The sequence below is a fragment of the Schistocerca cancellata genome, chromosome 3 (assembly GCF_023864275.1).
Source record: "Schistocerca cancellata isolate TAMUIC-IGC-003103 chromosome 3, iqSchCanc2.1, whole genome shotgun sequence".
In the NCBI taxonomy this organism is placed as follows: domain Eukaryota; kingdom Metazoa; phylum Arthropoda; class Insecta; order Orthoptera; family Acrididae; genus Schistocerca; species Schistocerca cancellata.
In genome coordinates, this window is record NC_064628.1 from 280,072,869 (window position 1) to 280,217,047 (window position 144,179).

Genomic DNA, 144,179 nt, shown 5'->3' on the forward strand with positions numbered 1-144,179 from the left:
GTGTCTCAAATGGAGGATATAAGATGAACATCAACAAAAGCAAAACGAGGATAATGGAATGTGGTCGAATTAAGTCGGCTGATGCTGAGGGAATTAGATTAGGAAATGAGACACTTAAAGTAGTAAAGGAGTTTTGCTATTTGGGGAGCAAAATAACTGATGATGGTCAAAGTAGAGAGGATATAAAATGTAGACTTGCAACGGCAAGGAAAGCGTTTCTGAAGAAGAGAAATTTGTTAACATCGAGTATAGATTGAAGTGTCAGGAAGTCGTTTCTGGAAGTATTTGTATGGAGTGTAGCCATGTATGGAAGTGAAACATGGACAATAAATGGTTTGGACAAGAAGAGAATAGAAGCTTTCGAAATGTGGTGCTACAGAAGAATGCTGAAGATTATACGGGTAGATCACATAACTAATGACGAGGTACTGAATAGAATTTGGGAGAAGAGGAGCTTGTGGCACAACTTGACAAGAAGAAGGGACCGGTTGGTAGGACATGTTCTGAGGCATCAAGGGATCACAAATTTAGCATTGGAGGGCAGCGTGGAGGGTAAAAATCATAGAGGGAGACCAAGAGATGAATACACTAAGCAGATTCAGAAGGATGTAGGTTGCATAAGTACTGGGAGATGAAGAAGCTTGCACAGGATAGAGTAGCATGGAGAGCTGCATCAAACCAGTCTTAGGACTGAAGACAACTACAACAACAACCCCAGTACGAGGTATGTAAACTGTTTTATTATTGAGACTGACGCCCCTGTATCAATAAAATGAGAGTAATATGAACTGTTGCTGACAGAACAAGACGATGTGGTACTACCCTTGACTCTGTGATGTTTATTTGCATCAGCACACTCAATTGCTGAGGGTGCATTAAACATTTTAATATGTGTCCCTGGCAAAAACTCTGTTGACAAACATAATTATAATGTGGGTAATTATCTCTAGTATTTATATAAAAACAATCAGGATAACAGGGCAACATGCAAAAATGTCATCAAGGCCAAGTGGAAAAGCTGTTAAGACATTGGGTCTGACTACCACCCAGTTGAGCGGGTGCCGTTCAATTCCATGCTGGATTGCATTACATCTTAGACTAGGTCATGCCACATTTTCTGATCTGACTGCTTAATGCTGAAGCCCACACTTCACTGTCTGATGCTAAACTAATCACCTCATCACCCATTAATGATGCTGCATATGACAATCCACAAGAACATGTAAACATGCATTTTCTACTCAGGCTTTGTAGGTCTACAATCAGTGATGCATAACAGTCTGATGTTGCCCTACAATGTTGAAGGGATGAGTTTTTACTCTGCAGCAAATTGTGTGCTGATTTGAAACTTCCTGGCAGATTAAAACTGTGTACCAGACTGGTATGAGAATCTGGGACCATTGCCTTTTGCAGGTAAGTGCTCTACCAATTGAGTGATCCCAAGTGTGACTCAACACCCATCCTCAGAGCTTTACTTACACCAGCATTTTACCTCATACATTTCAAATATTCCAAACTTCACAAACTTGTCCTACATATCTTGCAGGACTAGCACTCTTGGAAGAAATGATATTGTAGTAACATGGCTTAGCCACAGTGGGATTGTTTCTGGGATGAAATTTCACTCTTCAATGAAGGATGCACTGACGTGAAACTTCCTGGCAGATTAAAATTGTGTGCTTGATGGGAACCCGAGCCTGGACCCTTTGCCTTTTGCAGGCAACTGCTCTACAAGCTGGCCTATCCAAGCACCAATCATGACCTGCCCTCAAGCTATACTTCTGCCAATATCTTATTTCCTACATTCCAATCTTCACAGAAGTTCTCCTGCATATTATGTAGACATGTCATAGCCACTGACTGGGGATCTTTCCCAGAATGAATTTTTGCTCTACAGTGGTGTGCATGCTGATTTGAAACTCCCAAGTTGTGGCTAAGCCCCACAAAATTCAATCTTCCTGGAGTGCTAGTCCCACAAGGTATGCAGGAGAATTTCTGTGAGGTTTGGGAAAAAGGAAATTTCATTATAAATGCAGCAAACACCCAAATTACAAAAGGATGAGGGAAGGAAATCAGCTACACCTTTTTTCAAAGAAACCATCCTGGCATTTGCCTGGAGTGACTTAGAGAAATCATAGTAAGCCTAAATCGGATGACCAAATGGGAATTTCAAGTTTCCAGCATGCAAACCACTGTACCATCGTGCTCGCTAGTGAAGTTTGGAGTGTAGGAGATGAGGTACTGGCCAAAGTAAAACTATAAAAGCAGGACATGAGCCATGCTTGTATAGCTCAGTCAGTAGAGCACTTACCCACAAAAGACATAGGTCCCAGGTCTGCGTCATGGATCCACACATATATGTGTGGATGGATATGTGTGTGTGTGTGTGCGAGTGTATACCCGTCCCTTTTTCCCCTTAAGGTAAGTCTTTCCGCTCCCGGGACTGGAATGACTCCTTACCCTCTCCCTTAAAACCCACATCCTTTCGTCTTTCCCTCTCCTCTCCTCTTTCCTGATGAGGCAACAGTTTGTTGCGAAAGCTTGAATTTTGTGTGTATGTTTGTGTTCGTTTGTGTGTCTGTCGACCCGCCAGCACTTTCATTTGGTAAGTCACATCATCTTTGTTTATATATATATACCCAAAAACAAAGACGATGTGACTTACCAAATGAAAGCGCCGGCAGGTCGACAGACACACAAACGCAAAGATGTTGTTGGAAGACAGGTGAGGTATGAGCGGCGGCAAATTGAAATTAGAAATTAGCGGAGATTGAGGCCTGGCGGATAGCAAGAAGAGAGGATATGCTGAAGGGCAAGTTCCCATCTCCGGAGTTCTGACAGGTTGGTGTTAGTGGGAAGTATCCAGATAACCCGGACGGTGTAACACTGTGCCAAGATGTGCTGGCCGTGCCCCAAGGCATGTTTAGCCACATATATATACACCAACAACCTGACAACAGCTTTCGCATCCCGCATTAAAAAAATCGTTTGTGTGTCTGTCAACCTGCCGGCGCTTTCATTTGATAAGTCACATCGTCTTTGTTTTTGGGTATATTTTTCCTACGTTGAATGTTATATGTGTCTGCTTGTGTCTGTATATGTGTGGATGGATATGTGTGTGTGTGCGATTGTATACCCGTCCTTTTTTCCCCATAAGGTAAGTCTTTCCGCTCCCGGGACTGGAATGACTCCTTACCCTCTCCCTTAAAACCCACATCCTTTCGTCTTTCCCTCCCCTTCCCTCTTTCCTGATGAGGCAACAGTTTGTTGCGAAAGCTTAAATTTTGTGTGTATGTTTGTGTTCATTTGTGTGTCTGTCGACCTGCCAGCACTTTCATTTGGTAAGTCACATCATCTTTGTTTTTAGGTATATTTTTCCTTCATGGAATGTTTCCTTCTATTATAACCATATATATATATATATATATATATATATATATATATATATATATATATATATATATATAAACAAAGATGATGTGACTTACCAAATGAAAGTGCTGGCAGGTCGACAGACACACAAACAAACACAAACATACACACAAAATTCAAGCTTTCGCAACAAACTGTTGCCTCATCAGGAAAGAGGGAAGGAGAGGGAAAGACGAAAGGATGTGGGTATTAAGGGAGAGGGTAAGGAGTCATTCCAGTCCCGGGAGCGGAAAGACTTACCTTAGGGGGAAAAAAGGACGGGTATACACTCGCACACACACACATATCCATCCACACATATAGAGACACAAGCAGACATATGTTTGTGTTCGTTTGTGTGTCTGTCGACCTGCCAGCACTTTCATTTGGTAAGTCACATCATCTTTGTTTTTAGGTACATTATAACCATATCATATATATATATATATATATATATATATATATATATATATATATATATATATATATATATATATATAGAACGTATCTCTGCCTACGTAGATCAACACCTTCAACCCATTACATGCAGTCTCCCATCCTTCATCAAAGACACCAACCACTTTCTCGAACGCCTGGAATCCTTACCCAATCCGTTACCCCCAGAAACCATCCTTGTAACCGTTGATGCCACTTCCTTATACAAAGTTTGGTACAGATTTATTGATGACATCTTCATGATCTGGACTCACAATGAAGAAGAACTCCAGAATTTCCTCTCCAACCTCAACTCCTTTGGTTCCATCAGATTCACCTGGTCCTACTCCAAATCCCATGCCACTTTCCTTGATGTTGACCTTCACCTGTCCAATGGCCAGCTTCACACGTCCGTCCACATCAAACCCACCAACAAGCAACAGTACCTCCATTACGACAGCTGCCACCCATTCCACATCAAACGGTCCCTTCCCTACAGCCTAGGTCTTCGTGGCAAACGAATCTGCTCCAGTCCGGAATCCCTGAAGCATTACACCAACAACCTGACAACAGCTTTCGCATCCCTCAACTACCCTCCCGACCTGGTACAGAAGCAAATAACCAAGAGCCACTTCCTCATCCTCTCAAACCCAGAACCTCCCACAGAAGAACCACAAAAGTGCCCCACTTGTAACAGGATACTTTCCGGGACTGGATCAGATTCTGAATGTGGCTCTCCAGCAGGGATACGACTTCCTCAAATCCTGCCCTGAAATGAGATCCATCCTTCATGAAATACTCCCCACTCCACCAAGAGTGTCTTTCCGCCGTCCACCTAACCTTCGTGACCTCTTAGTACATCCCTATGAAATCCCCAAACCACCTTCCCTACCCTCTGGCTCCTACCCTTGTAACCGCCCCCGGTGTAAAACCTGTCCCATGCACCCTCCCACCACCACTTACTCCAGTCCTGTAACCCGGAAGGTGTACGCAATCAAAGGCAGAGACACGTGTGAAAGCACCCATGTGATCTACCAACTGACCTGCCTACACTGTGATGCATTCTATGTGGGAATGACCAGCAACAAACTGTCCATTCGCATGAATGGACACAGGCAGACAGTGTTTGTTGGTAATGAGGATCACCCTGTGGCTAAACATGCCTTGGTGCACGACCAGCACATCTTGGCGCAGTGTTACACCGTCCGGGTTATCTGGATACTTCCTACTAACACCAACCTATCCGAACTCCGGAGATGGGAACTTGCTCTTCAATATATCCTCTCTTCCCGTTATCCACCAGGCCTCAATCTCCGCTAATTTCAAGTTGCCGCCACTCATACCTCACCTGTCATTCAACAACATCTTTGCCTCTGCACTTCTGCCTCGACTGACATCTCTGCCCAAACTCTTTGTCTTTAAATATGTCTGCTTGTGTCTGTATATGTGTGGATGGATATGTGTGTGTGTGTGCGAGTGTATACCCGTCCTTTTTTCCCCATAAGGTACGTCTTTCCGGTCCCGGGACTGGAATGACTCCTTACCCTCTCCCTTAAAACCCACATCCTTTCGTCTTTCCCTCTCCTTCCCTCTTTCCTGATGAGTCAACAGTTTGTTGCGAAAGCTAGAATTTTGTGTGTATATTTGTGTTCGTTTATGTGTCTGTCGACCTGCCAGCACTTTCATTTGGTAAGTCACATCATCTTTGTTTTTAGGTATATATATATATATATATATATATATATATATATATATATATATATATATATATATATATATTGTTTCCTGGTAAAACATTCTTTATAACTATGCAACAATTTTATTCATATACAGGGTGGCCCATTGATAGTGGCCAGGCCAAATATCTCATGAAATAAGCATCAAATGAAAAACTACAAAGAATGTAACTCGTCTAGCTTGAAGGGGGAAACCAGATGGCGCTATGGTTGGCCAGCCAGGTGGCGCTGCCATAGGTCAAACAGATATCAACTGCATTTTTTAAAATAGGAACCCCCATTTTTATTACATATTCATGTAGTATGTAAAGAAATATGAATGTTTTAGTTGGACCACTTTTTTCATTTTGTGATTGATGGCGCTGTAATAGTCACAAACGTATAAGTACGTGGTATCACATAACATTCCGCCAGTGCGGACGGTATTTGCTTCATGATACATTACCTGTGTTAAATAGACCATTTACCAATTGTGAAAAAGGTCGATATTGTGTTGATGTTTGGCTATTGTGATCAAAATGCCCAATGAGCGTGTGCTATGTATGCTGTTTGGTATCCTGGACGACATCATCCAAGTGTCTGGACTGTTCACTGGTTAGTTACGTTACTTAAGGAAACAGGAAATGTTCAGCCACATGTGAAACATCAACCATGACCTGCAACAAATGATGATGCAGAAGTAGATGTTTTAGCTGCTGTCACATCTAATCCGCACATCAGTAGCAGACAAATTGCGCAAGAATTGGGAATCTCAAAAACGTCGGTGTTGAGACTGCTACATTAACATCGATTGCACCCGTACCATATGCCTATGCACCAGGAATTGCATGGCGGTGACTTTGAACGTCGTGTACAGTTCTGCCACTAGGTACAAGAGAAATTACGGGATGATGACAGATTTTTTGCACCCATTCTATTTAGCGAAGAAGCATCATTCACCTGTAGTGGTAATGTAAACCGGCATAATATGCACTATTGGGCAACGGAAAATCCACAATGGCTGCGACAAGTGGAACATCAGTGACCTTGGCAGGTTAATGTATGGTGCGACATTATGGGAGGAAGGATTATTGGCCCCCATTTTATAGACGGCAATCTAAATGGTGCAATGTATTCTGATTTCCTACATAATGTTCTACCGATGTTACTACAAGAAGTTTCACTGCATGACAGAATGGCGATGTACTTCCAACATGATGGATGTCCTGCACATAGCTTGCATGAGGTTGAAGCGATATTGAATAGCATATTTCATGACAGGTGGATTGGTCGTCAAAGCACCATACCATGGCCCACACATTCACCGGATCAGACGCCCCCAGATTTCTTTCTGTGGGGAAAGTTGAAGGATATTTGCTATCGTGATCCACCGGCAACGCCTGACAACATGCGGAAGGCGAACTACTCGCTGTTGAGAGGAATGTTGTTACAAGTATTTCCAAATGCATTGAGGTTGACGGACATCATTTTGAGCATTTATTGCATTAATGTGGTATTTACAGGTGATCACAATGTAACAGCATGCATTCTCAGAAATGACAAGTTCACAAAGGTACATGTATCACATTGGAATAACTGAAATAAAATGTTCAAATGTACTTCCGTTCTGTATTTTAATTTAAAAAATCTACCTGTTACCAGCTGTTCATATAAAATTGTGAGCCATATGTTTGTGACTTTTACAGTGCCATCAGTCGCAAAGCAAAAAAAGTGGTCCAACTAAAACATTCATATTTCTTTATGTACTACACAAATATGTAATAAAAAAATGGGGGTTCCTAATTAAAAAAATGCAGTTGATATACGTTTGACCTATGACAGCACTATCTAGCCTGCCAACCATAGCGCCACCTGGTTTCCTGCTTCAAGCTAGACAAGTTTCATTCTTTGCAGCTTTTTGTTTGACGCTTATTTCATGAGATATTTGGCCTGGTCACGATCAATGGACCACCCTGTATATATGAACTGATTACATCTGTGGCCTCTGAATAATAATACAATAGAGACAATTATATTTTGTATTTGTAAAGGATTAAGTACTGGATTTGTGAAATAATACCTGTGTCGGCGAGTTCTGAAACTGCCACAGAAAAGAATTAGTAAAGAATAACTCGGAGATTTCATGACAATCAGCCATTGTATAAATAGTGGTGTAAGAACAATAAGGTTGTTGTCGCCTTCTTGGAGTCAAGTAGAGAGGAGGAACCTGTGACCCTACGTTTAACACATAGGTAGCTTTCATTTGTCAAGATTGTAAGCAGGACACCATTAGGTGCTGATTATAAAGAGAGGTGTGTTAACTTAATATTATTCGAGTTTCAAATATAGTTATTTAATGAAAACTCGCATGGTATTATTAGAAAGCTTGCCTGGTATTTTACCAATTTATTTAAGACATTTTCAGCTTTTTAAGTAGTGTTCATGGTGCAGAGCTGTGACATGGCAGAACGAACCACCACCACGGCAAATCCAAATCTGATAATAAGGGCAATCATACTGCAATAAGCGGTCAGGTAAAAAGTGAATTTAAAATTATTTTTTACAGCAGTTCAAGTCAGAGTACAAAGCAGCAGATTTTACGTTGTGTTTCACAGGTGGAAGACGGCTGCTAATATTGTAAATTTTAGCAGTGTGAAAGTTAAAATACTTTCATGTTTCAAAAGGAAATCTTGCTATGCAAAAATTCTGGAGTGGTAAAAGTTATATAAAAATCATTTTCTGGTTAATAATTATAGTCTCATGCTCTAGTGTCAGACGTGGTACTGATTAATAATTAATGCTGACGAAAAACCCACTGCAAGGTTTGAGGTTCTTTAAGCATTGTGTATGGTAACTTCATCATTTTTGATAACATAAATAATTTCAGAACATTTTTACAATAGTTGTAGCAGAGATGGATATGATGTGCATTCTATTGAGCTACAGTAACAAAACTGTTCATTCAATAAGAACCCAGTTCCAGTATAATAATAATTAATCTCATTTGTTCGCAACAACATATTTTAGCACATACAATTAACCAAAGTAAACCAGTGTACACAAAAAATATTAGAGCGCGAAACTGTCGCCGAAAAGCATGGGGCGGGGACGTGCAGTGGCCACGAGAGGTAATAACTATTTATTGTATTTTCTGCAATCAGTATTAGAATGCATGCTTGACTACCAGGCGAAATTTGCGCAACAACAAAAGGAAAGAGATGAGGAAATTAAAAACTTCCTTGCCCAACAAGCTGAATGTAAACGTCAGCAAACAGAACATGAACAGCAACTTATGCAGTCACTGGAAATTATGCAGAAGGAGACTGTATAAAGCAAAATTACGAATCACTACCTAAGGCCGTGCAGGAGCTGAGCATACAGGTCAACAGACAACAGAAATAGGGGTTCTGGCAAACCAACTAGAAAAGCTCGAAATAGATTCTACACAACAGGTAGAACAGAGGTTAAATGAACAGGCTACCAAAATCGAAACTGGATTCAACTCCTGGTTAGAGTCAAAAGATAGTGAGATAGACAAAAATATCGATTCCACGGTTCAAACTGCTATGGCAGAGAGAGACTCTGAATCACTCAATGCTGCAATAAGTACGAAATGAAATGCAAACTATCAGACAGATACTCAATGATGATATTCTGCAGTGGCAAGTAAATATCAACAAGCGAATATCCGATTTAGAGAAAGGATTAGCACTGAGCGGCAGGCACGCTGAACATGAAGCGATCTCGCCAATGTTTTTGGCAATGCACAGGCTTTTGTGTGACACAACAATAGCAAATCTTTAGGCAATAATGCAAAGAGCTGTAGCAACGGATCGGAGCACACAGCCTATATGCAAGGAGCAAACAGCTACAACCCGAAAATATTGGTTGAAGAGAGCTTAATTAAAAATAGGCAGTTTCAAACATTTACTACTGAGCAAAAATCTGTACACCCCATAGTATTTATAAAAAGCTTCAAAAATATCCAACCTAGTGTGTGGAATGAAGCACAAAAGATCCAATATGTAATGTCATACATTCCGGGCAATGCAGTGCTGTCAGCTAAGGAAGTAGCCGACAGCTGCATAACGTATGACCAGTTTGAAAAGGCATTCTTGTCTAAGTACTGGTCACCGTGCATACAAGAACGACTAAGAAAGGAAGTGTATAATCTGGAACCGAACTCTGCCAGTCTCAGAAACCTGAGGCGGTATTTTGAGAAATATATAAATAAGAGAAGTTACTGGGATGAACCAATCTCACCCAGAGATATAATAAGGCTATTAAAATGTCACCTGCCCACCCACATCAATGAAAAACTGATACACATTCCTGAGAACGATATGGAACACTTCCTATCGGTTCTCGATTCAATAGACTTGATACAGGAAGATGCTAATGCACCATTTGATCATGCCCGTAATATCGGGTCAGGATATAAGAATGATAGAAACAATAGTACACCAAACCACAACCATGGTATTGGCAGGGGCAATAACAAATGACAAGAGTATGTACATAATGGCAATAACGGTAGGAGTCAGAACGGCTGTGGTCACCTGTCTAACAAGAAAAAGTGTAGTTGCAATGACAGGTATGACTCCGGACCTGCAGAGACCAATCGATGGAAAAATCCGACAGGTCAATGGCATAACAATCACAATGATGGAAATCGCAACTGGAATCAAAATCGCAGACCGAGCCCGGAGAGACAAGGTAGCGACCGTGGTAACAAAAACAGGCTGCCACCACAAAACGCACCAATCGCACAGCCATGGCGACCGATGAACCAGAACATGCATATAGTTGGGGTCACGGGCACAAACCCTCCAAGTACCTCACAGGCAAGCCATCCAAAAAACTAGATTCGGCCACGACACACTCTCCACAGCTGGTCGAGGGATGGAGTGGGAAGAACATGAACGATAACAACGTACCTGAAATTCATATGCTGCAACATAATGATGGGATCCATATGGAGTAAGATCTCCTTACCAAACCACATGTGTGCTCTAAAATAAATAATGAAAATGTGCAAGCTATAATAGAAACTAAGATCAATGATATTAAGGTGAAAATGATTATCGACACAGGTGCTTCAGTAAGTGTTATGAGTATGGAGTTGTTTAAAGCGCTCGGGAGAGGATGTAGCATACCGAATTTCCCTGTTAATAACTGTAAGGCTTCTGGAGCCATTAGTGCACAGAGCCAAATAATTTAACACAAGGTGCGGGTGGAGATAAATAAGGAGGGCGGAGCCATAGCGTGCTCGTTTCTCATTGTGAAAGGACTAAAGGTGGCCTGTACTCCTGTGTGTGGATTTTATATGAGAAAGGTATGCAATAATTGACCTTTCTTCGGGAAAACTGAGTATACTACCTTGGGTACTACATTTAGATGATTATTAACCTGTAAAAGATCTCTATTATCCTAATATTGAAAATGAAAAAAATGTTCAAATGTGTGTGAAATCTTATGGGACTTAACTGCTAAGGTCATCAGTCCCTAAGCTAACACACTACTTAACCTAAATTATCCTAAGGACAAACACACACACCCATGCCCGAGGGAGGACTCAAATCTCCACCGGGACCAGCCGCACAGTCCATGACTGCAGCGCCTTGAAAATGAAGATTTCGATACAAATGTAGAGACATTCCAGACTAAAGTACAGCAATCTGAGAGCTTGAGCAATGCACAAAAACAGGAATTAATGCAGCTGCTATCAGATTATGTGGGGTATTTTCCGATCGCCCAGGGATAATAAAAGGGTACCACTATCACATTGAGGTGATACCCCATGAAACGTATTGCTGTGCATCATACTCCATCCCTTGGTCGAGGAGGGAAGTAGTGGCTAAAGAAATTAGGAAAATGTTGGAGTGGAGTATCATAGAGCTATCCCTCTCTCCATACAGTAGTCCTTTGGTAGGGGTAGTGAAAGCCGACAGAAGATCCGTTTAGTATTAGATGCTTGGGATAATAATGAAATAATTGTGCCTGTCAGGACCAGTCCCAAAAATTTAGATGAGCTGATCCAGAAGTTCAATGGGGTGCAATATTCAGTCGACCTGAAAAGTTTGTACTGGCGGATCCCACTCACACCTGAGTCAAGGAAGTTCACAGCATTTATATTTGGAGGAAAGAGTTACCAATTTAAGGTACTCCCCTTTGGGCTAAATGTAAGTGCTGGCGTATTTATTACTGCTCTTGACACAGTACTGGGTCCGGATCTGATAGAAAAAATCACAGTATATGTCGACAATCTGGTAATCGCTACTGCTACTTGGGGCAAACGTATGGAATTGCTGCATAGAGTTTTGGAGAAATTCAAACAAGCAATTGTGACAGCAAATTTGGAAAAGTCCAAGTTTGGACATAACAAAATTGAATTCTTTAGGTCATCTTATCATGCTGCTTGGTATTAGCCCAGACAACAAGAAACTTGATACGATCCGTGAATTTCCAAGGCTGCGGATTAAGAGACAACTAAAAGCTTTCATAGGGCTTACGTCCTTCTTCACAAGATTTATATCCAATTGCTGAATGAGGAATCATTATTAAATCTTCTGAGAAAAAATGTGCAATGGGTTTGGTCTGACAGGTGTCAGTAAGCCTGTGAAGCGATCAAAACCACATTGGTGAATGCGAATATTTTGCAGCACCCGGATTTGTTGCAAAATTTGTCTCGCTACAGACTTGTGCATATGGCTTGGGAGCATGCCTGTTCCAATGGGGAGAAGACAATGACCCAAAAACAATATAAATAATCAGATTCACCAGCCGCACTCTTAACTAGCTGTGAGAGAGCCTACTTGGCAACTGAATTGGAGGCGCTCGCTTGTCTGGGCCGAAAGAAAGTTTAATTATTATTTATACGGCAAAGAAATTAAGGTATATAGTCACCACCAAGCACTAAGTTTTCTGATGTCATGCAAGCTATTCCACACTTAACTTAGGAGATGGATGCTTACATTGCAAGAATACAGAATAAAAATCATGTACATTAAGGGACAAGATAACATAGTAGAGGACGCTCTGTCGCAACTGCCAGTAGGTTTACCGGAATTGGCAGATATCCTAAAACAATCTGAAGAGTATAAAATACTTTTAATACAAGACAACGCTTACAGAAAAGATTTTCTGTGCACATGTAAAAATATGTCGGAACTGCAAAGGACAGATCCGATGTGGGCAGAGGCCATTAGTAAAATTGAAACCGATGTTGTCTTTAGAGATCAGTGAAGTTTTAGAATTGTAAACAACATTTTGTACCACAAAATAAATGCAACAGAAGACTGTTGGTCAGTGTGCATACCATGTCAGTCAATTAAAATAATAGTATGGCACACGCACTTTGCATGGAGCCATGTGGGGATTAGGAAGTGTGTAAAACTAATTGCAAGGTACTGCTACTTCCCGAGGATGAGACGCCAAATCCAAACAATAGTCAGAACTTGCACAATATGCCAAAAAGTAAAACACCAGAACAAATCAACAAATTAGTATCTGTAGACATAGCCAGTCCCTATCCCATGGCTAGAGAAGGCATGAAATATATACTGGCTGTATATGATATTTCTCCAAGTACCTGGAAATATTTTGTATGAAATCATCCACTGCCAAAGGCATAGTCAGACAGATCCCCAAGTGGGGAAACCTGAAGCTATAATAACTGACAATGCTTCTTATTTTGCTGGACACACTTGGAAAAATTATCTAAACGAAAGAGCCATACAGCACATTCTTGTATCACGATTTCACCCCGAGGCAAGTTTAGATGAGAGAACATTAAGAGAATTAAACAAGTTCCTCAGAATTTATATTGCAGACATACAAAATGGCCAGAGCTAATTTCCAAGTTTGTAGAAATCCTTAATTTAATGCCACACTCCACTACAGGGTATCTACCACTAGAGATATTAAAAGAAAACGATAAAACACACAATGAATGGCTTATGCCTTTACAGAGACTACCTGCCACCTTTGAAACAAGAGAAGAAAAAAAGTACAACCAAGGCATAATGAACAAACGAAAATTCAACGTGGGAGACCTAGTGCTTACCCATAACCATCAAAAGTCCTCAACCACCCAAAAACAAAATAGCAAGTGGCAACTGGTCTATTCAGGGCTGCATGAATGTAGCTATTTATTAGCAAATCCCCAGTCAGGGAAAATAAAGGGATTGTATCCAAGAAAAATGTAAAATTGTTTATACAATGATTGTCAACAGTAGATGTATCATGTCAATTGCGTTTTAGAATGTAAGTTTGTTTAGTTATAAGAATGAATTTATATGTTGTTTTTTTTTTCTTTATTTTGAGAACAACAAAACATTTAATAATTAATAATTACATGAAGTTAAAATCAATAAAATGTGCAGTAATGTGTCATTTGAGCATTTACTAACAGACAACCACTATCAGCTCTTCAAGCCCTGAACAATATTTCGTATGCAAAGAACTAAATAATTTATTGAATCAATTTATCTATTTATTGCATACATGTGCAGTTCTTCAAGCCCTGAACAATATTTCGTATGCAAAGAACTAAATAATTTATTGAATCAATTTATCTATTTAATGCATACATGTGCAGTTAGTAAGGAAATTTCATTAAATAATATAGTAAATATAATTTACTATAAATCGAGAGTGACTATGTAGCACACAACAGTGATGTATAGCCATGTGGTTACCAATAGTGACCTGAGAACGACACTGGAGCCAATTTAATTACAGACGAAACCCTTTTCAAGCAACATACACTCTGTATGTGATAAAGCTTCAATTGGAGCCCATGTAATTGGTACACGTACCATTGAAGCCAGCTTAGCAACCAAACTCTCTCCACACAGAAGCTACACTGTAGTCCCATAGGAAAGATTATGCAAGAGAAATTATGATAACAGCTGAAGTTTATTGAGCAATATGCCCAAGTCCAGCCGTCATGCACATAGTAAACTCTGTTTACTAAAAGGGTGATAATTGGGCAAGCTACACCAAAAGGAGAAAAGTAAACCATGTATCAAAAGTCGCACACTTTTTTGTATTTGCAAAGAGTCATGTTTCAGCTGTAACAGCACTAAAGTGGTATAATGAACATTGTAATCCAGTGGATACAATGTATGAATAAGAATAAGAATGATTATGCAAGAACAGTTGATATGTATTTAAAAAGGGTAAGCAGTGGGCATAAACATTTAGAAAAGACGGGATACTATGTAGCAGGGACAGGAAATGACTGTTGAGACTACATCAATACACGCAGGTTCACCCATTGAGTGAACAACTGTTTTAGTGCATTGCTCATCGTTTAATAAAGTTACTGTATGTAAAAAAAGCGATAAAAAGTGATCCGTTCAGAGATAATCTAAACAATCATTGCTCGACGGAATCACTCACAGTGTGTGTGATTCAAACCCTCTTCACATGTTGAGGGACGCTTTGGAAGCGCTTCGGCCGTGTGGATAAATGAAGTGTGTAGTACAACTTGCGTGTGACGAACTCCACAGTACCGTCACGAGGCAATATAGTAGTGAAGCCAAGTAAAACCTGTTATCACACCAAACCATACTGTGCAGACCGGCTAAAGGAAGTCTTACTGAACAATAAACACCATTAACCAAGTGCATTCCTTCCACAGCTAATAACCTGTACTAATAAAGGCAGCACTTGTTGTGGAATATTTGTTTCATGTATTTGACGGAGTTCCATGCGGAGAAGGATGCTGGAATGCCGTGCCACCAGTGTGCGGTTATCAGCAACACGACGCCGTAGCTGTCAGCTTCTGCGCGGGGCGCAACCACGCAGAAACCACACCCCACCGCTCCGCTGCTGTTATGACGCACAGGACATCGACCCCGGCGGGCGTTGACGCCGCAATCCAGCCTGCCATGCAACAATTACTTCACTTCGCCCGTTGAATCCGCCATTGTCGACGTTCAGCTGGGCATTTTTAACTACATTTCCAGTGAACTAATATAAAAACAGTTTTCTAAACACGTAAATACGTGAAAGACATTTTCTTATGTGTTATATGTAAATTCAGAACATGAAACAAATTGAAATGAATAATGTATTATGATGGAACTTTTATAGTGAACAATTTAAAATCCAAGTCATTTTGTGACTATAAAACTATTTAATGAGTGACTTTTATGTTGTACAAAACACAAACTCAAACGTTATCACTGATAGAGTAAAGTGTATAAGGTGCATTTTGACAAAAGGACTAAAGTTTCAACATTTCGTAACAAATAATTTTCTTGTGTGACACTTATTTATGAACATCCGACATATATCAGACTTATTTTTATTTACTCGTTCGGCATCACAGAGTTATAATTTACAATATTCTTATCACTATATACTAAAAAGAAAACAATATAATTCTACACTTTATTAGATATGTTTTTGAGCCACTCTATGGCTGAGTCACTGAGTCTATGTATGTCCATGAGTTCACCACCATAGCCATACACTTTGCACACGAGTAGATGGTCCATTGTCTGTATTTCACCGCACTCACATAGAGCGCTGTCTGCCAGGCCCCACTTGTTCATCAGGTGTTTACATCTCCCAACACTCGTTCTGACCCGGTTTAGAGCTGTCCACACTCTTCTTGGTGGGTTGAAGCCATCAATCTTCTTCATTTGTATGAAACGATCAGACTGCTTTTAATTACAAACCAGGCGGAATGACCAAGGCTCCGTTTTCCCAGGTTTCCTGTCCGCACAGAGCCCAAATGGGGGAGCCAAAAAGCTATAATGACCCTGGGAGTAGGTTGAGGTCACCTCACAAAGTGTTAGAGAACATAAACAGTGTAAATCAAACTATTGTACAAACGAGTGGACAAAGTGAATGGTAAATGTTCCCAAAATAAAGTGACAAACAATGTTGAAATGAACGTTAGTGGCAGCATATTGCCGAACATTTCTAAACGTTAGTCAAATGCTGCCAGGGGACATTATAACGTTTCCTGGTAAAACATGCTTTATAACTATATATATATGCTCTGATTACGTCTGTGGACTCTGAATAATAATACAATAGAGACAATTATATTTTGTATTTGTAAAGGATTAAGTACTGGATTTGTGAAATAATATCTGTGTCGGCGAGTTCTGAAACTGCCACAGAAAAGAATTAGTAAAGAATAACTCAGAGATTTCATGACAATCAGCCATTGTATAAATAGTAGTGTAAGAATAATAATGTCGTCGTTGTTGTCTTCTTGGAGTCACGTAGAGAGGAGGAACCTGTGACGCTATGCTTAAAGCATAGGTAGCTTTCATTTGACAAGATTGTAAGCAGGACGCCATTAGGCGCTGATTATAAAGAAAGGCGTGTGAACTTATTATTATTCAAGTTTTCAAATATAGTTATTTAATGAGAATTCGCATGGTATTATTAGAAAGCTTGCCTGGTATTTTATCAATTTATTTAAGACATTTTCAGGTTTTTAAGTGGTGTTCGTGGTGCAGAGCAGCGACATGGCGGAACGAGCCGCCGCCGCGGCAGATTCAAATCTGATAATAACCGCAATAGGCGGTCAGGTAAAAAGAGAATTTAAAATTATTTCTTACAGCAGTTCAAGTCAGAGCACAAAGCAGCATATTTTACGTTGTGTTTCACAGGTGGACGAGGGCTGCTAATATTGTAAATGTTAACAGTGTCAAAGTTAAAATACTTTCATGTTTCAATAGGAAATCTTGCTGTCAAAATTCTGGAGTTAAGTTATAGAAAAATCATTTTCTGGTTAATAATGATAGTCTCATGCTCTAGTGTTAGCCGTGGTACTGATTAATAATTAATGTTGACGAAAAATCCACTGTAAGGTTTGAGGTTCTTTCCAGTAACTTCACTATTTTTAAGATAGTTGTAGCCGAGATGGATATGTTGTGCATTCTATTGAGTTACAGTAACAAAACTGCTAATTTAATAATAAGCCAGTTCCAATATTATAATAATTGATCTCATTTGTTCGCAACAACATATTTTAGCACATACAATTAACCAAAATAAACCAGTGTACAGAAAAAATATTGGAGCGTGAAGAGGTACCATTTCTTAAACAGAAACTCGTCCATGGAGTAGAAGCAGTTGTCCAAAACAAATGATTTTAAGCTAGATTTAAAACTTGATCTGCTACTTGCCAGGTACTTTCATGTTGTTGGGCAAATGATCGAAAATTTTTGTTGCTGGATAATGTACTCCTTTTTGAGCAACTGACGGCTTCAATAACGGATAGGGAAGTTCCCTCTAGTGTTGTACCTATTAACATCACTGTTCTTCAATTAAGATGATTATTTGTAACGAATTTCATTAGCGAATATATACACTCGGATGGTGCAGTTAAAATACTTAACTTCTTGAAAAGGTGCCTACATGACGTCCTTTGGTGAACACCACTAATTATTCCCACTGCTCTCTTTTGTGCAATCAATACTTTACGTCTAAGTGGTAAGTTACCCCAGAAAACTATTCCTTAAGACATTATTGAGTGGAAATATTGTAGTGTTTCCTTTCCTCGGGGTTCTGCCGTGAAAAATATAAAATAGAAAATCTGATTGGGTTTTGAATTTTGATGGAATAAGTTACGGATAAGGCGGACTTCGTATTACCGATTGAGATCGTGCTGTAATTTGACCGTGCATGGCAGACCGGGTCGGCAACACTACAAAAAGCGACTGTACGGAAATAGCATCAGAAACTAATTGAAATTTACCTTATAATCTTGTTAGAAACGCAGTACTAATTACAACATAGTCTTCATGGCTGTCCTAATTTCTCTTGTAGGTCGACCCGTCTTTCACTTTTCTCCGTCTGTTGAAAACTTCTTCAAGGTGTCACTGTCATGATCAGTTTACAAATTTGGGGATAACCACCTCGAATCACTATTGAAACAACCTCGCTTTGTCATATAATTTTAATTTCCACCTGTAACGTCTCTTAGCAAAAGTCATTAATATGACTTGTGTGTCATATTTTGTTATTGTATAAAATTATGTACTGTTTTTTTTTTATTTATGTTAGATAATATCTGTGTCGGCGAGTACTGAAACCGCCACAGACGATACTTATTAAATATCAAACAAAGATGAGAATATGTGACTAGTATAAATAATACAGAACGAACATTAATTTCTCTGTCGTCTTCTTGGAGTTACGGGAGTAGGATAGCCTGTGACGTGATAGTGTACGCTAGGGTAGCATTCTTTTGTCAAGATCGAGAGATGTACGCCATTACGTACTCATTGTAAAGGTGTGTAATAATTAATATATTTAAATGTTTTGAATAGAGTTACTTAGTGAAACCTTGCATTATGATTTATGATAAGCTTACCTGGTATTTTATCCCATCCCCCTAAGACATTTTCAGTTAGTTAAATATTATTCGTGGTGCAGAGCTGCGCTACGAACGAACGAGCCGTTGCCGCGGCGCATTCAAATTTCATTAAATGAAATCTATCATACCGCAAAGAAGCGGGCAGGTAATAGTGAAGTAAAAATTATTTCTTTCAGCTTTCGAAGTTGCAGAGCAGAGCAGCAGATTTTATGATGTGTTTTACAGGTTGACGCGGGCTGCTGATAATATATTACTAACAGTGCAAAAAGATAATTTACTTTCATCACGTAAAAGAAATCTTGCTGTGCGTATTTCTGGTCTGGCAACCTTATAGTAAAAACATCTTTTTTCTCCGGTAATAGTCTCATGTTCTTGTGTTAGTCGTGGTACTTACTGTTGTTTTACTGTTAACAAAAATCCACTGCAAAATTATGATGTTGAACAATCATTGCGTACAGTAACATCAGTAGTGATAACGAAGTAATTTTCATTAACCTTTTCAATAACTATAAAGTAAGGAAGATAGATTGAACATTATGGCGAGTTACAGTAACGAAAAAATGTTCCTTTAATAGAAATCCAGATCTCATACATTAGTTGTTACGCGAATAATAATAATAAAACAAAACAAATAGAAAAGAGACGAAGCGAAACTGTCGCCCAAAAACGGGGGGCCCGAATTCGCAGTGGCCACGAAAATAACTTTTAAGTGTTTTCTTTCATTGTCTATTGTTATATACATGTATGTATTTAGTGATAAATGTATGTATGTGTAACATGATTAATGCCATGTATTAATGAATGTACAAACATTCTTTCATGAAAAAACGCACCACTGCATGCGAGTCAGAGGAAACGATCCTGATATTACTGAGAAACTGTAACGACTACATAATCCGGGGGCAGCCGAACCCCGAAATCAGATAAACTAAAGGTAAGACTACAGTGTAGTTGTCCTGTTTGTAGAAGCTTAGCTCCAGTGAAGTGATCTCATATCGCTAGTGGTGGGCGTAGTTTGACGTTAGTATTTATGACAGGCAAAGTGGAGTGTAGATAGTAATTTTTAGTGTGCAGTGTATTGTAGATAAATTAACATATTTTGTGTGCAAGTGGCAAAACTGTCAGATCTTGTGTTCGAGTAGGTAATTTATGAATATGGTTAAATTGCATAGTCAACGTCCGAGCAATATGGATACTGAGGAACAGCCATTAGTTAGTGCAGGAAATGTAGAAACGGGTGCATTAAGCAGTACAAGTACTCTCTTTGAGGATATACCATGCGAAAATGTGGGGGCAGGGGCACAGGAAGTGGTGCCACCGCCCACCAGTGCTCAAGGAGATGTAGATAAAGAAATTGCACCAACCCCAGAAAAGCAGGAACCAGAGAGTGGTAATCTGCCTGGTGGGTATTCACTTCAGGCGATATTAGAGCGCGTGCTGGATTACCAGTCAAAATTTGCACAACAACAAGCTGAAAAGGACGAAAAAATTGAGATCTTTCTCGCACAGCAAGCTGAGCGGGATCGCCAGTTAACAGAAAATTTCCTTGCCCAGCAAGCTGAGCGGGATCGCCAGCAAGCTGAGCGAGATCGCCAGCTAGAGGAAAAGTTTCTTGCCCAGCAGGCTGAGCGGGATCGCCAGTTAGCTGAGCGGGATCAGCAACTTGTGCAATCGTTAGAAATTATGAAAATTGCCTGTATGAAACAGAATTATGAGTCGATACCTAAGGCCGTGCAGGAGTTGACTGTACAGGTCAACAACCTGCAAGTAGCAAACACTAACATTGTAGACGAGATAGGTGTCTTGGCCAACTGATTAGAAAAGCTAGAAATAGATTCCACACAGCTTGTAGAGCAGAAGTGGAACGAACAAGCGACTAAACTTGAAACCGAATTCAACTCTTGGCTAGAAGCAAAGGAGAGCGAGATCGACAAAAATATTAATTCTAAGGTACAAGCAGCCATGGCAGATAGAGATTCCGAATCCTTCAGTACCGCAGTAAATAGTCAAGTACAGAACGACGTGCAAACCATCAAACAACTACTCAGTGAGGATATTCCGCAGTGGCAAGTGAATATTAGCAAACGGATATCCGACTTGGAAAAGGGTTTAGCACAGAGCAGCAAACATCTTGAACATGAAACTATGTCGCCAACAGCCAACTTATACGCGACGCAACAATGGTGAATCTTTAGGCGATAATGCGAAGAGCTGTAGCTTCGGGTCGGAGCACACAGCCTATGTCCCAGGAGCAAACCAGTATAGTCCAAAAATATTGGTTGAAGAAAGTTTGATCAAAAATAGGCAGTTTCAAACGTTTACTACTGAACGGAAGTCAGTACACCCAGTAGTATTCATAAAAAGCTTTAAAAATATCTTGCCTAGTGTGTGGAACGAAGCACAGAAAATTCAATACGTAATGTCATATATTCAGGGTGATGCAGCGTTGTGGGCTACGGAAGTAGCGGACAGCTGCATGACGTATGAACAGTTCGAAAGGGCGTTTTTGTCGAAATACTGGTCGCCTTGTATACAAGAGCGGCTAAGAAAAGAAGTATACAATCCCGAACCGTACTCACCCCGTCTTGGGAATTTGAGACGGTATTTCGAAAAGTATATAAACAAGACGCGCTACTGGGATGAGCCGATCTCACCAAGAGACATAATAAGACTTCTGAAATCACATTTACCCATTCATATCAAAGAGAAATTAATACACGTACCAGAGAGCGACATGGAACACTTCCTGTCTGTTCTAGATTCAATAGACTTAATCCAGGAAGACGTAAAAGCAGCGTGTGATCACTCATGGAACAATGGATCAGGGTGTAAACATAACAGAAATAATAGTGCACAAAACCACAATCATGGAAATGGTGGGGGTGGTAACAAGCGGCAAGAGCATTCGCAAAATGGTAATAATGGTAGAAGTCAGAACGGGTATGGGCAGCCGTCCCATAATAAAAGGCGTCGATTTGACGACCGGTACGATTCCGGACTGCCAGGGACCAACCGCTGGAAAAATGCGCGAGGTCAGTGGCATAGCAATTACAGCGACAGTAATCGCAATTGGAATCAGAATCGGCGACCAAGCCCAGAACGGCAAGGTAATAACCGGTACGATAACAACAGACCACCACTGCAAGACGCGCCTATTGCACAGTCGTGGCGGCCTACAAATCAAAACGTACACATAGTAGAGGTCGCGGACAATAGCCGTCCAAATGCCTCGCAAGCTAGCCATCCAACAAACTAGAATCGGCCACGATATGCTCTCCATCGCTGGCCGAGGGGTGGAGTGAGAGCAACACAAATGACAATAATATCCCTGGAATACATATGCTGCGATACAACGACGGTATCAGTATGGATAAAGATCTACTGATCGAACCGCATGAATGTAAGAAAGATAACAACGAAAATGTGCAAGCCATAATAGAAGCGAAAATCAATGATGTTGCAGTGAATATAATCATCGACACAGGTGCCTCAGTGAGTGTGATGAGTACAGAATTGTTTAAAGCGCTGGGGAAGGGACGTAGCATACCAACTTTCCCGGTTAATAATTGCAAGGTGTCTGGAGCTATAAGTGCACAGAGCCAATTAGTTAAGTACCAGGTGCAGGTGGAGATTTGTAAGGAGGGCGAAGCCATAGTGAGCTCGTTCCTCATTGTTAAAGGGTTAAAGGTGGCCTGCATTCTGGGAGTAGATTTCCTCCGTGAGAGGGACGCAGTGATCGACCTCTCCTCGGGAAAACTAAGCATAGTTAATAAAGGTAGGAGGATTGAGTTGTCTATGATGAAATCGAAGGAGGTACTTGTGCCATGTTGCAACCGAATTAATATCAAATGTAGGAAACCCTGGGTACTACACTTCAATGATTATTCACCTGTGACGGATCTCTATTATCCGAGTATAGAAGATAGAAATTTTGAAACAAATGTTGATGCATTTCAAACCAAAGTACAGGAATCTGAAAGTTTAAGCAACATACAAAAGCAACAGTTGACGCAGCGGCTATTGGAATATACCATGGTATTTACCGACCGACCAGGAATAGTCCAGGGGTACCAATATCACATAGAGGTGATGCCCCACAAAACTTACTGTCGCGCATCTTACTCCATCCCTTGGTCGAGGAGGGAAGTAGTGGCCCTCTTTCTCCCTATACAGTAGTCCTCTTGTAGCAGTGGCGAAAGCCAACGGAAAAATCCGGCTAGTGTTAGATGCGCGGGACATCAATAAAATTATTATACCTGTCAGAACTCGTCCAGAAAATTTAGATGAGCAGATACAAAAATTCCACGGAGTGCAGTACTTGACCTCGGTCGATCTTAAAAGTTCGTACTGGCAAATCCCACTTACACCAGAATCTAGGAAGTACACAGCCTTCATATTCGGAGGGCGAAGTTACCAATTCAAGGTACTTCCCTTCGGGTTGAACGTGAGTGCTGGAGTATTTATTACTGCTCTAGACACGGTACTGGGTCCAGACTTGTTAGAAAAAATCACAGTATATGTTGATGACCTTGTAATCGCTACTGCTACTTGGGACGAACATATGGAATTGCTGCATAGAGTATTAGAGAAATTTAAGCAAGCAGGTGTGACAGCAAATTTAGAAAAGTCAAAATTCGGACGCAATAAAATTAAATTTCTAGGTCACCTTATCACACCGCTTGGTATCAGACCAGACAACAAAAAACTAGAGGCGATCCGAGAATTTCCGAGCCCCCGAACTAAGAGACAATTGAAAGTATTCATTGGACTTACGTCTTTTTTCAGAAGGTTTGTACCTAATCAGTTGTTAAATGACGAGTCATTGTTAAATCTACTGCGAAAAAATGTGCAGTGGGTTTGGACTGACAAATGTTAGCAAGCTTTCGAAGCAATTAAAACCGCCCTGCTGAATGCAAATATTTTACAGCACCCGGACCTATCAAAAAATTTTTGTCTTGCGACGGACTCGGGTTCCTATGGCTTGGGAGCATGCCTGTTCCAGTGGGAGGAAGGCAACGACCCGGCAACAATAAAGATTATCGGCTTTGCCAGTAGGACTCTAACTAGCTGCGAGAGAGCCTACTCGGCAACCGAACTGGAAGCGCTCGCCGTAGTCTGGGCTGTAAAAAAGTTTAATTACTATCTATATGGGAAGGAGATTAAAGTGTATAGTGACCACCAGGCGTTAAGTTTTTTGATGTCATGCAAGCTTATCCATACCCGACTAAGGAGATGGATGCTTACCTTACAAGAATACCGAATAAAGATTATGTACATAAAAGGCCAAGATAACATAGTAGCGGATGCTTTGTTGCGACTGCCGGTAGGATTACCGGAGTTAGCAGAAATGCTAGAACAATCCGCCGAATATAAAGTGCTTTTAGTACGAGACAATGCTTACAGGAAGGATTTTCTATATATATGTAAAAATATGTCTGAACTACAGAGATCAGATCCGATGTGGGCAAAAATCATTAGCAATATTGAAAATGGTGCCAACAATAGAGATGAGCAAGGTTTTAAAATTGTGGACAATCTTTTGTATCATAAACTTAGCACGAAAGAAGACTGCTGGGCAGTATGCATACCTAACCAGTCCGTCAAAGTCATAATATGGCACACGCACTTGGCATGGGGCCTTGCAGGGATCGGAAAGTGCGCAGAACTCATGGCGAGATACTGCTACTTTCCCCGAATGAAACACCAAATTCAGGTAACAGTTAGGACTTGCGCTATATGCCAGAAAGCAAAACACTATAATAGGTCCACAAAATTTGAACTTCATCCCATAGTTCCACTCCGGCCACTTCAATTAGTATCTTTGGATGTAGCAGGTCCCTATCCCATGGCCAGAGGAGGTATGAAATATATACTGGCCATGTACGATATTTTTCCCAAATATGTGGCAATTTATTGTATAAAATCAGCTACTGCCATAACCATAGTCAGACGGATCAATAAAGAATACTTTCCTCAAATGGGGAAACCTGAAGCCATAACGACTGACAATGCCACTTATTTCACGGGTCGCACTTGGAAAAATTACCTACTGGAACAAGGTATACAGCATATTCTGGTATCCCGGCTCCATCCAGAAGCAAGTTTAGTCGAAAGAACATTCAGAGAATTGAATAAGTTCCTTAGAATTTACATAGGGAACGACACACAAAATGGCCTGAGTTGGTACCTAAATTTGTAGAAATACACAATTTAACACCCCACTCAAGTACAGGATACCCACCGGTAGAGATATTGAAAGGGGTTAATGAAACACAGAGTGAATGGCTCACGCCTTTACCGAGACTACCAGCCAGGGCAGAAACAAGAGAGGAAAAGATAAAAAAGGTATGGGACAACCTAACCAGCTGTGCCACAAAGAGAAAAAAGAAGTACGACCGAGGTGTAACCAACAAACAGAAATACAATGTAGGGGACATGGTGCTTATTCGTAACCACCCCAAATCCTCAGCCACCCTAAAGCAAAATAGTAAGTGGCAATTGGTATATACAGGGCCCTTTAAGGTAATAAAGGTGCCACACGAATGTAGCTATTTGTTAGCACATCCCCAGACGGGGAAAATAAAAGGATTGTATCCACGTAAAGATGTAAAATTATTTATTCAATGACCTATCAGATGTAAATAGTAGTCATTATGAGAAGATTTCATTTGTGTTTTAGAGTATAAGTATGTTAGCTTTAAGAAAGAATTTGCGTGTATTTAAAATTTTGAGGAACCAAAACATAAATAACTAAGCATAGCATGAAAGTAGAATTAGTAAACTGAGCAATAGCATGCAAATTGAAAACTTTGTTTACAGACAATTAGTGTTATTAAAATACTATATGCTCATCAAGCAATGAATAATATTTTTGTGGATAAAATAATGATTAATTTCTTGAATCATTTTTCATTTGTAGTAAGTAAGTACAGTTAATGATGAAATCTCATATAGTAATGTAACAAGTGTGATTGTGTTAGAATTAAGGAACCCTGAGAGAGAGTCTCTACGGGTCAAAAATTGACTTTGTAGTACGAAACAATTATGTGATGTAACGTTTACTGTCAATAGTGATCTGAGGACGACACTGGAGCAGAATTCAATCAAAGACAAACCCGTTCCGTGTAACCTACGCTTTGTATGTATCAATGCTTCAATTGAAGCCCGTGTACTTGGTACACGTCCTTGAATATTAATTACGCGGTACGCGAATCAAGTCAATCGACGCGGAAACTACACTGTAGTCCTGTAGGACAGATCATTTAAAAAAAAATACTAATACTAAATGAAGTATTTATTGAGCAATAGGCCCAAGTCCAGCTGTCATGCACATGGTAAAATCTGTTTGCTAGATGGGTGATAACCTGGCAAGCTACACCAAAAAAGGAAAAGAAAACTATGTACAAAAAAAATCACACACCTGTCAATTTACCTTCTAATTACAAAGAAAAGAGCCATATATGCCTAGTAATAATACTAAAAGTGTGTAATGACATGGTAAACACAATGGACTCAATGTAGATGAGAGTGATTATGCTAAGAACAGTTGATATGCATTAAAAATAAACTGTGTGCATAAACAATCTAGGAAAGGACGGAATATTGTGTGTGGCAGGGACAGAAAATGACTGTTGTATCTGCACCAAGATTACGTAGGAATGAGTCAAGTGTTGAGTGACTAACTGTCATAGTGCAGTGCTCAACGAACAATAAATTTCCTGTGTGTAAAAACGGTAGTTAGTGATCCGTTCGGAGTCGATTCAAACAAACATCGCTCGACGGAAACGTTTACAGTGTGTGAACCGAAACATTTTCGTGTGTTGAGAGACGCTCTGGCAGCGTATCGACCATGAGAAGAAATGAAAGTGTGTAGTACAACGTGTGTGTGACGAACCCTGAATACCAGTGTCACAATGCGATTCACTTGTGAAGCCACAAGAAACCCGTTATCACGCCAAAATATCCTGTGCATACCAGCGAAACGACGGCTTACTGAACAATAAACGCTTTAACCAAGTTGCATTTTCTTCCACAGCTAATAATCTGTATCCTTAAAGACAGTACACCGTTGTGGAATATTTGTTTCATGCGTTGTGACGGGGAGCCATGCGGAGAAGCAGAGACGAGTCCCGTACCGACAGCCAGCCGGACGCGGGAAACAACTGCAACACGCCGACATTGGTGAATGGTTCGGCGCGGTTCGCGACTGCGCGGGCGCCACCCCAGCACGCCGTCGCTGTTACGGCGAGCAGGTCGTCGACCCCAGCGGTCGCTGGCACGCCGCGTTCCAGATGACGCTACGCAACAATTGCTTCGCACCGCCCGCTCCGTACGACATTGTCGACATTCAAGCGAAAATTACCAACTACGCCGTTAATGTACTAACATGAAAATTATTTATAGGACACGAATTTTTGTGAGAAACAGTTTTTCTTTAGTTTACTGTGTATAAACTCAAAACATTCACCTGTTCGATGATATATGTTATGTGTTTTCGTCATATTAGTGAAGCAAACTGACACGAATGCCGTACCATGGTAGAACATTTGTCGTGAGTAAGTGTAGAGACAATCCATTACACTACTGTAAAATTGTTTAATGATTGACTTTCAGTGTGACACAGAACGCAAATATTATCACGAATGTGAAAGAGTGTAGAAGGTACATTTTTAACAAGGAGACTAAAAGTTTAACATTTTGTCATAAATAACCTTTGTTATCTGTGAACATTGGATAAATTCCAACCTTTTTTGATGAACAATCAAACTGTGTTTTAAGACAAACCAGGCGAGATGACCATGGCTCCGGCGCAGTTTTCCCAGGTTTTCTGACCGCACGTAGCCCGAATGGGGGAGCCAGAAAACTGTAATGACCCTGGGACTAGGTTTACGGTCACCTCGCAAAGTGTGAAAAAACCATAAAGAGTGTAATTAAAACTGTAGCGCAAAAGAGCGAAGAAGTGAACAGTGAATATTCCAAATAAGGTGAAACAAGGACAAAACGGACGTTAGTGGCAGCATATTGCCAACATTCTTAACGTTAGTCAATTGCTGCAAGGGGGCATTGTAACGTCTCTTAGCAAAAGTAATAAAGAGAAAACATTGTGTGTCATATTTTGCTATTGTATAAAATTATGTACTGTTTTTTTTATTTATTTTAGACAATATCTGTGTCGGCGAGTACTGAAACCGCCACAGACGATACTTATTAAATATCAAACAAAGATGAGAATATGTGACTAGTATAAATAATACAGAACGAACATTAATTTCTCTGTCGTCTTCTTGGAGTTACGGGAGTAGGATAGGCTGTGGCGTGATAGTGTACGCTAGGGTATGTAATATTATTGGTATTTCCGTCCTATGAAAGCTTTGAGTACCCTTTGAAAGACATTTGTTTTGTATAATTTACATAACTGTAAAGATGCGCATCTAGCGCGGACGCTAATACATCGATTGCGCAGTCAAAGAAACATTTTAACAGAAGCTGAACTGTCGTTCCGCTTCGATCTAAATAAAAGATGACGGTAGAAAACCTTTGTAGATCTTCAGATTTTAATGTGCTTATGTTTGTTATGTGAAAACGTAAATGAGGTCGACTTTAAGTTAAAAAAGTGAGCGGTCTTGCTAGCGTGCAGACAACATTATTAATTAATAAAATTAAAGTAATTCATGTTCGAAACTGTAAATCAGCAAGTTATTGTTATCGGAGGTGTTGAACAGTGCAAGAATTGTCTTCAACGAAAGGAGAAAAGTAATGACTGTAATTTGTGACAAAAAACGTGAACCAAGGAGACAGCACAGGACAGGCTGAAATCTGATCGTACCATACTGTTAGAAAAGTACTTATGTAAGTTATATTGTTTATAAATAAGCCCTAATTTGCTAGTGAGAATTGTTTGAATATATTTAGTGTTTACCAGACTTCTTTTCTGTTCTTTTCCTTTATACTTTTTTTTTATCCTCCATGCCATATTATTTTTATAAATGTCAAACAGCCTTTACTACAGCAGAGAATACTGCGGCATCCTGGTCGTAGACAGAAGGCCGCTCCTTGTCTTCTATACAACTCATAGCTGCCCCATTTATTAATGATTTCATTTGCAAATGCAATTTTGTTTTACTATTCATTGTTAAAGGTCCCTTAGGTAATTATAAAATTCATACTGATTACGTAAGTCTTTGCGTAATCAGAAACTAGCCTCCTGACAACGATCAGGAGCCGACCAGAAGACGGACGTCTTCGACCGCTTTCGTGTGTCCTGTGGCAAAGCTGTGCCAAACTGGGAACACGGCATTCTAGTATGAAATACAGATTTAAATTGATAGAATTGAAATATATTTAACGTAAGAAAAATAATATTTTTTTTTATCATACTAAAGGTAGCATTCTTTTGTCAAGATCGAGAGATGTACGCCATTACGTACTCATTGTAAAGGTGTGTAATAATTAATATATTTAAATGTTTTGAATAGAGTTACTTAGTGAAACCTTGCAATATGATTTATGATAAGCTTGCCTGGTATTTTATCCCATCCCCTTAAGACATTTTCAGTTAGTTAAATATTATTCGTGGTGCAGAGCTGCGCTACGAACGAACGAGCCGTTGCCGCGGCGCATTCAAATTTCATTAAATGAAATCTATCATACCGCAAAGAAGCGGGCAGGTAATAGTGAAGTAAAAATTATTTCTTTCAGCTTTCGAAGTTGCAGAGCAGAGCAGCAGATTTTATGATGTGTTTTACAGGTTGACGCGGGCTGCTGATAATATATTACTAACAGTGCAAAAAGATAATTTACTTTCATCACGTAAAAGAAATCTTGCTGTGCGTATTTCTGGTCTGGCAACCTTATAGTAAAAACATCTTTTTTCTCCGATAATAGTCTCATGTTCTTGTGTTAGTCGTGGTACTTACTGTTGTTTTACTGTTAACAAAAATCCACTGCAAAATTATGATGTTGAACAATCATTGCGTACTGTAACATCAGTAGTGATAACGAAGTAATTTTCATTAACCTTTTCAATAACTATAAAGTAAGGAAGATAGGTTGAACATTATGGCGAGTTACAGTAACGAAAAAATGTTCCTTTAATAGAAATCCAGATCCAGAACAATAAGAACATAATGTATTTTGTTTTGTTGAAAATTAATGATCCAAAGAAAGGCATAGCACAGCATCACTAAAAGGTATTTCGGGTCTCTTTTCGTAGTAACATATTTTATCTCATACATTAGTTGTTACGCGAATACTAATAATAAAACAAAACAAATAGAAAAGAGACGAAGCGAAACACCCAAAAGCACATTCAACACAGCGCCGTAAATTACACGTCTTTCGTATGAAGACAAGAGAGAGAGAGTCTAATCAATTAGTTGTTAAAAACAAAAAACTACGCAAATTTAAAAAGACGAACAAAATTATTTATAAAAATCGGTCGCTGGCGCAGCGCTCTTCTGCGTGCGCGATCGTGAATTATATCTTTGTATTGGCGGAGGCGCTTAGTCAAAGTACCATTACAATATGCAAAATACATTAGGAGGCTGATCTGTTTATTTCCAAGACTAGCGATTATATGAAGAGCGAAAGAAGTTGATCTTAGTTGTTTGAGAAGCTCAGTTATATGCTTCTTCCAGTTCAAGTTGTCATCAATGTAAATACCCAAAAAATTGGAGAAATCTACCCTGTTAACTGAGCCCTGTTCATATGCACATCAATTGTTGGTATGACTATTCGTCGTACAGAACTGGATACAGTGAGTTTTTTTCAAAATTAAAGGAGAGTCCATTTTCTGAGAACCATTTAATGATTCTTTGAAAGTCATCCTTAACAGTATCTTCAGCTGCTTTTTCTGGAATGTGATTTACAACACTCGTGTCATCTGCAAAAAGTACTAGTTCCCCCTCAACGTTAAGTGGGAGGTCATTCGCATGAATAAGGAACAGCAGAGGACCTAAAATTGAACCCTGTAGGAATCCCTTAGTGATAACTCTCCATTCACTAGAATTTACCACCCTCCCAACGTTATTTGTGCCGTTCAGCACAACTTTTTGCTTTTTCTGTTCATTAAGTATGATTCAAACCAGATGTGTGTATAGCCTTCAATTCCATAAAACCTGAGTTTTTCTAAGAGTGTGACATGATCCACACAGTCAAATGCCTTGGAGAGATCACAAAAAATACCAACTGGCGATAATTTGTTATTTAGGGCTTGTACTGTTTGATGGGTAAATGTGTAGATAGCATTCTCAGTCGAGTAACCCTTCCGGAATCCGAACTGTGACATGCTGAGTAAATTATTTTCACTTAAATATGAGACTGCTCTTGAATACATAACTTTTTCAAATATTTTAGAAAATGAAGTCAGCAATGAGATTGGTCTGTAACTATTTACGTCACTCTTGTCCCCTGTCTTATGAAGAGGTTTGACAATTGTGTATTTCAATGTCTGAAACAATTCCTTGTGCTTGCAAAGCATTACATATATCGCTAAGGACTCCACTTATTAAATTAGAACCCCTGTGCCTGTGAAACGTTGCATATATTGCTAAGGACTCCACTTATTAAATTAGAACCCCTGTGCCTGCGAAGCATTACATATATTGCTAAGGACTCCACTTATTAAATTAGAACAACACTTCAAAATTCTGTTAGAGACTCAATCAACAATAGCATGAGCTCTTGTTTTTCAGTATATTTATAATTCCCTTAATTTCAGTGGGGGATGTTGGTGCTGTTTCTAAAGGCCTAAAGTCCTGGGGAATGACATTGTTAACATATTTTTATTTGCTTCTTCAACTGAACCCTTTAACCCTATTTTTGCTGCTACATTCAGAAAGTTAATTTCAGTGGGGGATGTTGGTGCTGTTTCTAAAGGCCTAAAGTCCTGGGGAATGACATTGTTAACATATTTTTATTTGCTTCTTCAACTGAACCCTTTAACCCTATTTTTGCTGCTACATTCAGAAAGTGATTGTTAAAAATACTTGCAACTTGTGAATTATCACTCACATCATCATCATTTAGTTTTATTGCTATGATATGCTGTGTTCTGTCAGGCTGCTCCATCTCCTGTTTGACTATATTCCATATCGTTTTAACCTTATTATCCGCATTATTAATTTCTGTCAGAACACATAAGCTTCTCAACTTCTTAATGACTTTCCTTAAAATATTACAGTATCTTTTGGAGTAAGCAAGCAACATCGGATCCTGACTTATTCTGGCCTGTCAATATATTTCCCTCTTCCTCTTACATATCATCTTAATTCCCTTAGTAATCCATGGCTTACTTGACTTTGTAATGGCTTTTTGAATAACGTTTCAGGAAAGCAACTCTCAAATATTGAGACAAATTTATGGTGGAATAAATTGAATTTGGCATCAGCATAATTTTCTGTGTATACTTCAACCCATTCTACCTCTTCTAGGCTGCACTTAAAGCTATCCTGTTCACATTAATAAGCCTCCCTGCCTTGTATGAACCTGCCTGAATCCATTAACTGTGCATCATGGTCAGATAGCCCATTAACAACTGGGTACACCTGCTTGAGCACTGTCTATGAAAATGTTATTCGATAAGTTACCTACTATCCTGCTGCACACAAGTTGGAAAATTTACAACAGATACTAGATAGTAACAACCAAACAAAGATTCTAGCTCATTTTTCCTACCCGTATCTTTTAAGAAATCTACATTAAAATCACCACAAACCACTAACTGCTTCTTTTTGTCTGACAGGAAGCTCAATAATGCGTCAAGATTTTTCATGAATAGCTGAAGGTTAGCTTGAAGGGATCTGTAGGTTGTTACAATTACTATATAATTGCAGTAGCAATTCACAAGCACGTACTTCAAGGATCTGATCTACACAAAAACTATTTGTTTCAATATTTTTGACTTTGTGTCCAGTTTTTAAATAAGTAGCAACTTCTCCTTTTTCCATTCCTGCACTTACATGGTATTCAGAGGGAGACAAAACATCTATACCTTCAGAATTTACCAATTTTCTAGGCATACAAGAAGCTCATCCATCTTATTTTTCAGTCTTCGAATGTTCTGACGAAACACACAAATTTTACTTCTTTGGATACTGATACAGACATTATGGCACTGTTCAGTTTTAATCTCTTTCAATACTCTGTCTGTAACCTGACTGTGTCCCTCTGACTCCAGTAATCACAGGTATTTTGTCTAGTGTGCATGTAGCCCCCCTTACATTTTCTGCCAGAAGATCGACTAATCTATCCGTCCCCCTCCTGTTCAGGTGCAGGCCATGACTAGTGTAACCCCACCTCCCAATTTCATCAACAGGCAGAGCACAGATATGAGATTTAGTTTCTGCCAACAGTAACCCCCCTCCCCCCAGCTCTTTGTTAACATGGTTGACAGCTGGTCATGGTGCTGCAAAACATCCGAAAAACCCACACGAGTGTGAGCTGTTGTAACCTGGCTAAGCTTAGCACTAGGTTTCACAACGCTTGTGACCTGGTACTCGACTCCTAGCCTATCCTGTATCAACTGGCCTATACCTCACCCGTGACTGCTTTGTTACAGCAGGACAGTCCGTGACTGCTTTGTAATAGCAGGACAGTGACCCAGGATTCTGAAGGATTTTTCTGAACACTCCCCATTTCCCAAATCTCACCAGTCCATTTTATTCATTGCAAATTGCCATACTTCATGATGTGTTCTCCTGCTGCCACTTGGTGAGTAGATTTATTATTATTTTTTTTTTTTCAATCCAGTTACGTTGTACATACAATTATATGACTGGTTAACACTCAAACATTGAAAAAGCTATGTAGGCTACATAGTCACTGCTTTAAGAGGTTGTGAAGAACCATAAACATTTAAGAAACAAATCTTTGCAAGACAGATGGTGTAGTTGATTTTAAGCTAGACTAGTAATTAGGCAGTTTTTATTATGACTACATTTTTAGTCCTGTGATACAAATGTCCAATATTCCAACACTATTGAGTGTCAGCAAATGAAAATACTTTTTCATACGGTGACTGTTGCACTCAAAAGATCAGCTTTTGCACCACAACAGTACTCCTATGGACAAGGCACTGAGTATGAGGCAGTTTTTTTACCAAAAACCAAAAGACAACCATTTCCTGCCCTTCCTGCCCACCAGATCCATCCTTACATGATATTTTTTGTTCCCAAAAATGAAAAATATCTTGAAAGGGTAGCCTTTCCAAGATGTGAAAGGAGTTGGAAAGAAATTGCTAGAGGCAGAAAATAGTGTAACTTCAGATAAGTTTATAAACTGTTTCCACCAAAGGAAAAAACATTGGAACAAGTGTATGTGTTTTGCAAAAATCCATCAAATAAATGTTTGTAAAATAATTCTCATTACTTTTTTACTACTCCCCCCTTACCCTTCTTATGAGGCAACTTAAGGAGTGTAATGATGGCACCGATAAGGCAGTCATTTGAAGAAAGCATCTATGAACTAAACCAAGCTCTTTGTTGTTGGAATAAGAAATTCTGCAAGTTGGGAATTGACAGAAATGTAACTTATCCCTGTCTTTATGAAATATGAAGTTCCTGCCATTAACTTCTTATTTTCATGATGGCGGGTTGACAGGCTCACGGGTTATTTGAAGAAAGTCTTCAAGATCACTTCAAACAAAGTGTTGTTTTGCTTGGAAATTCATTGTGAAGAAAATAGTTGTATCCAAATCAGTTAGTCTCACACATGAAGAAAATTTAAAATACTATGAGTCACTAATATAAATCAGTCATTTTCACTATGTAAAGAAATTTTAGCATGCTTTGGTATGAGTCACTAAGCATTAAGAAACTCCAATTTTTTAGGACAGCGATACATAAGAAACGTACATAATGTATTTCCTTAAAGGCAAGCAGCAAGAGTGTTTATAATGTCTGAGACTAGGATACTGTAAAATCCTGTATACCACCTCTGATTATGGTACTGGTGGAATATCCACATCCACAAAAAAATCTCCTAACTGACCTCAATCTACTACCACCAAGCCTATTTTAAAGAGCTGACAATGAAGCTGCTATTCAAATGTCAAATTTTCATTGAACACACAATATATCTGAAGAAGTCAATACTCATGAAATTTGTACATCGGTGTAATTATATGACATTATGAGATGAAATGTTAGGCACAGAAACATGCCAAGTGGTCATACAACTAAAACATGTGCATATTGTTCACTCTGCACTCCAGCTAGTATTTTTTCCTTCTACTAACAAAGTTTCAAAAACTAGCTATAAATGTTGACTCTAGGAATATACTACAACCCCCTACATATCACTCACATCGGGATCATGAAGATTAGAATAATTACTGCACACACAGAGGCATTCAACAGTCATTCTTCCCATACTCCATGCCTGAATGGAATGGGAAGAAACCTAATAACTGGTACCTTCTGTCATGCACTTCATGGTGGTTTGCAGAGTACAGATGTAGGTGTAGAAAATAGTTTCGTTTGTTTGTGGGTCCAAAGCTGTCATGTATTTCATCATAGCAAACATCAACTACCTTTATTTATGAAGATAAATTTACACTCTATAATGGACAGTATTTTCTTTCAACAAGAAAAATGTGCATAAAAATGAAAATATTGTTATTAGAGCAGCTGCAAAGAAATAAAATAATCCGTACATTGTTTAATAATCTAGTGGTTTACATTTAACATTAACATTTACAGAAACTATAAGGAAACACTTATTTACACTGAAATTGTTTACAGTTTGCTCTCTTAAGCATTAACACATTCAACCACTCTTCCTTCATGGCAACAGACTGGTGTAGGACTCGTCATTCCTGTGTATTCCCATGGATTTTTCACACATGAACGAGAAAATAATGATGGCTGTAACACAAATTTTTTTTATCAAATATACATGCAAGAATCAAAGCAAGCCACACTAATACAGAAAATAAAGGGAATATTACTCAAAAATTTGAAGGTATTTGTAACATCAGCATACTGTATCGATACTTTCAGGTAATTTCTTGCAGCAGACATGACCAAGACATTTGTAGTAGTTAAGGGTCCTTGCCAGCCCAGTATATGGCAGTTTAACTGTATAAACACCACTTGTGTTATGGTAATGGATTAACCTCCATACTTAGGTTTCCTCTCACAAAAGAAAGCCAGTTGTAGGTGTACAGGCTAGTTTCTGTCATTATATTATGTTTGTTCACCTAGTTTCTGTCATTATATAATGTTTTGTGAAACAATCTATACATGATTAATTTCAGGTAAGTACTTCTTTTCCCATTCACTAATTTTAAGCCTACAGAATTACCACACAGTACTATTGCATAACTCATGTGGGCAGAAAAAAGTACAAAATATGCATACAGTATGAGTTCTTTACTGACAATGTTCCTCATATTGCACAGTGAATGTACACTAAAGCACCAAAGAAACTGGGATAGGCACACTTTCAGAGATATGTAAACATGAAGAATATGGTGCTGCGGTCGGCAATGCAGTTGTTAGATCGATCACTGCTGCTACAACGGCAGGTTATCTACATTTAAGTGAGCTTGAATGTGAGTTTTGTCACAGTCAGCCCATGAGTGATGGGACACAGCATCTCTGAGGTATATGAAGTGGGGATTTTGCCGTACTGTGAATATCAGGAATCCGGTAAAACATGGCTGCGGCCAGAAAAAGATCCTGCAAGAATGGGACCATCGATGACTAAAGAGAATTGTTCACCATGACGGAAGTGCAACCCTTCGGCATGTTTCTGCAAATTTCAATGCTGGACAATCAACAAGTGTCAGCATGTGAATCATTCAACAAAACATCATTGATATGGCATTTTGGAGCCAAAGGCCTACTCGTGTACCCTTGACTGCACAACACAAAGCTATATGCCTCACCTGGGCCTGTCAACACCGACATTGGACTGTTCATGACTGGAAACGTGTTGCCTGGTGAGACGAGACTCATTTCAAATTGTATTGAGCAGATGGATGTGTATGAACCTCATGAATCCATGGACCCTGCACGTCAGCAGGGGACTGCTCAAGCTGGTGGAAGCTCTGTAATAGTGTGGGGTGAGTGCAGGTGGAGTGATATGGAATACGACTCTGCCAGGTGACATGTATGTAAGCACCCTTTCTGATCACCTGCATCCATTCATCTCCATTGTGCATTCCGACAGAATTGGACAATTCCAGTAGCACAATTTGATGCCCCACACATCCACAATTGCTACAGAGTGGCTGCAGGAACACTCTTCTGAGTTAAAACTTTGTGCTGTCCACCAAACTCCCCAGACTTGAACATATTGAGTGTATCTGGGTTGCCTTGCAATGTGCAGTTCAGAAGAGATCTACTACCCCTCATACCCTTACAGATTTATCAAGTCAATTCCCTCCCAACACTGCTTCAGACATTAGTCAAGTTCATGCCACATCATGTTGCAGCACTTCTGTGTGCTTGCGGGGCCCTGTAGAACATTAGGCAGGTGTACCAGCTTTTTGGGTCTTTAGTTTACGATAAAAGGCAACGGCCTTGCCGCAGTGGATACACCGGTTCCCGTCAGATCACTGAAGTTAAGCGCTGTCAGGTGTGGCCGGCACTTGGATGGGTGACCATCTGGGCCGCCATGCGCTGTTGCCATTTTTCAGGGTGCACTCAGCCTCGTGATGCCAATTGAGGAGCTACTCAACTTAATAGTAGCGGCTCCGGTCAAAGAAAACCATCATAACGACCGGGAGAGCAGTGTACTGACCACATGCCCCTCCTATCCACGTCCTCAGCTGAGGATGACACAGCGGTCAGATGGTCCCGGTGGGCCACTTGTGGCCTGAAGACAGAGTGCTTTCAGTCTATGACTAAAGTAATCTGCTACAATTTTCCTGCGTGGGTATCAAAGCTGAGTTTTTGTGGAATCCTAATGTTTTGAATTTTGTTATCAATGGGAGAATTCAGTTAGAGCCAAAGAATACTCACATAGTCAGTTCATGAGAGATTTGGAAAATGTGTTCACCAGTACAACAGTCAAACACCTTCTGTACTGATGTATGTCAAAGCCAGCACATGCAGCATGCAGTCTAGTGTTATCTTATTGAAAGATAATGTAATATATGTCAAAGATTGGGCACAGCTACTGGCCTCAATGCACTGTTGTCTAAATTAATGGCTATGTGAACCAAAGATGGTCATGTTGTGTGCTCAATGGCACATAATACCATCCCATTAGGTATACTGGGCCAGAATGATGGTGACAAATGTAATATCTAGCAATATCTGCTCTCCTCATGTTGCTGTATATAGAACTGGGACCCATCTGAAGAAACAACATGGTGCCACTCCTATGTTTAGCGTTGTCGTTGAGTGCACCTATATTGGCACACCTTAATCTGCAGCTGAGTCAAGGGTAGTCACCATGCTGCCAATCTGGGAGCTCCAGGCATCATCATATGAACTGTGTGGACAGCCCATTCCCTGACACAAAATAACTGCATTCCCGACGGAACATGAACCTACTACTGTGAAATTTTTTGGACACATGCTAGTAGATGTTTCCCTTTCTTATATGAGGCATAACACAATATACCCACAAACACACAACATTCAAATTTAATGAGAAACATGCACAATTTTTTCTGATATACAGAATACGGATGGTGTTACCTATCCTGTGCAATTTGGCAGAAATGCTAATTATTTTCACATCCAAGCACGTACTACACTTTTCTTGCCAGTCTGACATTTCTTGCATGCCACTTGTGTGGTTTTGCAATTTTAATGGCCAGCAGCATATAGTTAGCCATTCCATTTCTATGAAAGCTGCGATGGCCTTTTATGCTATCCTCCATATACGTACTTCACATTCTGGATTATGTTGTAAACCAGGGGACTGTTAACTGCATCATCTGCAGCAGTATTTCACTACTTGTAATTCTGCTTGAGGATCTGATTGTTTTATTGTCTTTCTCCCACCATTTTGGTGAAAATTGTGGCCTAAAGTGTGTAAACAATTCAAAAACTATTTCTCATGTAATGCCAAACAAAGTGACTAAAAAAGTGCCTTGCTCACAACAAAATACATAGAATAAACCTAATCTCGTGTGCACAAACAAGTTCAGTGTGTTATCAGAAAGCAGCAGCAACCCCATAAACATTGAAAGTGAACAAGCCACCCAACGTGAAGATAAAAACTGCAAAAACATCACCAACAGCCAGAAACAGCGAACAAAGAAACACAATGTGCTTTTCCTAGCGGACAGCCTTGGAAGAAAGCTACCAAATATTCTACAGGATGTGAATACGGTTCTTCGTGCAACTGGCATCGTAAAACCTGGTGCAAGGACAGAAAATATTGTTGAAGACATCTTAGAACACAAGAATACAACAAGGGACAGTGACTTTGTTGTTTGTGTGACTGGTGCAAATGATGTAGCACATAATGAAGCCAAAAAGTGTATAACAGGTTTGAAATTTTTTTTAGATGTAAGATGGAAAACACTATTGTTGTGACGATACCTCATAGACATGACTTGATCTATAATTCATGTGTTAACAAAAGAGATTCATAAAACAAATATTAATATCACACAACTGTGTTCCATTTATGCTAAATGCAATGCAGTGGATATTAGCAGACTTGAAAGAAATTTGCACACTGAACATGGTGAGCATCTAAATTACCATGGGAAAACATTTTTGTGTCAGGAGATAAACAAAGTTGTAAATGAAATACGAGCACGCAGCAGCCTTGTCTTAAAAGACAGTCCCACAGAGCATGACTGTACACCTCCTTTTTTAGAGAAAATGACATTACAGACGAAGGAAAGTTAGAAACCACATTAAGTGGAAACCGCAGCAGTCTAATTCATTCAGATAATTATGCAACCCTAGATCATGTAGCGAAAATAAATGAATACAGAAGGTTCTGTGAAAGTAGAATACAATTATGTAGCAGTGATAGTTTCCTCCTCCTTCATATAAATGTACAATCTCTTAGGCGTAAAATCAATGAATTACAATACTGTCTCTACAAAATCAACTGCAGTGTTCTATGCATCAATGAACACTGGATGAAAGATACTGAAATAGACTTGTGTGTTCCTCCTGGATATTCGTTAGTTACAAGCTACTGCAGAAAAAGTATTACACATAGTGGGGTCTCAATATATGTCAAAAGTAACCTTGAATTGCATTACTCAGTTATAGACCTTAGTAGAATATGCCTTGAAGCTACAATAGAAGTAGCTGGTGTGGTAATCCATGAACAGAAAACTGTAATTGTCACAATCTATCGAATCCCACGCTCTGATGAGATAGTATTTATAGAAAAAAATAATACTTTAATATAGCTGTTGTCAAAATATAAACAGCATACAATTGTAATTGTAGGTGATATTAACATACATATAAGGGCAAAGAGAAAAAATGTAATTCACATAATTAACACTCTGAAGTCATTAAACTATTACTGTCCCAATGAAACACCCACTAGACTGAACGCATGCCTTGATAACATAATTATCAATGTACAAAGAGACTCCATACAATGTGATGTAATAGTGTCAGGAATATCAGATCACGCAGGGCTATGGCTTCAAATAGAAAACTCAGCCTTCAGTTCTACAGAGAGAGAAGTGACATATAGAATTCTAGGTGAATCCAATGTAAACAAAATGATAAACCAGTTAAAAGAAGTGGATTAGACTCATGTAATGGATAACAAGAAAATGATTAATAAATGTTTTTCCATTTTCCTGACAGAGATCAAAGCATATAGTTGAAATGACATGCCCCTTGGTAACCAAAAGGTACCAGAGTAATATTACTCATAAGCAACAAAATACTAACAAGTGGTACACCCCACAACTTAACAAACTCAGAATACTACTGATGATTATGAAAGACAAATCTCATAACAGTGATAGGGACAAGGAAAATTACACTAAAATGAGAAACCTTTACAGATTAGAAATTAAAAAATGCTAAGTGCTGTGCAAATGATGAATATATTTTAAATTCTAAAAATAAATGTAAAGCTACCTGGACTGTCATTAAAAGGGGAATTAATATACCAATAAAGAAAAGAGTATCCCTATTGACTGCAATAATCTCTATGAATATTTTGTAAATAGCGTCACCACCCCACCCATCAATTCTGCCTCTGATGCAGAAGCATTGCTCACTTGTGCAAAACAGACAAGAAGTGAGAAGTTCACTTGGACCCGAATCACATTAAATGATATTCATAAGTCAATAAACAAATTAAGTAATTCCAAAACAGAAGACTATTATGAACTCAGTAATCTCATCATAAAATGTATAGCAAAAGAAATTAAATGCCACTTCTCTCACTATCAAACAGAGTACTTGATGAAGGAATATTCGCTGACTGTCTTAAGCTCACAGTTACATTGCCTGTGTATAAAAAAGGTGAAAGAAATCTCCCAAATAACTACAGACCCATTTCAATAGTACCAATCATATCCAAGTTGGTAGAAAATTGTGTGCATAGGCAGATATACAGGTATTTTGAAACCAACAAAATTTTAAATGAACAACAGTTTGGCTTCAGGTCACACCTATCAACTGTAAAAGCTGTAGAAGCTTTGGTGAGCAATGTTTATGAAGAGTATGAAAAAAGGGTATCAATGTCTGGAACACTTATTGACCTAAGTAAAGCATTTGACTCGGTGTCACATGACATACTCATCAAAAAGTTAAAATACTATGGCATTGAAGATGATACACTCCATCTATTCAAATCTCATCTAAGCAATAGGTTACAACTTTTATATGCAAATAAGCAGAGGTCAGAAATACTCCCTATAGAAGGAGGAATACCCCAAGGCTCTGTTCTTGGACCTTTCCTGTTCATTGTCTATGTTAATGACTTCTCGAATTACATACCATGTAAGAACATACTATATGCTGACGACATGACATTAATAAGTACAGGAGAGAACTTACAGAGTGTACTGGACAAAAATAGAGAAATGATGCAAATGGCTAATTACTGGTGTCAGGCTAACCAGCTGTGCATAAATCAAACAAAAACAATATAAATAATATTTAATCTCAAAGTAACTAAAAATGAAAACAAAACAGTGAAATTACTTGGACTAATCATAGACCAAAAGTTCTCATGGGAAGGACACACCAATTATCTATGTAGTAAACTAGCATGAGTACTTTTCTTATTGTATAAATTAAGAAACAGTGTGAGCAAGCAATTGCTACTCCACTCATACTATGCTTTTTTTCATTCCCAACTGCAATATGGAATATTGCTTTGGGGTAACTCCCCAGGGTCTGAATGTATTTTCAGATGGCAGAAGAAAGCAATCAGGTGCATGAAACGGTTAGCACCTAGAGAGTCCTGCAGAAATTATTTTAAATCTCTTGGTGTAATGACAGTGCCAAGTATGTACATATATAACTGTTTAATATATGCCAGAGAAAATCTGAAAAAATTGAACATGAGATGTGATGTGCTTGCACACAGTACAAGAAACAGTCACCTGCTGGACTTGTCTTCCACAAGACTTCCTGTAGTCCATAATAACTATAATTACTTAAGCATGAAATTTTTCAATAAGTTACCATGCTCAGCTCGTACAGTACCACTAAATAAATATAACAATACATTGCAAACCTGGCTAAAAAACAACGAATTCTATCCAACTGTAGAATTCTTAGAAACTAATCATCAAAATATATGTTTTACCTAAGTTATGAAGAAAATGTTTTGATATTATATAAGCTAGTTATTTACTGTGATTCTTTTCTTATGTATGTATTTAATTATTGAATAAAACATTGTTTTACATAATGCTGAAGAAAAGGTCTTTAGTTCCTTTTCTCCCCTTTCTGTAACTATTTGAATATCGTACTGAAACTAAAACCCTCTGTAAACTTTGATGAAGCCAATTATATGAAAAATACTGAATGGCTAATAAAAATATTCTATTCTATTCTATTCTATTCAAAGTGAAATCCAGCCAATCAGATGCAGAAATTATGGACAATCAGTAGCAGCAATGAAAGATTTATTCAAAACCCTTTACCAATGTTGCGATGTCTTTAAAAATGGTCTTCAGAAGAATCAATGGTTACACTGGTTACATAATGATGAGGTACATTAAAACTGTAGCCATAAGGCACCAATGAAAGATGAAATTCAACTCCATAATAATAAAACCACCATACAAATTTTGCTGATCATTATCACCCAGTACTTCACAAAACTTAGTGACAGTCAACATGATCTATTTACTATGGCTACAATTTTAATGTACCTCCACAACATTATGTAACCAGTATTAACCACTGTTCCTTCTAAAGAACGCTTTTTAAAGACATCAACACCTGGATCAAGAGGTTTGAACAAATCTTTCATTTCTGTAACTGATTTCACTTTATCCTCATGAAGATTCCGCTCTACAGTTGCTGCGTTCAGCCAAGTTAAAAACTTTAAAATTTTGGTAAGTATACATCTGAACAGCTGAAATTTGCTAATTCAGCTGACATAACTGATGCTTCGGGGGTCAATGCTTATTGTCCTGCATCTCCTAACACAGAATTAACTTAAGTATAACCAATATTTTGTTTTCAAAATTTGTTTTAATTTTTCTACCAAATGTTCAGTTTGTAGGTAATTTTGCCATGCAGCAATTCCTTTATAGTTGCTAAGTGCATATTTTCTTCTGTAGTCATCACTTTCCATGCCTTGTGACATTTTCATCTAGATACTGGCTATCCTCCCAGTCTGTTGAAATCCCATACTGAGACAAGTAATTCTAGAAGAATTTTTGTAGCCAGTAATATGATTAGAGTAAATGAGTGGTCAGACTCTGCAATAGAATTTAACACTTCACATGTATAATGATAAAGGTGGAATAGTTCATGGGTAAATGGCCGGATGTCTGTGTCCAACAGGCACAGTATTGTGGAAAGTGGAAAAAGCGAGTTGCATCACCAGGGCTCCAGAAATATGGAAATTGGATGGGGAGAAATCAGTACTGTATGGAGCATGTGTAAGGATATGCTACAGAACTTCCACTAAGAAGCCATTACATAGGCTTCACACTGTCCCAATCTCTCCCCACACAATTTCACTCCTCACTGAAATGTAAATATCACAGACCCCTGTTATGTTGTCTTCGCAAGGCATGAAACAATTTTAGTCACAAGTATTTTGTTAAATTACTCTGAAGTTCCTGAATCACCACTAATAGATGATCCAAATTTATATAACTAGATACTCAGAAGTACAGTTCTGGGCAGCAACTTCTGTCTATGCAAATATGGTTTGTAAAGGCTTCATAACAAAAGTTTTAATAGTTTTTCAGATCAGGTTTCTGTAGCTAAATGTATGAAAAAGTCATTAGTACTATTTTTGTGAGTGTTGTCGAGGTAATTATAAGATCAGAGCCAATGGACATAAACTGGTATCTGTTTTACCTTTTTTGTGTATGGTTGTCTTGTTCCATTTGTCCTTGTTTCACCAATTGTTTGTACAATCTTCCATATCAATATATCTATGTGTGTGTGTGTGTGTGTGTGTGTGTGTGTGTGTGTGTGTGTGTGTGAGAGAGAGAGAGAGAGAGAGAGAGAGAGAGAGAGAGAGAGAGAGAGAGAGAGGGAGATTAGCGGCAGTAGTAGCCACTACAACAGAACAAACAATGTTTTATTACCTTCACACTTTCAAGGGTTGCCCTAATGGGATCACTCTTCAAAGACTGGCACAGGACAGTAGATGTAGTATTTCCTGCTTGCAAGGTCTGAAAATTTGGAAACAGTTTAATAATTAATCAGGGACATAATAAAGACAGTATGCAGTGTACCAGAGTATTACTACATTGTCAAATAAACACTGGTTGTCCAGAAAATAACTTTTCTTGTTAACAAAAAAGAGAGAGAGAATACAGGCATCTGGAAACATTTATTATAACAAATAGAACAATCATTGAATTATAGGCTAACATCACTATTGGTTTAAATGGAAGGGTGTAAATGATCGGTCCCAGGTAACAGGTAAGTTTAATAACCATTTGTAAATGTGGAAAATACAGGGACAAGCATCACAAGAGAAAAGCCAAGCAGATGTTCAGAACCTCACATAAAATTCAATCATATGGATGTCTCACCCCCTTCTCCTTTCCTTCCAAAGTTAAGGAAATTACATATTCTCTCAAAAATAAAAGCTCATCAGGATTTGCTGTATTTCTAACAGTGTATTAAAGACTTGTTGCCATATAATAAGTGATGCCTTTACTGAAAAACTCCTTTGTTAAATTCATTTCACTGTGAACCTAATTTTCAAATTAACTGTTAAGAAAGTGATGTACTCTAAACTACTATCCTAATACGAACATAAATAATATCCTTATTAAATAACAGCTTGGATTTAGAAGAGTTGCTCATGTCAGAAACCCATTTACACATTCACCCACAAAACTTCACAAGTATTAAGTAACAGGATAGCACCAGATGGTATTTTCTATTACCTACCTGAGGCATCATACTGCATGAATCATAGCACCCTCCTAGAAGCACTGAGATTTTGTGGAATGGATGATGGGTAGTCAACTAATGAATAATGTCACAGCTAACAAGAAAGAATTCAACCAATCTATGCAAGGGAGATTTCTCTTGCAGGGGAGAAACCATTTATAGGGCTTTTAGACTCAATTTATAATATGAAGGCACTGACATCAATCATGAATCGTACCATATGCTATAATGGTGGATTAGTATTTGGGCTAGTGCAGAAACATTACATCAATCTGTCAGTAATTAACATGAGCATTCCCTTCAATCATCATTTCTGATAATATGAAATGACAGTATTTCTCATGCAGAGTCATCTGTTTAATTAAAAAATCAAAGTGAGATTTATTTAACTGTTTCACACAATAATTCTGTTGTCTACAATCCATAAAATATGCAGTATGTAATTTGCAAAATTTTGAAGTTACAGATATTAAATTTTAAAAAAAACTCTGGTAAAAATTTTCTATTCAGAAGGTAAATTTTTGTTATGTGACTGAAATAAGCTAATTAATTTCTGTGGAAAAAATGTTCTTAAAAATTCATAAAAGTTGTTTGATTGATAATTTCAAATTCATTTAAACAATAACAGTTTTTATTTTGTAGCATTAAAATTGTCATTAACAAAATATATTATTTTGTGAAAACAGAAGCCTTCATTAAAATGTTATTACAAAAAATATTCTTCCAGTACTTTCTGGCAGATAACCATACGTTATAAATAGGCAGGGTGCATGCCAGCTTCAGACCTTCTGTTATCTGTTTCAAGACACATAAAGAGTATGTATGTCATGTGTTTTGTGAAGAATTTGTCCAGTGATAGGTGTTAAAACTGTGAACTGTGTGTTTTTAGAAAGTGCGACTAAATGAAAAATAAAAAATGGGTTTACTGAAAATTAGTGTTTTAATCACCACATTCACCAACTTGGGAACCCTGGACAATAAGAATGTAACAGTATCTGCAAATGAATTTCAAGCCACAGACAAGGAACAAATTCAGTATTGAAACTTCCTGGCAGATTAAAACTGTGTGCCCGACCGAGACTCGAACTCGGGCACTTGCCCGCGAAAGGCAAAGGTCCCGAGTTCGAGTCTCGGTCGGGCACACAGTTTTAATCTGCCAGGAAGTTTCATATCAGCGCACACTACGCTGCAGAGTGAAAATCTCATTCTGAAATTCAGTATTGTTTGCTGCTCAACCACCTGATCCAGAGTATGCCAACCCGTTGTGTGACCTGTGTACGTGTGCATGGTGATCATATCCCATATTGATGTTGGGGTACATCCACAGGAAACAGTGACTTTTGTAGTACATTTGTTTATGGACGGTTTTCTCACTCCCACTCTCCACAAAACCTTATCATTTACTCAAATAGGTGTAATCAGTGCTAAAACAGCACAAAGAGGTGAAAAGAGGACATGGGTCTTGAAGCATTATTAAAGCACATGCAATACTTAAAAATTATCAAAAGATAAATGGTATAATATTTGCTGGTTATTTGGAAAGTGAGATGTTACAGTTTCTACAAGGCTCAATTCCAGGTCAAGTATTCTTTCTCACATAAGTAAACAACCTTCTGTTTAACAAACAAGCATAATTAGTTTTTTTTCTGGATGGTAGCAGACATGGAATCATGGATAACAGCTACTGAGGTTTGGCTTGTTCTATGCACCCGACATCACATATTCTCCAACAGCCAATGAGTGTTCAGTAATATTGTGAATGCTCTGCTGTGAATATGGTAGCCAGTGTGAGAATTAAACACAATTGTAGCTAGTTATTTAGTGAATTTTCATTCAGTTTTTTGAGTTGTCATGGATGATGATGGTGCTAAGTGACAAATTCTACACAATCAAGTGAGAAACATACACAATTTTTTGCATGCACAGTTTCTTCAACCACAAAGCCCTTCTATGCATGTACTGCAACTTTGCTTGGAACTGGTAACACTGCAAATCATCCTGTACATGCCTTGACCTGTGCAGAGTGTCATCATTCATGAATCAGAATAATCAATCCAAACAGCTACAGGAAAAAGCAGTAAATAATATTTTTAGAAGTATTATTTATTGGTTTTATGCAAAGAATCTCATTCTCAGTTTCAAAACAACACAACCCGTACAGTTCTGCACATCGAAAGGTACCACATCAGTGACAAACATATGGTGAGGAAATAATCATTACGGTAGAAAAAATAAAAATTATTAGGTTTCCATTTGATGAGAATTTAAACTGAAAAAAGATATTTTTGAACTCTTCAGCCAAACTGACACTTTCAGTTTTTTTTTCTTTCTTTCTTTCTTTCAATTATGTTGTATGGAATAATGCTTGGTGTAACTAATCCTTAACAAAGAAATTTTTCATTGATCAAAAATGTGACTGATGAATAATATGTGTTGTTCACCCACAATCATTTTGGAGACATTTAGTTAACGAGTTAGGCAAGAAACTCAAGAAGTTTGTTGTCAATAACCCTCTACAGTTCAAAAGGACAGCTGATGTACATAATTAAAATACTAGAAGGGAAAATGGCATTCATTATTACACATTATGGTTGTCTTCAGCTCAAAAAGGTTTGCACAATACTACTACCAAAAATGTTGATTATTTAACCAATTTAAAAATAAACTGCAAAAGTTTCTGCTTGACAGTGCTTTCTATTAGAGATGGTAGTTATTGCTGAAATAACCAGTTTTGAGTTATACCGGTTCTTTTCCATACCAGTTTAACCTGACTGTGAAAACCGCTCAAAATAAACAGTTTCTGAAATGGCCAGTTTTCTGCCTTTTTTATTTTTATTTTTTTAATTCCTATCTTTTTCCATAATAAGCATGAAAATCAAAGATCAAAAAATTCTTACTCAGTTTCAAGATACATAGAAACATCAAATTAAACAGGCACATACAGGAAAACTTAGTCCATCCACCACTTGCTGCTTTTCTCGAAAGGTGATAAGTGGTTGAATACTACAAAGAATTACTAGTATTCTCCTATTGATTCTATTTTTTTTTTATAATTCTGCTCATAAATCTCATTGTAATTGGGGATCATACCACTATTTGTGCATTCAGACAGTGTCAAAAGGTGAAAACTAAGAACTCTGTTTTTCATGTCAATGTGTCTGTTTTCAGGGGCTACAAACATATGCCGACACAGGTGTCAATCAATTACTTTATATTTTAATTGTATATTATGAGTGAATTGTTGGTTTTTAATTCATTACTGTTACCATAATTTCCTTCCTATTTTATTATTTAATAGAAATGGCAGACATATCTGTAATCTTTTAAAGCAAGTCTCTGGTTCAGTCCTTCCACTCAACTCAGAACCAAAGGCCCATAATCAGTTCTGGGGACAATGCTGCTAATTGTGAGCTTCGTTGAAACTCCATGCACAAGGCTGGGTTCTCAACCTTCTCTGCCTGTCGCTGGAATGAGCCAGGTACAGCTTCAAAGCCTAGAGGACAGGCATAACTGCAGATTCTGGCACACATTGGAACAAATGATGCTTATCATTTGGGGTCTGAGATCACTTGGGTCATTCCAGCAACAGGCAGAGAAGGTTAAGAAGAGCAGCCATGTGTATGGAGTTTCAACAACCTCACAATTTCCAGTATTGTACCCAGAACAGATTTTGGCCTTTTGGTTCTGAGTTGAGTGGAAGGACTGAACCAGAGACTTCAAAAGGTTCTGTGACAAGCCAGACTGTGACTTCGTGGACTTGTATGCCATAGGGTTGAGAACTGTTGGGTCCCCCTAAATGGGTCAGTTGTGCACTACATGTTACTCAGGTAGTTAATTTGTGGGGTGTGCACAAGGGCTTTTTATTCAGGTGACTCTATATCCAATCCAGATAGTGATAGCTGTAGGAAACCCAGAAGTATTAGTGCAAGACTGAAGGAAATGTCTCCCACAGGTGAGAGTATTAAAATGCTAATGGTTAACTGCCAAAGAATTTGCAACAAAGTGGCAGAGTTTGTAGTTCTCCTGGAAATCAGTGAAGCTCACATAAAACAAGGTATGGAAAGCTGGTTGAAACCTGAAAGTAATAGCAGTGAGATTTTTGGGGAAAATTTGCATGTATATCAAAAGGATAGGCAAAAGGCAATGGAAATGCAGGGTGTGTCACAGTCCACAACAAACTCAAATCCACCAAAATAGAAATTAAATCTGCTTTTGAGGTGATTTGGGCAAGGCTTAGTATCATGGGTGTGCATAAAATGATAATTGGATCCTTCATCACCCACCAGACTCATCTCCTCATGTAACCAAAAACTTTAGAGAAAACCTCACTTCACTTGTATGTTAAGTCCCCCAATCATACTGTAATCATCAGTGGAGACTTTAATCATCCAACAATTAGTTGGGAAAATTAGTTTTGTTAGTGTTTGGCATGATAAGGCATACTGTGAAACACTACTAAATGCCTACTCTGAAAACTACCTAGAACAGATAGTTAGGAACCCAACTTGTGACGAGAATATATTGGATCTAATAACAGCAAACAGACCAAACCTCTTCAAGGATGTCTACATGGAAACATATCAGTTACCATGATGTGGATGTGGCAGCAATTATTGCCAAAGTACAAATGACAACTAAAACAAACAGAAAGATACATAAGTTCAGTAAAATAGATAAAAAAATCAGTACATCAGATCTCAATGAGGAATCTAAACTTTCAGCACAGGGTAGGAGCATGTAGAGGAAGTATGGTTCAAGTTAAAAAGAATAGTTAACCATGCACTGGACAGATATGTACCCAATAGAACAGATCCTCTATAGTATACAGGCACTGTAAAGAAACTTGTAAAGAAAGAGACGTTACTGAATAATAGGTATAAACAAAGCTTAGGGCTACAGACAGAGAGATACTGAATGAAATGCATTTGGCTGTCAAGAGAGCAATGCGAATGAAATGCATTTGGCTGTCAAGAGAGCAATGCATGATGCCTTCAGTGACTACCGTAACAGAATACTGTCAATTGTCTTTCACAGAACCCAAAGAAATTCTGGTCATATTTAAATGCTGTCAGTGGCACCAAAGTTAGTGTCCAGTCCCTAGTGATTGAGATAGGAGCGGCAATTGAGGTTAACAGAGCAAAAGTAGAAATGCTTACCTCCATTTTCAAATGTTCCTTTACAAAGGAAAACACAGGAGAATTGCCCCAATTTAATCCTTGCACTACTAAAAAGATGAATGAAAAAAGTATTAGTGTCAGTGGTGTTGAGAAAAGGCAGATACCATTAAAACTGAACAAAGCTCCAAGGATGAATGGAATCCGTCAGATTCTATATCGAATATGCAGCTGTGTTAGCCCCCATTCTAACTATAATCTATCATAGATCCCTCAAACAAAATACCATGTCCAGTTCTTGGACAGAAGCACAAGTCATATCCATCTACAAGAAGTGTAGTAGAACTGATCCACATAACTAACGTAAAATATCCTTGATACCAATTTATTGCAGAATTTTAATACATATTCTGAGCTTGAACAGAATGAGGTATCTTGAACAGAATGACCTCCTCTATGCCAACCAGCATGGACACTTTTTTCATGACATACTGAAAGCTTTGGATCTTGTCAACCAGATAGATGCAGTATTTCTTGATTTCCAAAAAGCATTTGACTCAATACCACACCTACGCTTATTGTCAAAAATATGGTCATATGGTGTATTAAGTGAAATTTGTGATTGGAGTGAGGACTTTTTGGCAGGGAGGGCACAGCATGATATCTTGGATGGCAAGTCATCATAAGATATAAAGTAAATTCAGGTATGCCCACCCCAGGGAAGTGTGTTGGGACTCTTGCTGTTCATGTTTTATACTAATGACCTCGCAGACAATATTTTAAAAGTAACCTCAGGGTTTCTGCAGATGATACAGTTATCTATAATGAAGTACTATCTGAAAGAAGCTGCACAAATATTGTCAGCTCTTAATAAGATTTCAGTGTGGTGCAGAAATTTAACTTGCTTTAAATGTTCAGAAATGTAAAATTATGCACTTTACAAAATAAAAAAACATAGTATCCTATGACTATAATACCAATAAGTGACTGCTGGAATTGGCCAACTCATACAAATCCCCAGGTGTAACACTTAGTACAAAAACAAAATGTAATGATCACATAGTTTCAGTCATGGGTAAAGCAGGTGGTCGACTTCAGTGCATTGGGAGAATACTGGGGAAGCGCAATCAATCTGCAAAGGAGATTGCTTACAAATCACTCGTGTGACCAGTTCTAGAATACTGGTCAAGTGTGTGAGACCTGCATCAAATAGGACTAACAGGAGGTATTGAACGTATACAGAGGAGGGCAGCATGAAGGATCACGGGATTGTTTGATCTGTGGGAGAGTATTACAGAGATAGTGAAGAAACTGAACTGGCAGACTCTTTGAAGATAGGGAAACTATACCAAGAGAGTCTACTAAGTTTCAAGAACCGGCTTTAAATGGTGTCACTAGCGACATACTACAACCCCCTATGTATCACTCACATAGGGATCATGAGAATAATAATAGAATAACTACTGCATGCATAGAGGTATTCAAATAACCATTCTTCCTACACAACATACGTGAACGGAACAGGAAGAAACTAATAGGTGCCTGCACCTCAGGTTATTTGAAGAGTATAGCTACAGAAGTAGATGTAAATGAAGCATTGTACTTCATTGCTACATCATTTCTTTAAAATATTTGCAGACTAGGGTTGGTGTCATTCTGCCATAAACACAGATGTCTGGTGACAACAGAGGGGAACTGCCTGATAGTCCAGGTGGGGACAAGTCTTGCACACTGCACATACATACCTACCTTAACCCACAACTCACAGCAACAGGGATATTGTTGTCTCAGCAATGCTGCACCAATGCTTATGATATGTGTTTGTTACTCATTTCTTTCTGCATTATTATTAAAATAGCATTGATGGCTTTTCCCATTTTCTATAATAATGAAATATTTCAAACCAATGTAAATTTTATGAATAAAAATTACTGCTTTTTAAAAAAAGGCTTATGTAGAAATGGAAAAATTTAACTGTTATTTTTTTACTGGGGTTTTAGCAAAAAATAAAAAGCACCTGTTATAACCAAGACCAAAAAAATACAAAAAATACTGGAAGAAATAATAACCTTACAAATGATCCATGGATCATAAAACCAACTAGATACACATATGAAATTGAAACACTTCTCATGCCATAGTATCAACTTTTATATTCATGTGTCAAAAGAAGTGTGTGTCCTGGTACTGGATTGGAGGACATGTTTGCAGTTCTTTCTCACCAGCACTTTTTGTGCTGTTTGGAAACAGAGAAGTTTTTATGATGAAAAATAAAGGAAATTGATGGAGGTAGTAACAGGAATATTGAATGGACAAGTGGATTTCTCTGATGCAAGTACTGCACAAATTGTCTGAGATGGTTACTCATATACAGCTAAGCATTGTCATGGAACTGTGTGCCATTTCCAGGGACCATTTCTCGCCTCTTTTTGAAAATGGCTTCTGATAATTTAACCATTGTTTCATAATATTGTGCAACATCCACTTTTTATTTCACACAACAAGAAGTCAGTGAGCAGATGGTCTACTAGGTCATCATCAATGCAAGATGGCCACTCAAGGCATTCTCCATCATGTACATTTCGACAGATTTCAGGAAACTGCGTATATACTGGACTGACCGGATGATAATTTGGATTGGCACTACGTTCTACCTATTTGAGAACTTTATCTCAGACACAAGATTACATTTGATGGGAGAAGTGCCATTTAAGCCACAGAAACAGTGGTGCTGGGAGCAATCAGGATCAGCCAACTGCCACATGATTAATCCCAACTGAATTTTTTGCACATATGCAGTCATATTTCACACTGCAAGTCCTGTTATCTTAAAACAGTGTGTAAAACTTTCTTTCTGGTAACTCCTTATATTTATTATTCATATATTTCATACAAATAAAATTCATTTAGAAACCAGTGGTAGTTTCACTGGTATCTCCCATTATCCAATGCATATTCTTGCATTTGGTGCATTTTTGTCCACTGTCCTATAATTAATTTTAAAGAAAATTCCAGAAACAGCTGAAACTGTTAAAACTGACCAAGACCCCAGAGCCCAATGGGATCCCCACAGGATTATATATAGAACTTGCAGCTGAGTTAGCCCCCCATTTAATCATAATATAAAAATTAAGATGACCAAAACGACATAATGGTTAGTCTGGACTTAGTGCCAGTTTTTATGAGGGTGCCAGTGCAAGACATGTTAGATCTTTTGGACCAATGATTCTCATCTGGGGTCATCAAGCTGTTCCATCATGCCCTAACTATTACGTCATCAAATATGGGGTGTTGAGGAATCCTTTGTACTCAGTTCGCTAGACAATCAAATCAAACTAGTCATCTTAGTAAATTTTACTACAAAAAGTAAATGACAATACTTAACTTCACAATTATACAGATTTGTCACAAGTAAAGGATGGATACAAAATAATCGAGCTTCTTCAGTATAAACAATTCCAAGTCTGTGATGCATATAGAGTAGAAGCAAAGTAACTTGAGTTGACACTGCGACAGAACCCACTAGTCTTGAAGCTGCTATTGAACTGGGGCGTCACCAGTCGGTCATGGCAGTTATGTATTCTTCTTCATGTAGGTGCCCCTGCTGTCGCATTGTCATCCTGCAGAGGAGTCAGTCAGCGTGTGACTGGCTGATGTCTTCTCACAGTCATCTCTTCTCTATCGTTCCTGACTGGCGTGCCAGCGCTTGGCTTTATGCCATAATACTAACAATGACTGCACTTCTTGTACTGCAATCAATATTTGGAATGATGGATGACAGTATGATGGAATGACCACCAACAATGACTGTACTACTTGTACTGCAACAAATATTTGGAATGATGGATGATAGTATGATGGAGTGACAACATCTCCAGCAGTCACATATTTCTTCATGGAGCACTTTGAGAAGCACACTCTGAACTCTGTGACATTGCATCGAACTTGCTTCCTATAGTTTGCGGATGACACCTTCCTTATATGGCCTCATGGTCAAAATGTACTTTTAAAAGTAGGTGGCTTGGTCATTCATTGTACAAGAAACAAATGGACACTCATAGGTGCTTGAATTCCAATAGTTTTCACCCTGTTGTGCGCAAGAGATCACTCCTGAACATGTTAGTACAAAGAGCAAAACTTATTTCTAACAATGACAACTTACACTCTGAATTGAAGGATTTGAGATGTGTTAAAGGAGAAGGTTACAGCAAGAGAGATATGGCAAATACTTACACATGGCACTGACAAAGGACAGCTTGTAAATTGGCAGAAGAGGCCAAGCTGGCTGCATTCCTGTCATACTGTGGGACAATAAGCAGAAGTTGCGATGTATGTGCTGCAGAGACATGGACTGAGATCAAAGTTCTGCCACTCACACAAGGTACAAGGTAAACAGCCTCTTAAGGATAACATAGCTCTTCAAGTGCCCAAGTATCTGTGCTGTCCCCTGCGAAAGCAGCCACATCGATATAGGTCAAATAACTCACACTGCTGCGGAGAATTGTACTGAGCACAAGCAACATATGAAACAAAGGGAGCTTGAGAAGTTTTCCATAGCTGAGCATTGGCTGGAAAATGGAAACAAAATACAATTTGAAAAGAGGAGAGTCTTGGCTCATGTGTCATATTGAGGTACCATTTGAAGGACGTGGCTCAGATTAGGATAAACAGAAATAATTTTAACAAAGACCAAGGTTACACAGTAAGGATTTGGGGACAGCCTTTGGATATCAAGTGAAAGCAAAGATGGGCGCTTAATGTTTGTGGGTAGGCAGGAGAGGGAACTTCAAACATGGCACCAGACCCTCATGCTGCTTGACATCATTAGTCCCAGGGCAGACTGAAGCTGCAACAAGCTATGCAACTCATCTTCCATTCACGTGTCACCTCAGCCCTCTCTTGATTGGTTCCAGATGCTGCAGTTGTACCCTATAAGTGGAAAACTGTGCGAGCCCTGACACTTAGTGGGCTTTTCACTCCTGGCGATGAGGGCACAGATAGTTTGAAAGCTTGAGTGTTTTCTTTCGAACAGTATGGCTTGTAAACTGTGAAGAGTTTATTCATGCATGCCATTGTGACAGACTCAGAGAATACATAGAATGACTTACGTTGTCTTCAAGCTCTTGATTGCCTTTGAGGAACAGGAAACTGCGAAACGGTACACTGGACAAATTGCAAATTATGTTCCTTATATGTGGGTGATTCATTGTGTAGTGGGAGTAGTTTTAGAGATTTTCCCCAGCTGGTTATCTCAGATTTTGTTCAAATTTCGTGCACAGGCTTCCTAAATGACCAGAGGAAGAAACCCACATTTCTAACAGACAGATTTTAATACTTGGTGCATAGGGTGACAAACATGGTTGAATTTAAAATATTGACCATACCACATGTAGTTTTATTTTAAAAGTGAAACAAATGTATTTTAATGTGTTGTACATTGATACAATGAGAAAACTCACTTAAGTGTTACAGTTTTCTTTTTCTGCATACGGCATTCACATCTGAGTTAGTTGTGCCCATAGCTGCCATGATTTTAAGAAACCACAGATGTGTGGAAAATAAGATGGCACACAATTACAGTTTTTTACTGTAATGCAAGTAATAAAGGTAGCTTGAAAATACCCAAGAGTACAAAATTAGCTAATAGCTAAATCATGAAATAAAGTGATTGTTTCAGAAATAAAAATAGCCTGGTAATGAAAATGACTTCCCTCAAGAAAACTGATGTGGTCAGTTGGGGACCCCTAGACCACTTTAACATGGAATCAACCTTATTTTAGATACCATAAGGACTCATTGATTCTATTGCCACTATTTTCTCTTCAGGAGCAACAGACCTGCACACACCTACTCACATTTTGACTATGAGTGGCTTTTATTGGTTGCTGGGGGAATAAAAACTTCATGTAGAAAAAAGAGAATGCTTTATATTTTACTCAGAAATTCTGATAAACCTCAGGATAGGGAACACTATAGATTGTACTGTAACATCCTAAAGAATGTTATTAAAAAATCCAAGTGTATCCAGAATGAGATCTGCCAGGAAGTTTCAATCCAAGAGTATGTTTATCAAATCTGAAATTGACAGATCAAATAATAAAATAAAAACAATCTGGAAGTTGGTAAAAAGGGAGACAGGAAAAGTTTCAGAGGATACAGACAGAATCCAAGCATTTCACAATGGAAGCATGGTAGATGAAGGGGAAATAGTTGCCAATATCTTCAACAATCATTTTCAACAATCATTTTCTGACAGCAGCACATCAAACTGGATGTAAAGGGTCTATGGATGAAGCCATGAACCTTCTACAAAAAGCAGTGCAGAGAAAAATTAGCCTGATGTATGTACCCTACATCACAGCAGATGAGACTGAGAAGATGAAATGCCAAATGAAAAACAAAAATTCCACTGGTGTACTGAAACATTGCCACAAATATATTCTTAAAGTTCTGTGTCACATATTTAATGAATCTCTAAATCAAGGTACTGTCCCTAGTAGACTAAAATTTGCATTTGTTAAACCACTCTTCGAAAAAGGGTGATAAAACAGAGGTTTCTAACTACCACCCAATTTCATTGTTAACAAGTCTTTCAAAAATCCTTGAGAAACTTAAGTACAATAGAATCATGAATCACCTTAATAAATATAACATCCTTAATAAATATCAGTTTGGATTCCAAAAGGGTGTTTCAACTGAACAAGCCATTTTCTCATTTGTCAACCAACTCCTTGAATCAATACACAAGAAAATGTCACCATTTGGAATCTTTTGTGAACTGTCAAAAGCATTTGACTGTGTAGGTCACAAGATTCTACTAAGAAAGGCTGAGCATTATGGCCTAAAAGATAAAGTAGGGAAGTGGCTTCAGTTCATATCTAGATGACAGAAAACAGAAGGTAGTATTAAACAATTGCGCAGTCACCTGCCAGCTCTGATTGGGGTACATTAAAATGTGGAGTGCCGCAGGGCTCGGTGCTTGGTCTCTTACTTTTCTTAATCTTTGCAAATGACCTCCCATGGTGTGTGACACAAGAAGCACACTTCACCCTATTTGCAGTCTATAGAACACTGCAAATGGTCTGTCCCTCATGTTAATAAGACTCATTTCATTCAGTTTCAAACAGTAAACAAAAAATTGGAAAATGTTGAAATAAAATGTGGAGACAAAGCAATAGCGAAAGTTGTAACTTCCAAATTTCTGGGTTTACATATTGATAACAAACTAGACTGGTCTGTCCACATCACTGACCTATTTAAAAGACTGAATTCAGCAGCATTTGCCATTCACTCAATTGCATCTGTTTGTGACATGGAAACAATCAAAACTGCATATGTTGGTTATTTCCATTCACTTTTGGCATATGGCATCATATTCTGGGGAAATCAACCACAAGCAAATAAGTCTTTGTTGCACAGAAGAGAGTTATCAGGATTATAAGTAGAGTGCATCCTACATCTTCTTGCAGAAATTTATTCCAACAGCTGGAGATCCTCACCATGCCTTGTCAATTCATCTTGTCACTAATGTGCTTCATGAACAAAAATTATGCAATTTATAAAATGAATAATGCATACCATGATCACAATACAAGAAGAAAACATGATCTTCACAATGATTTAAAAACTCTCAGCATGGTACAGAAAGGAGTTTATTATTCAAGTATAAAAGTGTTGAATAAACTTCCTGTCCATATCAAATCAGTCATTGCGGATCTTACTAAATTCAAAACAGAGCTAAAACTTTATCTTATGGATAATTCTTTCTATTCTTTACAGAAATTATTTGATAATGTGTTAATACTTCTTGAATTTGTGTTTAATTTCATGCATATCTAATAGAACTGATTATGTAGATTAGCATATCACTTGTTGGCAGAATATTTTTAGATGAATTACTTTAAATTTGTTTATGTAATCATCTATGTCATTACTGCACTATTATTTATGCAATCATCTATGTCATTACTGTACTATTATCTGTGTTATCTGAATTTTTGTGTGTAATTATTCGACATGTGGACATCCTTTTTCATGTATCTGCTTATATATGATAAATTGGTTGCCTTGATCTACATGTGGCTATTACTGTAATAACCTGACACGTTCTATATCCTAGTGATACATTCACGTCAAGGATCCACGGAACTCAAAAATAAATAAAATAAAATTTACAGATGAAGCAAGGTCTAGGGAGGGTTCTGCAACGTACACCCACGCACTCTACCAACAAGTATTGCAAAGTGTTGTTTAAAATCGGTAACAGGCCTGAGCCAGAGCAATTCATTTCTACTGATGAGAGGCATATATCATCTATGTCAAACTAAATCATGTGCAGAAAGGGACAGGTTTATTAGTCATCAGAAAATTGAATATTTTGCAAATAATGGCATCCATTAGGTAAATAGTACCAGGAGGTAGCATACAGATAAGTAAGTCATTGCTGCAAAATACTAACATGGATTCTTTACACAAGAATGGAAAAACTGGCAGAAGCCCAGCCAACCTTGTGGAAGATTAGTTTGGATTCCAGAGAAATGTACGAACACATGAGACAATGCTGACCCTACTAAATCTCTTAGGAGATAGGTTAAGGAAAGGCAAACCTACTTTTATAGCATTTGTAGACTTATAAAAAACAATTTTGACAATACTGACTGGAACATCTTTGAAATTCTGAAGGTAGCAGAGATAAAATATAGGGAACAAAAGGCTGTTTACAGCTTGTACAGAAATCAGATGACAGTTACAAGAACAGAGGGGCATGAAATGGAAGCAGTGGTTGAGAAGGGAGTGGGACAGGTTTGTAACATATCTCCAATGTTATTCAGCCTGTACAATGAGCAAGCAGTAAAGGAAACCAAAAAAAATTTGGAGTAGGAATTAAATCTTAGAAATAAAACTTGCTCCCAATGACACTGTAATTCTGTCAGAGACAGCAAAGGGCTTCTAAGAGCAGTTGAATGGAATAGACAGTGTCTTGAAAGGAGGATGCAGATGAATGTCAATAAAAGCTATACAAGAGTAATAGAAAATAGTCAAATTAAATCAGGTGATGCTGAGGGGATTAAATTAAGAAATGAGGCACTTAAAGTAGTAGATGAGTTTTGTTATTTGGACAGCAAAATAACTGATAATGGCTGAAGTGGAGGGGATATTAAATGTAGACTGGCAATCACAAGAAAAGCATTTCTGAAGAAGAGAAATTTGTTAACATCGAATACAGAGATAAGTGTTAGGATTCCTTTTCCGCAATTTGTATGGAATGTAGCCATGTATGTAAGTGAAACATGGACAATGAACAGTTTGGATGGGGAGAGAACAGAAGCTTTTGAAATGTGATGCTGCATGTAACTAATGAGGAAGTACTGAACAGAACTGAGGAGAAAGGAAACTTGCGGCACAATCTGATTAGAAGGAGGGATCAGTTGCTAGAACATATTTTGAGACATCATCAAGGGATTATCAGTTTAGTACTGGACGAAGTGTGAGGGATACAATTTGTAGAGGGAGACCAAGAGATGAATACTGCAAGCAGATTCAGAAGGTTGTAACTTGCAGTAGTTATTTAGAGATGAAGAGACTTCACAAGATAGAGTAGCATGGATAGCTACATCAAACCAGACAGACTGAAGACCACAACACAACTTTATTTTCATGATTCTGACTGTTTTGGTGCAGATTACATTGTATTCTGGAGAGCTGAGTCTTGTAGAGTCCATCATATGTGGGATGCATTTGTGAACAGAGTGCTGTCTACAACATTGGACACACACAACAAAACAATGAACATGTTACTCCTGAAGTCTATAATATTTTGATCATGCATGCTGAGAATTTTCTGACAGAATAACTCCACTGTCACTGTTTCAGACTGACAGCAGAAGGAGATCTTAAAAGGAGGTGTGATGACAAATGTACCTGGAGGGAATTCCATCAGTGAAGTAGTCAAGCCGAAGTGCCTGGTATACCTTACAGTAACTGATATATATGGTGCAGATGGTCACATAAAAGTAATCATTTCATCCAAAATGGGTTGTAACTAACAGAAACATTTTTCTTGGGTTATTGTTGTGTGTAATATGTATGTATAACCTACACTAACAAAATATTTGTATTGTTTACTTTGGAAGATTGAAGGTAATTAGAAACAAACTATGACATAACTATTTATTTAATACTATATTCAGTATACTGAATTCATAATAAATAACATACACATTTCAGAAATTCTAAAATTTTTGTTTAATTTTATTTGAATTAGGATTTATTGTTCAAGATATAGGTATTATTACATTTGTGAAAGAACATAAGTCATTCAAAATGCATTATTTAAAGGAAAGTCATGAAAATTGTAAAATAAGCAAGCTATGGATTACACAAAGTTTCTGCATAGACAAAAGTTATTTAAAACAATTGTCAATACCTTTTAGAAACATTCTGTTGTTTAGTGGAAAAAATAGCAAATTTCGGTTAAAATCATATTGTTTCAAAAATTATTAAAAGTCACAAACTCTAGAAAGTTTGTTTACACATTCAAAATTTAAATTCCAAAAACCATCCTGTTTTAGCATTAAAACAATAGCTGCCTAAACATATACTTTTGTTGAAATATACGTTTTAATTACAGAAAAGTGGAAAGTAAAGAAATGCAATCTTCAAAAAAGTTCTGGCATCCACGGTGAGGTTAAATATAGACCATTTTATGTTTTCTTCTAAGAATTGTTTTGGAAGAAAATAAATATCAAGACTTAAAGTTGCAGAAAGTGTTTCAGCCAATACAATAACAAACCTGCCACTCTAAATAACCAGATGGAAATGATTTGCCAACTATCAACAAGACAGTGAGAAAAGATTAATACATTCATTTAGTATTTTTACGTAATTACTGCTTCTTAGTTACAGGCATATAGTGCAACATTGGTTTGTAGTTCCACCAAAAATGTACTTACAACAATTAATGCACAATTTTATGTTAATTACTATTTGGAGGAGCTACCTTATATGTGGTACTGTCTACACAGGAATTACTTGGTTGACTTATAATGTAAGAAAAAGAATATGCTATATCAATGTGTATATACTTCATAAAGTGGAAATCTTGTTAGCAAATTTCTCAAAAAATTCTTAAATGACTTCCTTCAAATTTTTCGCTATACTCTAATAAACATTCAGATGGCCATAGACTACATTTTTTTAACAACAATGTGTATGTGCAGATGACATGTTGAAAGGGTCATGCCAGGCACCCCACGAACCCTCAAAGAGCAACCAGTTGTCGGTTGTGGCCTGTGTCAAAAATAAATTATGCCTGTCACTAGGGCTCTCAGGTTATTCCTGGATCTGTTGTCAATGTTGAATACTATGTGGTTCCTCCAGATGCATTTCAGTAGTGCTCCAAATCTGCAAATGTTCCTATGCTGAAACGTTTCATCACAATGATTCGGCTAAGGGGTTGTGGATGATTACTTCAGTAAAAGTGTACATCTGTGTTCTGCTACACCTGTATGAAGCAAGAGCATTGGATCCACACAACCTTACAATAAATAACACACAGAAATATTTGAGCTATGGAATGGACGAATGCAGGTGTATATGGACTCAATTTTGCCTTACTTTGAAGGCAATCATGAATAATAGAACATATCAAGTAAATACACATATTTGCAGCACTAGTCTCATTTCTTTTGTGTCAGACCTCATATACAACGTTTTCTGACAGATTACATGGAACACATCTGTAGAAGCCAGTTCATCAACTGCCACAGAGTTGACTGATTTTGTTCAATTTTGAAGTTGGTAAAGAGTTGTGTAATAATGTACCTTGACAAGAAGTCCACCAAGCAGTCTTGTTTCATTTTTGGGCATTGAATATATTAATACACTATCAAACCCAGTAACGCTTTGCAGTTGACAAATACAGTGTGAAAATCATTGAACTATATGAAAAAAACGTAAATTAGTACCAAACCAAGGCACGCACACACTTTATTCAACACGTAAATGTCACTACAGATATTTGGATTTACGTTATTACACGTCTGATATGCCTGCCATCAATGGTGATGATGTGTTTCAGCTCAGCAATGGTTTTGGGATTATTGCTGTACAACTTGTCTCTAATATAGCCCCACAAGAAGGAATCGCATGTGTTAAGATCTGTAGAATACCGCGGCCAATCAAGGCCGATGCCAGTGGCCTCTGGGTTCCCCACAGCCAGAATGCGGTCCCCAAAATGCTCTTCCAGAACATCAAACACTCTCCTCCTTTTATGGGGTCAAGCTCCATCTCGCATGAACCACATCTTGTCAAAATCAGGGTAACTTTGGATAATAGGGATGAAATCATCTTCCAAAATCTTCACGTACCATTTGGTAGTCGCCATCAAAAAATATCACATCGACTATTCTGTGACTACACATTGCACAGCACAGTCACCCTCTGAGGGTGAAGAGACTTCTCAATCGTGAAATGCAGATTCTCAGTCCCCCAAATGCACCAATTTTACTTACTGACAAATACATCCAAATGAAAGTGGGCTTCATTGCTAAACCAAACCATATTCACATCATAGTCCAGTTCATCAATTCTGTGGACAATAGTGTTGGCGAAACACAACCAATGTTTTATGGTCCTGGGGCTTAATGGCTGATGGCTTTGAATTTTGTATGGGAAGAGATGCAGATCTCCAACAACAATTTGTTGCAGTGTCTTCCAGTTGATTCCCACCTGTTGTGCAGCTCATTTGATTGATTTCCTGGGACTAGTTTGAAACAGAGCACGTCTTCTCATCTTCAGCTTGAACTCAGTCTCAAACTTCCTTTCAGCCGCAGTTGGGCTGTTACTGCTCACATAATAGGCCTTCACAAGCACTATATGCTCAGGCATGCTGTACTGTGACATTTTCACATGCAAATGGCCAACAACAACAAGGCACATATGCAGGTGCTTACTAATTCCCACCATGCCCTGCTGTCAACCTTACACTTTGAAAGTCCTAACACAAACTGGAGTTATAACAGTTTTATTTCATATAGTTCCACAAGTGTCATCCTGTATGTATGGGAACTGGATATACGTCCCAATCTTCTTTACCGTTTCTTTCTGCACATCTACTCCCCCCCCCCCCCCCCCCGCCTCCACTCTACGTCCATCTCTTCGTTCCACCCCCACCCCCCCTATGTCCATTCAATTCCCACCCCCACCCCCTCTGTTCATCTGTCCCCCCCCCCCCCTTCTCTGTGGCCATAAGCTTTGTTTATTGTTATTGCTAACAAAATCTTGATTGAAATTGGAGTCTTTTAAAATGAATGGTAAATCAGTTTGGATCATTGGTATATAGGGCAGGAGAGACCTCTCCTGCTGCTGGATAGTACCCTCAATGAAAGTATTTTGCATCGTTTTAATCTGTAAATGGGTAGTATTACAAAGTTTTAAATGATTCAGACTCCATAGTAACATTCTAATCATAAAACAGTAAGCCACAAATACAACTGTCCTGTTTTCTGTTAAAATCAATTACAAGGAAGAAACAAAATGGCATATAGTTGAGTACAACTTGTTTGGAGTGATACATAAGGAGAAAGAATGTACATAAGAGAAACAATTTGTCTAATGTTTTAAATGTCCTGTCATCATAGTTAAAACTAACTGTGAGAGGGAAAACAAAATCACACAGTTTCATGGCACACCTTTCCTTCCCTGCAGTCAGTTGTGACAGAACACCTGCATATTGTTGTTAAAAAATATGTAGCCTATGCCCATCTGAATGTTTATTAGAGTATAGGGAAAAATTTGAAGGAAGTCATTTAAGAATTTTTTGAGAAATTTGCTAACAAGATTTCCAATTTATGAAGTATATACACATTGATATAGCATATATTAAAAAAAACATGTAGCCTGTCTGTCTGAATGTTTATTACAGTATTATATAAAAATTTCAAGTATATCAATCAAGAATTTTTCGAGATTGTTGCTAACAACTTCACCCCTTTATACAATACATATATATTTATATACCATATATATTTAAAAATATGTGGCTTATTTGCATCCAAACATTAGAGCATTGTATAACTATTTGAAGGAAATTGCTAAAAAACTGAGATTCTTGCCAACAAAGGTAACAATGTATCCCCTCTAGGTAATAGATATATATTTATATACCATATATCTACATCTGTCTGAACATTTATTAGAGTATCATGTAAAAATATGAACTGCTCAAGAACATTTCCAGATTTTTGGTACCAAACCTAAACGAATTGTCCTTATATAGTAGCACAGCTTTTATTTACATGTTTATATAGTGTAAATATTTAAAAAAGATGTGTAGGGTATCTGAACATTTATTACAGTATCGTTTAAAAATTTGAAGTAAATAGGTCAGGGACTTTTTGATATTTTTGCTAATAATATTTCCACTTTCTACACTGTGAATGTACCTTATATATTAAAAATATGTAGCTTAAGTCCCTAGTAGAATCTTGTGTAAAAATTTGAAGTAAACTGGACAAGAAATTTTTGATAATTTTGGTAACAGCCTTAAACACCAACTTATTTTTCTATAGGAGTATAGAATATAGATTTCAAAGTGAAATAATGTTTGCTGGAATAAATGATAGCACTGGAAGTAAATGGACATAAATTACCACAAAGCAGAGACAAGGTTTCACACACGATGTAGATGGGTATGTTCAAGCTTCTGTGTTCAGTTTAAGCAATTTTCTAAGCTGAAATTAGTAGGCCTGAGAGTTAGAACATAATCATGCAGTCACAAACTTAGCCCACATACTGAGGTCAGAATGAAAAATCACTAAAAAGATTCAGGATAGCGGTCGAAACTGAATCAAGACACTTGCACTTATAAAAAATAAAATAAAACACATACAACAAAAAGAAGGGTGGAGGTGGTAATAAGAGGAACAGGGAAACTGTTATGGCAGTATTGTTGGCAAAATAGACATACAAAAGTCGACCAATACACATCACTTGAGAGTGAAATTAAATGCTGCTAACAAGAGTCACATTAATTAGGACAATAAATGTCATATTTGCATCTTCCTTTGAAGAAGATCACATAACTAATGAGGAAGTATTGAATAGGATTGGGGAGAAGAGAAGTTTGTGGCATAACTTGACCAGAAGAAAGGATCGGTTGGTAGGACATGTTCTGAGGCATCAAGGGATCACCAATTTAATATTGGAGGGCAGCGTGGAGGGTAAAAATCGTAGGGGGAGACCAAGAGATGAATACACTAAGCAGATTCAGAAGGATGTAGGTTGCAGTAGGTACTGGGAGATGAAGCTTGCACAGGATAGAGTAGCATGGAGAGCTGCATCAAACCAGTCTCAGGACTGAAGACCACAACAACAACAACTTTGAAGAAAATGGTGACAGAAGTAGGAAGAGACGGAAGTGGAGGGAAGAAGAAAAAATTACAAGAATAACAACTTCAGAATGCTGATAAGATACAAAATACGTTTATTTCTTTCGAGAAAAGAGTAGATGATATTAAGCCATTAGTGCTTGCTCAATAATAGAAAATGCATTACACAGTAAAATAAAAAACATGTTAATAATAAAATAGAAATACATATAGGAGAAGCCCAAAAAAATTTAAATATATTGCGTAATTTTCATCTTTACAGTTATAGCCAGCCTTAAGAATTCCCATTTTCTTTTGTAGGAGCTGGAAAACATGCAAACAATTAATAGCCACTTCACATTAAGGTGTCATCACTGAAAGTAGATTACCGTTGCCCAGCCAAATCATATATTGCCTTACCTTTAGTCAAATAGATGCCCTCTTCCAAGCAATGGCATACTGAAGCTCACATACAAATGAAACTAAGCTATACAGTAAAATTAACAGAAGGTACCTTGACGTTAAGTCTGTTGATATCATTAATAGGTTGAAAACACCTCAGGTTTTTATGACAGGGCCCAAAAGCAAATGTGTTCTTGGTTCGGAACCTGCCTCAGTATCTGCCTGAAATGGTTTACTGAAAACATGGATGCCAAATTCAAGATTTGAACCCTACTTCTCACAAATGCTAATCAACTGTTTCTCCAACGTGCTGCCTAACTCTATGGTAGTACAATGTAATTGCATGGGTAAATCTGCAACATAATAAGAGTAACTTTTTTACAACCACTAGAGATTGTTGTTGAATATGACATTATTATTGTTTTAAATGATTAATGGAAAATCTCATATAGAGATGTGAAACAAATACTAACAAAGAGATAGAGGGGCTGGCCAGTACTTACCTCAGCTCAGTACAGCCGATAGATACACACAAAACAAAACCGAAAATTTATGTTCCTAGCTTTCGGAACAAATGTTCCTTCATCAGGGAGGAGAGAGGGGAAAGAAAGGGAAGAAGGGAAAGAAGATTCAGTTACTCACAACCCAGGTTATGAAGCAACAGGGAAAGGAAAATAGGGAGGGTAGCAAGGATGAAGGCATGGTTGTCAGAGGGAAGCCAAAGATATTCTACTGTAAGTACTGTGCCAGCTTCAAACCAAAGAGGATGCATACAGAAGTAAAGAGGTATATAGTATAAAGATAAACACAACTATGCAGGATGAAAAGATGCGTGAATGGCTAAGAGGAAAGGGAAAGAGGAGAAGACTGAAGAGTAAATGGGAGTGAGGTTGTTTAACGTAGGTTCAGTCCAGGGGGATGGCGGGATGAAAGGATGTGTTGGAGTGCAAGTTCCCATCTCCGCAGTTCAGAGGGACTGGTGTTGGGTGGGAGAAGCCAAATGGCACATACGGTGTAGCAGGTTCCTAGGTCCCTAGAATTATGCTGCAGGGCATGCTCCGCTACTGGGTATTGGGCATCTCCTAGGCGGACAGTTCGTCTGTGTCCGTTCATGCGCTCAGCCAGTTTAGTTGTTGTCATGCCGATGTAAAAGGCTGTGCAGTGCAGGCATGTCAGTTGATAAATGACATGTATAGTTTCACATGTGGCCCTGCCTTGAATTGTGTACGTTTTACCAGTAGCGGGGCTGGAGTAAGTGGTTGTGGGGGGACGCATGGGGCAGGTTTTGCAGCGGGGTCGGTTACAGGGGTAGGAACCGCTGGGTAGAGAAGGTAGTCTGGGAATATTGTAGGGTTTAACAAGGATGTTACGGAGGTTAGGGGGCCGACGAAAGGAAACTCTGGGTGGTGTGGGGAGAATTTTGTCAAGGGATGATCTCATTTCAGGGGTTGACTTGAGAAAATCATATCCCTGGCGGAGTAATTTGTTGATGTTTTCGAGGCCAGGATAATATTGGGTGACAAGGGGGATGCTTCTGTGTGGTCTGGGGGTAGGAACATTGTTGTTGGACTTTTGAAATTTGCTTTTCTTACAACAATGACAAGTCAGAAACTGATTGAATAGTTTGTTTACAGTGAGCATTTAAAGAAAGAGTGTTGTGAAGAAATGAAAAATTCATTCCATTTATGTTGGATGCTTTTTTTACATTTTTTGTAAAAGCCTAACTCACCAACAAAGCCTTGAATGGCGCTGTTCAACTTTTCATGATTGATTCCCCCAAAAAATCTGTTTACCATTGGTTTGTAGAATCTCTTTATTATCATACACTTCCATCAGCAACTAATTTTAAGAGCGTCAACCTAATTCAGCTGTTGCTTCAAGAAACATTGATGCTGCATGCAACATGATTCTAAAGGATCAGCTCATAACTTACCATGAATTACGGACATACTAAGAATATCAAATACTGTGTTATACTTTATATAATTTGTTCTCAGTGGATCCTGCACAATTTGATAAACTCAGAAACATATTTGAGTCAATTGATGTAGGAAATTGTTCATAAAATTAAACAGAGGAAATTCACATGTCATATACAACATCATAACAGCAGAAGTAACAGACATATCTTCATATGAACAGGAAACTAAGCAGCAATCAATTGTCTGGGTGTTACACAGTGAACCATAACATATAAAGGTGGTTCACTTGTGAAGCATTTCCAGGAAAATGATCACTTGTTTCTTTGGTTATATAAAACATATCACAGCTATTGCTTTGGAGGATTGCAAAATGATATATTCTGAATGTTTTATCATTACTTGTTTGCTACAGATGTATTTGTTTGCTAAAATATCACATCATTCTTTATCTGACAATGTCAGTAGCCACACAGCTCATTAAATATTTGACTATTTGATAGCAAGAAACATCAAATCAATGTCTTATTTCCTGTATTCACCTGATTTACTGCCTAATGACTCATTTTGATTCACTTCTAAGAAACAAACAAATGCATGGACAAAGATTTTCATCACCTCAAAAACAATGTCAAATTCTCCAAAAACCATGTTTTTGGAGTACCATCAGAATGGAAAAAATTTATGCAGAATTTCTTTGAATGGTTGCACAAGTATTTGAATTTTAAAGATGGATATTTTGAGAAACAATAATACTTCAGCCTCCTTGCTCTTTTTACATGATTTATACTGCTGTATTTATTTATCTGAAAATTTTTGTATTTCCCCTTTTTGTCGTATAATTGAAGTATATCTTCAGTTTCCTCAACATTAACTTTCTTATTCATATGTTTGTCAGCTTACATGATTACCCTTTTTAGGTTATGTCCACTACCTCTCAAACCCATATTGTTGTTAAGTTGTCTGTCAAAAAAGTTTCATGACTGGAGTAACAAAAAGAAAGTGGAAAAGTTAAGAATGTGGTTTCAATGCTTCAGGTGTTCTACATAAGTCACCAAACTTGAGTACAATGCATGGAATACTCAACCATTTGAAACTGTCAGAAAAGTATTTCTTTGGGATGTTGTTCAACTTGTGCATTACCTACACACTTTCTTTGGTCTTGGCGAACTATCAGATGCCCATTCTGCACTTTTCCATTTATTTCAGTCAAGTTGCAGCAGGTGTCCACACATTTCACTTCTACAAATATTCTGGAGAATGTCTTAAACACTTGATTTATAGATGTTCAGTTCATTCCTCTATTGTGATTTGTTAGACAACAATGCTGACAATACTACAGCTGCATGTATATTGATTAACACTTGTCTGCTCACAACTTACTGGTCAAATGCACATCCATTGTTTGCAGTTGTTAATTCCAGCTGCTGATGCAGTTACTGTGCTGATATAACTTATACACCAGGAGGAAAATCAGTATCAACAATTCCTGCTTCACAACTGAGAATGCCGATCAGTTGTTGTTCATATTGTGTATTTACCTTGTTAGCAACTGAAGCTTGGCACCTGCATCAGCTTCCATATACAAGAGAATTTATTCCTATCTGAAATGTGTTAAATCAATAAAAATTCTTTGGTCTCAAAAGGAGAAAAATCAGGGGATTGATTCACAATCTCTTTGAATCTATAAAAGGTCATCATACGGGTGGGTATGTATGAGTTTCATCTCCATGCCAAAGCATGAATAAACATTGTGAAGAGTTCAACAATGGAAATAAATGAGATAATCTAATACATGCAAATTGTTGAAACTTGAAACATTAAGTCAGGGTCTTTGTATTGTTTTTGTATGTTTGAAGTAAGGCATTGGCAATGGGTTTACTTACTTTTCTAAATGAATTACTGAGAACCGTTAGCAAAAAATTAAATAATATTACTTACAAGAAATAAACAAAGGTTTTTGCAAGTTAATGATCCTGTAGCATCACAGCTCGCTTTAAATCTTGTCGAATGAACTGTAAGTGGTGTTTCTTCCACAGAATCCTTTGACAGAAAGGCTGCACATTCACAAGCTCCTTCTTCAGTCCTTCAGCGACAATAAAACATATAAAGAAGATAAAAGTGAAATATGTTTTGTACTCTCTGCAGTGGAAATTGTGTGTGTTCTGCCCTCAAAACTAAACAAAATGCTTGCTACGAGTACATAGGAACATCATAATTATTTTGGGAATGAAAACAATTTCTTATTCAGTGATGAAATCTTCTCAGGATATAAGTGTTGTCTTGTGCAGAAAACTTTGTTAAACATTACTACATCAGTTTCAGGCACATAAAAGATTTCATCAATGAAAGTTTCCAAGAAAGTGGACATTCCTAAATTTCTTAATTCTCTTTGATACATTACTTTCATTTTCACTAAAAAGAATAACTTCCACCAAACTCTGCTACTTTTGGGACAATAAGCTCTTCCAGTTTGATCAGTGAAAATCCTGGCTGACTGTTATTACTCTTTATAGTATTAGAAAAAGGATAGGTTGCTACTTATCTTAAAGATGATACACAGAGTGGCAGACAGGCTTAAAGAAGAAATTGTTACGTATTTTACTTTTGGCCAAAGCCTTCTTCAGAAAAGAAAACATACACACATTCACACAAGCAGGCACACCTCATGCACACATGACCACCATCTCCTGCAGCTCAGACGGTCAAGTCAGGGATAGTGGTCATGTGTGCAGAACGTGTGTACCTTCTTGTGTGAAACTGTGTGTGATTTCTTTTCTGAAATAAGGTTTCGGCTGAAAGCTAAATGTGTAAGACTGTTTGTTGTGCTTCTCTACAACTCTGTGTGTCATCTTTATGATGAGTAGCAATCTACTCTTTCCCTAATATTGTTGGTATTCCAAGCCGGAGTTTCTATTGTTTTATATTACTGTCTGGGTTACAGACTGGTGCTTGTACAGTCATTACTATTTAAAATAATTTAATATTTGGTATAATAAACTGAAACTGCCAGAAAAGACTATGAACATAATTGATGAAAATGCTAAAAAAAGATAAGTGGATAAGAAGTATAAAAAAGTTTAAATACCTCACAATGTTTAAAATCACTTTTATGAATTAGCTGGATTTTCTTTCTTAACACTTTGTGTCAAGGTTAGGCAAAGAAATAAAAATTTAATAGGCACTTGATATTTTATGCCACCACCCAAAATAGTGAGCATGTTCCCAGTCAAAACATCCACTTTCCAACCACAGCTAATTGTCTCTCATTTTAAGCCACTCATTCTCCCACTAATGTATGACATGTACTTCAACAGCAAGGACAATTATATGGGGGAAAGAGATCCAATTCACTGTGTAGGATTCCTGTGATCCCTCCACAAGCTGGAAAATTTTAATAAATATTTGTGTTTATGATGAGGAAATGCAAATCATGATTTGTTTCGTATGCATGTGTGATGAGTGATTACATTCTGCCTTGGTAACAACTGGAAATCATATGACCTGAGAACTGCATCTGATTTTTGACACTATTTAGATCTCTGTGATGTGGTCTATAAGAAATGTTCATTGCCACTATGTTCAGAGGTCCACACCAGATTTGAAAGGTTTTGCTGAGTGTACACCAATGAGTGTAGCCAAGGAGTTGGTTGGTCAACAAGGGAGTGAGAGGTTGCAGCAACTGCTTTAGCTTCATGTTCAATAGCCATTTATGAAGTTCAACAACTCTCACCACAAGATTAATTTGGTGTGTTCCCTCAATTTATTTTGTGTGTATAAACAAAATAATTGTAAGTTTGCATATTAAGATGACAGTACAAAAATTGTTTTTCATGCACTGAGAAGTGCAGTGTCCAGGATTTTTGGCAAATAATTGGATTTAAAATTTTATGGGAATGGTCATTTGAATTTTATGGTAATTTTTTTAAATATTTAGATAATTTTCTTGGTTGTTTATTTTACATTTCTTTGTAAGTAAGAAAGCTAGTGACAGTTTTTAAAGCTACACACACACACACACACACACACACACACACACACACACACACACTTATTGGAGCTTAAAAGCCTCTAAATGACTCTGAGACATAATATAAGACACATGGGCCCAACAATTTTGGGTAATACCCCAGAACTGGATGACAAATTATTGAACATGTGATTTTGCCAGATGATGTACGTCACCGCACATACAGCAGTTGAACCTATCAGTCTTCACACCTGATTTGCACCACTCCAGTCAAGTATTCACATTGGTGTGACTCTGGGCTTACATGCACAGCTTTAATGTGTGGGGCTCACAGTTTGAATCTTGCATGTGGGAGGCAGTATTTTTTTCATTGGTTTAGAGGATTATGTATCTACATTGAGGTAAGTTTTATTATTTTATTTACCAGTCTCATGGCTAGCACTGGTTCACTTCAAAGAACAGAACAACAAAAAACTTCTGTATTTCATCATAAATAAATGTGTATAAGCTTCTGAATTTCGTTGTTACCAGTAAATGACATATGTTTTCTTTACTAAATAACATATGTAAACAAAAAAAGGGACAAAAGGAAAGAAATGCAAAATAAGAACAGCTTTTGGTTGTTTACGGTGAGGAGAGTAATTTTGTAACTTCTACATTTACAAAAGATCGCATTAACAAAAAATATTTGAAATTTGCATCACTGTGTAGTAATGTGCAGCATTGCCTCCTACAGGTGAGTGTAGGATCGACAAACCCAACCACTGCATGTGCGCCGTGGTATGCCATCTGGTGACCCCACATGCTGAACATTTTTCATCCACTTTTGGGGTATTTCCTGACATGTGTCTTGCAGTAAATTACATGAAACAGTGAGCAGTGTCTATGTCACTTTGGTGTTTTTAAATGTTTATAAGAATCACCCTACATATATATTTCTTAAAGGAATTGTTTAAAGAGCAGTTACTAAACTTAAGTCAGAGGAATTCATGTGAATAAATACACATCAATTACAGACAAGGTCTAGTAGGCAACATGTGAATGGATTTTATGGACAAACTTTGTAATTCTAATACCCATTCACAGAAGGAAATTAATGAAAAGTTGGAATTCTTATAAAATGTTTGAAAATGGTAGTGAGAGGAACAGAAAAATGACCAACCTGCAACCAAAACACAAGGAACATCCTTGTCAACTAAAATGTCAGGGGATGGAGCTTCTACGTTTAAAAAATAGTGTGGGTAGAAAAATTAAACTGCAAATTTATGAAAACTAGGCAAATTAAATAACATTAATATGGAAGGATCGGAAGCTCAGGATGGAATTATTGCAATATGGAAAGGATACACCACTATTCACCACAAAGAGTTGGTGTTTAGCTGCAGACAGGCACAGTGAAAAATAGTTCTTAAACATTTAAGTTTTCAGATGAAGTCCTCCTTCTGAAGTATAAAACACACAACACATCATACAAGCACAACTCATATATACGTGATCACTGTCTCTGGGTGCTGGCTCCTGACTGCGTCTGATATGAGCAGCAATCTTCTGAGTTGAATTCTGGCAGATTCCAGGTGCACCAAATTGTTGATGGTGGAGTGCCCTTGGCAAAAACTGCCTTGGAATGGAGCCAGAAGGCCCCAAGACTCAAGAAGCCAACATAACCGCCAGCTCACCATATGTTCAAGTAGCTTGCACAGAACGTTTATTAGGCTGTTACAATGATAACTATCAACATCTAGTGGGTTCTTACCAAGTTTTAGCACTGGGGTGATGATACTTTCCTGCCATTGCGACAGGAATTCGTCATCTCTCCAGATGCAGTTGAAGACGGCAAGGAGGTGGCGCTGGGAATTCACTGACAAATGCTTCTGCATTTCCGAATGGATGCGGTCTGGGCCAGGGAATGTGTCAGAACAGTCAGCAAGAGCACTGAGAAATTCCCATGCACTGAAGGGACATTATATGGCTAAGGGTGGCACGGAGAAAAAGTCACTCTGCAATTACATCTGGATTGGCAGATACAGCTCCATCTGTGGAAATTCCAGGGACACCTACAGGGGTCTGATAGCTGTAAAGTTAGCAGAGCTTTGTCCAAACCTGGGAAGGGGAGGTCTGTGTTCCAATGGTTGAGACATAGCATTTCCAAGACTTCCTTCGTTTGATGAGTAGGCAAACCTGGGCACAGAGCCATTTGAGGGCAATGAGATTCTCCAGGGATAGGTGGTGCTTGTTATGTTGGAGAGCCTGCCTACTGTCTCTAATGGCCGCAGCGATTTCTCGTGACCACCAAGGCACTGACATCTGCTAGGGGCAACTGGAGGAACAAGGGATTGCTGATTCAGCTGCATTAATAATGGTATTAGTAATCAAGTGAATCACCTCATCAATGGTGTCATGTAACGGAGATTCAACGGCGGTAGCGGATGTGAAAGTGTCACAGTCAGCCTTGGGAACAGCTCACGTGGGCAAGCGGCGAGATGAGGGACACTGTGGTAGGTACAGGAAGAGTGGAAAGCGGTCACTACCACACAAGTCGCCATGTGCTCTCCAGTGGATAGATGGGAGAAGGCCAGAGAGATCAATGGCCAAATATGTGCCATGTGCCACAATGAAATGTGTGGGGGCACCTGTATTTAGGAGGCGAAGGTCAAGTTGAGTTAGCAGGTCCTCAACATCTTTGCCATAGCCAGTAACCTTAGTTCCTCCCCTTAAAGGATTATGGGCAATAAAATCACCCAGAAGGAGAAAAGGTGGGGGGGGGGGGGGGGGGGAGTTGTGAAATAAGTGCAGCCAATACATGGGGCTGTGGGTCACCATCTGGAGGGCGGTAGATGTTACATATGATAATTTCCTGCGTTGTCCTCACCCTGACAGCCACAGCTTCTAAAGTTGTTTGAAGGGGCACAGGTTTACTACAGACAGAGGTAAAGACAAAGATGCAAAATCAACTGGACAGTCTGTCACAGGCAGGACAGTTTTTGTTGAACCCCCAGAAGTGTGGGGGTCCGCATTGCAGGAAACGAGGTTTCCTGAAGGACAATGCAAAAAGCAAGTGTAGCACTTAAAAGTTGATGTAACTCAGCCAGATGGGAGAAAAAACTGCCACAGTTCCACTGGAAGATGACACTTTCTGGAATCTGGGAAGACATGTAATGACCAAAGAGGCAGGCTATGTTGTAGCGTCATCTGCCGCCACTGGTTGAGTATTTGTATCCATCACCACTGCAGATGAGGTCTTGGTGAGAGCCAGGTCCTCAGGGGATGCAAAAATCTCCACTTCATCCTCAGGCACAGAACTGGTAGGGAGTGGTGGTGTTGGGGCCACTGGAGGGTCCTGTTTCTTAGTAGACTTCTTCTTCATATGCTTGTTCTCTCACTTCTCTGCAGGGGTTTGCTCGGACGGAACCTCTGTAGTAGCTTCAGGAATGGAGAAAGATCGTGAAGCCCTTCGGCCAGCAGCTTGTGCCTCCTTCAGCCATTGGCAAGTGTACACTGTGGCGTTAGTAGAGACCTTGGAAGGGAAGGTTCCAAGTGGCCCCTTCCGCATCAGAGGAGCCGGAGGAGGCTGGGGCATCTCCAGCTTGGGGAGGGGACCAATGTCCTGGACGTTTGGGGAGGTTTGGGTGTGTGATTGGATTGAGGAGTTCCTAGATAACAGGACGCAGCATGTCATTCTCAATGGAGAGAAGTCCTCTGAAGTAAGAGTGATTTCAGATGTGCCACAGGGGAGTGTCATAGGACCGTTGCTATTCACAATATACATAAATGACCTGGTGGATGACATCGGAAGTTCACTGAGGCTTTTTGCAGATGATGCTGTGGTGTATTGAGAGGTTGTAAGAATGGAAAATTGTACTGAAGTGCAGGAGGATCTGCAGCAAATTGACGCATGGTGCAGGGAATGGCAATTGAATCTCAATGTAGACAAGTGTAATGTGCTGCGAATACACAGAAAGATAGATCCTTTATCATTTAGCTACAAAATAGCAGGTCAGCAACTGGAAGCAGTTAATACCATAAATTATCTGGGAGTACGCATTAGGAGTGATTTAAAATGGAATGATCATATAATGTTGATCGCCGGTAAAGCAGATGCCAGACTGAGATTCATTGGAAGAATCCTAAGGAAATGCAATCTGCTCTTTCCAGGGATATACAACAAAACATGGCTTATAATTAATAACCTTTTCAAAATACTAATTAATATTTTGATTTAATTTTAATTTTTTTACAAAAAGTACATAATTCAAAATTTACAAAATATTTCCATAACTACTTCATACTATTTTAAATCACATGGCAAAATATAAATCTGGTATGATGATGGGTTCATTGTTAAAAAAAATTATTCTGGACTCTTGTGTTTCACTAACGGCCCTAGTTTGACCAAATTGACCTTTAACAAACAGGAATTTCTTTAAAATATACTGAAAGGTAAGTAAAATTAGAAATATCAAAACATCACCTTATTAAACCAAAACTAATCAGCACATTTTATAATTAAGTTGATTGCTTATTTTAATTTCATACAACTTCACTAACAGTACATTAAATGGAACTATTAAACAAATTAAATACGTAATGCTTGTTTTTGAGTAACAGGTATCTGTACATAGCTAAATTTAACACAATAGGTACTAACAATAATTTTGAAACAACTTTCTATAAAATATACATTAACACTAACCTGAGACAAAAATTAAGTTCTGAGTTGAAAGCAGTTTCCCAATAAATTGTCTTGGAACTTCACATATTACATTTTAATAAAGCTGACTGGGTTTGGTTTACATCACTTTCATTAAGAATTATGTTCTCTCTGTTGGAGTAAATGGATTCACTTTTGTGAGAACATCCCCAACTGACACCCACAGGACATCTTCATATGCAGGATAAGAGAATGACTTAGCTGGTCCACATGGATGAACAAAAGTTATTTTCACTTCATCAAGTTCTTCGTTTTTTTTTTTTTTTTCTAAAATGTACCCAAGCCACCAGTTTCTGCCATATACAGTGGTGACATAGCCTGATACATCTTGTAACTTCAGTTTGTCTGGTGATGTAGTTACTTCCCTCTCCCAACTCTGCATATCACCTGAGAAGTATTTGACTATTAATTTTGATGTAGTGTTGGGAATGAAAGCGTGAAATTGCTGTGTTCCTTTGATTGTCAATGCCTCTTCAAGTCGCCTTTTTAAGAATATTTCTGAAGCAGCGTAGTCTTCCTGAGTGGAATATGCAAAATCAACATTTGTGATATTATCTACTGCCCACTCAAATAGATCCCGTGCGGTTTGGATCTGATTTTGGTATGGCCTTTGCAAACTTGCACGAGCTGCCAGTCTCTTTACTGAACCCCCTACTCCATCACAAGGCCCTTTCCCATGTGCTGTGGCTAAAAAGTGCCACTCAGCTTTTATGTTGAAGTCTTCCTCATGAAGGCAAAGGTTCAGAAAGTTTTCTTATTTTTATACTGAGTGGCAGAACTGTCAGAATAATAGTATACCTTTTTTGGAATCTTTTGAAATTTATTTGTTAGATATGAAATTAGCTTCTTTTGAAAGGTATAAACCGCAGTTGTATTGTGCTCCAGGCAATCAGAAACAATGACAAAGCTCATATACTCAACTTCGTCTTCCTGTTTGTAATATATAACAAAAGGATGAATGGTAATCTGTTGTCTTGTCCAGTGGAAACTCTGAGCTTCACCCTGTAGAACTATACTATAATTTTCTGAAAAATCACATACGACAACAAATTCAGATTCCATAAGGTTTTCTCTTGTGCAGTTAAGGAATGTTCATTGTTGCTTGGGAATGAAGTCATGCCGAATCAAAGTCGACATCTTACTACAAAATAAATCTACGAATTCTTCAGAAGTTTTCTGAACGATTTCCAGATTACATCGGTCAACTGACATCCACTGTTGGAACTGAACTTGTTCAATTAAGTTTTCATGAAGAGAGTCTTTTAAAATTTTACGTATGACAGTTTCTCCTGGGCAGTATTCACAGTTTCCCATGTTGAAATCAACTGATGATAGGTTGCAAAGCATTTTTGCAATGCACTGCTTATAATTGTTTAAGCTGCAGTTTGTTACTGTATTTAGTTTGGCATTTTCTATCATTAATTTTATGTTTTGGGTATTGTGCACATGCAGACAGTGTGTCTTTAAAATGTTTGTAAGCTTCTTTAAGGTTTCACAAAATAAGTCTTTTTGATATTTTTGTTTTATTTCCACTTGTTTCTGTAATTGTCACACAATCTTTAATACCTGGCATTGCCCTGCTAATTTCATCATTTTCATAAAATGAATGTACAGTTTTGACAGTTTGTTGGTAAACACTTCCCTGGTTTTGGGTTTGGACCTTCCATGAATCCTTTCTCTTTCAAAATTTTTTTGGACTGCCAAACAATGTAATTAGGAGCATTAAATTCCCTCATTATTTTCCTGACACTCCACTTTTCAGGTAAACTTGTAAGAACCATTAATTTTTTTGCTCTACTTATAGAATTTTTAAAGTTTCTTTTAAGATTTTCAAGAACGGATTCATCAATATCAGTATCTGACGAAGTTTCAGGAGCAACAAAAAGTTTACGTGTCATTGATGAGATTTTCTTCACTTTTGATTTGGCGTAATGCCTAGATGTTAGTTTTCTCTTGTCAATTGGGAACTCACCTAGTTCTTGAAGTGTTGTGTTAAATGTTTTAACAGCTACTGAAGTTGGAGTGAAGTCAGGGTCTTGGTCTCGGATGATTATCTCTGATCCAGTAGATTCTTCTTCAACACTTTCATCACTGATGGGCTCTGGTGTATTTTTCAATTTGGTTACATCTTTCCTATATTTATCACAAATCTTGGCACCACTTGGTATTTGAGGAAATAATTTGGGCATCCATGTTGTGACATTTCTCAGTTTTTTTCTGTCTTTAATAAAATGATTTGACTTCTTCAGTGGATTACAACACTGCACTCTTACAGCACTGCACTTTTTACTTGGTTCCATATTTATACAAAAACCACTTATAAACTGTCCTTCAATGTATAGATTTACTTGAAAATGAACTATTAAATATAATAGATACAGACTGGTCAACACAGAGGTAACAACTGATTTGCACTAAAACCACAGTGCACAATAATGCTGTAGGCACACAAAGCCTTAGAAGGTAACAATGCAAGCTACATCATCTCAACAATGGCTCCAGTCTCTGAATTATTGTACAGACATCAAGCCCTATGTATATGGTCCTCTACTGACATACTACCTTAAAGGTCAGTTTGGTCAAACTAGGGCCGTCAGTGAAAAACAAGAGTCTGGAATAATTTTTTTTAACAATGAACCCATCATCATCCCACATTTATATTTTGCCATGTGATTTACAACAGTATGAAGTAGTTATGGAAATATTTTGAAAATTTTCAGTTATGTACTTTTTGTAAAAAAAAATTAAATCAAAATATTAATTACCATTTTGAAAAATGTTATTAATTAGAAGCTATGTTTTTTGTGTATCACTGGAAAGAGCATGAAAAATGCTGCAAAATGACACCTTTCCCAGTTCTCTAGCTCAATTAGGGCAGCTCCTAAGGCAATTTAAAAAAGGTCCGTTCACATATTTTTGGCCAGTTTTTGAAAAGTTTACATGACCATATTTCAGGAATGGTTTGAGGCAAAACATTGAAATCTGGTATTTTTCTTAGTTTCAGCACCCACAATAAGTATACCAACTTTCAGCAAAATCTAAGAGGGTGAGGTAAAATTTTTATTTAATGTGTGTTGATTTGACTGGAATGACTCCCCTGGTCCATATTGAGACTTTTATGGGGAGTGATGGAAATGGGAATATCACGCAGGTGGACACAGGCGAGTAATGCAAAGGACTGGGTGGGGGATGCTGGTTGTATAAGGACTGCCCCACTTCTCACTTTTGACAGCGCAGCCACTTCCCCAAATTTATCCTCGAGATATTCAACAAAAAATTGAGGCTTCATAGCTAAAAGGAGCCCAATCCGTTCTGTTGCAGGCTAAATACCTTGGTGAATAAGGCTCTCTCTTGTCCATGGATCTATGTTCCTCCAATGATGTGGCTAGGGAGGGGAACGATTTGGGGTTGTACCTCTCAGCATTAATGTCAACTTTTCCTTTTTTAGAGACTGCTGGGCCATTCAGTCCCCAGCAGAAGATAAGTTGGTCCACTTCAATATCGCCTGCCCTGATGCCACCCACTCTGATCAGGGGCTCTCCCCACAGGTGCCACCCAGCCACAGCAAAGGCCACCTGGTAGGATGGCCGTCACTGGGAGTCGCGATGCCCTAAGACTATGGGCATCTACTCCTTGGCATACATGGAAAGTTCACAGCTCAGGCATCAGCAGTGTGATCCCTGTGTTGTCAGGGGGCTACCACCAAGTGGGTTCATATTGGCCCCACTACATCGGACTGGCTACCGTGCTGGATGTTGGGTGCCAAGAAATCCAATATTGTCACTGGGGCACAAGAGGACAGGAGACAACAGAAGAAGATGACATAACCCAAAAGGTATCCTCACCCAAATAGTTGAATTGCAGGTGCAGATGCAAACCCATGACGAGAAGAGATGCAGGAGAATTGGTGCACCATGTAAGGCATCCTTCCCCAAATGGCCCGCATTTCTGTAGAATTTGGAAAGTGGGAGGTCAAACGATAGAATGGGACGTGAACTTGTAGGGCCAAAAGGTGGGAGACTCCTATTAGTCAGTGTGAGAGCATGACTCCAAAGCAGTTCAGGAGTGCATGCTCTGTTCCATGTTCAGAAGGTATAACTCTTGTTTTCGAATGAGGTTCTACACAGCTCTACTTCAGAGATATGTAATTGTGGAGCATGTTAGCATGTGCTTTAAAGTTTCCACAAAAACTCCTTTCTAATGTGACACATAGACCATTTGGAACCTACCACCGAGCGAGGTGGCGCAGTGGTTAGCACACTGGACTCGCATTCAGGAGGACGACGGTTCAATCCCGTCTCTGGCCATCCTGATTTAGGTTTTCCGTGATTTCCCTAAATCGTTTCAGGCAAATGCCGGGATGGTTCCCTTGAAAGGGCACGGCCGATTTCCTTCCCAATCCTTCCCTAACCCGAGCTTGCGCTCCGTCTCTAATGACCTCGTTGTCGACGGGACGTTAAACACTAACCACCACTTGGAACCTTCCATTTAGTATCAGTTTCTCTAAGCTTTTGGATGAGACCTTGTATCTCAACACTTGTGGCTTTTCTTCATTCTCCTCTTCTCCTTAGGTCCTCTTCTCATTTTATTTTACTTTATTAATTATTATTAGGTGTATTTTTTAGTTGTTGCCTCATCATTCTCTTTTCCTCTTCTTTATTTGCCTTTATTTCTTATTCTTCCCTCCTTTCTGTCATCTTTTGAACGAATACTGATACAGACCTTCCTATCCTAGTTCTCACGAGTTAATGATTCACTGATAAAACTTGTTGCCAGCACTCATTTGAGTTTGAAAGTAGTAGAGGTTTTTCAAATTTAATACCTTAAAAAAAGTTACCTTCAAACCCTTTTTCAAGTAAATCAAAGTTGTTTCTCCTGAAAAAACTTTTTCCATGATGGAAAGGAATCTTTTAAACAGAAATAAGTCAATACAAACCTTTAAATGAGCAGTATTTAGGTACATAAATATTCTATGATGATAAAATCTTCCATTTTTGTCACATACTATATGAGAGTTGGATAAAAAGTAGTGGTAACACTGCTGTAACATGAAGGATGTACATCAAATGGTATACATGCTGTCTGCAGCTGATAGATTAAGGTCAATTTAAGTAGTGCAGTGAATGGTGACAGCTACGTTTGAGTCAGTTTCAGCAGGTGCTGTCTAAAAGTGCAGGACACCAGTTCAAGTGGTCTAACAGAATTTTTAGGAAACATAAATAACATGCTTGGATCAACACTGAAGTGGCACATGGTCAGAGCACATGCAGAGGAAATGCTCAATCATCACCACAGTGAGGATGAAGAAAGACTTCCTTGTCATATGGATGAAACCTGGGCTCAGTCATAAAAACCACAATTAAAGTGGCCATCCAATGAATAGAATCTTCTGGTTCTCCTCACCCACAGAACATGCACCAAGAACCATCTGGTACCAAAGTGATGTTTATTGTGGCTAATAATATGCCCAGCTTAATCTTGCATCACCTTCTACTGCAGCCTGCTACTGCAGCTTCTTGTGACATCACCTTTATCCTGCAATGAGAAGAAATGGGCAGAACTTTCTGGCACTGTATCCAATCATCCTTTCTTGACAATGAACTGCATGATGTTGTACAGTGAATCCAATGCAAGACCTCCAGTGTATGTGGCAGTGGGAGATACTGGAACATCCACTATATTCACCCTATATAAGCACATGTGATTATGACCTGTTCACCAAAATGAAGGAATATCTTTATGGCAAGTACTACAACAGAAATGAAGACATCGTCTGGGCTGTAGAGCAGTCCTTCTGAGACATTGACAGAGATGGACATGCTGATAGTGTATACAACACCTTCCATCTGTGTGGGGGATGGTGACAGAGATATTGGGCAACCACATTGAGGGGATGTGATATGGTGAACCTCTGTCAATAAAGTCTGGTATGAATTTCAGTAATGTTGGCACTACCTTTTACCCAAGCCATGAATTCCACACCCAGTTCAATACACACTTTCAAGTACTAAAAGAAGCTCTACTTCCACATAAGTAAATGGTCGTTAACTTAAAAGATAGCTGACAGAAGTAAAACAAAGCAAAGTCTGTATCTAAAGATCACATTTAATTCGACTTTGTACTTACCCAGTAACAATGAATGGGATGCAAAACATCACAAGTATTTCCTTCAGCATTTTCACAGCAACTAAAACAGAAATGGGATGTGGTGACACAAAGAATTTACTAATTTAAAAGCAAACTCGTTACTTTAAAAGAGTGGTTATTAAATCAGTAATCAGTTAACTGTAGCAGTTTTTAACAAATGCTTCTAAGAAATGTCATGAGGCTTGCTCAGATGGTGTAACCAATAGTATACTGCCTGCAAAAGCAAGGGATCCGGCTTAGAAGTTTTAAATTACCATATACAAACATGTGTTCCTGCCTACCTCATTGATGTAAAATAGCATGTTCACTCCAAATAAAAGGATATTATATTTTCTGCATGCTTCAAGAAATTACAAGAATTTTTATTCATCTCACTCTATGGTATCTTAATTAATCCTGTGTAATTCTCTCAGTACTATCACTCATGTAATCAACACATTATCAGTGGAATATTTCTCAATTTATTCCTTTTAAACGCATATTCCATATGAGTATTGTATGAAGGTATATATTTTGTTACATGATAAGATATGGTATAAATGCAGTGCTAGGAATAAGATTGATGCTCCTGATCACTGTAACTGATATGGTAATTTAGAAGTTTTATTTTAACATTTTTCTGCGTTCCTCATTTGTTTTAGCATGTCCTTACAGTCAAGCTATGCTAACTAATACAAGTAACAAGGTGTCATTGTGCATGTGTGAAGTACAATGTCAGATAATAAGGAAGAACTGCTGAAATAGGAAAAAACTAGAAACAGCTTTGACAGAAAAATAAAGGCACATTCTCTAATCTCTTAAGATCTAGAATTCTCATAGAGAAGAAAGGTTATTAAAGACCTACAGTATGACATTATGAAAGAAACATGAGGAATAAAACCAAGATTGTACTGTTATATCTCTGGTAAGTAGGTAAGACTAGAGAATGTAACAGAACAAGCATCTGTGTTTCAGGATAGATAGCTCTTCAACTCAATATAAGTGTGATTGACAATCAGAAATTCAAAGACAGCCAGAGGTGACAATGCTAATACTGTTGCTGATGATTGTTTTACAGGACCAAACTTCATGGTCATCTGTCCCTTGAGAAGCAGAATGTTCAACAGTTGTTGGTGGTATGGTGAAAAATCGATAGCTGTTTCTCATCTGGATAAATTATGTGGAGTGGAGAAATGTTGAAACAAGTCTGATAATGCAGTAGTGGTCTGTTTAAGAGTGTCTGGGCAGGAGCAGAGGAGAGGGAGCAAGACTACACCTCCCCCCCCCCCCCTTCCAAACTTGCTAAAGACAAACCTTAGTGAGAGGTATCTAGAGAATATCGATGCAAACATAGTATCGAAGTGGCTGTAGTATGAGCAGGCCACTATGACTCCTGCCAGCAGTCAACTGTAGCTGCTACCATTGCCACCACCAATGCCACCTGCTGAGAAGAAAGCAATGTTGTCATATGTTTAGGTGTTGAGGTAGGTATTCCAGAAAAGGCAGAATTGTAGGGAAGTTAGTGTTACGTCATGCTTCAAGGTGCCCCTGCTAAGGCAGGACAAACCCATGCTTTGCCAAGTCCGGCACAAAACTACTATGGATTAGCTCAGAAATATGCAAAAATTGTCAAAAGACTTTAAAACTGCCTGCTCACTGTAAGCAAATGTAGAAAACCTGGAAAAAACCTGGGGGGGGGGGGGGGGGGGGGGTTGAGAGGTAGAAGTAAATATTGGAGTCAAGGTGGACAGACTCAAAATCCAACACAAGCACACAAAATTAACACACACGATGCCTGGAAAAACAACAACATCACTACCGGTAGGAGAAAGGTTTGTCCTAGAACATCAACAGAGAACTCGGAATGCATACATGTTATTTGCCCCTTTCGCTCATACCAGCTGATATGCTTGTGGCACCTGCACCGGTAAAAAAATTCCGCGAAGTCCCAGAATCTTTAGCAAACCACGATGTGGTACAAGATGAAAAAAAGAAAAAAACATTTAAAACAACAACTGGCCATGACACCTGCACCACAGTGGAGCTGAAGCCATACGAAAAACCACTACGCTCAGCTACGGCAGGTAGGATCAGCTATATCGCCACCCCTATGTGCCAAACAACTCATGGGCTGGGTTCAAAAAGGTACAAGGGAGAAAACCCCTCATGGTTGCAAACTCCACAGAGAATAATACCTGCAAGCATCACTTTGGTGAGCCACAACAGGTTCAACACCCTCAGTGACAACAGTGACTCAAATTCTGATGCTGAATGGAACACTGTACCAGAACCAAAATTACCATCTCACATCACAGATGACCAGCAGACTCAGACACCAACCACCTCAGCAAGAGACACAAATCCCACCAACTACTTGACAACCATCACCATCAAAGTCCAATCTCAACCCACCAACAGCACATGACCGCAGGCCAGTGGCAGCCAATGGGCTGCAAGGCCTAGCAATATTTCCCAAATTGTAGTTTACAAAGTGAATGAGTCCACAAAGCTTAACAATGCTGTCATAGCAAAAATCTCAGGCCCCCTTATGACAAGTATTCAGAAGTGACTGAATAAAATACCATTTTGAGACTCTTGAAGACTATAATGTGTCAGCAACCTCTCATAAGGAACAGGACACACCGAATTTCACCATTAAACTAGAGAACAAAAAATCCTTAATATTGCGACAAAAGGTCTCCCCCCACACAGTACCAGGAGATGAACTTAAAGATGAGTCAATATCAGCTGGTTTCAAACCCAGTAATGTCTACCAGTTTACAAAAAGAAATAGGAAGACTCATAAATTAAGGCAGGAAACAATTTACAAAGTAAGCCTTCTCACACCAACAGCTAGTGAAAATATCTGTGCACTGCAGCACATCCTGCACACTAAGATCACTGCAGAGTACTACAAATCTAAAGTATGGCAGCCACAGTGCCAGCAGTGCTAGGGACTTACACACGTGGCAAATTACTGCAACATGCTAGCCAAATGCATAAAACATGTCAGGCTAACTCCACTGAAAGGCTGCTATATATCATATATGGAGGTCTCACGCCAACTCTTGGAAAGGTTGCCCCAGACATCAAAAGCTCGAAAACCATCAGAGAAAACAAAGCAACAACATGCAACCTCAAAGAATGCAAAACATGGGAAAAATTCCTGCAACCAACATGAAGGTAGCAAAAATCACAACAGCCAGCACAACACACCACAGGACAGCAAATTCTTGAGGTCATACATACCTAAAATGGTTTCCCATCACTCCTTGAGAAACAACAGGCCCTCTAGATATTGCCATATCTCACCATATGGAACAGGCAACCCCAGAACATCACAGTGCACAGAACAAGCAATCTCCCGAACACTACAATCCTACAAGCAGGACCCCATGCAGACTCAACCCTAAACAGGAGGTCACACACAAGTGCATACATAGGAAAAGAAATCCACTATTGCACAACTACACTGCTAGTGAAAAATTGCTGGAAACACCATCTACTGTGGGGTATCTGGAGGTAGGTATGTGGGGGTGGCCATCCAGAGCAGTCTTGAGAGGACTGATCACATTTGGCAAATAGTAGGAAAATCAGATGTAATACTGACATTCATGGGAGGAATCTTATGGAAATGTAACTTGTCCATGAAGGAAGTGGCATACAAGGCGTTTTTTCAACTGATTCTTGAGTATCATTCATCTATCTGGGATCCTTACCAGATAGGACTGATAGAGGAGATGGAGAGGATCCACCAGGGGGTGGTGCATTGCGTCGTGGGATTGGTCAGCGTGAGAGAATTGCAGATGTGCTCAGCAGACTCCGGTGGCATGCACTGCAGGGAAGGTGTTGTGCAATGCGGAGGGCTTTACTATTGAGATTTCAAGACTGTGTTAAAGGAGGCGTCGGACACTATTGGGTTGGGTTGATTTAGGGGAAGAGACCAAACAGCGAGGTCATCAGTCTCATCAGAATAGAGAAGAATGGGAAAGGAAGTTGGCCATGCCCTGACAAAGGAACCATCCCAGCATTTGCCTGATGCAATTTAGGGAAATCAAGGAAAACCCAAATCAGGATGGCCAGACACGGAATTGAACCATCATCCTCCCGAATGTGAGTCCAGTGTGCTAACCACTGTGGTGCCTCGCTTAGTGTCGGACACTATATTGCTTGAAACTTCCTGGCAGATTAAAACTGTGTGCCCGACCGAGACTCGAACTCGGGACCTTTGCCTTTCGCGGGCAAGTGCTCTACCAACTGAGCTACCGAAGCACGACTCACGCCCGGTACTCACAGCTTTACTTCTGCCAGTACCTCGTCTCCTACCTTCCAAACTTTACAGAAGCTCTTCTGCGAACCTTGCAGAACTAGCACTCCTGAAAGAAAGGATATTGCGGAGACATGGCTTAGCCACAGCCTGGGGGATGTTTCCAGAATGAGATTTTCACTCTGCAGCGGAGTGTGCGCTGATATGAAACTTCCTGGCAGATTAAAACTGAGTGCCCGACCGAGACTCGAACTCGGGACCTTTGCCTTTCGCGGGCAAGTGCTCTACCAACTGAGCTACCGAAGCACGACTCACGCCCGGTACTCACAGCTTTACTTCTGCCAGTACCTCGTCTCCTACCTTCCAAACTTTACAGAAGCTCTTCTGCGAACCTTGCAGAACTAGCACTCCTGAAAGAAAGGATATTGCGGAGACATGGCTTAGCCACAGCCTGGGGGATGTTTCCAGAATGAGATTTTCACACTGCAGCGGAGTGTGCGCTGATATGAAACTTCCTGGCAGATTAAAACTGTGTGCCCGACCGAGACTCGAACTCGGGACCTTTGCCTTTCGCGGGCAAGTGCTCTACCAACTGAGCTACCGAAGCACGACTCACGCCCGGTACTCACAGCTTTACTTCTGCCAGTACCTCGTCTCCTACCTTCCAAACTTTACAGAAGCTCTTCTGCGAACCTTGCAGAACTAGCACTCCTGAAAGAAAGGATATTGCGGAGACATGGCTTAGCCACAGCCTGGGGGATGTTTCCAGAATGAGATTTTCACTCTGCAGCGGAGTGTGCGCTGATATGAAACTTCCTGGCAGATTAAAACTGTGTGCCCGACCGAGACTCGAACTCGGGACCTTTGCCTTTCGCGGGCAAGTGCTCTACCAACTGAGCTACCGAAGCACGACTCACGCCCGGTACTCACAGCTTTACTTCTGCCAGTACCTCGTCTCCTACCTTCCAAACTTTACAGAAGCTCTTCTGCGAACCTTGCAGAACTAGCACTCCTGAAAGAAAGGATATTGCGGAGACATGGCTTAGCCACAGCCTGGGGGATGTTTCCAGAATGAGATTTTCACTCTGCAGCGGAGTGTGCGCTGATATGAAACTTCCTGGCAGATTAAAACTGTGTGCCCGACCGAGACTCGAACTCGGGACCTTTGCCTTTCGCGGGCAAGTGGTAGAGCACTTGCCCGCGAAAGGCAAAGGTCCCGAGTTCGAGTCTCGGTCGGGCACACAGTTTTAATCTGCCAGGAAGTTTCATATCAGCGCACACTCCGCTGCAGAGTGAAAATCTCATTCTGGAAACATCCCCCAGGCTGTGGCTAAGCCATGTCTCCGCAATATCCTTTCTTTCAGGAGTGCTAGTTCTGCAAGGTTCGCAGAAGAGCTTCTGTAAAGTTTGGAAGGTAGGAGACGAGGTACTGGCAGAAGTAAAGCTGTGAGTACCGGGCGTGAGTCGTGCTTCGGTAGCTCAGTTGGTAGAGCACTTGCCCGCGAAAGGCAAAGGTCCCGAGTTCGAGTCTCGGTCGGGCACACAGTTTTAATCTGCCAGGAAGTTTCATATCAGCGTACACTCCGCTGCAGAGTGAAAATCTCATTCTGGAAACATCCCCCAGGCTGTGGCTAAGCCATGTCTCCGCAATATCCTTTCTTTCAGGAGTGCTAGTTCTGCAAGGTTCGCAGAAGAGCTTCTGTAAAGTTTGGAAGGTAGGAGACGAGGTACTGGCAGAAGTAAAGCTGTGAGTACCGGGCGTGAGTCGTGCTTCGGTAGCTCAGTTGGTAGAGCACTTGCCCGCGAAAGGCAAAGGTCCCGAGTTCGAGTCTCGGTCGGGCACACAGTTTTAATCTGCCAGGAAGTTTCATATCAGCGCACACTCCGCTGCAGAGTGAAAATCTCATTCTGGAAACATCCCCCAGGCTGTGGCTAAGCCATGTCTCCGCAATATCCTTTCTTTCAGGAGTGCTAGTTCTGCAAGGTTCGCAGAAGAGCTTCTGTAAAGTTTGGAAGGTAGGAGACGAGGTACTGGCAGAAGTAAAGCTGTGAGTACCGGGCGTGAGTCGTGCTTCGGTAGCTCAGTTGGTAGAGCACTTGCCCGCGAAAGGCAAAGGTCCCGAGTTCGAGTCTCGGTCGGGCACACAGTTTTAATCTGCCAGGAAGTTTCATATCAGCGCACACTCCGCTGCAGAGTGAAAATCTCATTCTGGAAACATCCCCCAGGCTGTGGCTAAGCCATGTCTCCGCAATATCCTTTCTTTCAGGAGTGCTAGTTCTGCAAGGTTCGCAGAAGAGCTTCTGTAAAGTTTGGAAGGTAGGAGACGAGGTACTGGCAGAAGTAAAGCTGTGAGTACCGGGCGTGAGTCGTGCTTCGGTAGCTCAGTTGGTAGAGCACTTGCCCGCGAAAGGCAAAGGTCCCGAGTTCGAGTCTCGGCCGGGCACACAGTTTTAATCTGCCAGGAAGTTTCATATCAGCGCACACTCCGCTGCAGAGTGAAAATCTCATTCTGGAAACATCCCCCAGGCTGTGGCTAAGCCATGTCTCCGCAATATCCTTTCTTTCAGGAGTGCTAGTTCTGCAAGGTTCGCAGAAGAGCTTCTGTAAAGTTTGGAAGGTAGGAGACGAGGTACTGGCAGAAGTAAAGCTGTGAGTACCGGGCGTGAGTCGTGCTTCGGTAGCTCAGTTGGTAGAGCACTTGCCCGCGAAAGGCAAAGGTCCCGAGTTCGAGTCTCGGTTGGGCACACAGTTTTAATCTGCCAGGAAGTTTCATATCAGCGCACACTCCGCTGCAGAGTGAAAATCTCATTCTGGACTATATTGCTTCCTCCCAAGTGCATCTCACGAAATGATCACGGGGAGAAAATTCAAAAAAGAAATTAGAAGTAATACAGAGGCTTAGTGACATTCACTCTTCCTGCGTGCCATTTGTGAGAGGAACAGGGAAGGGGGAATCAGTTGGTGGTGCCAGAAGTAACCTCTGCCACACACTATCAGGTGGCTTGTGGAGTACTGATACAGCTATAGATGTTACTGCTTGGGAACCCCACCCAAGTCACAGAAAGGCAAGTAGAAGACCCTCATAGAGGCACTGTATAAGATTGTATGAACATTTTGTGCACTCAAAATGGACTTCAACATCATATCTCTCACCATAAGAAAAGCTAAAATGTCTCACAGCACTCTGGACAAGGGAGGAAAAAAACCTAAATCCTACTCCAAGAACTCCATAAGATGATTCTGTAATAGATAGCATGCCAAGGAGTATGAAACAAGGAGCTAATGTTCTACAACTGGAATGTGAACAGTACTAAAAAAGAGAATGAAACTGCGAACATTTCTACTGGAGCATGGAGTAGATGTCGTGCTAGTTTCAGAGAGCCATCTCAGATCTTGTAATACGTTCAGGCCAAGGAATATGACTGGTTACCATACAGTAAGCCCAAACAAGTGGGGAAGAGGCACAACCACATTCATTAAAAAATGATACTGCATGATGCAGAAGTCACCCTCCCCCCCAATTACCCCCATAAGAACTGGAGCTTACCAATGTTCCCATAAAAACTGAAAGGGGCAAACTGACTGACAGCGCAGCATATATAGCCCCAAACTGTCAACTGCTTGAAGGGGACTTATGGTAAACCTTTGACAGACAACTGAGAGTTGCGAACAATGAGGATTTCAATGTGAAACATCTGACATGAAATTCCTGTACAACCAACCTAAAGCATAACAAACTCCTCCAGCTTGAAGATTCATTTCACCATGTCGTACATAGGCCAGGAAATGCTACCACCTTCCAAATGTAATAGGATGCAGCTCAGACATTCTAGACATAATAATCATACAAAACATTGACTGTGACATAACACTGGATAGAATACAAGATCTTACTTTGGACCACAACCCGGTGCTGGTCGAATTCTGCAGAATGAAACCTCCACCTGACTTTCCAAGAAAATCAGACATGATTAACAGGGACCAGTATCGCAGGATCCTCACAGAAACTATAAATCCATCAACAGACTTGCCATCAAAGGAAATGCTAGGCAGTCCTGCCAGATAGCTTACAGCAAAAATACTACATGTTACATAATGTGTTCAAACCACAACCACCATTGCAAATCATCTCCAGCCCAATGCCACCGCCCCCCCCCCCCCCCCCTCCCTCCTCACCCCATTACACATGAAAATTTCTGACAGAACATCCTGGCAGCAAACCAGAGACTCTCAAGATTGCGTGTAAGTGAACACTATTGAAAGAACCTGAAAAACAGTTAAGTGAATAGTAAAACAATCTTTGACAACAACGTCCAGCCAAGAGGCTGATGAAAGTGACTCAGGGAGTCATTTTAAATGCCTTGTCAAAACCCAAGTTGTTAGTTAACACATACAAAGAGCAAAACTCACTAACACAGCCCAACCTCAGAGCCAGAGAACAGTGTGAGGAAGAGCAACTCACACAACACACAAAGGTACTTACATATCCTCAAAACCACCACTGAAACAGCCTACTCCACAATATGGCAAAAACACTTGCAAACAAGGCACCTGAAAGGATCGAAGGAAATTTGAGGGATGACCAAAACATCAGATGGGAACAATTTGGATTCCAGGGAAAGGTTTCTGCAGAACTACATGTAGTCATACTCACAGAGCACATTAGGCACAACTTCAGTTACACAAATTTCACAATGCCACTGTTCCTAGACTGAGAAAATGCATATGGTAAGGTATGGGTTGATAGTCTGGTGTTCAAACAACGTTATGAAACTCATTGACAAATATTTCACAGATTGGTCATTTTTGGCAGAAGAAGACAGAAAACGCTCCTCAAAAAGATTACTGCAGGCTAGCATCTCACAGGGTTCTGTCCTATCACCTACACTCTTTAACATAAAAACTAATGACATCCACCTAACATCACATACCAATTCAGGGACACAGCATTCTATATAAGTGGAAGGCAGTACCTCTCATATTTAGGACACTTACAAAGGTAGCTGGAGTTGGTAGAAAACTAGTGTAGGGGATATAAAATGATTGTGAGTTCAGGGGAAACCACAGTCATTTGTGTACCATGGAAATGGCCAGATCTTCCCTGGAGAGATTCTGCCACATACCTGGGAGCAATCCTGGACAAAAATATGTCGTTCCATCTACACATCTGTGAAAGAGAACTCAGGGCCTAAACCTCACAAAAGCCCTTATCTTCTTCTTCCTTAAACTGGAAATCAAAAGAACATTGTACAAAATTATGGTACCAGATGGAGTAACACATGTGTGCTCCTCATGGGGAATGACATGCAGACCAATTAGTACAAACTCTAGGCAGTGAAAAACAAAGTTCTAAGGTGGATACTAGATGCCCTAACAACCCCCCCCCCCCCCCCCCAAGACTTGTATGTGAACTGCATGAATCAGTTGGAGTTGGTTTAGATTATCTTAAAGATCTGATTATTAAACTAGTGGAGTCATTATATAATAAGCTGACATTAAAAAGGAAAAATACCAGACACTTAAGGGATGTGAGCACTGCCATACACAGGGTCTGGCACAGACAAAAAGTGCTTCAGCTTATAATCCAGGATCCAACGGATTAGTGAGAACAATTAAAGTGCTAAATGTAAATGTCGTGTGTCTAGGGCCTCCCGTCGGGTAGACCTTTCGCCAGGTGTAAGTCTTTGGATTTGATGCCACTTCGGTGACTTGCGCATCGAATTTAAAGTGCTAAGAGCAGTGTAGAGGGAAAGCTCCAAATGGTGAACAAACACATGTCAAATCAGCAGCCAAAGAGCTGCATACAAAACAAAGTGCAACAAACTCATTATAGGGCCTGAATCACAGAGAACTAGATTTTGATATGCACAGTTTAGATATAAAGTATAGCACAGAATAGTAGTAGACCTAGAGTAAACTAGTTCTTCTACCCCTTCACAAAAGGGCAGTTTTGTACGCTGCAGCAAAAAGCTATAACTACATTAAACATTACAGTACATATACTATGTTTTCAGTTGTCTTAAAGGAACAATAAACATCACATGCACCAGAACAGTATAGTATCCACATAAAAGTTTAGCTAATTGCCAATCTTGGACTATAAAACTATAAAGTCAGTTTTCCTGGGCATTATGTTACATTAACTTAGATGTGTATTTCTTCAGTGACTGAACAGGCCTCTGTGCACCCTAAACATGACACCTGCCAGTGATGTGGAAGAGTGCACTGAGAGTGGAGAGGAGCAGTGTGTCTCACCAAGGTGGAGAGCACACCAATATACACAAAATCAGCAAAGCTGCTGAAACTATTCACAGAAAAAACGTGACACCAACAGAACAAAAAAATCCATTCAAAGGAGAAGATTGGACAGGCACCTGCTCCAGGGTGACAAGTGGCATTGGTACATGGGTCTGGAGAAAATGGTTTGGAAATTCTAAAAGACAGGTTCTTTTGGTGTGCAACCTGGTAGAGGGAGGAAACGAATTTATTCAATGTCAGTGGAAGCAGTGGCCGCAGCTATGCAGGAGAAGATGAGTGGTGGTGTACAAACAAGTAGTACAAGGAAAATTGCCCAAACATTGGACATACCCTTGAGCATGGCGCGTAAAATCCTACAAATCATCTTTCTTTGTTATCCATACAAAATTACCCATGTGCACGAGTTGCTTCCTGTTGACCTGCCAGCAAGAGAGACCTTTGCTTTAGAATTTCTTGCTCGCATGGAAGTGGACAATGATTGGCCGTGGAAGATTTTGAGGGTAGATGAAGCCCACTTCTTTCTAACCGGATATGTCAATACACAGGATTGTTGAACATGGGCAACAGAAAATCCACATGCAAATCAACCAGTACCACTTCATCCTGAAAACGACACTATGTGGTGTGGGTTTACAGCATCATTTATCATAGGGCCATATTTATTCAAAGAGACAGGTGCTTCCGGTCCTGTTACCTGTACCATCACTGGTAAGGGCTATGAGCATCTTTTGCACAACCACGTCATTCCAGATCTCCAACAGCATGGATGTGCGGATGGGATCATTTTTATGCGAGGTAGCACACCTCCTCACATTGCAAATCCAGTTAAGCAGCTGCTGAAGCGCCGTTTTGGAACTGCTAGAATTATCAGCCGCTATTTCCCTACAGCCTGGCCATCCTGATCACCTGATCTTAATCTTTGTAACTTCTGGCTGTGAGGCTATCTGAAAGATGCTGTGTTCAATTTTCCGATTGCTAACTTAGCAGCATTGAAGGTACGTGTTGCGCAACATATTCTGAGCGTGACCTTGGAAACACTTCAAACAGAAACACTTCAAACAGTTGTGGAACATGCTGTTTCTCGATTTCAACTTTTTGCAGAAAATGGTGGACAGCATACTGAACATGTTTTGTGCCAGTCACACAGAAATTAATAATCTGCTTTGATTTTTATTGATGCTTTTTATGTGGTTTTTGGCCTCAGGACAATTAAAAACTAATGCGAGTGATGCTTTTTATGCAGTTCTTGGCCTCAGGACAATTAAAAACCAATTTTTCTCATCCGTTGTGATATAACCTCGCCGTGGTGGAGGAGCTTATGTAACTAACAGTATCACACCTGTACAACCATGAACACTGAGTAGTAGTTTGTTTAAAGTCAAACATACACCTTAGGCATTGTTGTATGTAGGCATTGTTGTATGATTCATTTGTCATTTGTAGTTGACCACTATTAAATTATGATGCTTACAGGGCTATCTATTGCTACATTTTGTAACTATTCATTTTTCTTTTGCCATACGTTTTTCTCCTTCTCTGATAATTTTCCATTGCAATTTGATGTCATTCTGACCAGTGGTGTTATTTCTACAGCGGTTTGAAAGTTTAACTTTAATTATAATCACCCTGTACATCATTAACAGCAAGCGTCTCAACACACCTCTCTGGGACACATCTGAATTTGTTTCCACATCTGTTGATGACACTCCATCCAAAATAATATGCTGTATCCTCCACACTAGCACATCCACAATCCCATCACACAATTCATTCGATAACCCCATGAATGATAAGACCTTGCGAAGGTGGGGTGGCCTGTGTGCATCAATGAGACAGATAGCCGAACAGTAGGTGCAACCACGGTGAAGCAGTATCTGTAAAAGAGATCTGACAAACTCATGATTTCTGAAGATGGGTGGCAGCCTTTTAAGTAGTTCCAGGGGCAATATTTCAGACCATTGGTTGACCTGGCCTTATAATATTAACAAACATGGCCTTGCTGTGCTGGTACTGTGAATGGCTGAAAGCAAGAGAAAAGTAGAGCAGTCATTTTTTTCCCCACTGAAGCAAGCATCTATAATGTACAGTGTAATGATGATGACAGCCTCTTAGGTAAAATAATCCAGAAATAAAGTAGCCTTCCTTTGTATCTCCAGGAGAGGACTACTCAGGAAATGTCACCATCAGGAAAAACAAAACTGTAATTCTACAGGTCAGAGCATGAAATGTCAGAGCCCTTAAATGGGGACATAGGTAAAAGAATTTAAAAAGCATACACTGAAGTTTATGGTAAACCAAGATTATCGGTTTTCTAAATCAACCAGAGGTTACTGTACCACCCCATGTTACTACTTCATCTTGTTTATTGGTACTGTTTATTCTGATTTCAGTTGTACAGTAAAAAATTCATGGTTTTTATATAAGTATGTTATATTCTGGAGAATTTGTAAAATTATGCTCTTTTCTAAATTTTTCTATGGTATTACTACACATTTTTGCAATCATAACTAATGCCACATAGATTTGATTATTTTCCAAATTTAATTTTGACAATGATAAATAAAATCTTATTATCCGTCAAGTTGAGAAACATTATTTTATTTCTAAAGCCCCTTCAATTTCTGTAAAAACAATTTCTTATGATCTATAATCTAATGTAAACAAACCTTCTGATGTGGCATATCTTGAAATTTTACATTTTTATTTTACTACTGTTATTCTCAGATTTTTGTACATATAAAAAGATAAAAGTTTACTTATATTCTTACTGTTATAACCTTTAATCACTAATAAATTGTGTGGATATACAAACGTAGAAACAATAGCTGGTTACATGCTACCAATTCCGTATTGGTCATTCGACTGCCGTGCCGTGACATGCGGCCAGCGCCGTTCGTAGCTAGGTGGCGCTCCCGCACTCAGCCGAGTTGCGGAGTGCCTCTATCGCCATTTGCATGTACTGACGTGGCGGCACACTTAAATGTTGTGACACTGTCACAACACTTTTCCCCCCGTGGAAAAAAAAAAAAAAAAACTCTCACTTCCTGGGAGACACGGACAGCGCGGAGACATCCATGGCCTCTTGGGAGGCCCCGAGAAGATCCCGCGGAGAAACACGAGAGTACGGTCGAAAATGTCCAGGATGGAAGCCTGTGTGTGGAACGTGGTGGTGGTTGTTAGGATGTTTAAGGGGGACTAAACAGCTAAGGTCATCAGTCCCCCATTCCAAAAACAGGCGAGACATTAAGGCGCGGAGCAGATAAAACCCCTAGGGGAAGGATACTCCCCCCAGGCCCTAAAAGAACACAAATGCGGTAACGAATATGACAGACACGAAGAGGACAGATGAACACCAGACAGAAAGAAACAGAAAAAAAAGAAGATGGCCGGAGACTGGTTGACTGACCACGACAACAAAAAAAGGAAAGAGTCAGCCAACCGACTACACACTAAAAGCTGCAACCAAATATGAGAGACTCGAGGACAAGAGACACACACAGGGAAAGGTGCAGGACCACTCTAAATGGAACCATAAAAAGGACTAGCATGGATAAAATGTAAAACACTGTCAGCCATGGAGGCATCGTCGCATAAAATCAAAGGCAAGGTGCCCGGGAGATTAAAAGACTGCCGAAGGGTGCGCAGTCGGGGACACTCCAATAATACGTGGGCGACCGTCAGCCGGGACCCACACCGACACAGGGGGGGATCCTCCTGACGTAAAAGATGGCCGTGCGTCAGGTATGTATGGCCGATGTGGAGCCGACACAGGATGACAGAGTCCCTGCGAGAAGACCGCAGTTTATTCTGGGCTGTCATGCCATGCCACTCAACAGACCACACCCCAAGCACCTTACGGCGCAACACCAGCTGCAGGTCGCGAGCTGTGAGGCCAATCTCCAAAGCTGGGGCGTCGATCGCCCCTTTGGCCAGCCTGTCAACACGTTCGTTCCCCGGGATGCCAACGTGACCTGGCGTCCAAACCAAGACCACCGAACGACCAGAGCGGGCAATGGCGGAAACAGACTCCTGAATAGAGGACACCAGAGGAGAAGAGGGATAGCAGCGGTCGATGGCCTGAAGGCTGCTCAGGGAGTCACTGCAGATGACGACGGACCTACCTGAGCAGAAACGCATATGCTCAAGAGCGCGCAAGATGGCCACCAGCTCTGCAGTAAAAATACTGCAGCCAGCCGGCAAGGAGCGTTGCTCAACATGGGTAGCGTGAGCAAAAGCGTAGGCAGTGCGACCATCAACCAGGGAACCATCAGTGTAGACAGGCTCACAGCCCGGAAATGATTCGAGGAGCGCAAGAAAACGGCGACGGAGGGCCACAGGCGGAACCGAGTCCTTAGGTCCCTGTGCCAAATCCAGACGGATGGACGGCCGGGACAAACACCAGGGAGGCGTAGGTGTACGGACCCGGAAGGGAGGCAGAAGAGGGAACGACCCCAGTTCTGACAGCAGGGACTGGACACGGACAGCTACGGAAAGCCCAGACCTAGGTCGCCGTTCGGGCAGATGGAGGACCATGGCAGGGAAAAGCAGGCGACGATTGGGATGGCCTGGCGAGCAATGCACGTGGACAGCATAGTCGGCGAGCAGTCGATGGCGGTGAATCCGCAGCGGGGGAACCCCGGCCTCCACCAGTAGACTATCCACGGGGCTGGTACGAAAAGCGCCAGTTGCAAGCCAAACCCCACAGTGGTGTATGGGGTCTAACAACTTCAACACTGAGGGTGATGCAGACCCATAGGCCGGGCTCCCATAATCAAGCCGGGACTGCACAAGGGCTCTGTACAATCGCAGCAGCATGCAGCGATCTGCACCCAAAGACGTATGGCTAAGGCAGCGGAGGGCGTTGAGGTGCCGCCAGCATTTTTGCTTCAGCTGAGTAATATGAGGAACCCATGTGAGCCGGGCATCAAACACAAGCCCCAAGAAGCGGCAAGTGTCCACCACTTCAAGCAGGTGGCCGTCGAGGTAAAGTTCAGGATGAGGGTGGACCGTCCGACGCCTGCAGAAGTGCATAACTCGAGTCTTGGCTGCAGAGAACTGAAAACCATGAGTCAGAGTCCATGATGCTGCCTTGCGAACGGCGACTTGCAGCCTGCGTTCGGCGACTCCCGTAGTCGTGGAGCTAAATGAGATGCAGAAGTCGTCGGCATACAAAGAAGGAGACACCGACGACCCCACGGCTGCAGCCAGACCATTAATGGCCACTAGAAATAAGGAGACGCTCAACACCGAACCCTGCGGGACCCCATTTTCCTGTATATAAGATGAACTAGAGGCGGCACCGACTTGCACCCGGAAAGAGCGGCGCAATAAAAAGGTTTGAAGAAAAGCCGGGAGCCGACCACGAAGACCCCACTCATACAACGTGGCGAGGATGTGATGCCTCCATGTGGTGTCATACGCCTTCCGCAGATCGAAAAATACAGCAACGAGATGCTGACGTCGGGCAAAGGCCGTACGAATAGCAGATTCCAGCCGCACCAAATTGTCCGTGGCAGACCGGCCTCAACGGAAGCCACCCTGGGATGGAGTGAGGAGACCGCGCGACTCAAGGACCCAACACAAACGCCGCCCCACCATACGTTCGAGCAATTTGCACAAAACGTTGGTGAGGGTAATGGGACGATAGCTGTCCACCGCCTGTGGGTCCGCACCGGGCTTCAAGATGGGGACAATAACACCCTCTCGCCATTGCGACGGGAACACGCCCTCGCTCCAAATGCGGTTAAAGATGGTGAGGATGTGTCTCTGGCAGTCCCTGGAGAGATTCTTCAGCATCTGTGCGTGGATGCAGTCTGGGCCTGGTGCTGTATCAGGGCAATCGGCGAGGGCAGCGAGGAATTCCCTCTCGCTGAAAGGAGCATTGTATTCTTCAGAACGACACGTGTGGAATGAGAACGGCGTCCGCTCGGCTCGCTCAATTAGAGAGCGAAAGGCGGGGGTAGGATGCAGTCGCAGAGCTCTTAGCGAAGTGCGCGGCAAGCCGTTCAGCAATGGCGGCAGCGTCTGTGCACACAGCGCCGTCCAGGGAGAGCCCAGGGACACCCGTAGGGGTCTGGTATCCGTAAATCCGCCGGATCCGGGAACACACGAGCGAGGGGGAGACATGGGAGCCCAAGGATGAGACATACCTCTCCCAGCACTCCTGCTTACGCCGTGCAATAAGACGATGGGCGAAGGCACGGAGCCTCTTAAAGGTGATGAGGGTCTCCAGAGACGGGTGCCACCTATGACACTGGAGAGCCCGCCGACGGTCGCGAATAGCCTCAGCAACCTCCGGCGACCACCAGGGTACAGTCCTCCTCCGAGGGTGGCCAGAAGAACGGGGGATGGCAGCCTCGGCCGCTGAAATGATGGACGTGGTTAAAACACGCACCACCTCGTCAATGTCACCCTGTGGGGGAGACTCAATGGTTGCAGCAGAAGTAAAAGCCGGCCAGTCAGCCCTGTGGAGAGCCCAGCGGGGCAGGCGCCCTGAAGAATGACACTGGGGCAGTGACAAATAGATGGGAAAATGGTCACTACCACACAGGTCAGGATGCACTCTCCAGTGGAGGGATGGGACAAGTCCAGGGCTGCAAATAGAGAGATCGATGGCCGAGAACGAGCCATGGGCCACACTGAAATGCGTGGGAGCACCGGTGTTCAAGAGGCTAAGGTCGAGCTGAGCCAACACATGCTCCACGGCCTGACCGCGGTCATCGGAGACAGTCCCACCCCATAGAGGGTTGTGGGCATTGAAATCGCCCAGCAGCAAAAAAGGTGGCGGCAGTTGGGCTATCAGAGCAGCCAGGACATGCTGCGCGACAGCACCATCAGGTGGAAGGTAAATACTGCAGACGGTAATAGCCTGTGGCGCCCACACCCGAACAGCGACAGCCTCTAAATCTGTTTGTAGAGGTACAAACTCGCTGTGAAGAGAGTTAAGGACATATATGCAGACGCCACCAGACACCCTTTCATAAGCTGCCCGGTTCTTAAAATAACCCCGATAGCCACGGAGGGCGGGGGTTCGCATTGCTGGAAACCAAGTTTCCTGCAGAGCAATGCAAAGGAAAGGATGACGGCTGATAAGTTGGTGGAGCTCAGCTAGACGGTGGAAGAAACCGCTGCAGTTCCACTGGAGGATGGTATTAGCCATGGATGGGAAAGGCGTGAAGGGATTGGGGAGGCAGATTACGCCTCCGGGGCCCCTGCTGCTACTGAGTCACCACCTGGACAACAGCTATCTATTGCATCCGAGGGACTGGCGAGATCCATGTCCTCAGTGGACGCCAGAATCTCCACCTCATCCTCAGACGCAGAGCTTGTAGGAAGCGGTGGAATGGGTGCCACCGCAATGTCGGTAGCCTTGGGGAGTTTCTTCTTCTTCTGCTTCTCGCACTGCGCCTTGGGTGGTTCAGGCTGGGAGGGCGTCACTGGGTCAGTCTCAGGGACAGACGATGACCGTGTGTCCCGACGACCAGGGACTGGCGGTTGTTTGAGCCACTTGTGGCTGTCGGCTTTGGAACCGGTCGGAACGTGCTCCTGAAGTAGATGGAGCAGGAGCAACAGGAGGTTTAGTGCCCCCCACCATCAAGGGGGCAGGTGTGGGACTTCGACTCTGAAGCTGACTGGAGTGGATGGAATTGTAGAAGGAGTGACAGTTGCGGCATAAGAAGCTGTCATGCGCACTGGATGAAGCCGATCATATTTCCGCTTCGCCTCAGTGTACGTCAGGCGGTCGAGAGTCTTGATTTCCATGATCTTCCGCTCCTTCTGCAGAATTGGACAGTCTGGCGAGCAAGGCGGATGGTGTGCACCACAGTTCACACAGATTGGAGGCGGCGCACAGGGATGATCAGGATGGGAAGGTCGACCGCAATCGCGACAGACGAGGTCGGAAGCACAGCGTGAAGACATGTGGCCGAACTTCCAACACTTGAAGCACCGCATCGGGGGAGGGATATACGGCTTGACATCACAACGGTACACCATCACCTTGACCTTCTCAGGTAACGTGTCACCCTCGAAGGCCAAGATGAAGGCACCGGTGGCAACTTGACGATCCCTTGGACCCCGGTGGACGCGCTGGACGAAATGGACACCTCGGCGCTCCAAGTTGGCGCGCAGCTCATCATCGGACTGTAAAAGGAGATCGCGGTGAAAAATAATTCCCTGGACCATATTTAAGCTGTTATGTGGGGTGATAGTAACAGACACATCCCCCAACTTCGTACAAGCCAGCAAGGCTCGTGACTGGGCAGAGGATGCCGTTTTTATCAACACCGATCCAGACTGCATCTTGGACAAGCCCTCCACCTCCCCGAACTTGTCCTCTAAATGTTCGACAAAGAACTGAGGCTTCACAGACACAAACGAGTCCCCGTCAGCTCTGGTACAGACGAGATACCGGGGCGAGTATCTTTCGCTCTCATTCACAGCCTTTCGTTCCTCCCATGGTGTGGCCAGGGAGGGGAACGATTTGGGGTCATACACATTAGCCTTAAAGTGAGCTTTGGAATGCTTAGAGACTGCTGACGGCTGGCCGCCAGCGAGAGATGATGTACCACGCTTCATTGCGGGTCATCCGCCCTGATGCCACCTACTCCGACCAAGGACACTCCCCACGGGCGCCACCCAGCCACAGCAAAGGCCACCTGGCAGGATGGCCATTGCCGGGAGTCCCGATGCCCCAGGGCGATGGGCATCTACTCCTTGGCATACGTGGGGAGTTAACGGCGCAGGCATCAGTAGAGCGATCCCTGTGTTGTCAGGGGGCTACAACCAAGAGGGTACATGGCGGCCCCACCACAACGGACTGGCTACCGTGCTGGATGTTAGGTGACATGTGGTCCATGGGCGTCGTCAGTGCAGAAAATGGCCCTGCACAGTGCTTGGCAGAAAGTGCATGCAGGAGCGTATCCATGCCCAAGCGATGGAGAGCGGGCAGGACTGCAATGCAACGACGAATAAGATGGCGAAAGTTCTCAACACAACATGGACACAATGCACCAAGTAAGGCGCCCTTCCCCAATCGGCTCGCTCTTCGGAAAAATTTTGAGATATGGAGGTCAAACCTGACAGGGGACCATCACATAAGGCCGAAACGTTTGAGACTCCTTTTAGTCGCCTCTTACGACAGGCAGGAATACCGCGGGCCTATTCTAACCCCCGAACCCGCAGGGGGGTGTGTGGAACGTGCCTCCTGGACAAGATGATGGGTGAAAACTCCGGAGCAGCATCCATAGGTGTGGCGGACCTGGGGGTGTGCTCCAGCGAGATGGGTCCCGGAGAAGGCGGCGTCGCGACTGGGGCCGGTTCCGGCGTACTCGGAAGCGGTAGCGACGTCGGCTGCAGCAACACGCATGGGAGATTGGCAGCAGCGACAGGACTGGCTTCTCGGGCTGGTGGAGGCGAAGGAAGGGACGGTGGCACCGGCGTGGCCACCACTCATGGGCGCATCTGGTCGTAATGGCGAACAACCATGCCGTCGTCCGTACGTATTTCACAAAGCCGGCGGCTGCGAAGAGCCTTGACCACCCCTGGAATCCATTTAAGGCGAGATCCATACCTTCGTACCCACACGTCGGCGCCCACCGAGTATTTTCCCGCATGAGGGGACACAGTACAAGGCCTGACAGAGTGAAGCAGGTGCAGTAGAGTGCGCGGTTGGCGGCCATGCAAGAGTTCAGCAGGGCTGCGATCACCCAGAGGCGTGAAGCGATAAGAACTCAGAAAATGCAACAGAGCGTCATCTGTGGAAAAGTCACTAAGGAATTTTTTCATCTGGCTTTTGAAAGTGTGGACAAGGCACTCGACCTCCCCATTCGATTGCGGATGGAAGGGCGGTGCTGTAACATGATGAATCCTGTGTCCAGTACAAAAATCACGGAAGGCCTGCGAAGAGAACTGAGGGCCATTGTCCGTGACAATCGTGGATGCAAGACCTTCTAGCGCAAAGATTTTGGACAAAGCCAGCGTCGTCACCGCAGTGGTGGGCGACAGACATCGAACAACAAACAGAAACTTCGAGAAGGCGTCAATCAACACCAGCCAATAAGTGCCGAGGAAGGGGCCGGCAAAGTCAGCGTGCACCCGTTGCCATGGCTGCGGCGGGTCAGGCCACGGAGAGGGCACTGTACAGGGTGCAGCCAGTTGTTGAGCACACTGACCACACGCAGCGACTATGTGGTCGATGTCTGAATCAATACCAGGCCAATAAACGTGCCTGCGAGGCAGGGACTTAGTCCGAGAAATCCCCCAATGGCCTTCATGCAACAGTTTGAGAACATCTTTGCGAAGAGAGGCTGGCACCACAACCCGTGGAGATGCGCCATCTGTGGCCAGAAAACAACACCATCACGAACAGACAGACGAAGGCGCAAGGCATGGTAGTAGCGAAGGGGATCCGATGCCCGGCCCTTGGTCCTGTCCGGCCAACCTTGTTGAATAAAACCAATCACCTGACGCAGGACCGGGTCCCGCGCAGTAGCCGACGCAACCTGCAACCCTGTAAGCGGAAAACCCTCGACCGCACGACGTTCTGCCTCATCAATGTGGAAACAGAGTAGTTCATCTCGATCGAAAACCGGGTCGGGGTCCATCGGCAAACGCGACAACGCATCAGCGTTGGCGTGCTGGGCTGTGGGGCGATAGTGAATGTCATAGTGAAAACGAGACAAGTATAAGGCCCAACGTTGCAGGCGGTGAGCTGCCTTACCCAGAAGCGACGCCGATGGGCTGAACAGAGACCAGCGGCTTGTGGTCGGTGATGAGGTGAAACATAGAACCATACGAAAAAATGCTGAACATTTTTAGAGCATAAATGATAGCGAGCGCCTCCTTTTCGATTTGAGAATAACGCCGTTGCGCATCGTTGAGGGTCTTGGAAGCATAGGCGATGGGTCGTTCCGACCCATCCTCATACCGATGGGCGAGAACAGCCCCTAGGCCATACTGGGACGCGACAGTCGCCAGAACCAAGTGCTGACCCAGATGGAATATGGCAAGACAAGGTGCTGACTGCAAATGAGCCTTCAGGCAGACAAAAGCCTGCTCACACTCGTCGGACCAACAGAAAGGAACATTTTTGCGTAACAGCTGATGCAGAGGGTGAGCTACTGCCGCCGCGGATGGAATGAATTTGTGATAATAAGCAATCTTGCCTAGATAGGCCTGAAGTTCTTTTACCGTAGACGGCCGGGGTAGAGCGGTAATGGCTGCAACATGCTGATGTAGAGGACGTATACCCTCACGGGACAAGTGGAAACCAAGGTACACGATGGAGTGTTGGAAGAACTGTGACTTGTCCAGATTGCACTTCAACCCAGCCGAATGCAGAACCCGAAACAGTGAACGCAAATTGCGAAGGTGCTCCTCAGTGGAGGCCCCTGTGACAACAATGTCATCCAGATAGTTTATGCAGCCAGGAACAGAAGCCGTGAGCTGTTCAAAAACCGCTGAAAAATGGCCGGCGCGCTAGCGACGCCAAATGGTAACCGCTGGTACTAATACAACCCACAAGGAGTGTTGATGATGAGAAATTCCTTGGAAGACACATCCAACGGCAACTGATGGTACGCCTCCGATAAGTCAAGTTTGGAAAAGAACTGGCCCCCAGCGAGCTTGGTAAATAACTCCTCAGGATGGGGAAGAGGATAAGTGTCAATGAGGCTCTGAACATTGACAGTGGCTTTAAAATCACCACACAATCGCAGACTCCCGTTTGGTTTAGAAACCACCACGATTGGCAATGCCCATTCGCTGGAGGTAACAGGAAGGAGAATCCCTGAAGCTGTTAACCTGTCTATCTCAGCTTTGACAGGTGCACGCAACACCACCGGAATAGGGTGTGCCCGGAAAAACTTAGGGCGAGCTGTAGGTTTAAGAGTAATGTGGCCTTCAAAATAATTGGCACGACCCAGACCAGCAGAGAACATGGACGAGAATTCAGAACACAATCCATCCAGCTGTTGATACGGAATATCCTCAGATATGAGCTGCACATCATCATCAATGGAGAACCCGAACAACTGGAAAGCATCATAACCGAACAGGTTTTCAGTGCCCGCATGATCCACCACATAAAACGTGAGGGGCCTAACAACAGACTTGTAGGCAGTAGAAGCATCAAACTGGCCAACGCTACGAGTTTTCTGTTTATTATAAGTTCTCAGATTGCGCGTAACTGGAGACAAGGGAGGGGAACCCAACTCCAAACATGTGCGAGAATTAATGAGAGTTACTGCAGAGCCAGTGTCCACTTGAATGTGAATGTCTTTATCCAGAACAGGAACAGTAATAAACAACTTATTTCTTTGAGAAAGCACACAGTTAACATCCATGTCCGATGCCTCGTCCTCGTCGACAGAAACTTTAGGGGACTGACACACAGAAGCAATGTGGCCTTTTTTCCTACATGAATTACACGTGGCCCAACATTTTGGACTCGCGGCCCAGTCATGCTGTACAAAACAACGTGGACAAGAAGGAAGTGCAAAACGAACCTGCTTCTGTGGTTGCTGTTTTCGCTGCGAGCGTGGTGGCCCAACGCGACGTTGTTGATGCGAGTGAACCGCCACCACATCATCGGTCCCCTGGGAAACAGGCAAATTGTCCGTGTCGAAAGTGGTCTGTATAGCGCCTACATCACACCACGCGCCTATTTGCTCACCAGCAGCATGAGACGCTTCAAAAGATTGAGCGATGCTTAGAACTTCTGACAACGACGGGTTTGGCAGTTGTAAGGCACATTGCCGAACTTCTTTATCAGGAGCAAGCCGTAGAATAGCATCCCTAACCATTGAATCAGCATAAGATTCATGATGAGTGTCCGTGACAAACTGACATTTCCTACTCAGACCGTGTAGTTCCGCCGCCCAAGCCCGATAAGATTGGTGGGGCTGTTTACAACACCGGTAGAACGCCACGCGGGCGGCAACGACGTGGGTGTTTTTTCGGTAATAGTTAGACAATAAGTCTAACTATTATTCTCATAATCCTCCCAGTCTTCAGCGGCCTCGTCATAAGGAGGGAATGGAGGCGGAGAAGAGGAAGACAGATGATGAGTAAGCGACATCGACAACGCCTGAATAGCAGCTGTCAGCTGTGTTTGCTGCTCAATGAGCGCTTGCATAAGCTGTTCCATGTCTGCCCCGACACGAACACACAAATCCACAACGCAGGAACAAAAATATCCCATCCTCGTCACCAAAAAGTGTTATAACCTTTAATCACTAATAAATTGCGTGGATATACAAACATAGAAACAATAGCTGGTTACATGCTACCAATTCCGTATCGGTCATTTCACTGCTGTGCCGTGACATGTGGCCGGCGCCGTTCATAGCTAGGTGGCGCTCCCGCGCTCAGCCGAGTTGCGGAGCGCCTCTATCGCCATTTGCGCGTACTGACGTGGCGGCACTCTTAAATGTCGTGTCACTGTCACAACACTTACTATTTGTAAAAGAGATCTACCTCCAATTTGAACAAATAACTTTGAAAAACACGATTTGCTAGACAGAGATGAATGCATGCCAAATGAGGCAGTCTGTGGTTAGTAACTGTACTGCACATGTTTTTTGTTTAGAGAAATTCTGATCAAATGCTTTTCTTTGGTGTTAAAGCTGTGCTTCTTGTAATCAAAATGTGTAATGAGAGATCATCAAAATAAATATGTTGAAGTTAAAATTCAACTATGTGCTCCAACCAAACACAATGAAGACTTATTTTTAATCATCCCCTACATGCTGATGCCAAAGGAAGTATTAATATAACATCTCTTGGAACATTCAGCAATAAATGCAGTATCAGTAACACTCACTGGAAGTGCATATATGATTAATTCATAGTTTATCCAAGAGAGTGTTATTATAAATTATAGTGGGAATTAGTGAAGTGTGGTAACAGGAAGAAAAGGACTTCTGATAAGCTCAGTACTTGTTAACAACTCAAAATCAAATACAGATAGTGCTGGAGTAGGCCTAATAATCAGTAAGAAAATAAGAATGTGGGTAAGCTACTATCAACATGATAGTGAATACATTATCATAGCCAAGTCAGATACAAAGCCAACAGTCACTATGGTAGTACAAATTTATATGACGTCTTGGAATTCAATAGTTGGGAAGATAAGGAAAAATAATGGAAGAATATGGACTGTGGGAAGTGAACAAAAGAGGAAATCTCCTGGTAGTTATGCACACAGCTCGATATAATTACTGCTGACATTTCGTTTAACAATAATGCAAGAAGGTTCTATATGAGAAAGAGACCTGAGAGCACTGGAGGTTTCAGATTCATTATATAATGGTAAGTCACAGGCTTACAAAACCAGACTATAATGTGTATTGTATGCCACTTGCAGGAGCACATGTGGACTCCCAATCATAATTTGTTGGTTATGAACTGCAGATTAAAATTGAAGACATTTCAAAAAGATAGGAAATTAAAGATATAGGACCTGAATAAATTGAAGGAATTAGAGGTTGTTGGCAGATTCAGAGGGAGTATTAGGCAACTTTGGGCTGGAGTAGGGCAAAAAATACAATAGAAGATGAACTGGTAGCTATGAGATGAAGTAGAGAAAGTAGCACAGTAACACATTGGTAAAAACACAAGCCCTAGTAGAAATCTCTCAATAACACAGGTGATATTGAAATTAATGGACTATGGGGGCTGGCAGAGGTGGTGAAGACTGCTGGCCTCACTTGCAGGGTGCAAGCAGAGCGCTCATAATTTGCAGCATCATTTGCAGAGTTGATTGGTGTCCTTTGGTTTGAAGCTGAGTGGAGTCACCACCAAATGCTCCATCGATTCTATGATAGTATTGGCTGCAGATTTCTGGATCTGTGTTATGGGCTGGAGAATTGTATGTCTCCCCTGGATAGGTCAGGGGTGCACTACAAAAAGAAAGCAACTACTAGAGAAGCAGAGTACTTGTGCAGTGCATACATTCTTTTTTTCAGCTAGGTGGTAGTTTGAGGTCAAGTGATGAATGCTCATCACTCAGTATGTGGAGAGCAAAATCAGGCAGCTTACAAAGCAAAGCTACTTCGACTGTAAAAATTATAACAGTAAATAGTCAAAGTACTCATAACAAAGTTCCTGAATTTACTGCCACCAGCAATGTTGTCATGCTCAAATTATTCTTGGAACCAAGAGCTGGTGAAACCTGAAGTAGAAAGCTCTGAAATATTTAGCAAGGCTTGGAACATGCACATTAATTTGACCACCACCTTCGTTTGATGTCAACGTGCAATAAGCACTCACAGACAGCAGGTGGTAGTGCTAGCAGTGCAGAGAACATAAAGTGCACCGGAGGGACGTGGAAACCAAGGCATTCATTGTCATAATGCAGAAGCAGAGCAATTTAGATGATGTCCAAAAGGGCATCATTTCTGGCTTTTAGTTAAAGGACGGATACATGTCTGGCCGCCATGGTTAAAGTATACCATGTGTGGCAAAATGGCACCATCCAAAACCGGTGCTGAGGAAACTGAGGTGCACCACGGTTCATAGATGACAGGGGTGAACAATGGTTGTGTATATGTGTGGGTGAACAAATGTGCAATTGTAGAGCAAATAACTGTCCAGATGAACAGTGTCTCCTCAAAGACAGTTCATGCGCCCATGCTGAAGCTGTTCATTGGCAATGGAGGCTGGAGTAGTACACCAGTACCATAACCAGATATCCACTGAGTGGCAACAGGTGCCCTTTTCAGACAAAATCACATTTTATGCTCCATCGGACAGATGGCCATTGAATCGTCGGAGGGGTCTAGGACACAGGAGGGAGTGTTATGGTCTGGGGAATGTTTTTGTGGCATTCCCTGGGTGCTTTCATAACTCTAACAGGTACAATGAAACACTGGAATTTGGGCAGCAAAATAACTGATGGTGGCAGAAGTAGAGAGGGTATAGAATGTAGACTGGCAATGGCAAGGAAAGCATTTCTGTAAAAGAAGGGTTTGTTAACATCTAATACCAATTTAAGTATTAGGAAATCTTTTCTAAAGGGGTCTATCTTGTGGTGCCATTCAAGGAAGTGAAACAAGGACAACAAGCAGTTCAGACAAAATGAGAATAGAAGCTTCTTAAATGTGGTTACAGAAGAATCCTGAAGATTAGATGAGAAGAATAAATAACAAATGGGGTGGTGCTGAATAAAATTGGGAACAAAAAGAAAATAAATAAATAAAAATAACTGAGGGAAATTCAGAGGGTTAAAATTGCAAAGGAAGACCAAAGCTTGAATACAATAATCGGTTTCAAATGAGTGTAAGTTGTATTAGTAATGCAGGTATTAAGACTTTTATAATGGATAGGCACGAATAGAGGACTGCATCATTCCAGTCTTCAGTCTGAAAACACAACAGCCACCTCACCAAATGTCACTGTATTTTCATTAATACCTATTGATGCAGTACTGAGCTAAATGCTATTTGATCAAGAAACACTGTTCTCCTGACTACTTTAATCCATGACTTTCAGGATGACATGTAAGAAAAGTGAGTGTAATATTTTGTATGAAAAATGTTATAGGAATTAGTGCTTGTTGGCATGAAGGAGGTTATTCTGTTCAAGATGATATGTTTTAGTTCTTATGTTCTGACATTCTACAGCAAATGTGTGTCAAAGATAATGGGTTTAGTTTTTTTATGGTTTTAGGGTGCAAAACTGCTACGGTCATAAGTGCCCATTCTGTGGCTTAGGGAGGGGTAAAAAACCAAATGTTAAATCAGCAGCAATGGAAGCAAAACTCAAGAAGGAAGGAAACTAAAACCAGAAGGAAATCTTAGAAAACTACTACTGAAAGGGGGTGGGGGGGGGTGTATTCCTCAAAAGTGAGCTTCAAATGACCGATGTCATCCCACTGACACTGGTGAACTCAAGAATGCAATCTGCAGAGCACATGTCATCTGTTAAAAGGGAAGATATATCAGGCGACAACTGTGAACGGGCGCATAGCAGATTAAAATAGGGGCACTGAAGTAAAAGGAGTCTCACCGTCCTTGGTTGAGAGCTTGTAGGTCACTTCTGTTATACTTCTGTGTATCCTGTGATTTTTTCTTCCAACTATTGGGCTGTAAGCTGTTTGTCACTTGATAACACATGTTGATTTCTTTTGTGAAGTGACTGTTGGTGTAAAGAGTTAAGAAGGTATGGCCAATGAGAAGAAAAGACCATGCCATGCTGGTAAAGATGTTTTATCAGAATGGCAGCAAAAGCAGCACTGCACTGCTGGAATGGTGTCAACAGAAACAGCTGCAAAGCGGCCCAGTACAAATAAATGGACTAAAGGATAAGATCAATTGCCTGGCCAACAGTTTAAAATATTTTGCAGCACATTTTACACTGGTATCATTATGAGATTCAGAATGTGCATCAGATTAGGTAACAAGATAAGCTACAGCACCATGACTTTGCCATTCATTTTTTCGCGCTTGGAAATGGGTAACATGTGGTTGGGGAACAACCTTAGGATGGACAAGCACATAACTGTTGCATGAGGAGTTCTACTCCACCACATGTGTAGGAACATCCACTGCACAGCTTATGTGGCTTTGGTGTGGTTTCACAAGCTCCTTCGGTGATGGATTTTTCTTCAAGGAGATGACAGCACACAGCCTGATAAGATAACAGTAACACCTGTATGTTATAAGGACCTCCTTGCACAATATCTGATCCCAGCTTTGCAGGAACCATTATTTTCATGCAAGATAGGGTGACACCACGTGTCACTTGCCAGGTGAATTCACTTGGCATTTGCCATGACTATTAATAAGTCACAAGGTCAAACAATGTCAATTTGTGGGTTGGATCTAAAAAATCCAATCTTTTCACATGACCAATTATATGTGGCATGTTCTCGCATTGGAAAACCGCCAAGTTTATTCATTTATTGTCCTCAGGAATTGACTAAAAATATTGTTCATCAACTCGCATTAAGATAAAATTAAACAAACATTATTGATTATAAAGAATTGTTTTTAGAAAAATTGATGTTATTTCAAAATAAAGAATAATGAAATTATTATATTATTTGTGTTTCATTTCATACTTTGTTTAATATCCTAATTGCTTGAAATATCATGCAGGACAACATCTGTCGGGTCCGCTAGTATATTTATAATGTTTCAGTGTCCTGCAACGTATACAGCCTGGACTCCAGCTTTCACAACACAATCAGTTTTTAGTTACAGACACCTGGTAATTTGGGGTCTTGGCTGTCTGGAGATTTGTTTAATCTAATAAGACATTTTTTGCAATCTCAACATGCAGTCAACTACCTGGATAGCAACCTCTGATGTGTACTGCATTTCTGATCCAATCAGGGGGAGCCTACATTCATTAACCTTGTGGCTCAAGTTAAGGAAGTCAAAGCCTAGCTTGTCACATACCCTTCAAACTCTCTGGTTCAAGCCTTCCACTTGGCTGAGAACTGCAAGGACATAAGCAGTTCTGGAGAAAACGCTGCAGTTATGAATCTGGTTGGCACCCCTCAAATTTATGAAACTTTATACAAATTTTATGGCATCAGTATATGAAAGCACCAGATATCATTAAAGATAATCTAATACGCTACAAAAAAGTGAATATCAGGGAAATATTGGAAATCTCTTGAATTTTTAAAATTAATCCTGTCTTACACAGTGTTTTCAAATTCAATGAGAAAATGTTTAAACAATAAGAAGGGTTAGCAATGGGTAACAACTTTGCAGGTGTCCTACAGAAATTTTTGCTAACGAACTTCAACTTCACTTTTTAATCAATACCTATGCATTGTTAAAAGAACAATTTATTATTAAAGAAGCAGATGAGACGCTCTCACGGTACAGAAGTAACACAAAAGATGTTAAAGAAATAGTGAAGACTATGTCTTCATTGTACCTTAATATCATACTCACTGTCAATATTAAAGTAATCAAATTAATTTTCTTGACAAGGTGGCAACAACCTACAACAGAAAACAGAGAACTTGGGATTTACAAAAAGGCAGCTACTACTGACATAACTATTAACACACAATTGAATCACCTATGAGAGTACAAAACTACCCATGATTAACAGAATCAAGCAACGGAAAATCCAGGGTGGAATGTAACAATATTATCAAAAGGAAAGTTGTTGCCATGGAGCGGAGATGCTGAGTCGCAGATAGGCACAACAAAATGACTGTCACAATATAAGCTTTCGGTCATCAAGGCCTTTGTCAAAAATAGACGACAACAAACACGGAAACACTTAGTGAGACAACTACAACAGGAGAACAAACTGAATCAGAAACTCTCAATTTTGAAATAGGTTGCTCAGAATAACAACTGACATTGGAACATTGTTGACCACTTGCATTAGAAACTAAAACGTAGCTTTTACCCCAATCATCAATGACATGAGAACCAAGTCACCCCTAAAAGTGATGAACAGGAGACATGTTGCAATGACATATGATGGACATGTTTCTGACCAAATAGTCCAATGGCTTTGCAAACACAAACTAAAAGTAGGCTTTGAAATTATGAACACATGTGGAAAGAACTTGAAACGTTAACATATCATGTGACAAAAATGATAAATCTTAGAGTTCAGGGGCTTACACGAAATGGTGGTAGTTGTGAAAGTTCTTTACATCAGCCTAACACGCAGAAATTTTTTCGTGCAATACACCAAACATACATACAAGGACAGTGACTGCTTACAGTGAACATATGAATGCTGTAGTAGGAGAAGGAACAGAAGGTAGTGTTATGGGAAAATATGAGCTTTGTAGCAGGAATGGCAGATAAGAAAGCTTGAGTTCTATAATACATTTCAGCTTGTAATAGTGAACACACTGTTCAAAACTCACAAGATTCGAGGGTATACTTGGAAAAAGAATGGAGATAGAAAATTCAAGTTGGATTACATCATGGTCAGATAGAGATTCAGAAATCAGATACGGGATTGAATCAGATTCATAATTTAATAATGATGAAGAGTAGACTGGAGATTTAGCAAACTGTCTGAAAGAATCAATGAGGAAAAATGGGTTACTGAAATTTTGTACTAAAATCATTCTCCTTACATGTTATTAGAGGGTTTGGTAGTTTTTTAAACCAAATAAAACTACTGATCTTTGGGCTTCAATCCATCACAGTTAATTTTGTTCTTTTCCAGATGTAGTTATATTTTTTCCTGATGTGATTATGTACATCACTGCACCTGATTACTTACACTGGTGATTGATAAAATAATGAAGTTAACAAATGTGAAGAATATATCATTAGCTGTTTGTGCTACAAGAAAAATTCATTACATGATTCTCTATGGCCTATCCCATGTATAAGTTTTATTGCTCTTTTTCGAAACAGCGATATTCTTTTTGAGTGGATACTGGCTGCACAGTCCCATAATTCAATTCCATAACTAAGAAAGGAGTGCTTGGTTCCATGCTACACTACCCCTAATGTTTTACTAGGAACCCAATACTGCCAAATGTGTTCAGGCATTTGTCAAACCCAAACCCTTCTGTTGTATCGCCACAGGTTATAGCATTAATCACCACTCCAAATCATCCGTTTCCAGTCATTCATTGGTGTTGCTGTTTTCACCACCTCAGGCTTTGCTTAGCATTGACTGCAAAAATATATGGTTTATGAGGTGCTCTGTGGTGTGGCCACTGTACCCTTTTCTTTTTAACTACCTAAGCACAGTCATTGTGCTAGCTGAACTGCTGATAGCACTTTGGACGTCATGATTGATTCCTTCAATTGATTTCATGTGACTTTTTACAACCATTCTTTGCAATGCCCGATAGTCCCTGTCCACCAGCACATGACACCTGCCTGGCTTGACTGTTGTTGTTCCTTCGTGTTTCCACTTTTCAGTCGTCATCAACAGCCGAATTGGACTGCTTTAGAAGGGTTGAAATGTCCCTGATGGATATATTACTCAAGTGACATTCAAAGACTGATCCACATTCAAAGTCACTGAGCCCTCTTGACTGACTCAAGCCTGCTGTTGCTGCTTCTCTACTGACAAAATTAGTTTATGTCTCACTGTGGCCCACTCTCCATCATAAACAAAGCCCTCCTTCCTTTATAACGCCAGGTCTGCCTCTCATGAAATCTAGTGGTCAATTCCCCATTACATAGGGATGTCTAGATAATTTTGATCAGATGGTGTGTACTCTGCCTGAGCTAGTCATATTTGATGGGAATTTCAGTCTAGGACTACTACCATATTGGCAATATTTGACTACCTTCTGTATTTCTCTAAAAGGACATCAATGGTCATAACAGCATAAGTTCTAATAGAATCCCATTTCTACCCTGATAGTTTGTTTTACAGGTGTTAATGTTTGATCTATTCTGTGTTCATTCCTGCAGAATAACTTTCGTTATTTTTAGTGCAACTGAGTTTACGTAATCTATCACATGACAAGTGTAGCCACAATAATGAAAATCTAAGCTACTGTATTTTACCTTATCTATGACATTTCTGTTGATCACAGCATAATTTATTCTAATGGACAATATGTCCATAGTACAACAAAAATTCCTTATCCAAATTTCAGTTTAGCAACCATCAGAGATACGTCTGTTTTCAAATTTTTGGAAAGTAAACTAATGATAGTTAAAATTTCAGCAAAAATTCATGTTTGTACACTAAAAACTGGCAATTTCATATCCAGTAAGTTTTTTGTGTCACTGTAGCCCAACGTCTGATGTCATAAATGTAGCCCTACAACTGTAGTGAGGGTCACTACACACATTATGAATATTAAAAAGTCATATTTATCACAAAGGAAAAAGTCTGAAAAATCAACTAAATATGAGAATTTCAGTAATAGTACATTTATGTTATATGTAGCTTTTCTGCTGCATGCTACAATTGGTTATTGTTGGCACAATGAATAATGGGAAGTGAACATGACAAATCATGAGTTGGATGTGAGTCAGCAACAGCATTGCTTGTTTGTAATTTTCTTTGCTTTGTAAAAGGCAACTGTTCATATGATGAATGGTGGGAAGTGAACATGATGAATTGTGAGTCAGTTGTCAGTAGGCAATCACAATTCTCTTTCGTAAATCCTATGGTTCGTAAATAAAGTTTGCTGGTATCCTATTCTGTTAGGTTGCAACATAAACCATCATCGCTGGCCACAGTGGCCGAGCAATTCTAGGTGCTTCAGTCCAGAACCACGCGACTGCTACGGTCGCAGGTTCGAATCCTGTCTCGGGCATGGATGTGTGATGACCTCAGATGTTAAGTCCCATAGTGCTAACAGCCATTTGAACCATTTGAAATCATCATCTAAATTTTCAGAACAACTGGAAATAAGACAGACAAGAAGGTTATTGCAATGATGAACATATGTTTCATGCTACACTAAACATCAGCCTATCATGGTAATTACAGATATCCCCACAACCAGAAGTCACATGGATTTAGATCTGCGGATCTGAAGGTAACACATCTTGAAATTGCCTAGAGATGATGTGGTTACTACCAAAGATTTCTTGAAGAAAATCTTTTATCTGATAAGTGACATGTGGTTTCACCCTGTCTTGCATGAAAATAGTGGTTTGTATAAAGTTGGAATCACATGTTGCACAAGAATGTTGTCACCAAGTGTAGATGTCACTGTAGACCAAACACGCCCATGACGTGCCATTTCCTTGGTGAAAAATCTGCCAAGAACAAAGGGGCCTGTGAATTTTAAAATTTTCCCGGCGAATTGACTGTTCGTTTGAACAACATAGGGGCCTGTTAAACTACACCATGCAGTCAACACCAGCTGTGTGCAATGGATGTTCCTGCATTTTCGTGTTGAGATTCATCATCTTCACCAACTCACAACCACATTGGCCATTCCAACCTAAGGCCTCAGCCTTCATATACATCAGTCTGGCAGCACATCTAGTTTTCTTCCACTCACAGTCATTGGCTTTGCCAACTCACAGCCAAATTGTTCATTCAAACCTAATCTAGATCTTGGGTATCGCTACATGTCAGCCCATCAGGACATTTAGTTTTCTTTCTACTATCCATATCAAACAAATATGATCAATTCACAGAAAGAAATTATCAACAGCAATACATAGCAAAAGAGCCCGGTAAATAGTAAGTGCAGTTTAGCCCTAAATTTTATTTATGATCATAAACTGTGTGATCCATCTCTTCCTCCACATGTACTCAAACATATTCTAGCATCAATCCATCACATGGAAAGAACATTTGATGCAGACCATGTCCCCTCTATAATGTTCATGTGTTCACCTGCACTTGGATCTCTGAGGTGCATTTTGTGGTTGACAGACAAGTGGATGAACTCTTCATCTGATACAGCAATATGGCCAGAAGAAATCTTAAATCACTATTGATCCCACTGGCAGGCTTTCCAGCACACTTAAGAGCACACGTTTCGTTCTTTTCACAGTGGCTTGGGAGAAACACTTCTTGCTTCCTCTTTCAACCCCACTGAACACCAACCTGCTCCATTCACTGCCACCTCCTACGATCATGGTATGAAGGTCTGGGGATGGACAAAAACTGACCGAAACCAATTACCATCAAAATAAATATTTTTGTGGTCAAGAATGTTGTGTCAATTTTTAAAATGCTTTTAGCCAGACCGTTGTTCTCCACAAGAAATGTTCTCAAAAATTAATTATTGCTTAACTGTAGCAATGGCCACTTCTAACACAGGTAGCTATATCCTAGTGATAAAATACCTTTTCCATAATGAACACTACCACCAGGGCAGAGGGTGGTGTACCATATGCTCATCACAAAAAAAATAAAAATACAAATTTCATTATTTGCTGTTCATTTTTATTAGCAACATACTTGCTAAAGATTTCTTGATCTGTAAGTAGGAACCACAGCCTGGAAATATGTTTTAGCGCTGTCTTAGCAACTTCAAAAGATTTTCAATAGCATTTACTACCAACAGTGGGAGGGACACACTATGAGCACCATTAAAAAATTAAAAAACACAGATTTCATTAACTGTTGTTGACTTTTTTAACAACATACTTTTTTAAAGAGATACTGGGGTCCGAAATCTGAAAATATTGGGTACCATATGACATTTGTTGTGAAGAGTCACTTCTCTAATGCACATCACTTAGCATTCAATTTTTGTGTTAAGTTTAAACAAAAAATTTAAACAATTGAAGAATGTGGTAGAAGATTTAATGGGAAACAATGCATATTTTCTTCAAAATTTAAAACATACAGTATGTGACTTAATTATAATATTTACAAAACTTGACTCCATTGGTACTGCTTGGGTTAAATGCTTCTGTGCATGCTGTAATTCATCTAATTTTGTTTTCACAATCTCTGTGGGAGTGATCTGTAGGAGGCTGTAATATAATAAAAAATTCACCACTTGAAGTTGTTTCTAGAAACATTTTAAGTTGGATTTCCTGGGACAGTTTTCATCTATCTTTCAGCATTGCCAGCTCAGTTCTTTCAGCGTCTACATGACTTTCCAATGGGTTGAACAAACCGTGATCATACTATCTATCCTTATTTGTATCAGTTCTATATCCCCTGTTAATCCTATTTGGTATGAGTTCCACACATTTGAGCAATATTCTAGGATGGGTTGTGTGAGTGTTCCGTACACAGTCTCCTTTGCAGACTGATGGCATTTCCCTGGTATTCTGCCAATGAACTGTAGTCTGCTTTCTGCTTTATCTATGACTGGGGCTATGTGTCAATTTCACAGCCCTACAAATTGTTACAACCAGGTATATTTTGCGTTGGCCAATTCCAACTGTGATACATTGATATTATGGTCATTGGGTACTACGTGTGTGGGACATTCATGTAAGCAAAACATGAATGGCAAGCATCCCAACATACTTCCCTGGGGTGCACCCAAAATTACTTCTGCATCCAATCCAGAGCATAATTTTGCTTCATATCCTATATGAATGCACTTTTGTAATAAGCACCTGCTTTTTGGAAAACAATGAGTACAGGCGTCTACCTGACTCCCTTGATCCGTGGCTCTCAGTACGTTATTTGAGAAAAGTAGTAGTTGCGTTTCACATGATCTATGTCTTCATAATCCATGCTGGGTGACATGAAGGTTTTAGATACCTCATTATGTTTGAGTTCAGAATATGTTCTAAGATTCTACAATACTTGGTTGTTAAGGATACTGGACACTATTGAGTTTTCGGGATGACTTCTGCTACCCTTCCTGTAGATGGATGTGACCTGTGCTTTCTTCAAATCACTGGGTACAGCTTTTTATTTGAGTGATCTATGGTAGCCTGTAGTTAAAAGACAGGCTAACTCGGCTGCAAATTCAGTATAGAATCTGACATGGATTCCTTGGGGACCTGGAAGCTTTGTTCAGTTTTAAAAATTTCAGCTGTCTCTCAGTGCTACTGACATGCTCACCCCTGCCAGGCTTTTGTCTCCCAACACGAGCACCCATACCCAGGAAGAGGGGGAGGTGGCAAGGGCCCCACCCCACCCCCGACAGCTCTCAGGGAAAGGAAAAATATACAGCAGTCAGGCACTTTCTTTCAAGGGAATAATTTAAAAGATTTTATGGCTACTTACAAGTCCAAATTCATCTTCCAAAATATTAAACTAATACCCCAGATCACTGGATCCAGCCCCAACTGGCTCCCCCCCCCCCCCAACACACACACACACACACACACACACACACACACACACACACACACACACAAGCAATTACATGGACACCCTTCTCTCCTGAACTTAGATTAGTCAATTTCAATGACTGATCCCCCCCCCCCACCCAAGAATGTCACCATTAGTTATACAATCCATACTCTACACTACCAACTGATTAGCTATGACCAACTTCAATCAATTACCAACAGCAGCATGCAATGCAAGAGCTGTGTACACCTAAGTACATTTTAGCTCACCTCCACCAAAACAGAAGAGATAGTATTTCATTTCTAATGGACAGTGAAAAATTTCTCATGAAATCAATGAAAATCTGACAGCAGAGAGTGCTATATTCAAATGCACTTCAAAATGCACTTCAAAAACTGACAACGCAGCAACCATTATGAAATCACCACTGATCTCAGCTGAGAGCTAAAACCATAAATTACTCTTTAGTCCTTATCTTTTGTACTTCCAAACATATTTTACATTATTGCTACCAATTTTAACAAATCAATTTATTTTTTATATGTAGACCTAATTAATCACAGCTCTTTTACATTCAGAAGGTAACAAGTTTAAGTAATCAGCATATGTATTTGATTACCCTTTCTTAAAATTTAATACACTCAGTAAATAATTATTGTTATTATATGTCACCAATCCCTCCACCAGCGCCAAGATTTGTTAACTTTTATCCATTATTAACCACTACATGTGTTTGTGTTGCACTCTCTCGTTTATCTGTATGTATGTAATAGTTCGTATTTTACAAATATGAAATAACTTTCTTTTTATTTCCTCTTTTAGATATCTTGATGGCTGGAAAGTTGACCATTAATGCTAATAAAATAAAATGTGACTAAGAGTGTGAATTCTAGAGTTTATTTAGATATCAAGGTCATCATTCCCCTTCAAAGGTCAAAGCAATCTCATTTTCTAATATTAGGTTTCTTCCCACACTACATCTGCAAATAGCATGAGAGGTACTAGTAACTTTAATACCAGTAGGGATAAAATGGCCACAAGGCAGGTACCAATCTAGACTCTAGTGCTTCACTGAGGTGAAGCCTCATCCTGTTGAAAGATGAAAGTCAAGTAGTCAGCGGTCAGTTGTAGCAACAACCAAAAATGCAACATATCCAGCTACACAGAATCTGTAACCATCTACTCGATGAAGAAAAAGGGGCCATACAGCATTTTCTTGGATGTGGCACAAAAGACATTCACCTCTGGTGAATCGCTTTCCAGCTACACATGGACATGCAGCAATTCAGTAAACCACACTTTCACATTGTGATAACTCACATTTCCTGACAGATGGAAAATCACCTCATTGTTTAATATCAAAGGCACTGCAAAGTCATCACCACTTTCTGCTGCTTGCTGCATTTTGGTATAAAACTACAATGGCAGGCATTAATCACCTGGAGCCATGTGCTGCAACAGCTGCACACGGTATGGTTGGAAATAAAAAACCACTGGAAAACATTTCACACTGATGCAGAATGCCCAGTCCTTGCTTATATGGTTTTTGTGGGCTGTACACAAAGCTTTGTCTCACATTCCACAACTTACTCTGAGGAATGTGGTTCCTCCATGCTTTTCCCTTTACACAGACAACTATTATCATGAAACCAGCAAAACCAGCACCAGGTGCAGATTTTCCATATTTGCTACAAAGGCACACTGAATGAGCATTTTGCTTATTCTAACACACAGAAACTCTTCTTTAACACTGCTGACATCTTGTAGAGTGCTATCACAGACCTGTCATCATCAACAAGTACATGATACATGAGGTGGGCTTTTTAAACTTGGTGAGTGTATCTTTTTGTTTCTTATACATCATATACTTGTCAAGAAACAGTGCTCTGAAACCCAATGAATCATTTACGTTAACCCAGTGAAGAGGTGCTGGTTCTTGTTTCTCTTGAATCTGATGTGTGTGACAGGTCAGATGTTCCCTGTGCTACTGGAAATTTTTTAGACAAACATAGAGACAACTACAAAAAACTTTAGCTCCTACTGAGCCACTGGCAGCCAGATAATGACTAATAATTCCCATTTTCCTCAAACCTGATCAAAGGCAAAGAGGTAAAGTGATACTTTGGGCATAAGTATCTCAGCAAATAGTCTTGGCTTGTATTTTCACACGTTAAACAATTTAAACAATGTTCATTTTTTCAGTGTGTCCCTTTCTCAGTAGTGGTAATTTTCTTGGAGGTTAAAAACTGCTGCCACTGCAAAAGCTCGTGAACAAACCACTGACAGACTTTACGTATATTGCGGAGCAAGATGGGAGCCTTGAGAGACACATACCAATCATATTTATCAAAAATGAGCAGCAGAACAGAGGACTACATCCCTCCTCCTTCAAAAAAAGTAACCTGGATGCGATCACGTTTGTACATCAACAGTACTTCAAAGAGGTGTAAAAAACAAAGAATGGCTTTGTTCTTCAGTTGAAATCATTATCTTCCTTGGGCAACAAAATTTACCATTCCAGACACATAGGGATGCATTACCTTTCCACACCTCTTGCCATATGAGGTTACTTAATGCGCTCAGGAATAGTCGTACAAGATTGTCTTAGTTGGTTGGTTGGTTTGGAGAGTAAAAGGGCCACACTACAGGGTCTTCAGTCCCTTTTTCCTCATGCAAGCAGGTCTTGGGGTAAAACCATTCCCAATAGGAGTTGGGGAAATAAGAAAGTGTACAACTGAGAACCACACTTAAAGAGAAAACAAAAACAGCAAAGCAAAAGGGGAAAACATTCACTAAAAGAAAAAAAAGGTGTGGGAGGTATTAAAATAATATAGCAGTTGGCATGGGCTGGCTGATCATAAGAATGAAAAAGGATGAGCCAGTAACTCCACAACACAGTAAAATCTTTAGCCGAAAAACGCAAAGCTAGAGAAACACAAATAGGGAAAAGACGAACATCAAGGCAAACAAATAGCAAAGAAAGAGGGAGTTAAGAGTTAAAAAAGAGGGAGGGTGAAGGCCAGAGAAGGGCAGGGAGAGAAGGCTAGACACCCATCCTTAGATTGAGTAATACAAAACTCCCTGTCAAAGAAAACGTAAAACTAAATCAGCCATTGAGGCATTGTCTCCTAATACCATAAGCACTGTGGCAGGAATGTTAAAAGTATGTCTCAGGTTGGCTAAGAGTGGGCAATCCAACAAGATGTGGACCACAGCGACACTGAAGTGGGTCCTCGTGATGTAGGAAGTGACCATGAGTCAGCCAAGCATGGCCGATGCAGAGCCAGCAAGGGGCAACACAGTCCCTGCAAGTGGCTTGCCTGAATGACCTCCACACATTTGTTACCCCTTATTCAGTATTGGTAGTTTTGGTTGATGTCAAAAAGCAGTGGCATTACAAAAGCTTGTGCCAAAACCACTAACAAACTTTATGCCCACTGCACAACAGAACAGAAGACTTGAGAGACACATGCCAATCATATTTACCACAAATGAGCTGCAGAACAGAGGACTGCATTTCTCCATGCCTTCAATAAACCTAAAATGGAAGTGATCAACTCTGTATGTATACAGCACCTCAGAGATGTGTAAAAAACAGAGAATGACTTCATTCTTCCATTGAAAACACTATCTTCTTGGGCGACAAGATTTATCATTTCATGTACATAGTACATTAAGAGTACTTAATGCACCCAGGCATACTGCTGAACAGGATCATTTTAGTGGTCCCAGTGTTATGGTGTGGGAAGGTATAATGTTACATGGATGTACTAACTCCCAATCTTTGATCACAGTGCACTCACTGGTCAGTGTTAATGTGACATTATGGTCAGTGTTAATGTGGCATTGTACTCCTTCCCCATGTGTGTCTTGTCAGTGGTGTAATCAGTATCAACTTCATTATTACAGATGATAATGTGCAACAGCATTGAACTTCACAGATGGAAGAGCTCTTGGAATGAGAGGATTTTTGGCGAATGGACTGGCCTGCCTATCCGTCCCCTCCCTTCCCCATCAAACTTTAATGGAGCACATGTGGCATATATAAATCAATCAGAGCATAATTCTCAACATGTAATAAATAAACAACAAACTAAAATCTGTATGAATTTTTTGTTTAGAAGTAATTTTTTGGAAGCTAGGCCACTGACAAAAAAAAAACTGTCCCTCCCCTCTCCGACAAAAATTGTCCCTCCTCTCCACCCACCTCCAAAAGAAATAGTGGATCCGTGTCTGCCACAAGGGAAACTGAATTTTCACCAAACCGTTGACAGTAGTTAGCAGCTTACAAATGTTGAATCTACATGTCGTAAGGTATCACACACAACACTTTCAAGTAAAAAATAAAATGGTACATAGGAACCATACAGTATGCATTTTTCTGAAGGCTTACATAATGACCACTTTTCCCTGGCTAAGGAATTACAGTGGCCAGTGCCATTGCAAATGGGCCTCATGTTTGTTTTTCTGATTCCAGATATATTTTCAAGGCATACTGAGTCCCTTGTACTAGAAACAATATCAAGCAGCTGCAGCAGATCATTTTAAATAGGGTTTTTGTATTAGGTCAAATATAACAGAGAGTCATGGTTTTAAATAATAGATGGCCTAAATTAATTCAAAATCGTCACAAAGGCATGGAATGATGGATTTTAAGTTTTGTATATACGAGGGTTTAGAAGTCAATCTGATCTGTAGTGTTATGCATCTTAAACATAAAACATGCAAGTAACTGACTTTTATTGGGGTAAACACCTTGGCCACTTTTCCCATACACAATGTTTAGTTTTTTATACATAGCAGAATTGCCACGAACTTCTAGCAGTGATTGTCTGCGAATCTAGTGAAATGTAAATTTAACCTGACGCGCGTGGGGTAATACCGCGACTTTAGAAATCATTATTTTCTTATACATCACGCTATTCACGGCAAATTATGCCGACTGCTTGATGCAGCGGCGGTTTCGGCACTGTTCTGCAGTCCATGAGGATGCGAATCTATACACAGTAGTGGCAAAACATGTCCTCACTCGTTTCTCTGTCACTTCGCGTACAGCCCTCGTCGAGTAGCAGAAAGAGGTCAGGCCAACACATTGGCGCGGGGATTCCCACGACAATTCTTAGCACAACATGAAAATAGCTATAGCAGGTGTTCCCGTAATCTGCCCACAATTCCCAGCAAGTCATCCTTTCCCTTTGTTGCACAACGGAATCAATAGTAGACCATGTGCGGCTGGTCCCGGCGGAGGTTCGAGTCCTCCCTCGGGCATGGGTGTGTGTGTCCGTCCTTAAGATAATTTAGGTAAAGTAGTGTGGAAGCTTAGGGACTGATGACCTTAGCAGTTAAGTCCCATAAGATTTCACACACATTTGAACATTCAATAGTAGACCACTGTTTGTGGACGTAGATCAGTGTTGAATTGCTGATTCTCTATTCAGTTTTAAATGACATAGATATCACAGTGGACTCTGAATATCACAGCCGTGATACACTGAACGTGTGTACATTTATAATTAATCTGCTGAGCCAAATACACCAGTCGAAAAAAGAAAATACCATTTTATGTGCTAGAAGAAAAAAAGATACGTCCACTCTAGGAATCGGGAGTTTCTCGAACTCAGCAACACAGCGCCACATGCAGTCATAAGAGCTACAAATGCCACACTTCAGATGACATGGCTGTACAATAATGTGCTAGTCGTGTACTGGCCCTGAGTTATACTTTTCTCAGTCAACCTAAAAATATGGCTTGCAAGGCACATTTTTTCAACTTTAATTACGTGAGTGCACATTAAATAATGTACCATGAAAGTAATGCAATAAATCCATTACCACGATCAGCTCTGTATGCAAACGAAGTCCCATTAAAGATGACTACGTTTTTTTTTTTAAGTTTATACCCTATTTTTCCTTTTCGACGACCTTTGATGTGGCGTTTTTTTTTTTAATTTTTGGATACATCCTGTCATATTAGTTCTTGGGCCAGCACACGTTTTCAAACTCACAGAATCAGTTGTATAGGAAACGACGATTTTGGAATCTTTTCCCCACTTTAATGAATTTCTGTGGGCGTCCATGCCCACAGTTGAAAAAATCGTGGATAAATGCCAAATTACAAATCCAAGGTTCGATAGCCTCTGGGAATGAATTGTTAACGAGAAAAAGGCAAACCCGCAAAGTGATTCGAAGTCCTCTACAAATGACTCGGTAAGCCACTTCAAAGGTCAGTGGAAGGAAAGGGATACCACCTCCAAGAGGACCATGCCTAGTAAAACACCTTCTTGTTGAGAACAGCTTTACTACTTTTTATCAAATTAATTACCTATTTAATATGTGACGATCTACACTGGTCAAATGAGCTGCAAATAATAGGCCGTAGTACTTACGACTCCCTGTAAAGTACGATAGTCGGCGATCGCGTCTGTAACAGTTGAGGTATGCGTTAACAATGTGTCGTTTGCTACGAATCGTGTTGTTTGCTAGGAATCTGTAGCTCATCCACGGAATCTATAAACTAATTCACAGAACCTCAAATAAAAGACATTGAACAGCTAACTTTTTCGTAATTATTATCTAGTAGACAACTATGTAACACTCTACACAGTGAAATTGTAGAATACATCGCGAAATAATGCACCGATGATCTGTTAAGTTATGTAGCGTATAAATTAACCAATAATGTCCCTATCATCATGAGTTGCTCTATTTTAAAAAAAACGTCATGCGTACCCATTACCTGTTACAATCAGAAAACTTTATTGATATTGTCGGATCAAATAGAAAGTCATCACTGATACGATTTTCAGTACAAGAGATGCTTGGAAAAAAGATTTAAATGTTAGAAATGTCTTGTTTGGGGTTTATGGGTTCGACACTAAACCAATAAAGACTGATTGTAATACGATATTTCCCATTATATAACGATTGTATCACCAAAATTGTGTAAGCAGTATCTATAAAATCTGTAATGTATAAATAATACTGCAATATAAAATTAGCTGTATAGATATGTATAAAGCGATTCATCTTCCTATAGCAGAGATTCGTGCACCGTAATTAATAAAGACCGGAATATATGCCTCATAAAAACCTTAAAATATGCATGAAAAATGCTTAAAAATGCATGAAAAGTATCGAAATATGCAAGATTAAATAATAACAAACATGGTAGTTACTGCGTGCATCATATCTCAAGTCGAACCCATGCATATCACGAGCGCCAGCCATGCGAAAACTCGATACATTGAAACACTGGTATCATTTTCTGAATCCTTTCTGACAGAGGTTAGGAACAGGGCCTTTCTGGAACAATCTTCTAAAAATTTGCAAAATGGGGAAGTATACCGTGTTTCACGAATTGTTCCTCCTTTGCTATTGTTGTCGGTAACAAGCGGACACGATGAGAGACAGACGCAGCAAAACAATGGATAAGTAGAGGACCAACTTCGAGATATATCGCAAGATGAGGGGAACGCTCAAAAACTATAATATTTTATTTAAAGAGCAACATACAACCATTAATTTTTTTTGCATAGCATAACTTTTAATTAATACTTTCGGACCAAAGCATCATTTACAAAGTATTTTACATTTTCTACAACTGTAAACATAAACGACCAAGTACTGTCCAAATGTTCAGTAGTAAGATTGTGTCTTTGATCACTCAAAACATTTTTATGAGCAGAAAAGGACCGTTCTACATCAACTGCGGTACCTGGGCAGTATCTTGGTTTGGGTGCTATGTTGGCACTTATAGTTACTGGTAAAAGTTCACCTGTCCCATCAACAAAGTTATCAATTCGGTACAAGGGTTCAAAGCCTGTGTTATTGTTTAAAATTTTTCAAACTTTTCTTTAAGTTTTCTTGGGAATACCTCTGGCAATGAGTTCACTAGAATAATTTTATTCTGTAACTGAATAGATTCATTCAACGCCGAACCTTGAGTTTCAAGCTTTTTAGTACTTGCAGGTACATGGAAAAAATGAGTGCTAATCACAGCAATGTCCTTTTTAATACCGGAATCATTGAAAGCTTCCTTGCACTGACAAACTGCCAAAGCCTCTGTGCTAACGAAGTCGTTTACTACCCCCCTAATGGCCTCGAAATGTTCATTTGTAAAACAAAACAGCTTCGACCCACATATAACAATGAGTTAGCACTGGTTCGGGAGGTAAAGGCACATTTGGTAGCTTCCTTTCTAGGTCTTGAAGTTAGCAAGAGCCTTTACAAACACTTTCTTCGTGAATGAAATCCGTTTATTTACATCCGCAAACGTGGAACGTACTTCTTCAGCACGGCGATGTACTCTAAAGGTGCGTCCACACTACTCGTGTGGCTCGTGTACTTGTGAGACTTGCGAGCCATACGAGTAATGTGGACGCAGGTAGGCCCGGAGGGCTCGCCGCGAAACAGGCTTGCGAGCCGCCCGAGCATATGGCTTGTCTGGTTCCCGCTGTTGTCGGCACATCAAAGGGTTGCGCGGCGAGTACGCGAGTTGTGTGGACGCCAACAAGCATTGACCAGTTGGCTCGCTGCACTCGTATAGCCTGGTCTTGGCGTTTCTTTATCTGTGTTGTGGACATCGGTTTTTCTTTTAAAACGGAGTGGACCGACGATTTTGCCATTAAATTCATAAATATTTATGAACAATATCCTGTGCTGTGAGATGCAACAAATTCCCAATATAAAATAAAATTTAACAAAAGTGAATTCCATAGCAACAGAACTTCAGGTGTATGTGGCCGAATTAAAAAAAAAAAAAAAAAAACCAGCTTATTAGCCACTTATAGGAAAGTTCGCCAGATCAAAAATGAGCCTGGGCAGTGTGGCGCTGAGGTTGAGGAAGTGAACGCTCCAAACTGGTTCATTTTCAAAGCGTTCGAATTTCTGCACTGCAAAAATCAGCCGGGGAAGGCAATAAACACAGATGTAAGTAAAAAATATTTATTTTTGGAAATGTATAAAAAACCTATTAACAAACTCAATAGGGTTCAGTCCCTTTTGGGTTCCGTCTGCACAGCTGCTTAACTTTTCGTCTTTCTCAGCTTACATTTCGGTCCCTCCTCATTTGTTATTTTTAAATTTTTTGATGTTATTCCCTTGCTGTTGTTGTTGTTGTTGTTGTGGTCTTCAGTCCAGAGACTGGTTTGATGCAGCTCTCCATGCTACTCTATCCTGTGCAAGCTTCTACATTTTCCAGTATCTACTGCAACGTACATCCTTCTGAATCTTATTAACAGAATCTTCCGTCGGTTCTTGGTAAAACAACATTATAATAATAAATGAAAAGCACCAGTTTGCAAACTGGTGCCTTCTGAATTTGTTTAGGGTATTCATCTCTTGGTCTCTCTCTACGATTTTTACCCTCCACGCTGCCCTCCAATACTAAATTGGTGATCCCTTGATGCCTCAGAATATGTCCTACCAACCGATCCCTTCTTCTAGTCAAGTTGTGCCACAAATTTCTCTTCTCCCCAGTTCTATTCAATACCTCCTCATTAGTTATGTGATCTACCCATCTAATCTTCAGCATTCTTCTGTAGCACCTCATTTCTAAAGCTTCTATTCTCTTCTTGTCTAAACTATTTATCGTCCACGTTTCACTTCCATACATGGCTACACTCCATACAAATACTTTCAAAAAAGACTTCCTGACACTTAAATCTATACTCAATGTTAACAAATTTCTCTTCTTCAGAAACGCTTTCCTTGCCATTACCAGTCTACACTTTATATCCTCTCTACTTCGACCAGCATCAGTTATTTTTCTCCCCAAATAGCAAAACTCATTTACTACTTTAAACGTCCCTTACTACTTTAAACGTCTCATTTCCTAATCTAATTCCCTCAGCATCACCCGATTTAATTCGACTACAATCAATTATCCTCATTTTGCTTTTGTTGATGTTCATCTTATATCCTCCTTTCATGTCATCCCCTTATATACCATTAATCATCTCATACCTTATCGTAAGATATTTTTTCATATTTCTTATAGCTTACTAACATTTCCCCCCCCCCCTCCATGAACCATGGACCTTGCCGTTGGTGGGGAGACTTGCGTGCCTTACTGATACAGATGGCCGTACCGTAGGTGCAACCACAACGGAGGGGTATCTGTTGAGGGGCCAGGCAAACGTGTGGTTCCTGAAGAGAGGCAGCAGCCTTTTCAGTAGTTGCAGGGGCAACAGTCTGGATGATTGACTGATCTGGCCTTGTAACAATAACCAAAACGGCCTTGTTGTGCTGGTACTGTGAACGGCTGAAAGCAAGGGGAAACTACTGCCGTAATTTTTCCCGAGGGCATGCAGCTTTACTGTATGGTTAAATGATGATGGCGTCCTCTTGGGTAAAATATTCCGGAGGTAAAATAGTCCCCCATTCGGATCTCCGGGCGGGAACTACTCAAGAGGACGTTATTATCAGGAGAAAGAAAACTGGCGTTCTACGGATCGGAGCGTGGAATGTCAGATCCCTTAATCGAGCAGGTAGGTTAGAAAATTTAAAAAGGGAAATGGGTAGGTTAAAGTTAGATATAGTGGGAATTAGTGAAGTTCGGTGGCAGGATGAACAAGACTTTTGGTCAAGTGAATACAGGGTTATAAATACAAAATCAAATAGAGGTAATGCAGGATTAGGTTTAATAATGAATAAAACAATAGGCGTGCGGGTAAGCTACTACAAACAGCATAGTGAACGCATTATTGTGGCCAAGATAGACACGAAGCCCACGCCTACTACAGTAGTACAAGTTTATATGCCAACTAGATCTGCAGAGGATGAAGAAATTGATGAAATGTATGATGAGATAAAATAAATTATTCAGATAGTGAAGGGAGACGAAAATTTATTAGTCATGGGTGACGGAATTCGAGTGTAGGAAAAGGGAGAGAAGGAAACATAGTAGGTGAATGTGGATTGGGGGTAAGAAATGAAAGAGGAAGCCGTCTGGTAGAATTTTGCACAGAACGTAACTTAATCATAGCTAACACTTCGTTCAAGAATCATAAAAGAAGGTTGTATACATGGAAGAATCCCGGAGATACTAAAAGGTATCAGATAGATTATATAATGGTAAGACAGAGGTTTAGGAACCAGGTATTAAATTGTAAGACATTTCCAGGGGCAGATGTGAACTCTGACCACAATCTATTGGTTATGAACTGCAGATTAAAATTGAAGAAACTGCAAAATGGTGGGAATTTAAGGAGATGGGACCTGGATAAACTGAAAGAACCAGGGGTTGTACAGAGTTTCAGGGAGAGCATAAGGGAACAATTGACAGCAGTGGGGGAAAGAAGTACAGTAGAAGAAGAATGGGTAACTCTGAGTGATGAAGTAGTGAAGGCAGCAGAGGATCAAGTAGGTAAAAAGACGAGGGCTAGTAGAAATCCTTGGGTAACGGAATATATATTCAATTTAATTGATGAAAGGAGAAAATATAAAAATGCAGTAAATGAAGCAGGCAAAAAGGAATACAAACGTCTCAAAAATCAGATTGACAGGAAGTGCAAAATGGCTAAGCAGGGATGGCTAGAGGACAAATGTAAGGATGTAGAGGCTTATCTCACTAGGGGTAAGATAGATACTGCCTACAGGAAAATTAAAGAGACCTTTGGAGAAAAGAGAACCACCTGTATGAATATCAAGAGCTCAGATGGAAACCCAGTTCTAACCAAAGAAGGGAAAGCAGAAAAATGGAAGGAGTATATAGAGGGTCTATACAAGGGCGATGTACTTGAGGACAATATTAAAGAAATGGAAGAGACCGTTGATGAAGATCAAATGGGAGATACGATACTGCGTGAAGAGTTTGACAGAGCACTGAAAGACCTGAGTTGAAACAAGGCCCCGGGAGTAAACAACATTCCATTAGAACTACTGACGGCCTTGGGAGAGCCAGTCCTGATAAAACTCTACCATCTGGTGAGCAAGATGTATGAGACAGGCGAAGTACCCTCAGACTTCAAGAAGAATATAATAATTCCAATCCCAAAAAAAGCAGGTGTTGACAGATGTGAAAATTACCGAACTATCAGTTTAATAAGTCACAGCTGCAAAATACTAAAACGAATTCTTTACAGACGAATGGAAAAACTGGTAGAAGGCGACAACGGGGAAGATCAGTTTGGATTCCGTAGAAATATTGGAACACGTGAGGCAATACTGACCTTACGACTTATCTTAGAAGAAAGGTTAAGGAAAGGCAAACCTCCGTTTCTAGCATTTGTAGACTTAGAGAAAGCTTTTGACAATGTTGACTGGAATACTCTCTTTCAAATTCTAAGGGTGGCAGGGGTAAAATACAGGGAGCGAAAGGCTATTTACAATTTGTACAGAAACCAGGCGGCAGTTATAAGAGTCGAAGGGCATGAAAGGGAATCAGTGGTTGGGAAGGGAAAGAGAGAGGGTTGTAACCTCTCCCCAATGTTATTCAACCTGTATATTGAGCAAGCAGTAAAGGAACCAAAAGAAAAATTCGGAGTAGGTATTAAAATCCATGGAGAAGAAATAAAAATGTTGAGGTTCGCCGATGACATTGTAATTCTGTCAGTGACAGCAAAGGACTTGGAAGAGCAGTTGAACGGAATGGACAGTGTCTTGAAAGGAGGATATAAGATGAACATCAACAAAAGCAAAACGAGGATAAAGGAATGTAGTCGAATTAAGTCAGGTGATGCTGAGGGTATTAGATTAGGAAATGAGTCACTTAAAGTAGTAAAGGAGTTTTATTATTTGGGGAGCAAAATAACTGATGATGGTCGAAGTAGAGACGATATAAAATGTAGACTGGCAATGGCAAGGAAAGCGTTTCTGAAGAAGAGAAATTTGTTAACATCGAGTACAGATTTAAGTGTCAGGAAGTCGTTTCTGAAAGTATTTGTGTGGAGTGTAGCCATGTACGGAAGTGAAACATGGACGATAAATACTTTGGACAGGAAGAGAATAGAAGCTTTCGAAATGTGGTGCTACAGAAGAATGCTGAAGATTAGATGGGTAGATCACATAACTAATGAGGAGTGAAACACGTATGTATGCAGGGTATACATTACCAGCGATGGCGAGCCATGAGAGAATCTCTGACCAGAGAGTTATTTATCGTACTAGTCTGCGCTTGACTGCGCCAGAGTTCAGTTGGAGAGTAGTAGTCAGTACAGTAGTGTGTGAGGAGTCGGCGGGCGTCGACATGGGTCTCTGGTCACGATTCAGGACTAGGTATATTGTTAAATAAGGTAATGAAGCAGCTTTGCGCTCAGCTAATAATGTATTGTAATGATAATTAATTTGTTCAAGAAATGCCACAATAATAATTCTGTCTACAAAGCAATCGTTAATGTTCATTTCTCAATTTTTGTGTCGAGTTTACATTGGGCCATTATTTTTCAATATTTTTGTAGCGAAGGTACAGTCGCTTTTATTTCAATTTAACGATGTTTTGTGGGAGCTCAACAACATTTCGGTCATTACTATTCAGTAAACATGAGGGGAAATAACTTTTCGCACGTTTTCATTATCATAGGCTTTTCTTTTTATTTTTGCTGGGAAATCAGACTTGGCTCTATTCACATTAACATTTGTATTGTCTTGTAAGAATTTGCTGGGAGGTTACGTTTAATACGATTCCCATTAACAATCACTGTGGGGAGGTTACACTTGGCTCCATTTATATTTAATAATTGTCATTACATATTTTTGTGGGGAGGTTACACTTGGCGACATCCGGACCAGGATCGTATTTCTTTGAGAATCTTCTGAAAAGTAGTCAGATATTTGCTCTTATTTAATTAATATAATTAGCATTTGGCGCAACGCTTTTACTAATTTTATGACTTTCTTTCCTCAGATCATCGGCAATTCGTTGCTCTGTTGTATTTGTGTTTGTTGCATTTTGCATTGTGCTTATGTCATTTGTGAATAATTGTGATTAGTGTAAAAATGCCACGAAAGACTATTAATAGTGCATCGCGAGGTATTATGAATGAAATAACCGAATTAAATAACTTCACCGATAGTACTTGCGACACGCAATATAATGATGACAATTTGACGACAATTGATGACGCGGGGCATTCTGTTGCAATGAACGCTGCCCAGCTTAACACACCCGGTTTGGAAAATTCAAGTAACGCACAGACAAATTTTTCTAATGAAAATGGACAGTGTACTGAAAGTACGACGGATTTATTTAATTCCGAAATAGCGACTGACAGTGTACATTCGACTGGCAAACCTTTTTGTAAATCTCAGAATAACCAAATGGTTACAGAAAGCGAGACAATTCTAGATCCACCATTAAATAGCACAGAGAATAGAAATGCTAATTTTGTGTCGGATCCAATTATGGCATTGTTGCTACAAACGAGTAAACAACTTAATGAAAATAGTGAAGATAAGAAACAACTTAGGGAAAGTTTCAAACGTATTAAAAAACAAGACGACTTTCTCAAAAAACTCGATGAACAGAACAAACAATTTAATGAAAGTTTCAAACTGACGAATGAAAAACACGACAACCTTAACGAACAGAATAAACAACTCAGTGAAAAGATTACAGCGGTTACCGTGCAATGTCATGACTCTAAAGAACAATTATGTGAGGATACTAAGGCTTGTGCTAATAACAGTAATAAAGAAGTTGGAACTGTTGCACAAGAATTAAGTAGTACACGTGTAGGCACAACAGAATCACATAGAGACGAAATTAATGCAGTCGCTGAACAATGTCCTAAAAACGCAACACAGGTACACAACGAGTTTAATTTAAAGTCACCAGAACTGTCACACACGCTGGATACGGAAAACGATAAGAAAATTGAAGAACAGATCAGCCAAATTGATGAACGTATTAAAGTAACAGAAATGAAAAATGTTTCACTGAATAACACAGCACAGCGTACGGCACATTCCGATCGTTTCTCACACTCGTACAGCCAGTGTAACTTGAGTAATTTACAGAAGCTACGCGACTTAAAACCTGAAAAGCTACGCAACTTGAAATCTGAAATGACACAGACAAACAGATTCTCACACAAACCTGAACGTGTTCTCAGATTTAGAGACGATAATGTTGATTATAAGCAATTTTTGTCCGTAAGAAAATCTAAGGAATTTAATAATGACAGAGCACAAGTACAAGCATTGAACTGGATACGACAATTTGTTTTTGTATTTTCAATAGCATTACGTGTAATGCAGAAATTTGAATTAGCATGGATACAGCAATTTGTTTATGAATTTTTACCACCATTGGCTGTAATGCAAAAGCTGAAGTTTATTTGCAGCGCGTAATTAACCTCAGGGGATTCATTACGCTTTAATGAATATGTGCCGTAGCGTGCATAGGGCCCCGAGCTGTAGTAGTGCTGTTTCATCTTTAGTTTTCTGCACTGCTGCCTTCTCTTCTACTATCCTTTATATCTATCAAAACAGCTCTTTAACTATTGCCCTACCTAGAATTAAGAAAAATGACTAAAGAAAACCGGATAAGACAAGTATATACCGAAAGTGACAATTTTCATTAGGCACTCTAGAACTACTAGCTTAATTTTAATAATAGATAAAATTGTAATCATCAGTATGTGCAAAATTTTCAGCAGTCGCAAACACATTTTGGTAACAATAGACGTTTTTCACCGCAACAGCAACAAAACCAGCCGGTTAGCATACCTAACCAACAATGCAATGCACAAGGTCAACCAAGCTTTAATGTTTCGCCTCGTGCACGTATAGTCTCAGCTCCAACAAATAGTAACACACGGCAGCAAGGAAATAACTACGTACAGAAAACACAATATTTCAATCCCTGTCGCAATGCGCCGTATAGAAATGACTATCACGACGGACGTAAAATTAATGAGCACAATTTTCAGCGTACATTTAATAACAGTCGATCTTTTCAGCAGCAAGAACATCAGCAACAACATATTATCATGAATGAACCAGACAATAGATGTCATCCATTGCGTAACATGTCAGCAAGAAATAACAGAAGAGTACAAATAGTTGGAATGCCACAGCATCCTCCCGAAAATAATAACACGTCAGATAGAATTTGATTAAATACTGTACAGGTCGCATCTTCCAGTAACACAAACACTACTTTTGACACGCAGAATGTTGTTCACGAAAATGTAATTACTTTTGACGACATCAGAGACACTCTTTTGCAGGAAAGACCATTGTTCAGAAAACCATTTCACATCCGGTCATCGAAATTAAAATTGGTTCATCGAAATTCTCAGCAGTAATCGATTCCGGCTCACCTATGTCAGTTATTAATGAAGAAACTTTCAACGAGTGTAATAAAGAGAATACCTATCTTACATTATCATTAGGCAAAACGAAAGTGAAAGGAGCAGTGTCGAGTAAAGGAGTAGATGTTAAATTACAGACACATTTATCATTTTGTATTGCAGGTCACACATTTCACTCAAATTTTTGGATTGTTCCTTTATTGACAACAGACGTTATTTTAGGTACGAATTTTCTGGTACAACACGACGCAGTTATCGATTTTCAAAATTCCTATTTAATGTTGAAGGATGAAAATGTACGACTAGCTTTAGAATTTCAGCACTCATTATCTGCAGAAGAACAAACAATTAATCGCACAGAGGTCATTTCCGTATCACGTGGCATAGACTGTAATTCCACATTGTTCACGGATACGTACGTACATAACTATAATACTGCAGACGAAGCTGACTACGACGTAATACAGACGATTTCAGATAAAGTTAAGCAAAGCAGTGCAAGTGCAGACGACGAACGCACGCAACTACACAAAATTCTTTTTACAGCAAGCTCCAGTTTTTCGACAACAGATACACACATACTCTCATTCCAGGATGTAATTAACTCCATACCAAATGAATCCACTATGCTATCTCCGTCTGTAATATTGGAAAACGTCGAAACACATAACAAAAATTAAAGAATTAGTAAACATTCCTACATCTCGTCGACTACGACACCATGAAATAACTGACATTGCGCTGAACAACATCAAACGTGCCGCAGAGCGCCGGAGAAGACAACAAAAACAGGTTAGTATACGCCGTGACTTTCACGTTGGAGAAAAGATATTAGTACGTACACACTATTTATCCAGCAGAATAAAAGGTAAGTGCAGTAAATTTGAACTTTTATACGCAGATCCATACCGGATTCGCAGCATTCCTCACCCCAATATAGTACACGTCGAAACTCTGAGAACCAGAAAAAGTAAAGGCAACCACCATGTCTCCAATATTAAACCCTTTATTGAATGAAGGCACTTTATGATTTAACATGCTATAATATCATTTGCTAATTTTTATGATCACGTATGCAATTATACTCACATGAACACTTACAGATGATTATCGTATTTTTTCTTGGCAAGTGCTCGGCAAGGTAAGGTTAGCAGGTCGCTTTTCTTGTCGTTATACACCTTAGACCGTGCATATTTTCCATTTTTTTTGTATGTATGATTGTTTTCCTGTTTTGTTCGTATGCATTATGAAATAGCTAAGATATAGCAAACACCAGTTGACTTTGACATTTTTTGCTTTATGATATCTCAACATCGTGACTACTTTACTCTTTTTTTTTTCGCTGCTGCATTGTGATATTCTCTGTACATTTTCGCCTTTGAACACTGTCTATGCTTTTGACATATTACGTTTTCTGTCATGTTATGCTGTATGCTTAATTATGTCACCATAAACCAGCCATTATTTAGTGGGTATATGATTTAAAAGCAAGACATTAACCTTTGTTCATCGATTTCAGAAAGAAATGATGCGTGTAAAGGAAATAAATTTAACAGAAATGGGAATTTCACCTACGGAATAGACGAAAGAAGATACAAAAACTTTATGAGGAAGAGTAAATGGATCAGAATTGACAAGCATTAACAAGAATATACTATACACATCGCAGAATAGCAGTCTTAACTAATTTTTTCTTTCAGAATACGAGGCGATTGATGCAGGCTGTCAGACAGAACTACACATCTTAGTTTTAGTGATGAAATATGATAGAAATAAGGAATAATTGTATAATGAATAATGAGGTGATTCTTTTGCAGATAATAATGAGTGATGATGAATAATGATGAAGAATATGATAATATGGATAATGAAGTGATGGATAATGAAGTTTTTTTTTCTTTACAAATGAGGATGATGTTGAAGTTTATGTATTTATGCTATGTAGTTATTTAAGTATTTGTTGCAGTTTGCTTTGACAGCAGGTGTTATATCGCATAGTAGGATGACGGAAGGTTTTGGAAAGGACAGCTATGGAACACATTTTTATACACATTTCACTACCTGTTAATTCGAAGTTCACTACTTTTCAGCATAGTATGCGTTTCTTCTTTCAGCTCAATAATCCATTTTGTATTTTTTCCAGCAGAAGCTTTTCATGATACTTACTAAACCTGTTACTTATTAAACCTGTACTAGTACTTGCATTTTATTTTTTACCCATTTGTGTCTATCATTTATAAATGTGGTCACATATACTCTATTTGTTTCATAACTTTGCTACAGCTGACTCATGACGAATGACGTTACACATTTTTCATTTACACCAACAACCCAGAAGCAAATTTTTCTCTCTTGCTTTCCCCTATAATTACCCAACGCAAAGCACTGCTAACAAAAAAAAAAAAAGTATCACCAGTTCCAAATAATGCTACCCATTTAAGAGAGTTCTGAATAATACTGAATAATTAAAAATGTTGTACTATTCAATACTTGCTGGCCAATGAGTGCCAATAATTAGTGTAACTAAATGAATTATGTTAATACTATGCCATTCATTAGCTCCTGTTTTCAATGATGACTTTTGATGTTTTGTAACTGGCCACTGAGTGCCAATAATTAGTGTAACTAAATGAATTATGTTAATACTATACCATTCATTAGCTCCTTTTTTCAATAACGACTTTTGATGTTTTGTAACTGGCCACTGAGTGCCAATAATTGGTGTAACTAAATGAATTATGTTAATACTATACCATTCATTAGCTTCTATTTTCAATGATGACTTTTGATATTTTGTAACTGGCCACTGAGTGCCAATAATTAGTGTAACTAACTGGATTATGTTAATACTATACCATTCATTAGCTCCTGTTTTCAATAATGACTTTTGATGTTTTGTAACTGGCCACTGAGTGCCAATAATTAGTATAACTAGATGAATTATGTTAATACTATGCCATTCATTAGCTCCTATTTTCAATGATGACTTTTGATGTTTATAACTGGCGAATGAATACCAATAATTGCTATATTCAGTCAATTTTATGAACATTATTCTGTAATACTAAATACATGGTACAGAAATGTTCAATAACTGGGCTATAAATGCCACAAACTACTAGTGTAATTCCCAATGAAGACTAGTATGTGACTTAATGTCCTTCACCTACTGACCTAACTACCCTGAATTATTGCAATATCCATTTGTCCTGTCCATCCTCATGATCATGGAGCACTATATTTGGTTTTTGCACTGATTCTACGTTGGTGAGCCTTGTAAGAGTGTGGTGTTGACACGACATGCTGTCCACCACCGTGAGCAATGGAGACGTTATTAAGGTCCCACTGTTTGGTGTACCAGAATGATAACATGGAATATTACTACGACATTTCAGTGTCTTGGCTACGCTCATAAACACTTATGGGAAAAGAACTTCAGATTGTCTCACTTGGTGTTGTACTTCTGTGGAAAGATATGGACTTTCAGTGCAGCTGCGTGCAACCTGAAGTGCTACAACCATGATGCAATCCTTCCCTTTCCTATCCTAATTCTTGTAACATAGTGAAAATCATTTTTTTTTTTTGCTAACATGATCTGTATTCATGACACATATATTTTTTTTGTTGATTTGCTGATATGTACTAAACTACAGTACATGTGCACCTATGTCATTTGACAATGAGATTTGTTGTGAAAACTTTGAATAATTTTTCAGTGCATGTGCACTCTTGTCATTTGTAAACATGATTTGTACTTATTGTATATACATTTTTTTGTGATTTCCTGATATGTTCACTACTTCAGTGCCTGTGCACTTTTCTCATTTTTTAAATATGATTTGTACTCATTCTGTATACATTTTGTGATTTCGTGGTATGTTCAATACTTCAGTGCATATGCACTTATGTCATGTGTTACTCATTGTATATACATTTCGTCATTTCCTGATATATTTTGTATGTGCACTTATGCCATTTGTGAATATGTTTTGTACTCAATGTAGATATTTTGCCTTTGTCTGATATATTTTGTACTCGGTGCATGTGCACCACATTTATTTCATGTTCTATATCTGTATATATGCTGTAATTGTAAAGTTAATTAATTGTAAAAAAAATTGTTGCTCATGGCAAGTCCAAATGACTCACCATCGCTGCCAAATTTTTGCCCCCCCAGTGGAGGGTTATGAAACACGTATGTATGCAGGGTATACATTACCAGCGATGGCGAGCCATGAGAGAATCTCCGACCAGAGAGTTATTTATCGTACTAGTCTGCGCTTGACTGCGCCAGAGTTCAGTTGGAGAGTAGTAGTCAGTACAGTAGTGTGTGAGGAGTCGGCGGGCGTCGACATGGGTCTCTGGTCACGATTCAGGACTAGGTATATTGTTAAATAAGGTAATGAAGCAGCTTTGCGCTCAGCTAATAATGTATTGTAATTATAATTAATTTGTTCAAGAAATGCCACAATAATAATTCTGTCTACAAAGCAATCGTTAATGTTCATTTCTCAATTTTTGTGTCGAGTTTACATTGGGCCATTATTTTTCAATATTTTTGTAGCGAAGGTACAGTCGCTTTTATTTCAATTTAACGATGTTTTGTGGGAGCTCAACAACATTTCGGTCATTACTATTCAGTAAACATGAGGGGAAATAACTTTTCGCACGTTTTCATTATCATAGGCTTTTCTTTTTATTTTTGCTGGGAAATCAGACTTGGCTCTATTCACATTAACATTTGTATTGTCTTGTAAGAATTTGCTGGGAGGTTACGTTTAATACGATTCCCATTAACAATCACTGTGGGGAGGTTACACTTGGCTCCATTTATATTTAATAATTGTCATTACATATTTTTGTGGGGAGGTTACAGGAGGTATTGAATAGAATTGGGGAGAAGAGGAGTCTGCCACAACTTGACAAGAAGAAGAGACCAGTTGGTAGGACATGTTCTGAGGCATCAAGGGATCACAAATTTAGCATTGGAGGGCAGCGTGGAGGTTAAAAATCGTAGAGGGAAACCAAGAGATGAATACACTAAGCAGATTCAGAAGGATGTAGGTTGCAGTAGGTACTGGGAAATGAAGAAACTTGCACAGGATAGGGTAGCATGGAGAGCTGCATCAAACCAGTCTCTGGACTGAAGACCACAACAACAACAACTACCATTTCTATTAGCAGTATACCTAGCAACTGCTTGTAGTTTTGAAATTTAAAAATTAAAAAGTTCTAATTGTGATAAAATTATAGGGGTTATGCAAATTGGGCACTGATCGCCACAGAGGGGGAAGGAGGGAATGGACTAACAGGATTGGAATACATACTGGGGCAACACTGCGTACTCGTTGTTGTTGTTGTGGTCTTCAGTCCTGAGACTGGTTTGATGCAGCTCTCCATGCTACTGTATCCCGTGCAAGTTTCTTCATCTCCCAGTACCTACCGCAACCTACATCCTTCTGAATCTGCTTAGTGTATTCATCTCTTGGTCTCCCTCTACGATTTTTACTCTCCACACTGCCCTCCAATACAAAATTGGTGATCCCTTGGTGCCTTAGAACATGAACTACCAACCGATCCCTTCTTCTTGTCAAGTTGTGCCACAAACTTCTCTTCTCCCCAATTCTATTCAATACTTCCTCATTAGTTATGTGCTCTACCCATCTAATCTTCAGCATTCTTCTATAGCACCACATTTCAAAAGCTTCTATTCTCTTCTTGTCCAAAATATTTATCGTCCATGTTTCACTTCCATACATGGCTACACTCCACACAAATACTTTCAGAAATGACTTCCTGACACTTAAATCTATACTCGATGTTAACAAATTTCTCTTCTTCAGAAACGCTTTCCTTGCCATTGCCAGTCTACATTTTATATCCTCTCTACTTCGACCATCATCAGTTATTTTGCTCCCCAAATAGTAAAACTCCTTTACTACTTTAAGTGACTCATTTCCTAATCTAATTCCCTCAGCATCACACGACTTAATTCGACTACATTCCATTATCCTCGTTTTGCTTTTGTTGATGTTCATCTTATATCCTCCTTTCAAGACACTATCCATTCCGTTCAACTGCTCTTCCAAGTCCTTTGCTGTCTCTGACAGAACTACAATGTCATCGGCAAACCTCAAAGTTTTTATTTCTTCTCCATGGATTTTAATACCTACTCCGAATTTTTCTTTTGTTTCCTTTACTGCTTGCTCAATATACAGATTGAATAACATCGGGGAGAGACTACAACCCTGTCCCACTCCCTTCCCAACCACTGCTTCCTTTTCATACCCATCGACCCTAATAACTGCAATCTGGTTTCTTTACAAATTGTAAATAGCCTTTCGCTCCCTGTATTTTACCGCTGCCACCTTCGGAATTTGAAAGAGAGTATTCTGGTCAACATTGTCAAAAGCTTTCTCTAAGTCTACAAATGTTAGAAACGTAGGTTTGCCCTTCCTTATCTTAGCTTCTAAGATAAGTCGTAGGGTCAGTATTGCCTCACATGTTCCAACATTTCTACGAAATCCAAACTGATATTCCCCGAGGTCGGCTTCTACTAGTTTTTCCATTCATCTGTAAAGAATTTGTGTTAGTATTTTGCAGCCATGACTTATTAAACTGATAGTTCGGTAATTTTCACATCTGTCAACACCTGCTTTCTTTGGGATTGGAATTATTATATTCTTCTTGAAGTCTGAGGGTATTTCGCTGTTTCACACATCTTGCTCACCAGATGGTAGAGTTTGATCAGGACTGGCTCTCCCAAGGCAGTCAGTAGTTCTAATGGAATGTTGTCTACTCCGGGGAAGTTGTTTCGATTCAGGTCTTTCAGTGCTCTGTCAAACTCTTCACACAGTATCGTATCTCCCATTTGATCTTCATAATATTATCCTCAAGTACATCGCCCTTGTATAGACCCTCTATATACTCCTTCCACCTTTCTGCTTTCCCTTCTTTGGTTAGAACTGGGTTTCCATCTGAGCTCTTGATATTCATGCAAGTGGTTCTCTTTTCTCCAAAGGTCTCTTTAATTTCCCTGTAGGCAGTATCTATCTTAACCCTAGTGATACTAGCTTCTACATCCTTACAATTTTGCACTTCCTGTCGATCTCATTTTTGAGACGTTTGTATTCCTTTTTGCCTGCTTAATTTACTACATTTTTATATTTTCTCTTTTCATCAATTAAATTCCATATATCTTCTGTTACCCAAGGATTTCTACTAGCCCTCGTCTTTTTACCTACTTGATCCTCTGCTGCCTTCACTACTTCATCCCTCAGAGCTACCCATTCTTCTTCTACTGTATTTCTTTCCCCCATTTCTGTCAATTGTTCCCTTATGCTCTCCCTGAAACTCTGTACAACCTCTGGTTTAGCAGTTTATCCAGGTCCCATCTCCTTAAATTCCCACCTTTTTGCAGTTTCTTCAGTTTTAATCTACAGATCATAACCAATAGATTGTGGTCAGAGTCCACATCTGCTCCTGGAAATGTCTTACAATTTAAAACATGGTTCCTAAATCTCTGTCTTACCATTATATAATCTATCTGATACGTTTTAGTATCTCCAGGATTCTTCCATGTATACAACCTTCTTTTATGATTCTTGAACGAAGTGTTAGCTATGATTAAGTTATGTTCTGTGCAAAATTCTACCAGATGGCTTCCTCTTTCATTTCTTACCCCCAATCCATATTCACCTACTATGTTTCCTTCTCTCCCTTTTCCTACACTCGAATTCCAGTCACCTATGACTATTAAATTTTCGTCTCCCTTCACTATCTGAATAATTTATTTTATCTCATCATACATTTCATCAATTTCTTCATCCTCTGCAGTTCTAGTTGGCATATAAACTTGTACTACTGTAGTAGGCGTGGGCTTCGTGTCTATCTTGGCCACAATAATGCGTTCACTATGCTGTTTGTAGTAGCTTACCCGCATTCCTATTTTCCTATTCACTATTAAACCTACTCCTGCATTACCCCTATTTGATTTTGTGTTTATAACCCTGTAGTCACCTGACCAGAAGTCTTGTTCCTCCTGCCACCGAACTTCACTAATTCCCACTATATCTAAGTTTAACCTATACATTTCCCTTTTTAAATTTTCTAACCTACCTGCCCGATTAAGGGATCTGACATTCCACGCTCCAATCCGTAGAACGCCAGTTTTCTTTCTCCTGATAACGACATCCTCTTGAGTAGCCCCTGCCCGGTGATCCGAATGGGGGACTATTTTACCTCCAGAATATTTTACCCAAGAGGACGCCATCATCATTTAACCATACAGTAAAGCTGCATGCCCTCGGGAAAAATTACGGCAGTAGTTTCCCCTTGCTTTCAGCCGTTCGCAGTACCAGCACAGCAAGGCCGTTTTGGTTAGTGTTACAAGGCCAGATCAGTCAATCATCCAGACTGTTGCCTTTGCAACTACTGAAAAGGCTGCTGCCCCTCTTCAGGAACCACACGTTTGTCTGGCCTCTCAACAGATACCCCTCCGTTGTAGTTGCACCTACGGTACGGCTATCTGTATCGCCAAGGCACGCAAGCCTCCCCACCAATGGCAAGGTCCATGGTTCATGGGGGGGAGGACTGTGTACTCAGCTAGTAATAAATAAATAGTAATGAATAACATTTATTTTTCTAACACAATATATTAAGGACATGTACATTTATGTATATTTTATTTGTATATTATGTTATTTGAGGAAATAAAAATAGTGAAATAGGAATTAATGAAGGTAA

At 40.0% G+C, this 144,179-nt stretch overlaps 1 protein-coding gene, 1 non-coding gene and 1 pseudogene across 2 annotated transcripts; 2 read left to right on the plus strand and 1 right to left on the minus strand.

Moving 5' to 3' along the window:
- Nucleotides 1-35,562: 35,562 nt before the first annotated feature.
- LOC126176696 (uncharacterized) lies at nucleotides 35,563-119,891 on the minus strand. Its single transcript, XM_049923858.1, has 5 exons — nucleotides 119,801-119,891; nucleotides 83,018-83,078; nucleotides 70,155-70,299; nucleotides 44,591-44,677; nucleotides 35,563-35,774 (listed from the first exon to the last, which is right to left on the minus strand). Exons 2-5 carry the CDS (start codon nucleotides 83,065-83,067, stop codon nucleotides 35,661-35,663), a joined length of 396 nt encoding a protein of 131 aa, XP_049779815.1. The 5' UTR covers nucleotides 83,068-83,078; nucleotides 119,801-119,891; the 3' UTR covers nucleotides 35,563-35,660.
- LOC126177624 (5S ribosomal RNA) lies at nucleotides 37,427-37,544 on the plus strand (annotated as a pseudogene).
- Nucleotides 89,655-89,729, plus strand: Trnas-cga (transfer RNA serine (anticodon CGA)). Its single transcript has one exon. It is a non-coding gene; the product is annotated as a tRNA-Ser (tRNA).
- Nucleotides 119,892-144,179: the final 24,288 nt, after the last annotated feature.

What these genes read in the sequence shown, in the direction of transcription:
- LOC126176696 (XM_049923858.1), bottom strand. Translation starts at nt 83,067, where the DNA reads ATGCTGAAGGAAATACTTGTGATGTTTTGCATCCCATTCATTGTTACT. An exon ending in AAAACCTTTGTTTATTTCTT is followed by an intron (nt 44,678 to 70,154) that starts GTAAGTAATATT and finishes CCAAATTTTCAG; the next exon opens with ACCTTGCAAGCAGGAAATAC. An exon ending in CAACCCTTGAAAGTGTGAAG is followed by an intron (nt 35,775 to 44,590) that starts GTAATAAAACAT and finishes TTTGTGTTACAG; the next exon opens with CCATCATTATTTTCTCGTTC.